The following is a 144179-nucleotide window of genomic DNA, read 5'->3' as shown; positions in this document are numbered from 1 at the left end:
CTACATCAAAAGCTTACTGGGAAGCCTGGTCCCATCTCCAGGTTGTATATACACTTAGGACAATTTGACTAACCAAGTTATAGATGTATGCTAAAAGGAACTAATGATATGGCATAGTCCCCTTACTAGGGCTTTAAGCTTTTTAACAGGATTCTAGGAAATAAATCTTAAATGCAAGAATGTCCTACAATAGAATTTCAATCATGCGGCAGACTGGTAGAAAGGAGAGGGAGCTACTGAGAGGTGGAGACCCAGAGAGAAGAGATTAAGAAGTATTTTAGCAATTCTGCTGATGTATTGTGTTTGCAGTTAACCCATAAAGAGACTAATTTTCTATTTTGCTCTTTGGAAACAACCCTCTTCGCGAATCACTGAGTGCTGCCAGGTAGCTTTCTTGTTTAGCCTGAAACCTTGGCCTAAAGAACATCTGGTTTCTAGGAAGTGCATGCTCCTACAAAGTGTGCTGTGCATATGACAGTGACTCCAGGAGTCCAGCTGGACCTTGGCAAGGCCACAAGGCTTAGTTAGCAAATCCAATGGAAGTGGCTGGCTGGATCTCTTTGATGGCCTTAGTGGTTCTCCCTTCTCTCATATATGTGGGTATTAAGTTAGGTCTAGTGTGGTCAATTACACTGCTTCTGTGGGAATAAGTTGTTTTTTTGTTTTTTTTTTTTATATCATGGACCATTTTGCCTGAAGAAAGAGTCATCACATTTGAACTTGAAAAGCAAAGGTAATAGGCAGCCATTCTTAAGTGTTCAACAGGAATCTGCAAAGCACCTATTTGGTACACAGTCCTGTGCTCTGTGCTGTCTCTTTTCCCTAGTGGGTTGCTTTGCCAAAAATGCATGACTGCCTCCTAATCTTGTCTTTCAGGACAAAGCTTAAATGTCTCTGCCTCAGTCTCCCCTAGTCTTAAGTGACCCACTCGCCAGTCACTTTCCATCACATCACCTGATTTCATCTTCTTCACAGTGCTTGTATGTACCTGAAATTATCCTGTTTCCTTTTTCCTTCTCTCCCTCCTTCTCTTTCTCCCTCTCTTCCTTTCTTTCTTCCTCCCTTCATTCCTCCTTTCTCTCTCTCTCTCCCTCTCCCCAACCCCTGAGCTAGAATGAGTGTACGTGTGTGCTAAATCACTTCAGTCATGTCTGACTCTTTGCAACCCTATGAACTGTAGCCCACCAGGCTTCTCTGTCCATGGGATTCTCCAGGCAAGAATACTGAAGTAGGTTGTCATGCCCTCCTCCAGGGGATCTTTCTGATCCAGGGATCACCCTGCATCTCTTACGTCTCCTGCATTTGCAGGCGGGTTCTTTACCACTAGCACCACCTGGGAAGCCCAAGCACTAGAATGTAAACTTCAGGAAAGAAAGCAGGCCTCGACTATCTCTCAGTTCAGAATCCCCAGTGAGTAGCCACTCAAAAAATATTTGTTGAGTATGTAAGTGAGACATTTGAAAGATAGGAATATACAGTCAGGTCTTAAAGGGTGTGGCCATGGATCAGAGTAAGTAAGTAAGTGTTGGTGCTACAAGGGAAGCCCATGGATCAGAAGGAAAACCAACTTTCCAGGTGAAGAGATTAGACTATAAGGATCTATGAGACGAGTTTTCTGGGAGGAGGATCAGAAGGGATCAGCCAGCTCATGGCCCAGGGGCCAGCTTAGGAAGCATTGAGTGCTGTCATTGGAGGAATGGGAAGGTATGGAGGCAACAGGAAAAACAGGAGGCAACAGGAAAAGCAGGTAGCAAAGCCATAGATACCAGGGTGAGGGTGTAAGTGATTTAAAGAGCAGTGAGAAAAACTCATCTGGTTATTCAGTAGGAAGAAATGAAAACAGAGTTTAAAAGAGTTTATCCTAAAAGAACAAACTAGAGCAAAATCCAGTCATTTTCTACAAGTGTACTTGTTTCTCAAGTAAATCCCTGTGGGAGAACACAGCTTAGAACAGATAACTACCTGACCTCTCTCATGCTTATCTTATCCTTTCTATAAACCAGGAACTTAAGCAATGTCACTGAGAATAATTACACAATAACAATTCTACCAGGCCAGCTTACCTGTCTCCTGAGAAACCTGTTTGCAGATCAAGAGCAACAGTTAGAACCAGACATGGAACAACTGACTGGTTCCAAATTGGGAAAGGAATATGACAATGCTGTATGTGTATGTGTTAGTCACTCAGTCCTGTCTGATTCTTTGTGACCCTATGGACTATAGCCCACCAGGCTCCTCTGTCCATGGGACTCTCCAGGCAAGAATACTCGAGTGGGTTGCCATGCCCTCCTCTAGAGGATCTTCCTGACCCAGGGATCGAACCCAGGTCTCTTATGTCTCCTGCACTGGCAGATGGGTTCTTTATGACTAGCGCCACCTGGGAAGCCCACAAGGCTGTATATTGTCATGGATATTGTATGTATATATTGTCACACTGCTTATTTAATTTCTGTGCAGAGTACATCATGCAAAATGCTGGGCTGGATGAATCACAAGCTGGAATCAAGATTGCTGGGGGAAACATCAATAACCTCAGATACACAGATGATAACACCCTTATGGCAGAAAGTGAAGAGGAACTAAAGAGCCTCTTGATGAGGGTGAAAGAGGAGAGTAAAAAAGTGGCTTAAAACTCAACATTCAAAAAATTAAGATCATGGCATCCAGTCCCACCACTTCATGGCATGAAAGGGGAAAAAGTGGAAGCAGTGACAGATTTTATTTTCTTGGGCTCCAAAATCACTGTGGATGGTGACTGCAGCCTTGAAATTAAAAGACGCTTGCACCTTGGAAGGAAAGCTATGACAAACCTAGACAGCAAATTAAAAAGCAGAGACACCACTTTGCTGACAAAGGTCTGTATAGTCAAAGCTATGGTTTTTCCAGCAGTCATGCATGGATGAGAGAGTTGGACCATAATGAAGGCTGAGTGCCAAAAAAGTGATGCTTTTGAATTATGGTGCTAGAGAAGACTCTTTAGAGTTCCTTGGACTGCAGGGAGAGCAAATCAGTCAATCCTAAAGGAAATTAACCCTGAATATTCACTGGAGGGACTGATGGTGAAGCTGAATCTCCAATACTTTGGCCACCTGATGGGAAGAACTGACTCATTGGAAAAGGCCCTGATGCTGGGAAAGATTGAGAGGCAGGAGGAGAAGGGGGTGACAGAGGATGAGATGGTTGGATGGCATCACTGACTCCATGGACATGAGTTTGAGTAAACTCTGGGAGAGTGAAGGACAAGAGAGCCTGGCGAGGTGCAGCCCATGGGGTTGCAAAGAGTCAGACACAACTTAGTGGCTGAACAACAATAACAAAGCAATATAACTTCTATTGTTTGACTACTTATCTCAGTCATTGTAATGTGAAGGTAGTTATGGACAAGAAATAAATGAATAGTTATGGCTATGTTCCAATAAAACTTTATTTATAAACCATGCAGCAGGCTGGATTTGGCCCACACTTTGTTGAACCCTGTACTATGTCCTGAGTCTCATCTCAACAACACCAATGAAGAATGAATTCTGTAGTAGCCATGAAAGTGTCCACTGGGAGACAATCGGCCTCCAAGTATGCAACTATCCAGCAACTTCTACCTGCAGTTTACTTTAGGGCCTGCTATTTTTAAGCTGAGGTCATGACCTTCTCAGGCAGATCTCAGCTTATGACTGAGCATGGTAGTCTTACAAAGGCTTGACATTTCTGGCCAGCACAGGACTATCTGTGCACATCAGTAATCTTTGCAGAGCACCCCATTCAGCTGGCTGAGATTTTTTTGAGCTGCACTGCAATCTGAGGATTTTCATCTCTAGTTCTCTTTTCTTCCCCCTCAGTTTTCACAGGTATCAGACCTGCATCACAGTCTAAAGGCAAGCAATGTGACGACAGCTTAGACCTCAGTGATAGCAGTGCTAGTCACAAGACACGGTCAGATTCTGGACAAATTTTGCAGATAGAGCCAACAGGTTTGCTGATAGATTGAGTGTAGATTGTGAGTTAAAGAAAGGATTCGAGGATGATGTCAATGATGATTCTATCTAGTGCATCTTTGTTTTCTAGTTCATTCATTTTTGCTGTTCTTATTATTACTTGTCTTCTATTCTCTTTAGTTTTATTTGGTTGTTCTGTCTCTGAATTATTACCTTATACACTTAATGAATTAATTTTAAGCCTTTCTTCTTTTTTAATGAGCATTTAAAGCTGTAAATTTCCCATGAATAATATTTAGCTGCATACTGTGAGTTTTGAGGCATAGTATTACATTCCATTCAGACACATCTTTTAATTTCAGAATTTCTTCATTGACACTAGTTGCTTAGAAGTACATTTTCAACTTCCAAAAATATGGACTTTTTCTAATCATCTCTTGTGAAATTTCTAATTTATCTACATTATGGTCAGAGGAAATGGTCAGAAGAAGATTTTTTAAAAAATTTGTTCAGATGAGTTGTAAGGCCTGGGATGTAGTCAAATTTCATAAAAATGCTGTGTCAGCTTGCTGAAAATTCTGTAGTAATTTGGCATGGTGTTCTATGTATGTTGTTCTCAGTTGCCCAGTCATGTCCAGTTCTTTGTGACCCTGTGGATTGCAGCACACCAGGCTTCCCTGTCCTTCACTATCTCCCGGAGTTTGCCCAAATTCATGACCATCGAGTCAGTGATGCCATCCAATTATCTCATCCTCTGTCATACCCTTCTCCTCCTGGTTTCAATCTTTCCCAGCAGCAGGGTCTTTTCCAATGAGTCAGCTCTTCACATTAGGTGGCCGAAATTTTGGAGCTTCAGCATCAGTCCTTCCAATGAATATTCAGGGTTGATTTCCTTTAGGATTAACTGGTTTGATTTCCTTGTGGTTCAAGGAACTCTCAAGAGTCTTCTCCAACACCACGGTTTGAAAGCATCAATTCTTAGGTGCTCAGTGTTCTTTATGGTCCAGCTCTCATATCTGTACATGACTACTGGAAAAAAAAATAGCTTTGAGTATATGGATGTTTGTTGGCAAAGTGATACGCTTTTTAATATGCTGTCTAGTTTGGTCATAGCTTTTCTTCCTAGAAGTAACTACTTTAAATTTCATGGCTGCAGTCACCATCCACAGTGATTCTGGAGCCCAAGAAAAAGTCTGTAACTGTTTCAATTTTTTCCCCATCTATTTGCCAGAAGTGATGGGACCAGATGCCATGATCTTAGTTTTTTGAATGTTGAATTGTATATATTCCATTAAGATTAATCTTGATAATTGTGTTGTTCAAATCTATATTTACTGAATTTTTATCTGCCTGACCTAAGAAATACAGAGAAAAAAATATTTAAAATGCCCACTATAATATGAACTTGTCAATATCTCCTTGTAGTTCTATAAATTTTGAACCTTTGTTGTTAGGTGTATTCAGATTTAGAATTTCTGTATTCTTTTTTTTTTTTTTTTTTTAGAATTTCTGTATTCTTATGGTGACTTGATGGAGAAGGCAATGGCACCCCACTCCAGTAGTCTTGCCTGGAAAATCCCATGGATGGAGGAGCCTGGTAGGCTGCAGTCCATGGGGTCGCTAAAAGTCAGACACGACTGAGTGACTTCACTTTCACTTTTCACTTTCATGCATTGGAGAAGGAAATGGCAACCCACTCCAATGTTCTTGCCTGGAGAATCTCAGGGACGGGGGAGCCTGGTGGGCTGCCGTCTATGGGGTCGCACAGAGTCGGACACGACTGAAGCGACGCAGCAGCAGCAGCATGGTGACTTGAAACTTTTATCATTACTTAATGACCATCTTCTTTCTTTGGCATAATGATATTTGACCTCAGATCTATTTTGTTTGATGTTAATACAGCTATACCTTTCTTTTGATTAGTATTTGCCTGATATATCTCTCCCCATTGTTTGACCTTCAACCTTTATGGGACATGTCTCTTGTAAAGAGCATTTGGCTTTTTAAAAATAAAATCCTAGTCAAGCAATCATTTGTCTTTTAGAATTAGTTGCTTTAATTTGCTAAAACTTTGAAAACTTTCCATTTGTACTACTTTCTCTACATTTTCTCTTGCTTTTTTCTGAATTCAAGTTCTTTACTCCATTTTTTCCCTTTACAGACTTGTAAGTTATAGCCTCTTTTTAAAATTGTTATCCTTAAAATTCAAATTTAATTTCTAGTCTGTACAATGTCCTTACAATATTTTGACTCTGGTAATCTCCTAGTGACTTAAAAACTAATTTTGAAGCATTTTATTGTAGTATAACATACCTACAAAACATTGCACATTAGTGTACAGCTCATTGAATTTTTACAAACTGAAAAGGCTAACTAACCATCAGCTGTATCGATAAATATAACATTACCAGTATATCAGAAGGCCTCCTCGGATACCCATCTAGTCATTAGAGGCACCCTAGACCCATAAAGGTAGCCACTATCCTGAGTCTAGCAACACAGATTAGTTTCACCTGTATTTTTTACACCATAGATATAATATATACTCCTTATATTTGGTTTATGTTGCTTAACATCATGTGAGTGAATATTCTTCCTTTGCAAGTATTTAGAAACTCTAAATTTATAAGCTAATGAATTTATTCTAGCTATAAACAGGAATTTGGATTTTGTAACTAACTCTATTTGATTTGCAATCTCCATTAAGCTCAGATTAACAAAGCTATTAGTATTAAATTAGCAAAGTTCTTTGCACATGTGTAAGGAACCATGGGGATGTAAGAATGAAGGATAGTGGGGAAGACAAGTAAATGCTGCAAAATGAAGAATGTCATACAGGCTAAAGCTCCTTTAGACTACTTCCTTCCTACTTTATTGGCATTAAAAAATAGCTTTCCCTTTAATGAAATACATCTTGGTTCCATCTTTTGTGAAACTGAAAACCAAAGCAAAATAATGCAAGCTGTGTGAGGGCAGAGACTGTGTCTGCTTATTTTCCACTTATCCCTTATGCTTAACACAGTGCCTAGCATATAGTAGGCATCCTATTGCTTAATACACAGATGAGGAAGCAGCAGCTGAGTTTTCCTTTGCAGGATAACAAGGATGCAACAGGAAATCATTTCATTGTATATTTCATAAGTAATGTATTAGTTGTCTATTGCTGCATAACAACATAACCCCAAGATTTAGCAGCTTAAAATGATACACATTTATTATCTGACAGTTTCTGTGGGTCAGGAATCTGGTCATGACTTAGATGGGTGCCCTGAGCTTAGGGTCTCTCACAAGGCTGCCATCATCTCAGTGTTCTACTGGGAAGGATCCATTTCCTAGCTCATTCATGATTGTTGGCAGGATTCAGTTTCTCATGGGCTGTTCTATCAAGGCCTCAGTCCCTTGGTTCCTTGCCATGAGGGGCCTCTCTGCTGACATGTTACAGCATGGCAGCTTGCTTCATCAGAGTGAGCAACCAAGAGGACAAGAGAGAGCACAAGCAAGATAGAAGTCACAGTCTTTTATAACCTAATCACTCACGAGGTCCAGCTCACACCTAAGGGAAGGGAATTACACAAAGGAGTGACACACCATGGTCTTTGGGGACCACATCAGAACGTGAGTACTACAGATGCTGAGTAGACTGGTTGTTTTGAGTATAGGTAAATGAAAAACTGCATAGATGGTGAAGCTGGAAAGTAGACTGGAGTTAGGCCAACCGTGGAGGTTCTTGAGATGTCCTAAGTTGTCTGAACTTTGTTCTGATGCTAGCTACTCAAAATGTAATTCATTGATCAGCAGCATTCATATCACCTAAATACTTGCTAGAAAGACAGAAGCTTGGGCTCCTATCACAGACCCACCAAATTAGAGTCTGCCATTTTAACTAGATCCCAGCTACACCAAAGTTTCAAAAATGCTGCTTTTGTTTCTGATAAGGAGAAAACAGCTTTTGTGAAAAGACTGAACGTGGAAAAGGAGGAGGAATGAATCAAAGATGACTACATTTTTTGAACATACAAGATAGGACTGGTCTGCTCATGGCATTAGGAGATTTACAGAAGAATATGGCTGACCCTCAATATCAGTGATTCCCATACTTAATTCTGCATTAGAATCACAAGAAGCTTTTAAAATGCTCCTTGGAGAAATGCTGATTCTAGGGCTGGAGCATCATGTAGTGCCCAAAATAAAGTGCTCAAAACACAAAAGGATAGGAGTAGATCAAAGGGATGCTGGAGCCAAGCTTTAAGAGTTCCCAACATCCAGAGCTGGAAAAATTTGAGCAACAAAATAAATAACATGGTATTATGTTATAATCCAAAGTATAAAATAAATATCCATGAATCCATACTGATATAAATGACTGAATAAATGAGAGGCCAATATCCAGGTGCTTAGTCCCTCAGTTGTGTCTGATTCTTTGAGACCCCATGGATTGTAGCTTGCCAGGCTCCTCTGTCCATGGGGGAATTCTTCAGGCAAGAATACTGGAATGGATTGCCATTACCTCCTCCAGGGGATCTTCCCAACCCAGGGATTGAATCCAGGTATTGAACCCAGGTCTCCCACACTGCAGGCAGATTTTTTACTATCTGAGCCACCAGGGAAGCCCAAAAGGGATCCAGTAATGCAGGCATAAGTCACTGCAGGTGAAGGCCCAGTGAGGCACCAAGGGAAGGTCATGGTCAAGTATGACTGCAAGGAGCTACAGAAGCGTCTCAACCTGGAGAAGTGGATCCAGGAGCAGCTCAAAGACTGCCAGGCCCTTGTTTCTCCCTCCTCCCTAACCCCTACCCCAGGAAGAGAAGATTCCAGAGCTAGAAATCAATGTGGATGAACTGGACATGGAGAGCAATGATACGTGGGCTACCAGGGTCAAGGAGCTGCTGGTTGACTTACAAACCCACTGAGGCCCTCATCTCTGGCCTGCTGGACAAGGTCTGGGGCATGAAGAAGCTGAGCACACCCCAGAAGAAGTAAGGGTACTCGACCCAGGTGAACAGTGGCTCCCACAGGACAATTGCTGGTCCCCTCCCCCAACCTCATAGCAACAGCAATGGGGGTGGGGGGCAGCCTGCGGTCAGGCCTGGTGCCATGAACTGGGCTCCCTGTGCCCCTGGCCCAGGGGCCTCTTTTCTGCTCCGTTTTCCATTTTGGGTGTTTATTATTATTATTATTAAACTGATGAGATTTTGTGTTTTCATGTTTACTGCAGTGTGGGCCCTCTAATAAAGCTAGGATATGCCTTTGGTGCAGCTAAAAAAAATCCTGTTGATACTATGTACCCTTCAGGATAATGAGAATGGCACCTCACCTCTATGGTGTGTGCTCAGTTGTTCAGTCATATCCAACTCTTTGGGAGCCCCATGGACTGCAGCCCACCAGGTTCCTCTGTCCATGGGATTTCCCAGAAAAGAATACTGGAGTGGGTTGCCATTCCCTTCTACAAGGGATCTTCCTGACCTTGGGATCAAATCCACATCTGCAGTGGGAAGCAGATTCTTTACCACTGTGCCACCTGGGAAGCCCATCTTACCTCTGTCGTAATCCTCTGTGAATCTCAAAACCTCAGACAAACCCAAACTGAGGATGACATTCCACAAAATACCTGACCAGTTCATCTTATATTTGTCAAGATCATGAAAAACAAGTGAAGAAAGAAACTGTCACAGATAGGAGAAGCTAAGGAAACATGATGATTAAATGAAAGAGGGATCCTGGATTGGATTTTGCAACAGAAAAAGAATTCATGTTGATATATGGCAAAACCAATACAATATTGTAAAGCTAAAAAATAAAATAAAATTAAAAATTAAAAATAGAACATTAGTGGAAAAACTGAGATCAAATAATGAATGAAAAAATAATAAATCTGTAGTTTAGTTAATAGTAATGTACCAATGTTGATTTATTAGTTTTGACAAATATACCAGAGTTATGTAAGATGTTAACATTAGGGCACCGGTAGCAGGTATACAGGAATTCTCAGTGCGATCTTTATAACTTCTCAGTAAACAGACTTATTCCTAAATAAAATGTCCATTACAACTCAGTAGATGTCCATGCCTCACTGTCTGAGATTCTGATTCACTATTTCTGGGTGAGGGGGGACAGGTGGTTAAATACCATTATTTTCTATAAATTCCCCAGATGATTCTGGTGTGGGGTCCACACTTTAACTACTGCTCTGTACCAAACTCTTGTGATTTCTCTCAAACCACTGTGAAAAGTAACCACGTGATACAAAGCAGTGTTATACAGTGCAAAGAACACTAGTTTACAGCTCGAGACTTAATCCTTCATCTACCATCATTCAGCTACAGAACCTAGATAAAGCACTTCATCTCTCTTAGCCTCAAGCTTCTCATCTGCAAAATAGAGAGTAATGACCATTAAATTAAATAAAATCTATAAAATCTAAAAATGTTTCCAACATTTTTAATATTTTAAAAACTTTTAAAATTATTTATTTGTGGCAGTGCTGGGTCTTCGTTGCTGCATAGGCTTTCTCTAGATGCAGAGAGCGGGAGCTACGCTAGTTGTGGTACTTGGGCTTCTCATTGTGGTGGCTTCTCTTGCTGCAAAGCACTGGCTCTAGGTGCTCAGGCTTCAGTATTTGCAGCACATGGGCTCAGTAGTTGCGGCTCACAGGCTTTAGAGTGTGAGTTCAGTCGTTGTGGCACTGCCCCGCAGCATGAGGAATCTTACTGGACCAGGGATCGAACCTGTATCCCTTGCATCAGCAGGCAGATTCTTAACCACTGGACCACCGGAGAAGTCCTCAACTTTTTGGATTACCGTCTAGTTCTGTTATTGCCAACTTAATAAATAATTCCATGAAATCTAAGACAATATTTTTAAAACATTAGTGGAAGACTTTTCTCTAGGATACAAACTAAGAAGTAATGAAGACTATTTTAATCAATAAGTCAGAGCTAATATATCTCCAATTAATAACATCCACACTTCATGGTATTACCATATACCCAGTCCAATGATGCTGTCATTGCCCCAGATACTTTGGGACTCCTTTAATATAGATAGAAGCCATTTTTTAGGCCACAAAAGAAAGTCTTTTAAAATCACACCTCATTGACCAAATGTAGCCAGCTTTCTCACCCATGTTTAACCACCAGACAGTCCTCTAAATGACCCTTGGTTATTTCTAAAAGCCAAACTGCCCTAAAGGAACAGAGCCTTGGCCATTAGGGGGAAGAAAATTCATTTGAGAACTTGATAAAAAGATACACAGTCCTCCCCAGAAAAATATATCAGCATGCAAAAAAAAATTTGCCAATAATTTGAATCCCTAGACTTTATTTTAAAACTCCAAATCTGGGGAGATAAATATTTACCATTACTAAGAAAATCCAAATGTTCCGAAAGGACTCAGAAGAAATCCTTTGGAGGCAACTTCTCTGAAGGAAACAAACGCACGACAGGAAAACACTGCACTTGGGGTGTGAATAAACATCTTAAGATTTAGCTGTCACTAGTTTGGAGCGAAAAAGTCACCTTCCTCTTAATGTCAATTTCCTCATTTGCAAAATGCAGAAAAGAGGATTGTGCTACATCAATGGTTCTCCATGTGTTCATGGACCAGCCTCACAATCACCTAGGAGGTCATTAAGAGTGCCTACTGAATCAGAAACTTTGGGAGTGGGGCCCGACCATCTGTGTTTTAACAAGCCCTCCAGGGGATTCTGATGTACACTCAAGTTTGAGAACCACCAAGCTAAATGATCTCTAAAGTCTCTTTGAGCTCTCAAATTCTACAATTTGGAAAGTATAAACTTCAGTACTTCAAAATATAAAACCAAAACCAACAGTTTCAGTCACACATCTGTTAAAAGATTTTCTAAAATTAATTTCTAAGGGAAAAAGAATAAGAATCTTTACTTTTACCTTATATCCCCCACAGTACCCGTGCATACCTATTTACAAATACCGGGCATTCATATATTTACCATATGGTCCAACTTGGCTGAAAAAGAAAATTCTTTGACCCAGAGGTAGGTGAGGGAGAAAATACCTAGTTCAACTTATCTTGTAGCTATTTTCCCTACCTTCTACCTGCAATCCAAAATATTCCATGGCTTTATTAATAAAGTAGTAGGGAAAACTGGACTTTGTTTTTATCTAAAAGCAATACATATCTTGTTTTCACTGGAAATATGCTCAAGACACACCACCAGGACTTATCAAGCAATAATAAAAATAATTATTCTTAGTGCTAACAAAAGTATAATTTTGAAATAAGGCTGATGGTAATGGTTTTGATTTCAAACAAGTAAACCAGATATTTAATATTAAGGAATTATTTTAATAAGTATGGTGATATCATGCTGCTGCTGCTAAGTAGCTTCAGTCCTGTCCGACTCTGTGTGACCCCATAGACAGCAGCCCACCAGGCTCCTCCGTCCCTGGGATTCTCCAGGCAAGAACACTGGAGTGGGTTTCCATTTCCTTCTCCAATGCATGAAAGTGAAAAGTGAAAGTGAAGTCACTCAGTCGTACCAGACTCTTAGTGACCCTATGGACTGCAGCCTACCAGGCTCCTCGGTCCATGGGATTTTCCAGGCAAGACTACTGGAGTGGGGTGCCATTGCCTTCTCTGATGGTGATATCATAGTTATGTATAATATAGAAGTGCCATTATCTTTTAAAAAAACTTGATACTATAATATTTAAAAATGAAGAATAATACCTGTGAACTTTACTATCATCAAGTATTGAGCTAAGGTGAGTGGTTCGGTTCAGTTCAGTTGCTTAGTTGTGTCCAGCTCTTTGAAACCCTATGAACTGCAGCATGCCAGGACTCCCTGTCCATCACCAACTCCTGGAGTTCACCCAAACTCATCTCCATTGAGTCGGTGATGCCATCCAACCATCTCATCCTCTGTCATCCCCTTCTCTTCCTGCCCTCAATCTTTCCCAGCATCAGGGTCTTTTCAAATGAGTTAGCTCTTCACATCAGGTGGCCAAAGTATTGAAGCTTCAGCATCAGTCCTTCCAATGGACACCCAGGACTGATCTCCTTTAGAATGGACTGGTTGGATCTCCTTGCAGTCCAAGGGACTCTCAAGAGTCTTCTCCAACACCACAGTTCAAAAGCATCAATTCTTCAGCACTCAGCCTTCTTTATAGTCCAACTCTCACATCTATACATGACCACTGGAAAAACCATAGTCTTGACTAGATGAACCTTTGTTAACAAAGTAATGTCTCTGCTTTTTAATATGCTGTCTAGGTTGGTCATAACTTTCTTTCCAAGGAGTAAACGTCTTTTAATTTCACGGCTGCAGTCACCATCTGCAGTGATTTTGGAGCCCAAAAAATAGAGTCAGCCACTGTTTCCCCATCTATTTCCCATGAAGTGATGGGACCAGATGCCATAATCTTAGTTTTCTGAATGTTGAGCTTTAAGCCAACCTTTTCACTCTCCTCTTTCACTTTCATCAAGAGGCTCTTTAGTTCTTCTTCACTTTCTGCCATAAGGGTGGTGTCATCTGCATATCTGAGGTTATTGATATTTCTCCCAGCAATCTTGATTCCAGCTTGTGCTTCTTCCAGCCCAGAGTTTCTCATGATGTACTCTGCATATAAGTTAAATAAGCAAGGTGACAATATACAGCCTTGACGAACTCCTTTTCCTCTTTGGAACCAGTCTGTTGTTCCATGTCCAGTTCTAACTGTTGCTCCCTGACCTGCATACAGATTTCTCAAGAGGCAGGTCAGGTGGTCTGGTATTCCCATCTCTTTCAGAATTTTTCACAGTTTAGTGGATGGGGAGGTAAAAGGAACAAGATTGGCCATGAGAGAAGCGTTGAAGTAGATATGGTATATGGGGATGCATTTTACTCTTCTACTTGAAATTTTTTAATAAGACAAAGCAGAAAATATGCCAATTCAATTATCTGCTGTTTTGAGTAAAAAGAAGCATAGAGTGGGATCCTGCCAACCAAATGAATAAACTGGAATTTTAAAAATATTATTCCTCCATTACAAGGGAAGTAATGTACTTAAATTTAGTATCTATCAGCTAAGAAACACAGATAAGGTACTAAAACATCCCACTTACCGTGAGATTCAAACTGATAGTGAGGGAGAGGTAGAGATTGTCAGACCTAAATAACAGTGATTCTCTTAAAGCTCTCACATTACAAGAAAAAAAAAGCACTCTGAGGGATGATTCTGAAATAAGTAGTTTTTTTTTAATAGACTCTAAAAATCTATGTCCTAGTACTGTCACTTAGGACTGATTTTGCATCAGAGAAGGATGAACTCAGAGAAATCTCCATGGTAGCACTCTGCAACAATCAAAACAGAAACTGGCACCTAATTTCCACATCATTCAAACATTAAATTGTATTAATAGTCAAGTGAAATAGTCAATATTTGAGAAATTTCTCCATTAAACCATCAAGCTCCCAACTTAGATAGTGGCCTTAAGGAAGTAGACAATGAAATGCAGCACACTCTTCCTCTCATACCAATCACTTATAAATAGTAACTGTGGGCAGAAGTTTGAGTCAATGATTACTGTTCACTGGTAAAATGATGATAGTGGTCACTACATAAAACAAAATACCTAGATCTGTACTATCCAACAGAACTGTGATGATGGAAATGTTCTATATCCTGTATTTTCCAATGCAGTAGTCTCTCACCATATATGGCTACAGCACTCTTGAAGTGGTGCTAATGGGACCAAGAAGCTAAATTTTAATTTTCATTCACTTAAATAGCTACGTGTGGTTATGGGTTACCATAATAAACAGTACATACAGTTTTAGAGTACTTAAGAAACACATACACACAGATAAACACACACATTTCACTTAATATCTGACTCACATTTATTAAAAATTGAAATTACAGAAAAGCATGAATAATATTGGCTTTATTAAACAAGCTTAATTAACTTACCTTTGACTAACAAATCAAAGCATTTAATATCACAAAAGGAATTTTGAGCACGAGGTCAATTCCAACCTCTGAAGTTAAAAACAAATGAAAAGCAGCCAAGACATTTTCCAAAGGAGAGAGCAACCACAGATCTCCCTCTAGTGGCAAGAGATAAAGTTGCTGCTGAAAAGCTGAACTGCTTCTGTACCAATACATAAAACTGCTCACAGACATTACTTTTATATAACTTAAGAAAACTCTAGAAGGAAAATAGATCTGGTTTTTGTAAACAACGTTAGACCTAATTTTCACTTACTATGAATTCTAATGTCTCTAGAAATCTGATCTTTCCAGGAGAAAAGAGATTTGCCAGTGACATCTGGGGAATTGGGACTTACACAAAACAAAAGCTACGGAGCCTTAACCAAACTGAGCAAAAGAAAAGAGAGAAATTTTTCTGTTGATAAATGTTCTAGGATGGGACATGAAAAGGAGTAGATTCAGAAGTATAAAGTAGTAAGCAGCAGTGGGTTTGTAAAAATCCATGGTACATCAAAAGAGACAATTTAAAATATTACAATTTTTTTATAACTAAAACACTTTTCATTCTTATAATCAGTTTTAAAAGACAGCTCTGCCACATTACCATTTTAATTACAACCGTACATACTATATAGATTTAACTACTGAATGACTACTTTCAAGTACAAGAGGAAACTCAAAATAGAAGTGACTTGTGTTACAGCTATTGTTTTTCCCTCACAGCTTCAGGAAAAACAGCTTTTATATACACTGAAGTAAGTACAGAATGTACAGAAGACAGATATATATACAAAAGTGCATTAATACAGTAATACATTTAGCAGAAATACAGGAAAAAAATCCTGGTTAACAATCTGATACATTACAGTATTTAAGACTACTTGAAGATTCTCCAAACCAGTCAATGTCCTACTTGCTTTGGTTATGATATTGATGCTACATAACTAACCTTTGAAACTAAAACAAAAAAATTGAAATTTTTAACCATCTGTGAAATGTTTTACATACACTTGTGTTTATTCTTAATAGCTTTTGAAAACAATTTTATAAAACTCCCAACACAAAGATTTAGAATGGACAATACATATATCTAAATTAGAGTATTCAAAGAGGAAATTAAATCGATTCACTACAGGAACAGACATGGTCTGCTCCATTCCTAAAAGCCTCAGCTTGGTAACCTAACCTCAAAGTCTCAACTTAAATCCAATTGGTCAGCTACTATTAAAGAGCAAGCAGCTCCACAAAACAAGCCATGGCTTCAGGCCACTGTTCCTTAGAACAATTCACAATAGGTAAGTGTTAATTTGTCATTTATACATATTAATTCTACAACTACCTTTATATAGTCAAAATGCATAATTAGACTACTCTCTGCATATGTATAATTAGACTACTCTCCTCTTTTCTACCCCATCCCTCACAAAAAAAGAACACAGATTTCCACAGGATCCATTGACCACAAAGATGTAACAAAGAAATCCAACAATACTTATTGAAATCGGAGAAGACCAAATCAGTTTTTCCAAGTTCAGTACGGATATCAAATTTAAAAAATTAATTTACCATTATATGATCTAGGTTAAAACATTAATAACCTTAATTTAAAATACAATTGTGAAGGGGGGCTGAAAACAAGTAATTTTCATATTAGAAAAATTATGTAAATAAAATTTTAGTGAGTCAACTCGGCTATACCATGCAACTTCCTATTTTTTGTCTTAAAATATTTTATTGAAGTATAGTAGATTTTTTACTCTTATTAATAATAGCCAGTTACTTAGAATTTGTAGAGTTCCTTCTAAGCCTTATGGAAATAAGAATTAAGGATTAAGAAATAAGAATTAAGCATTTCTAAGGAGCTATGTTCCAGATACTACACTGATAAGGATGCCTAGGTCTAAATCTCTCTCAGATACATCCCACCACTTAGCATAATTTAATTGTAAAGATAAAACTTATCTTACTTTGTCAGACTTAAAATGAATCCAAAGTTATCACAGTACATGTGTATACAAATATTTATTTTCTACCTAATAGTCCTTTTAAGGATTAAACTTACCTCTAAGTTTAGACATATTGAATGTCAGTGTGCGCAACATCAATACTATCATTTGACTGTAACTGGAAATTTTCCTATCAACCATCTCAAACTATAAACTGATTTTAAGTAACCCCTTCCCAGTTTGAAGCAAACATTTTTTCTTGTAAACACAAGCGTTAAGAAGTTAAAAGGAAGAGGAATGTTATGCTATTACATAAATGAATACAAGAATCACTAAAGTTAACAAACAAATCAAATTGCTATATAATCTCTGCTTTTGAAGTACTTTGGCCTTGAAAATTATCTTTCCAGAGTTAACTCAATTTAAAAAATATTCTTGGGAATTCCCTGGAAGCCCAGTGGTTGTAACTCCATGCTTTCACTGCTGAGGGCCTAGTTTCAATCCCTGGTCAGGGAACTAAGATCCTGCAAACTGCACAGTGAGGCCAAAAAATAAAATAAAATAAGTAAAATAAAAAAATATTCTGCTTTATGAGTTTTATCAGGGGAAAAAAATAACAAATACATTAAACTATACTTTGCTGCTACTGCTGCTAAGTCGCTTCAGTCATGTCCGACTCTGTGCGACCCCAGAGACGGCAGCCCACCCGTCCCTGTGATTCTCCAGGCAAGAACACTGGAGTGGGTTGCCATTTCCTTCTCCAATGCATGAAAGTGAAAAGTGAAAGTGAAGTCGCTCAGTCGTGTGCAACTCTTAGCGACCCCATGGACTACAGCGCACCAGGATGCTCTGTCCATGGGATTTTCCAGGCAAGAGTACTGGAGTGGGGTGCCATTGCCTTCTCCAAAACTATACTTTAGATGACTTCAATGTTCTATGACCTAGCTGGGCCAAAAATCAAGTTATATAAGTGAAACTTAAGATCTGAAGGTTTTCTTTATGTACTCTATTATCATTGATTAGTTCGATATAATGCCTTTGCTTACTGATATCCAAGAGCATGGGCATTTTATAAAATTAATTACAACATTTAGATTACTTTTGAATTTGGAAAAGCCTAATGTTGACGAAAAGTATAGAGTTCACCTTTAAGGCACAGGAAGCTATAAACAAAAGACTCTACACTAGAGAATCCTGGGAACAAGACTTTTCTATTTGTCATGAACTAACATTTTTGGCTTAAATATGAAGACATTTGATAAATTTCACAATTTTTAAAGCTCATCAGAATCTGGATACCTTTATATAGTAGTTCTTAAAAGTTTTCCTTTATGAGGGGTTTTAGCACTTCTAAGAGCTAAATAAAATGAGATGTCTATCCAATCCACAGAGTCATCAAATTTCAAATCAGTTTCTGGCATTAATTCAGCAATATCTAGTTAACCCAAAGGACTGACAAAATGGACAAAACAGCCACCACTTAACTAAAAATGAGACAAGTCTCAAAAAATAAAGTTATTTTACTCTAAGTTCTTCTTGGGACAGAAGAACAGTATAAAGTCCTTTGTACTTCACTACACATTATACTACATTGCCTCACTTAAACTCAGTTGCAAAAATATAGGAAAAAACGCATCATTTTGTTTAAACTCAAGGTTTGCACTTTTAAAACCTGTGGTAGGGACTGACAGACTTCTACAAGGTCTCTTTTCCCCAGTTTTGTTGAAATATAATTGACATACACACAAGATCCCTAATAACATGTTCTGGATAAATGTGATGTGACTTCATTATGCCCTTAATTAAGAAGTCTTATTTTTTAATCATGCCCTCATGTAACAAGGCTTATTTTTAAAGGGAAAGACTTATTTGCTCTAATGTCAATTCTCTACAGTTGAGAACTGACAATGGAGCAAATAAGTCTTACATTTTTATTAATTGGTTAGTCGAGGTTTATACTTTTAAAGAAAAAAATTGAGTTGGATTTGTTTTAAATTGCACTTAGAAAGAGATCAGACTAAATTTATTATTTATTCTAAGAAAGAAATAATTCAAACCTGAATTATCTACATGAGGCATTAAAACCAAAAAAAAGTATAGCACATTAACAAAGACAAGAATTTTTTTGTCTTTTTCTGTTGTTTTATTTGGGCGGGAGGGTGGGGCGTAGGTAGAGAAAGACTTTGTAATCTCCCTCTTTAATCATAAGCAAACACAAATTGCTTAAATTTTTTTTCTGTTCTTTATTTCAATCTCTTCCAAGCCACCTTACTGAGCTATCTCTAATTTATGATACCATAAAGACTGTGCATCCGGATTTGCACAACACTTTATGGTGTACTTTACTATAAACACTCAAACCTTTATAAACTTTAAAAATTGGCTTTGTGGCACTTTGGTAAACTTGTTTAACAGTGACTTAAGGTAAATCTATGGTAATAAGACTGCGATTATTGGGAGAGTAGAGGAATTGGTCTTATTAGGATCTTCTTTTACTGGTCACTGTCAAGTAAATTGTTTCCAAGTATTTAACAGATACATGCTGCTCTATGGTCTCCAAAAGGGGCCTGTTTTCCTTGAAGAGTAACTAAAGAGAACAGGCAGTCATTCCCTGGAATTTTGCTTTTGCTAAGAGCAGGTAGAGAATTCAGCTGTATTTGCTCTTCTATTTATTCTTTCTGTATTTAGAAGGGAAAACACAACAAGGTGGACCCTTTCAATCCTCCTCAAGAGTATTCTGGGATTTATCCCCAAGCTCTCTTTGGGCCCTCTAAGCTAGTCAGAAGCACTAAAGAGGGGGTAAGGGGAACGTTAGAGGGAATACTCCAACTGACAACCATATACACATATATACTGTTATTTCAGTAAAATTTTAAAGTATGAATTTAGTAGTCTTCAAAATGTTACAACCATACCACAGACCTCAGTAAAGCTGCAATATATCAATTTTTCCTTTAGTTTCAATTCTTTAACTTTTGAGGAACCAAAATAAAGTCAAAATTTCAAAACATATGATTGTAAGCAAAGGTTATGCTGAGAATTAGGAATTCACAGCTGAGAATTAAGGATCTATGTTGTTAATCTTTTTAATGGATTACTTGATATGATACAGTGTAAAAAAGGTAGGAATCTATCAACCTCTGACTCTAGAGTTTAAAAAAATATTGACAACTCATCCTACAAAATCATGATTACCTCCCAAGTTTCCACAATAAAAAGAAAATTATGAAAGTCAGAAAGCAGCTTGATTGTCAGTAGTATCAGTTTCAATTTTCTTTAACCCGTGTGAATGTTTAAAGATGTGTGGGAAAATAAAAGGAATCACACTACTTATAATGTTCATGATAACAAACTCTTCACGAAAACATTTAGAGACTCTATGATTTCACATTTAAAATTAGAGTACTATTAGTAGCCAAGAAGCAAAGGTTTTTAAATATCTCACTGCTCAGTGTATTTCTAGCGATTTATAGAGTTTAGCAGAACTGTAAGGGTTTCTTGAGTTAATTTTGAACATTAACTTATTCACATGCCATAAAGCTGTTACACCAAATATTTAAAAATTAGAGCTGTGCTGAAAATAAAAAAACCTACAAAAAGAACTTGACAGAGATGTTTCTTGCCTTTAAGACAGTTTCACAGCCTAAAATTTCAAAAAGCAGTGAAAAGTAGAATTGGTTGTTTTGCTTGCTGGATTTTTCCATTTGAATATTAATCAATGTAGCATTAAGTCTAAAATTCAGCTACTAGTAACATTATTTTCTCAGTAGTCATCACTTGCAGAAAGGATTCTGAATATACACAAAGTCAAAAAAACAAACCTAAGATGTTAGGGCCTATTTTTTACACATTTGAGTTAAAATGAATGAAAACAAATAAACCTAATGAAGGCACTATTGTAAACAGCAATCCACATTCTATCCCTACAACCTCAAAAAAAAGACGTCCACTAGGAATTGAGAATTATGCTATGGCCCTTCAGAAAAACTAAGAAATCATAACATTAAGAAGAAACTGAATTATGATCTCTACACATTCTATACTGACATAATAAATTATCTGTCAGCAGTACCTTGAAATCTCCTAAACTGTTAAAGTACTAATCTGAAAAAGCCCACTTAACCACTCTGAAGTTTAAATAGTCAAAACATTTACTAAATCAGTGGTTCTTAAAACTAGAGTGTGTGGCAGAATAACCTGGTACCTGTTGAAACACAATGCTATGCCCCTCCCCCAGCATTTCTGATTCACTAGGCCTGGGGTGGGACCCAAGAGTATGCATTTCTAATAACTTCTCAGGTGATGCTGAAGCTACTGGTCCGAGGACCATCTGCTGAGAACCACAGACCTAAATTATGAACGGTACGTCAGCACAGCCCTAACCAAAAGTTTGGTCAAGATGCATGTAAACAAATAAGGATAGAATAATGCTTAGAAACAATGCTGATAAATTCACCCTTATTACATCAAAACATCTACATCTGCTTCATGGTCTTCCTCAGTCACTTTCAAGGACAGCACTTCTTCATTAAGGAAGAGCCCACTGAGCCTCTCCTTCCGAGCCTGCCTCTGCTCTTTCAGCTGCCTCTTGCGTAAGGCCTTCTGTTGTAACTTCCGCTGTTTGGATCGCTTCTGTCAAAATAAAAAATTCTAAATCAGTGAGGTTCAGTTCTGGCATACCCACCCCAAAGTATGGATCAAATTCGATATTTTCTGAATAGATATGTTCAAATTCCTCTGCAGTACAATCTTGGTTCTAGTAAGTGAGCCATTAGCTTAGACATGAAAACAATTTTTCAAGATTCTATATTTATGGTATTTGACTAGGAAATCTGATTAGGAAGGTTTGAAACTTGATCATTTGACTAGTTATGGATAACCAATCATTTCTAAGGCTTTTTTATATCAAATTAAGGTACACTGGTGTCAGTGCAGAGGAAACATGCAGTGAACAATAATGAAAACAAATGTAGAGAACACTGTCAAAATCTCTAATGCTTATTCTTTGAAGGTGCCTTTCATTCAAAAGCATTAGCAATTTTACAATGGCTGGGAAAGAACCATGTCTTTTTCATATTAAGCAAATGCCATCTTTTAAGCCCATTAGAAACCCAGTGGGTACTCTATTTCTTGCCACTGGTGAACTGATGCCAAAAAAGAATGACCACATACACAGAGGAAACCCTTGGCAACCAACAAAGCTGGCTATGTTTCTGCTACTTTGGTTAAGAACCAAGTAAAGAATCACTTTCCAGGAAAAGTCACCACTGGGTTCCCAAGAGTTATAGAGATACCCTTATCATCTGTAAGTTAGCTCCACACTGTCACCACTGCAAGGAACCGAACTTTCCCACTAAGCATAACAGAACTATGCTATATACATTTAAACTTTCTATTTTTTATGCGTCCAAAAATACTATACAGAGTTTTTTCAACTGTGAAAAGAGTAGTCAGAAATTAGAGAAAGCATTATTACATTTAAAAAAGAGCTACAAAGAAACATTCATGGTTAAAACTTTAAGAAAACATTTAACACACACACACATACAAGACATATAGGACATTTTAGGAGCTAATAGACAGCAACATCAGCAACCTAGTGAGATCTGCTTAATAGTAAGTTGCAGTCAGTATTGCAATCTTGAGACTCACTCATTATTTCCATCAATTTATCTTACTTAAAACAGACACAAAAATCAGATAAAATTGAAGGTAATATGGCTGTGGGTCAAAACAGCATTTCAAAGCACTCAATGCAGAGGGCTTTGTTCAACAGCAGAGAATCCTGCTTGCTCAATTAAAATAAAAACCCACAGGCATCTATAGAGCAGGATAATTTTAACTCTTCAAGAACTGTATATGAAGGAATACTAATGTTAATATTGAAAGGTAAAGTTTTGTATTGATTAGACGTTTTACTTTTGAATCCCGAATCCGCTCTGCTGCACTTGCAGACAAGTTGCTGTCACTGTGTGCTCGACTCATGTTGGCACTGGAGTTTGAAGCAGAGTTTCCAACACTGGACCCACTGCTGCTTGCAGAACTGACCATGCTGGCACTGCTGCTGCTGGCACTGGCACTGGCACCGCTCACTCCACTGGTGCTTGCACAACTAAAGTTGCTTCTCTTCCAGGCCTCTCTTGTGGGCCGTAGGCGAGGGCTATGCTCCTTGATATAGTTTCTGACCTTGGAACAGACAGACAAAAACTGGTTAGTATTGTACCTTGACGTTCTGCCCTCAAAATAATGGAGAAAAGAAGAATATTGTACTTAAAGATTGTCAAAAGTGCTACAGGTGCATATAGGTTGACCAGAAAGACAAAAGAAATCTCTAAATGTAGAAACAAGTACCAGAAAAATTCTGGTGTTCAAAATTCTAGAATAAATGTTATGAAGCTAGATTTTTTTAAGTATATAAAATATAAGCAGTAAATGATAAGCTACTAGCTTCCAGAATTTAGGAGTGTAAGAAAATAACACTAGAAACAGAAACTAACAATAAAATAGATAAGAGTAGGCATTTTTTAAAAGGTTGCCACTTAAGTATGCTGCTAATTATATTAGAGTGTTTCCTAGATCTTAGGTAGGGGCCCATAATACTTGTCTTCAAATGCAAGGCATCAATTTACCATACTAGTGAAAAATGGGCTGGAATGTAAAAAATTATATAGTTTGTCTGTTGAGAGAAACACTGAAATGAGAGAAATTTTTCATAAATGATGACAAATACAAAAAATTAAAATGTTCACTCAAGTACAGCTCTCAATAATATTTTGATTCTGTCCACTGGTCTTTTGTAAGATGAGTTATTAGAATAAATCTATACCTTAGCATAACAACTCCTTAAATTGTGAAGTCAAATTTCAAATCCTATATAACTAGAAAGTAGGTTCTATATCCAAATGATCCCAGAAAGGTATGGCCACATGAGATATACATAAAATCTCTTAAAACCACATGTTCTAATATTACATTTCACAGCAGTGATTTTGACCTTAATTATCTATATATTTATATATGACTATTCAAGTATAAAAAGCAGAGACATTACTCTGCCAACAAAGGTCCACCTCATCAAAGCTATGGTTTTGCCAGTAGTCATGTATGGATATGAGAGTTGGACTATAAATCAAGCTGAGCACTGAAGAACTGATGCTTTTGAACTGTGGTGTTGGAGAAGACTCTTGAGAGTCCCTTGGACTGCAAGGAGATCAAACCAGTCCATCCTAAAGGAAATCAGTCCTGAATATTCATTGGAAGGACTGATGCTGAATCTCTAATACTTTGGCCACCTGATGCGAAGAACTGACTCATTGGAAAAGACCCTGATGCTGGGCAAGGTTGAAGGCAGGAGGAGAAGGGGACAACAGAGGATGAGATAGTTGGTTGGCATCACCGACTCAATGGACATGAGTTTGAGTAAACTCCGGGAGTTGGCAGTGGACAGGGAGGCCTGGTGTGCTGCAGGCCATGGGGTCGCAAAGAGTTGGACACAGCTGAGCTACTGAACTGAACTGCTTCAAGTATACATGTTATAAAACAATGGTATTTTTAATAGCTGTAGAATCTGTATTTTCTTTACATACCTGCTTCAGTTTTTCATCTGTGAGACAGTTAAGTTCAATAATAAACTCACTGTCGGTAGGGGAGATTTGAGCAGAAGGATCAATTATTTTAATAATATCAAGTTGTTCCCGAAGACCCATCTCAGTACTGACTTTACGACTCAGATACTCAATATATTCCACCTATATGATGAAAAATTATAATAAATAATATCAATGCCAAAACCTCTGATCTTTTAGTGTGCAACTTATAATATGTTTAAGTATCAGAAACACTTATATTTTTCCCTGCAAAACAATTAGAGCTCAAATTCATATTTACTAAGCAATCCACATTAATCCAGTAGCTTTAAATTAGACAATAAATGAAACTTCACATATTCTCCACATATACACTTTTTGTGTGTGTGTGTGTGTGTTTTGGAACTTTTTATTTTTTATTTTATTTTTTTTTTAATTTTTTTTTTAAATTTTATTTTATTTTTAAACTTTACATAATTGTATTAGTTTTGCCAAATATCAAAATGAATCCATCACAGGTATACATGTGCTCCCCATCCTGAACCCTCCTCCCTCCTCCCTCCCCATACCATCCCTCTGGGTCGTCCCAGTGCACTAGCCCCAAGCATATACGCTTTTAATTAAGAATGTCAAGATCTCTACCTGCTCATCGTTTGTCATTGCACTCCAAGGAAGTTCATCTAAATTCCGGTGCTTGTTTTTCTTTTTAGGAAGCAGGCAAGGTGAACTTGGAATACTGGGTATGACATCAGAAAGTACATCACTCCCGCTGGCAATGTCACTGCCAGGTAACTTTATAAAAATAAGGAGAAGGTAGGGAAAGAAAAATTAAAAGCAAGAGTTTAAATGCCATGTTTCATATTGACTAAAAATTACTTTAATAAAAGACTAATGACAAATACTGAATCAGAAGACATTAACTCTGATCCACTCTTATTTTAGACAAAGCAGCAACATCATACTCTTTTTATATGCAGTCATTCAATGAGCAGTATTTTCCAAAAGCTTAAAATCACAATCGAAGCTTATTAAAATGCTAACTTAAGAATCGCTCATCATTAAGGTTTTAAATTCATGTGAATGCAGGTTAGGGCCCACACTGCATAATGAATAAGAAGCATTAGTCTCTATCTCAAGAAACCTGAGTGATCTGCCACTATCTGGCTCTTTGCCAGACACTGTGGTAGATATAATTTCAAAACAAAGACAAATAAATCATGTCCCTTGTCCTCATGACTGTATTAATAACCTCAAGACAATTAAAATAATTTAAAATACGTTGTGAATACGTATCCATGGCACTGTAACAGGTACACGGAATCCAAAGGAGTCTAAGTCATGGTCCTTACACAACAACTTTATATTCTACTTGGAAAGATAACACAGTAGCACAAACATATAATTATACAACATAACGAACAACAAATGCATGTTTGAGATGACAAGTCATCAATGGAAATACCTAGCAACAAACTGAAGCTACAAGACTAAAGCTTAGAGAACTACTAGGGGACAGACACCAGGGAGTCAATTGCATAGAAGAGATGTATGAAGCCACAAAAAGGGGGTGGATCACTCTGCAAGGTGATCATGTTTACAATGAAGTTATCTAAATTAGCTATTCCCCCTTAAAAACATTTTTACTTTGATAGTCATTGATGAATCCAAGTACATAAGTGACATCCAACAATCTATGACTTCCTTCAAAATCTCATTAACTAACACTGCTTGAATTATTCACCCTTAGCCCAAATGTCAGTGTAATAGTCAGTATTAAGAACATTGCTGAATGCATGCACAAAGGCCATCTTTTCCCGTTTTTAACATCAATAAAACATTTTGCTATTTCCCCTTTGAAAAACTTCAAATCACAACATTACTATGTTAAAGATCCTCCTGGGGTTCCTAAAACAAAATGAGGCACTCCTTATCAGATGAAAGGCCTCCCCTACTTCAAACTACTTTGATAAACTAGGTAGAAAAAGGAACTTCCAAAATATCTATACTCTCAAAACATAAGAAAAAATTTCATCTAAATCTTTAGCAAATATCTGTTAAGTGCCAGACTACATGCTAAGCATTTTAATTTGTCCCTTTAATTCTGTTTACATGGTTGTTGGGGGGTGGGTGGTAAAAAACAGGCAATTAATGGTCCTTTGGCCATTTTTTTTTCTGGGGAGAAGTAAAAGATCCCAGAGTTCAAATCCCAGCCCCACTGCTTACTAGCTGTGTGATCTTGTAGACGTTAGTTCCCTTCTTTGAGCCTCAGAGTCTTCAGTAAGTTGTGGTTACTATCATCCATCTCAAAGGACTGTTGAGAGATTATATGAGGTAACATGCCTGGCACATAGGTGATACTCAATAAGTTGAAGTGTGTCCTTTTTTCTGTACCTTGCCATGGTTTTAAAAAGAAAGGAACATAAACTCTGAGAATATTTCATGTTGCTTAAGTGGCTGGGTTAAGTTTCACATGTTAGTCTCTAATAATGACAGCTTGGGGTAAAGGAAGAGGCATTCACGTAAAGAGAATAATAAAACCATAGGTAGAAGAGAAAACAAAAACCAACACAGGATGAGATTAAGAAGACCTATATAATTAAAACAAAATCAGTGCTAGGGATTTAAAAGCTTTACAAATGAACCAAAGCTGTTATATGATATAAAGAAGTAGGCCAGTAACATTTCTAAATAGAAGAAGTAATAATGAAATTGGTCTGGAAAGAAGATGAGTTAAAAAGCAGTATGGGGGCTTCCCTGGTGGTTCAGTGGTTAATACTCCTGCCAATGCAGGGGACATGGGTTCAGTTCCTGGTCTGGGAAGATCCCACATGCCTTGGAGCAACTAAGGCTGTGTGCCACAACCACTGAGCCTGTGCTCTAGAGCCTAAGAACCACAACTACTGAAGCCCTCGCACTGTAGAGCCTGTGCTCTGCAAGAAGAGAAGCCAATGCAATGAGAAACCTGCACACCTCAACGAAGAGTTGCTCCTGCTCGTTGCAACTAGAGAAAGCCCGCACCCAGCAATGAAGACCTAGTGCAGCCAAAAATAAATAAGTAAATAAATATTTTAATAAAATACAGTATGGGAACAAAATAGAGTAAAGACTGGAATTAGGAAGCTCTTTTTGTGATTTGGACCTGGACTAAGATAAGCAAAAACAGAAAGAAAAATGGGAACAGATAGGGAAATTTTCAAATGAAATACAATTTACAAGATTATTTGATAACTGAACAGATAAGGATAATAATCAACTGGGGCTACCCAGGTGATGCAGCAGTAAAGAATCCACTTGCCAATGCAAGGGATTCAGGTTCGATCCCTGGGTCAGGAAGATCCCTTAGAGTAGAAAATGGCAACCCACTCCAGTATTCTTGCCTGGAAAATTCCACAGACAGAGAAGCCTCGTGGGCCATAGTCCATGCGGTTGCAGAGAGTCAAACAGGACTAAGCACACGGCACACAATAGTCAAATATCCGTGAGACCAGAAGAAAATTGGCAACATTTCACAGTCATACAACCCATCCAGGTTAACACACAACCCTTAAAGATCTCATTTTTTTATGGCAAGAGACCTGAAGTAATGTTATATAGATCTAGTCCAACACCTCATTTTATAAGTAAGGGAAAAATGATATCCAGGGAGGGTCATACGGTTAGTGGCAGCATCCAAATCAGGACACAAGTCCAGAACTTTCAACTATATCAGACTGTCCTGCCTTGCAGGTAGTTTGGAATGAGAGAAGAAGGCAATTTGGGGTATGGTGAGTTTGCAGTGATCATGAGAAAACCAAGTACAAATGTTCTTTGAAATTACCATTATCATTTTTCAATACAATATAAGACATGTCACAAAGCAGTCTTTTTTTCCCTCCATGAAAACACAGTAATTGGAAGTTGCATTACTGATTAAGGATTCAGCACCAGATAATGGGTTAGCATTAAATAATAAGGTCATTCAAGTGGAGATGTCAAGTAGCCAATTGGAGACATGGGATTACAGCTGCAGATGTACAGAAGAATTTACTGTACGGATTCCTGTGTATTTATTAGAGCGGCAATTTTCTATTTTATAACTGAATATATTTCAGAGTCAAAATGGTTAATAACTCTCATATTTTTCATAGACAACAATATTTTGTATATTTATATTAGAATCAGTAATTGTGACAAGGAGAATTAAATCAAACTTCTGCCATATTTTCTGTAGCATGTAGCAAAATTTTATGAGTAAGCTCATTTCTGTAACAGCTGATGTGCAATTTCAAATTGCACCTCTAGGTTTCAAGCATGACAGCTGTATTACTCACTTTCTAAATTTTCTATGCTTTCCTGCTCAACAATAAAATAATTTCTCAAGCTTTAAGACTAGTCAAATATATCTTTAACAATAAAAGGACTGCAAGCAAAGAAAACTAAGTGCAAGGCAAAATGCTTTGATGCAACTTCAAATGCTAAGATGCTTTTCATTCTAAGGTTAAAATCCTGCCTTATCAGGTAGTTAGCATTTCTCTTCCGAGAGAATCTATGAATCATTTATATTTATTTTAGTAGTAACTGAAACATCTGTTTAGAAGAAAGATTTAAACATATGTAGATTTTAATCACAACAGAGGTAATATGAATTTTTTAACTACAGTCAATGATTTTTAGTCTATATTAATCCTAACACATAATTTGTAATTATCTTCTAGGTAATTTACTATTCATCACTATGAGATCTCACAAAGACAAGAGAGCTTTATAAACCTTTCAGCATATTTAAACAGCAAATATCCATGGTAACAGAGTACCTACACTCCAATTTCAGAAGTGGGAAAACACATTACTAAGGCAGGCCTTAGTTTGTTTCAATGTTGTAGTCAGTCGTGCGCATTAATGGTGAGTGGTTGGGGATAGTTTTCCACTCCACTCATAAAATGAATGAAGAAGTCAGCAATTAAGATTTTAAAACGCCTGCCATTTTGCAACATTATGGATGATAAGAACTCTAAATAAGTCACATGAAATAAGCAAAAATAATAATATATTTCTCAGAATTATCAGAACTCCATCTGCTTACACTTTATTAAAAATCCTTGTAGTCAGATATTAAATACAAAGTGTGCACTTCAAAAAAACAAGACAGTGGGAAGTAGAGGAACAAAGAATGAGAATTTGTGATTAGCAGAGGCAAAGTATTATATATGGGATGGATAAATAGCAGGGTCCTACTGTACAGCACAGGGAACTATATTCAATATCCTGTGATAAACCATAATGGAAAAGAATATATACATATCTGGGAGTGTGTGTGTGTATAACAGAGTCACTTTGCTGTAGAGAAGAAGTTAATACAATATTGTAATCAACTATACTTCAATAAAATTTTTTTAAATGAGGCACTGAAGAATACAAAAGGTATAATATATAAACAAAAATGCACACCACTTTATTATTTATAATAGAAAAAAACTGAAACAGATATGAATAGAGGAATGGTTTCATAAGTTCTGGAATATCTAGTACCAGGAATATTATGTAGTCATCAAATGAATAATTTAAATATCACAAAAAAGTTTATACGTTAAATGAAAATTTTTTATTACAGCATCTTATCCAGAAGAAAAGCGAACACTGCCCAATTCACTGTGTGAGGCAAAGTGATACAAAGGCATCACAAGAAAGGAAAATTACAGACCAATATCTCTTATGACTACCGATGCAAAAATCTTCAACAAAATAATAGCAAATCCAATCCAGCAGCAATTTAAAAGGATTATATACCATGAGCAATTACGATTAATCCCAGGAATGCAAGGGTGAATCATTATTAGAAATCAATATACAACATCACAGTAACAGAAGAGAAGAAACTGCATGATCATCTCAACAGACATGCAGAAAAAACATGTGACAAAATCTAACACCTTTTCATATTAAAAACATAGAACTAGGAATAAAAGGGAAATACCTCAATATGACAAAAAAGAACATCTGTGAAAAACCTACAGCTAATATACTCAATAGTGAAGGACAAAGCTTCTCACCTAAGATAAGGAAAAAAACAAGGATGCCTGCTTTTGCCAGGGGTATCTAGATCTTCTCTCTTTCAACATTGTACTAGAGATCTCGTCAGGGCAATTAAGCAAGGAAAAAAGTATCCAGATTGGAAAGGAAAAAACAGAACTATATAGTCATAGATGACATGATCTTAAATACAGAAAACCCTAAAGAATCTATACACAAAATATTATTAAAAATGAGTTCAGCAAAGTTGCAGGATACAAAATCAATATATGAAACACAACTGTATTTCTATACACTAGCAGTGAATAATCCAAAAAATGAAATTAAGAAAACAACTCCATTTACAACTATATTGAAAGAATAAAATGTTTAGGAATAAACTGAACCAAGGAACAAAAGACCTAATTAAGCATAGAAAACTATTTAAAAAATCACTGAAAGAAATTAAAGAAGGCCTAAATACATTCTGGCCCATGTTTATGGACTGGAATATTTAATAATACTATTAAGATAGCAACATTTCCCAAATTGATCTACAGATTCAATGAAATCTCTATCAAAATTCGAACTTCCCTTTTTGAACAAGTGACAACCTGATCCTGAATTTTGATAAAAAAAGAACAAAGTTGCAGAACTCATACTTTCTGATTTCAAATCAGAAAGCTAGAGTCATCAAAATATAAGGATAAGAATATCTTGCCATAGATAGCTATATGAATCAGTGGAATACAATCAAGAGTCCAGAACTAAACCTATATATGTCTATGACCAATTCATTTCCACAAAGGTACCAAGACCATTAGATAAGGAAAAAAATACAGTCTTTTCAATAAGTGGTGCTGGGACAACTGGATTTCTACATTCAAAATAATGAATCTGGAACTCCTACCTTATACCATATACAAAAAGTAACTCAAAAGGATCAAAGACCTAAAATGTAGGAACTAATTAAAGCTATAAAATTCTAAGAAGGAAACAGATGAAAAAATTTGCATGATCTTGGATTAAAGGATGGTTTTAAAAATATGACATGATAAGCACAGAACTCAAGAAAATATAAATTGGAATTCTTTAAAATTTAATTTTTTTGTGTATTAAAGGACACTATATCAAACGAACAGACACAATCAAGTGAAAAAACAACACAAAGAATGGGAAATATTCTTGCAAATCATGTATATAAGGGTCTAGTAGTCATCACGTATAAAGCATTCTTACAATTCAATAATAAAAAACAACACAACTTAAAAATGGGCAAAGGATTTGAAAAGACATTTTCCCAAAGAAGATACACAAATAGTAAGATAAGAAAAGATGCTCAACATCATTAGTAATTAGAGAAATGAAAATCAAAATCACTATGTGTAAGACATAGTAGGATGGCTGTAATAAAAAAAGACAGACAATATAAAGTGTTGGAAAGGAAGTGGAGAAACTGGAATTTTCATGTATTGCTAGTAGAAATGTAAAATGGTACAGCCACTTTGGGAAACATTTTGGCAGTTTCCCAAAAAAGTGAACATAAAGTTATCACATGGCCCAGCAACTCCCAATGTATTTTCAAGAGAATTAAAAATAAAAATCCATATGAAAACTTATACCTGAATGTTCATATTAGTATTATTCATAAATAGCTCCAAAGTGGAAATAATCCCTCAGTTGATGATGAATTAAACAAAAAGTGATGTATCCATAAAATGGAATATTCAGTCATAGAAAGAAACTGCTATGGACTAGATGCTTGTCACCCCCTAAATCGGTATCTTGAAACCCTAATCCTCAATGTGATATTGAAGATGGGGCTTTGGGAGGTAATTAAGTTTATAAGACGTCATGAGGGTGGAGCCCTTGTGATGGGATTGGTGACCTTATAAGGGAACCAAAAGAGGATATTGCAGAAGACAGCATCTGTAAGCCAAGAAGAGTGTGCTCACCAGAACCTGTCCATGATGGCATTCTGATCTTGGACTTTCAGATTCCAGAACCACGAGTGTTTGTTTTTTAAACCACCCATCAATGATATTTGTTACAGGAGCCTGAGCTGACTTAAGACAGGAATGAAATATACTCTTATGTGCTATAACATGGATGAACTTTGAAAACAGTGAAAGACCACAGACACAAAAGGCCACATATTACATGCTGCTGCTGATGCTAAGTCATTTCAGTCATGTCCAACTTTGTGCGACCCCATAGACGGCAGCCCACCAGGCTCCCCCGTCCCTGGTATTCTCCAGGCCAGAACACTGGAGTGGGTTGCCATTTCCTTCTCCAATGCATGAAAGTGAAAAGTGAAAAAGTTGCTCAGTCGTGTCTGATTCCTAGCGACCCCATGGACGGCAGCCCACCAGGCTCCTCCGTCCATGGGATTTTCCATGAGTACATTTATATTAAATGTCCAGACAGGTAAATCCATAGAGAAAGTAGAAGAGTGGTTGCCAGGTGACAGAGGGAAATTAGGACTATTCACTAACAGGTATGGGTTTCTTTTGGAGTGATGTAAATATCCTGGACTTAGACATGGTGGTGGTTGCACAACATTGTGAATATATTAAAATTTCTGAATTATAGAATTATTAAAATGGTACCTTTTATCTCAATTTTTAACATTTTTTATCCAAATCATATTTATAACTGGAGAAGGCAATGGCACCCACTCCAGTACTCTTGCCTGGAAAATCCCATGGATGGAGGAGCATGGTAGGCTGCAGTCCATGGGGTCGCAAAGAGTCGGACACGACTGAGCGACTTCACTTTCACTTTTCACTTTAATGCATTGGAGAAGGAAATGGCAACCCACTCCAGTGTTCTTGCCTGGAGAATCTCAGGGACGGGGGAGCCTGGTGGGCTGCCGTCTATGGGGTCGCACAGAGTTGGACACGACTGAAGCGACCTAGCAGCAGCAGCAGATTATTTCTTCTTCTTTAAAAACCTCTTATTTTTCAGCATAGTATTGTTTATAACTAGAAAAAAACTGAAATCAACCTAAATATTCATTATTAGGGAAATGATTAAATTATGCTTCAGTTATTGAAAAGAATGAGATAAAGTAGTTGAAACAGCAGAGGTGACCAGGGATCAAACCTGTGACCCCTGCAGTGGAAGCACAGAGTCTTAACAGCTGGACTGCTAGGGAAGTCCCTTTGTGTGCCTTTTTAACACTGTGCAAACATACTGTATCTGTATAAGCTCTTAATGGTGGTAACCACAGCAGAGTTGGACTTGGAGACTTATTTTTAATTTTATGCCATTCGGTATTATTTTATATTTTAATAATTTTTTTTTGAAATAAAATGTTTGATTCTTCTTTTGTACAACAATTTCAAGTATCTAGAAGGCAATATTCAAGCATACACTGAATATAACAGTTGCTGTATGCAAGGAAAGCTTCTTCAAATGTTATTGTCTTTTCTGTTGTTGTTATTCTCTTTTACAATCAGAAAATGGATGTTGCAATAACGTGATCTACATTTTCTGAAGGACTGTTTGGAAATGCTGCCTCATAATGACAGTAATTTGCTACAAAGCCATTTTTTTGTGTTATAATGTGCCAGAGAAGAAAAAACACTGTTAGGTGGAAAACATCTCTACATATGAAGAGAAAACAAAATGAGAAATTATATTCCTGACAACAATGAAAAATTATGTATTATGGAGTGGTTTGTGATCTTATATATAATATGACCCTGGTGTAAAATTATTATACCTATAAGGACATGAAGGCCATTTATTACTAAAGAGAAAATTTGCTTGGATTAATGCATAGAAAGGTATTGATGATATATATATTAACAAGAACATTATACAAGTACTAAATTACATGAAAATGTACAAAAGGTTACCTGCAGCATGAGAAGCCTAAAAGGTACATTAGTAAAAATAAAGGATACATATTTCTTCTAATTCTTAATGCTGTCATAGAATCTTTAGGACTGAACAAAAATTGGAAGAAATTTACTTTGAGGTAGAAATGAAAATACCCGAAACAGAAATTCATACTTCTACTTATGGAGTAATAATGGCAATATAAGAAAAAAAAAAACCTACCTGCCATTCAAATTCGCTATCTGACCAATCCCAGTATGTGCTAATAGAAGAAGAGACATCACTGCAGACACTCCCTTCAGGAAATAAATCAAAAGACGTGAACTCTTGATCATCTAATAGGGAATAGCAATCATCTTGATCTCCAACAGAAACGGATGAAAACAGTTCTTCACTGCATTCTGAGCTGGCCACACTTGTTCCACAGGAAGTTAAGTTCCACCTTAAAAACGACACAAAGTCAATCACAACAGAAACTACAGAATCCATACAATTTTTTAAGATACAAACAGTTCAGTTCAGTCGCCCAGTCGTGTCCAACTCTTTGTGACCCCATGGACTGTAGCATGCCAGGCTTCCCTGTCCATCACCAACTCCCAGAGCTACAAACAAGATATATTTATTACATTTATGAGGAATATGAGCATATTTCTAGATACAATATACGATAATTATTTTCAAAAGAGCTCTTGTAAAGATGTATAGTAAAATATTTACGAATGAGTATGTCTGGAACCTATCTCAAAATTATACGGAAGGGATTGAGGAATGAGTGCATGTTCAGTCGCTTCAGTCGTCTGACTCTGTGTAATCTTATGGACTGTAGTCTGCCAGGTTCCTCTGTCCATGGGATTCTCCAGGCAAGAATACTGGAGTGGGTTGCCATGCCCTCCTCCAGGAGATCTTCCTGACCCAGGGATAGAACTTGCATCTCTTAGGTCTTCTGCATTGGTAGGTGGGTTCTTTACCACTAGAGCCACAGATAGGGGCATAGATAAAGTATGCTGCCGTATGTAATTACTGAAGCTGCATGATGGGCATATGGGGTTCATTACACTATTCTCTACTTTCATATCTGACTGGAGCCAGAATGAATTCAAATTCTTGCTCTGTCATTTGCCTGCTGTTTGATCTGAAACAAAACAAATCTTCGCCAAGCCTGGGTCATCATATTTAAAATGCAGTTACTATGAACATTATATGACAATGCATACAGAGCACTCAGTGGATATAAAATGTGCTCAATACATGGCAGCTATTATTATTTTTTTTTAATTACTGGTTTTAGGTTGTGCTGGATCTCTGTTGCTGTGCCCATGTTTTCTCTAGTTGCTGCAAGTGGGGGCTACTTCTCTAATTGTGGTGCATGGGTTTCTTATTGTGGTGGCTTCTCTTGTTGTGGAATATAGGCTCTAGGGTGCAGGCTGAATAGTTGTGGTGCACAGGCTTAGTTGTTCTGTGGCAGGTGGATTCTTAACCACTGTGGACGACCAGAGAAATCCACAGCTATTATTATTAAAGGAAGAGGGCAGTCAGTGCAGGGCAGAGAAAAGTACCAACACAGTATACAGGCAGAAGCTCAAAGTGTTTCTTACATTTAAGTAACTTTTGCAAATATGTTAGAATAAGAAAGGAGTCACGAATAAGATTAAAATGACCAATAATTCCACTAATTAGCAATAACTGATCCATAATATTTTGGTACTTTTTTCTACATGCATATGTATATTTTTATGCAATCAGTGTTTTGTGTGTGTATAGATATTAGTGCCCTATTTATTTTCACTTAACATTATATACTGAACATTTACCCAGCTATATTACTTGAAAACATTTTAATGCCTATATAGTCCATTGATTAAACATAATTTATTAAACATTATCCTTCAATAACAGGTACTTAGCTGTTCAAAATTCCATTTTTTGGTATTACAAATAATACTGAGATGAAACCTTTTTGTTTATAATTATTTATCCAAATATATAATCTCTTAGGATAAGTAACTTGAAAGGAAATTACTAAATCAAACAATATGAACACTTCTAAGGGTGATAGTATACTTAGCCAAGTACCTTTCTGAAATGTTACATAAGTTTACACTCCCTGCTGCTGCTGCTGCTAAGTCGCTTCAGTCGTGTCCGACTCTGTGCGACCCCAGAGACGGCAGCCCATCAAGCTCTGCTATCCCTGGGATTCTCCAGGCAAGAACACTAGAGTGGGTTGCCATTTCCTTCTCCAATGCATGAAAGTGAAAGTGAAGATGCTCAGTCGACTCTTAGTGACCCCATGGGCCACAGCCTACCAGGCCCCTCTGTCCATGGGATTTTCCAGGAAAGAGTACTGGAGTGGGGTGCCACTGCCTTCTCCATTACACTCCCTAAAGCAGTCTATAAAAGTGTTCATTTCACAACCTTAATAGCACTGAAATTTTCATTTTTAAAATTTTACCTAGCTGATAGGAGAAAAACTTTTTTATATCAATTTTTATTTCTTTGACTACTGTCAAGAACAAAATTAAAAATATTTATTAGCTATTTTACTACAGCATTTTACAATGTGTTAGTATTTTTCTTGTTGATTTTAAGAGTTCTTTATATAGTAAGGATATTAATATTTTGTCTGTATTATTTGTATGCAGGTCAAGAAGCAACAGTTAGAACTGGACATGGAAAAATGGACTGGTTCCAAATTGGGAAAGGAGTACGTCAAGGCTGTATCCTGTCACCCTGCTTATTTAACTTACATGCAGAGTATATCATGCGAAGTGCTGGTCTGGATGAAGCACAAGCTGGAAAAAAGACTGCTGGGGGAAACATCAATAACCTCAGATATGCAGATGACAACACCCTTATGGCAGAAAGCAAAGAGGAACTAAAGAGCCTCTTGATGAAAGTGAAAGAAGAGAGTGAAAAAGCTGGCTTAAAACTCAACATTCAAAAAACTAAGATCATGGCGTTTGGTCCCATCACTTCATGGCAAATACACGGGGAAACAATGGAAAAGTGACAGACTTTATTTTGGGGGGCTCCAAATTCACTGCAGTTGGTGACTGAAGCCATGAAATAAAAAGACGTTTGCTCCTTGGAAGAAAAGCTATGACCAACCCAGACAGTGTAGTAAAAAGCAGAGATATTACTTTACCAATCAAGGTCCATATAGTTAAAATTTTGCTTTTTCCAGTAGTCCTGTATGCATGTAAGAGTTTGACCATAAAGAAAGCTAATCACCAAAGAATTGACACTTTTGAATTGTTGTACTGGAGAAGACTCTTGAGAGTCCCTTGGACTGCCAAGAGATCAAGCCAGTCAATCCTAAAGGAAATCATTCCTGAATATTCATTGGAAGGACTGATGCTGAAACTCCAATACTCTGGCCACCTGATACGTAGATTCATTAGAAAAGACCCTAATGCTGAGAAAGAATGTAGTCAGAAGAAGGGGATGACAGAGGACTAGACAGTTGGATGGCATCACTGACTGAATGGACATGAGCTTGAGCAAGCTCCAGGAGATGAAGGACAGGTATGCCTGGCATGCTGCAGTCCATGGGGTCTCAAAGAGTTGGACACTATCGAGCAACTGAACAACAAGTGTATTATCTGTTGCAGGGTTATGCATTTTTCTTTTTTTTTTTTTGGTCTTGAAACCTACAAATCTGTTTCCTTTTATAAATTTCCACTAGCTTTATATTATTGAGATAATCTTCATTGCTTTGGCAGTAGCCTAGGAAATTAATCCTTAGGACATGAGTTAGTATATCTGATACTAATAAGGTACTGAAATAATGACTTCCTCAAGAATAGCCTATTACTTACCTATTATTGGAGAAGGCGACGGCACCCCACTCCAGTACTCTTGCCTGGAAAATCCCACGGATGGCAGAGCCTGGTGGGCTGCAGGCCATGGGGTGGCTAAGAGTTGGACACGACTGAGTGACTTCACTCTTACTTTTCACTTTCATGCATTGGAGAAAGAAATGGGAACCCACTCCAGTGTTCTTGCCTGGAGAATCCCAGGGATGGGGGAGCCTGGTGGGCTGCCGTCTATGGGGTCGCACAGAGTCGGACACAACTGAAGTGACTTAACAGCAGCAGTACTTATTATTAGGTTGTTTCTCATCCTTCATTAAATCCAGGTTTTTTCTTGAGTTATGTATTCATTTTTTAATTTCCCCTCTTATTTTACATAGCTAATCTTAATTCCAAAGTTCTTGATTTATAAAATTTGGGCAATCTGACAATTTTATGGCACCTTTTCCTTTGTGATAAAGGCAGAGTATTTTAAAGCACTGAAACATACACAACATAAAACACTGAAACACACACGCTAACCTAGTATAGTTCCATAATATGAAAGCAGATGTCAACAAACTTTTATAAATAGGCAAAAACTCAAAATTCATCTAAGAATCCTAGAATACCTTTTAATATTACATAGCTTTATCACACGCTTGCTAGGTAAGCAGTATACGCATGTTTTAAAAAGATCAACAAACCTGGTAGAATTAACCTAATTGCTTCAGTCATGCAATAGGACAATAAAAAGCCTTGAATGGCAATTACAAGTTCTGTCCTTTCACACACTCAACAGACATTTAGTTAGTCAGTATCTTCAAAGTGCCAAGCACTGTGTCATGTACTAGGAAAAGCTGTCAGGTAATTGTTTTAATAGGAATTTCTTCTCAGCTTCAAAAATTTAGTAGAAATGTGTTTTTTTCATGAGTAATAATGACTCTCTTTTTTAAAAAAACTATGCCATATTTAATAATTGAAACATTAGGTCACTGACAAGGGAGTCTGGAATTTGCTTGATTTTGTGCTCTTACCTTACGGCAAAATCAGGATGTTCCTCAGTTTCAGATCTGTAACTTTTAATAGATATTACAAAGTTCTGGGTATTCTTAGAAGACTTAGCTCCTTGTTCTTTTCTTTTTTTAATTAACAACAAGGAAACTGATCTCATACTTGAAAGTCATTTACAAAATGGAAAAACAGCACTCTGAGTTTTCAAAAAATTCTCTTATCTTCTAATATGCAAATATTATTATTGTTGTTTTAAAACAATGTAGATAAAAACCAAGTAGGAAGTACTTTCATCCACTGCCAGTGGGAGTGTTATATTGGCACTGACATAATCTGTATATATAGATTTGGTACATATGTGTATAAAGCAATTTGGTAGTGTATATATAAAGAGATTTAAAAAGGTTCATTCCTTTGGACTCAGTAATTGCTTGGCTAAGAATCTATCCCTTTTCCCAAATAGAAATTTGGAAAAGAAGATGTATATACAAACTTGTCCAAATATTATAATAGCAAATAAAAAAGGGGCGAGACAAATGCTCCCAAAACATTGGGAATAATTAAATGAGTATATTTTATAATCATTAAAATCATATTTTTGGACCATTTATTGGAAAAGAAAATACAAGTGCAAATAACCTGGTCACAAATTTTATATATATAGCTTGATCCTGGTTTTTATTTATTTATTTTTTTGATCCTGGTTTTTAAAATTATATGTGTACAAAAAAATAATAACATTAATAGTAACAACAGGGAATTCTCTGGTAGTCCAGTGGTTAGAACTTGGTGCTCCCATTCCAGGGGCCCAGGTTCAATCTCTGGTCAGGGAACTAAGATCCTGCAAGCCTCATGGTACAGCCAAAAAAGGTAACATCATCAAAATGTTGACACCTGTTATCTGTGGTGAAAAGGATTATAAGTAGTCTTTATGGTTTTGTATATATGCCCACAATTTTTTCTAATGAGCTTTTATAATAGAAATTTAAGTGATGCTTTTAGACAGTTCTTTTGGCTTCAAACACGTAACACAAGAGCACCATGTACGTGCGCTCAGCACTGAACTCTTCAAACTTACAAAGCCCTTAAATCTTATTCCACTAAGAGAAAACTACCTAACACTAAGATCCTAGCCACAACCATGCAATTATTCACAAAGGACACTCTCTCCATATCTCAGAAGAAAAATGTTGAAAAGAATCCATGAAATGGGGTTTAACTCAGTAACTAGGCTTACTGCCAAAATTTTAATTAAAAAAAAACAAAAAAGCCAAGAAGACTTATCCGCAAGGCATTTCAGCAATAATATACAGATGAAGGGCTTTCAATGGCATTTTTGTAAAATTAAGAAAAGTACATGCATCATATACATTCTTCTGAAGCCTTTCTCAGGAAGACCTAACCATTACCTCTGAGAATGAGTATCCAATGAGCACTGTGGAATCAAGTCCTACTGTCAATGATGAAAAGTCATTCCAAAGCCATCCTTTCTCAGTTAACAATCCCCTATCATCATGTGTATTCATCACTGACGTCCTGCTAGAATTCCCATACAACCACCTTGACCTCTGCTACTCTCTGGAGCCCAAAAGGCCATCAGGGTCCCAAGTTAGAACAGATGACACAACCCCCTAATCAGCTCATTCAAATTTCCAACTTTCATCCCAGCAACTTCAATTGTCTTGGGATCCTTACCCATCTCTCTTACCCCCTCTATAGTTTGGGAAGTAAACAACATTCCATGATATTTCTAAGGCTAATTCTTCCATTTAGCCTACTGAGTTAATCCCATCCATCTCTTTGTCATGCCACCTGCTCTAGTATTTTTTATTTCTCCTTTTCCTGTGGGCTTCTTCTAAGGAGCTAACATCCTATTCTTCGAAAATAAACACTAGACAAGGCAGAAAACAAAGAAACTTTCACTTTTTTTTCCCCCAAATTATCATCACATCTCCCTTTCCCTTCCCTGTTAAATTTATTGAAAAGTTTCTTCTATTCTTCCAACCTTTGTAACCCACAGTTCCACTCCTATTGCACTACTGAAATTGCTGTTCTGATTACTCCCCAATCTACATTTCTAACCTGGGTAGTTCTCCAAAGCCTTATCCCCATCCTCAATTTGTTGCAACAAATCCCTAAATAAAATTATTGCTGCCTCTGTAACATATCACTTCGTGAAATGTGGTTCTCCCACCTATAACTCACAGCTCTTCTGCACCTCCAATTTTCTAACAAGACAGGAAAACTGTGGGTGGAACAAAAGGCACCCAGTAGTCTTGGGCTTTTTCTAGTTAATGGGGCTAGAAATGGGGCTCTGAAATCACAGAACTGAGTAACTAACTGCTGTATACAATACGTAGTTCATTTTGTATCCTGCCAATAGGGTGTAGCAAAGTGAGACACTGTCCTCCCACATGCTTTTCACAATTGTTCAATGTCAAAGTACTGATGTACTCCTGAAAGAGGAAGAGAAAAACACACTGAGTAGTTCATATTAACCTCCTTCATCTCACAATTATAGGATCTACCAATATCGCTGTAATTTTTTCAATTTGCTAAAGGATATCCTTCATTTGATGACAATGGAAGTACAGTGGACAAAGGCTGAAAGAAAATCCACAGTTACATCAGAAAAATTCTATCCTCCAAACCAAAAAAAAAAAAGCCTTAAAAACTATATACATATATATTTCATATTGACATTTCAATTAAAAAATGTTTTTTGGCTTACTGAAATTTATTTTATTCTCCCCAAATTCCAGACAAATTCAACTTGGTCATAAAATCCTAAAAGATACTCCTAGGAAAGTGAATTCTCAGGAAGTTGGCCATGTTCATGTAATTTATTTTCCAGTGAACCTAGACCAGTGACACACCAATATAAGTGACAGGTGACTCTAAACACAGCAAACATTCAAACTTAGGGATCGTAAGTAATAGTGCCTTGACCCTCTTGGTTAATGAAGACTGCATAGATATCCCAGAGTCCAGTAAATGAGTGGGCACAAAACTGTCATCATCACAAGGCCCTTATCAATAGCATCATCTAAACAATCTCCACAGTTTTGTTATCAGGTAACAATGAAGATGCAAGATAAAGGTAAATCAATTATCTACCCACTGACAAGCTTTCTATTTTTAATGGGACTTATTTCACAATGATTAAACCCAAGACACGGCTTCCCTGGTGGCTCAAACAGTAAAGACTCCACCTGCAATATGGGAGACCTGGGTTCGATCCCTGGGTTGGGAAGATCCCCTGGAGGAGGGCATGGCAACTCACTCCAGTATTCCTGGCTGGAGAATGCCCATGGACAGAGGAGCCTGGCAGGTTATGGTCCATGGAGTCTCAGACAGTTGGACATGACTGAGCAATTAAGCACACAGCAAACCCAAGACACAATATCAGTACTCAACTATTCAGATCTGATTGTTGGATTGTTCCTTGAATTGATGAATAACGTGCTGTGAAGAAAAAAAGTGACCCATATGATTCTGAAATAAAAGAACTCCTTAAACTAAACTTTTCCCACATATATGATTTAGCTGTTTGCTTCTCTCTGAAAAGAAATGACTGGAAGCTTATGGTCCTCTCAAATGCCACCCTGAGGAGGGGATAAGAAGGCAGAACATTCCAGAAGGAAAAAGATTTAAAAAGCAAGGTAGCCTGGGGCAGAAACATCACCTGCTCTAAGAATTGCTAATTCTACTTTCCCTAAACTCAGCTGAGAAGAGTGCAGAGCAAGATACTTTAGACCTGCTGCTACCATTCCAAGCCCTGTGAAAAGGAGTTGTTGTTGTTTAGTCGCTAAGTCCTGTCAGACTCTTCATGACCCCCTGGACTGTAGCCTGCCAGACTCCTCTGTCCATTGGAGTTCCCAGGCAGGAATACTGGAGCTGGTTGCCACTTCCTTCTCCAGGGGATCTTCCCGACCCAGAGATTGAACCCGTGTCTCCTGGCATTAGCAGGTGGGTTCTTTACTGCTGAGCCACCAGGGAAGCCCAGGGTAGGAGAAGGGGTCTTGAAAAACAGGCAGTAACTAGAAAAAAATAACGCTAACTTGGAAAAAATGGGGTTGAACAAGAACCTCCCCCTCTATCTTCATCACCTCATTCTGGAAAACAACCTTGACCTTACCAAGGTCTGATAGACAAGGGGGAGAAAAACAAGGAGAAAATGGGGAGGAGGAGAAGGAACAGAACAGAACAATCTGTAAGAAATGTATTATTCACTGTTCTTCACTCCCCAACACCTCCACACATTTTGGGAGCACTTAACCCCTATCCCCACTCCCCTGCCCTCATCATCAGAGCAGGCTAATCCTGAGATCATTTAACTTTCCTGTGTATATGATTTACTCCAATGCGGCAAAACTTAAATATCAAATATGTGCACAAGTATTTTTATTTTCCAATGCAAACAATTCTAAGCACACTTGATTTCATAAATGTTACATTCATAGTAACATTTAGTCACATCCTGGGCTTCTGTGAGTTAGTCTAAGAAACTAACAACCATTTATAACACTGCAGCCATTAGCTCTGTTCCAAGTTTCATCACTGGCTCCAAAGGAGTAATCCTGGCTTTGCCAAACTCGGTTTTATGACCTTGAACTCAGTCTTTTCTCTCTAGGCCCCAGTTTCTTCATTTTTTATAACCAGGATTTGGAACAGTTAAAACAAACTTACCATGACTTTCTTTTCAAATGTATTACAGTGATGAGCTTCATCATTATTTAACTGTAACACCTTGTTTTCAGACTATAACTTTCTTTTAGGTAACAAACGTATTTTATACATTCCTGGTACTCAGTAGAAGCTCAGCAACTCTGTAGATTGATTTAAGGGATTGGTGGGGGAAGCATGCAAAAGGTATTAGAATGTGGAAGGATTTGTTTGTGCTCATATTGTAAAATGGACCAGAAATCAGAACTAGATGCCTTTGCCTTAATTCAGCTCCAGTATTTTCCATAGCTGAACCCCTCTCTCTTTCCCTCCTCCCTTGCCTCTCCTCCTCCTCCCTTTTTCTCCACACACCTTCCCCAGCCTGTTTGTGCGCCCCTATACAGGCTTCCCTGGTAGCTCAGCAGTAAAGAACATGCCTGCCAATGCAGAGACTTAAAGAGACTCAGGTTCGATCCCTGGGTCGGAAAGATTCCCTGGAGGAGGGCATGGTGACCCACTCCAGTATTCTTGCCTGGAGAATCCCATGGATAGAGGAGCCTGGTGGGCTATGGTCCATGCAGTAGCGAAGAGTGACATGAGCGATTGAGCCTGCACATACACGAATACATATAATATGCACCTATGTTATAGGTTGGGGCTGTGTGTAAAACATCTTCAAATTCCCCACATTTGATATAACACAAATGTCTGCATGATAGAATTCTCCAGAACACTCTACCTTCTAATAAAACTAGTTAGAGGATGCACCCTCTGAAGAAATTTGTATAAGCAAGCTCATCCTATGCTTCACTCCATCCCTCCACTGGCGGAGCAAACCAAAGGATGTGCTTCAGGAAAGAATCTTCCAGATTTAAGCTTATACATTTTGGCAGGGCCTAAAGCGCTAGGGCAAAGGGTTCACAGAGAAAGGAAAAAAAGAGAATCATCTGGTTTTCTAGAGCTTCACTAAAAAATGGGAGGCGGGTTGGAGGTTGGAAACAGCGCTATAAGACGTTTAAAAAATAGAGAAAGGAATATTCTAGCTTTCAAAGTGCCACCTTTCAAAACGTCGACTGATTTTGATTTTGAGCCATCCGAAATCCTCTCTGTAGCATACCGGAATTGGAAGGGGTTAAACTTTTGCGGGTGGATGGAAACAGGGAAGCATCTAAAAATCAAGGGTGGGGGTCTGGGATTCGCAGGGTACAGATGGGGCAGGAGGGGGAAGGGAAGAGTAGCTGGGTCAGAAGATGAATGGGGTGGGGGGAGAGAGTAAAATGCCGGCTAAAAGGAAAATCGGAGGGAAGGGGTGAAATAGGGAGGGGGAGAGGGAAGGAGCCCGGGAATGAGAGGTGGGTGGAGAAAGGTGGGGGAGGGGGCAACTGAACGCACAGCCCCTAGGCTGAGGGCCAGGATCGGGGGGAGCCGGCGTTGTCCGACTGGAGGCAGGGGTGCGGTAAATTTGCTCCTGCCCTCAGCAGAGGATTGTACCTGTTGGTGTGGAAGCGGTGGAGCGGGTCCGTGCGATGGCAAGACGAGAGCTGGCAGCCGAAATCGCTGATGTCCAGGCAGCCCGGCTCCTCGCTCGGGCAGGTGCCCACCCCACGAGGGGGTCCCAGAAGCGGGAAGGGCTCCTCGGGAGTTAGAAACTTCTCGTATGAAGTGGTGGCTGACGCCTCGTCGGACATGGCTGGAGATGGCCTGGCTCGGACTCCCCACTCCGGCCCGGGGCTGCTCCCGCGCCTGCCCCTGCCCCCACTCTAACCTGTCCGCGGCCCACTGCTGCCCGGGGAGCGCCTGGCGGCTCGCAGGGGCTGCTCCAGGCCACCCAATCAGCGCCTCAGTGGCTTCTGCAGCCACCTCAGCTGTCGTCGCGGCTGCCCGACCTAGCCCAGCGTAGCGCCGCCGCCGCCGCCACCCGGCCCGCCCACCGCGCTCGCCACTCGCGACTGCAGCAGTCTGCCAGGCGCCCGCAGGGAGGGGAAGGGCGGCGGGAAGCCGCTCCCTGTGCCCCCTGCTGGCGCGGAGGAGGAACTGAATCTCCGCCTGCCGCAGCCCGCGCCGCCGGCTCCGCCCCGCCCCGCCCCGCCCTTCGCGCGTCGAATCAGGGATTCCAGGAGCTGTAAGAGCCCGACGCTTCAGGCCAACCTCCTCCTCCACTTTCTCACCCTTGGCGGATTACTAAGCAGCAAGCTGCAGTCCCAAGAAAAGGGACTTAGCCAAGGTCACACTACGGGTGCGTGAGAAAGAATCCAGAGGCTTTGGTTCCCAGCACAGTCGATCACCCTGTCCCAATTCAACAAGTATTTATTGAACTCCTGCAGTGTGTGTGCCCAGCACTGTGCAGTGGGCTTCAGGGGAAGAGGGCCAAGTAGGAAAAAAATAGTCCCTGCTTCTCTCTTGATCGCCTAACCCCGAGAACTCTTCGCAACAGCCGGCGGGCTTCTTAGAGTTGCCGGGCACGTAGAGCTCTTTTGTGCTCTGTGTTCTCGCTCGCATTATGCATTCTGCTTGGAAAGCCCTGCCCTTTCTCCACTGGTAATCCTTAAAGCCCCAGCTCAAATGTTACCTCCTCTGTGAAGCCTTCCCTGACTCCCAAATGAGACTTAGGCATTCCTACTCCTGTAGAAGATATAATACATTATGGCGCTAAACGTCTTGAACTTGATAAATCAGCTTATTAGATGTCACATGCTTTTCTTTCTTCCTGCCTCTTTCTCGCGTCTCTCATTTCTAGACAGTAGTTCCAGATCTTGGGAGTGTAAAATTTTTTTAAATAGTCGGAAGAAAACACAAGGTTACCGATTACTTATTTTGCCAAAGACAATTTTTAAAAGTACCTACTACTATTTTACAAAAGGAAGTACATTTTAATATAAAATGATAAGGCCATAATCTCTCAATTAAAAAAACATTAACTATATTTAGCTTTATGGAAAAACATTGCAATGATCCTTGAGGGAAGTGTAGAAGTAGATGGAAAGGAGAGGAACAGTAAAAGAATGCAGGATGGGAAGGAGAAAGGGCGTTGGGAGAAGTGGGGAGTTGTCACATGAGCCCCAAACAGTGTCTTGTCCTACCAACTCCTCAACCGCTCCTTAAAATTTAATGTCTTGCTTCAGTTATTTGGCTACCCTACTGTTGAGTATATCTTCTTTCAGTCAATTTAGAGATCAAAGAACAGTGATGATCTACGATGGAGACCTATGGTCTCCAGTGCACCCATTTTCAGGGGCCTGGACTAGTGAGACAGAATGGCCCATACCTTAGTCCTCACAAACAAGAGACTTGATTGTCCAATTGAAGCAGGAGTCAAGTGCTGCATTATAATGCAGGTACTCAGGTAATAGCACCAGAACGTATGTAAGAAGCTAACAAAATAGTCTCATTTAAACATATATTTATTTACACATACTATAATAAGGCAGTGTTTTTCAAACTGGAATCCAATGACAGAGTCTGAGTTTTTCTACAAGTATGTTTTACATTCAGTTTTAGGCATATTCTGGAGTATCTGGATGACTGAATGGTAACAGCTGCCACATAATTAGGACGTGTATTTGAGTCTGTTTTTAAAACCAAGTTGGCACAAAGTAATACTACTTTGTCATGAGCTAGTGAGAAAAGAAATGAAATGACCCTCCTCCTTCAAGGCTTACTGTACAACTGAAAATTTTTGTCATTTGAAAGTGGAAAGTGATGGGAAAGGAGAGTCCTCACAAGACACACATACAAGTATGCTGAAAATCAAGAGTGCACACAGGCCAGCTGGTAGTATGCTCAGGTTTCTAAGGGCAGTTTTGTCTTAGCAAATATCATGTAACAGATTAAATGAACATTTTTAAAATTTGTGCATAATTGGTAAATTGAATTTGTATAAGAGCTTTATGAACAGCAGAGTTCATATTTAGTTTTGTTTATATTTAGGAAATAGTAGTATAAAATTAATATAAATGATTGGGTCTGAGAAAGTTTTTGAGTTCCCTTAAATATATTTTTCAGTTGAGAAACAGTGATAGAAATAATGACAGCAGCACATAGAGTATGTGCACTATGTGTATAATGTTTACTTAAATATATGATCTAGGAGTTGATGACTGTTGTGCATCCTTCCTTCTTGCTTCACTTCAATTTTCTTGGTTAGTTCCTTGGGGGTACCTAGTCTGAATGCATTTACCCAATTCATCTTTCCCTACCATTATAATGAAATAGAATAATTCTGATATGTATATATTAGTTCCCTACATTCTTTGAGGGTCTGGGACTGGAAGGCAACCCTGGAATGCTCTACCTTCCTCAGGTGCATAACTTAGTACCCAGAGAGATGATGGACTGCAAGAGGGTTATGAAGAGACTGAACAGGACCGAGAATTGCCAAACAATCTTTATCATTTTGGTTACTATTGGATAGAAATATATGAGTTTGACACAGTGATATGTGATCTAATTTTTATAATTTTTTCATGTGACTGATGGATGCAAATTATAAGTGTGTATATATTTATGTCTATACCTAGATATATGAGATGTGCTGTGCTATGCTTAGCTGCTCAGTCATGTCCAATTCTTCGTGATTGTAACCTGCCAGGCTCCTCTGTCCATGGGAACTCTCCAAGCAAGAATATCAGAGTGGGTTGCCATGCCCTCCACCAGGGGATCTTCCCAACCCAAGGACTGAACTCAGGTCTCCCACATTGCAGGTGGATTCTTTACCATCTGAGCTACCAGGGAAGCCCAAAAATACTGAAGTGGGTAGCCTATCTCTTCTCCAAGGTATCTTCCCGACCCAGGAATCCAACCAGGGTCTCCTGCATTGCAGGCAGATTCTTTATCAGCTGAGCTACCAGGGAAGCCCCAGATATATTAGATTTTATATATATTGGAGAAGGATATATATATATATATATATATATATATATATATATATATATATATAAAATCAGCTCCCCAAGTATCACCAACACAACTTGAAAAACAAAGCTTGAGTATATTACTTATCACAGCAAGGGAGAACATCTATTCCATAAAGATTTGGCAGTGTCTCAGAGGGAAAAAGGTAAGGATAGAATTGATTAAAATAGGGTGTTTGTTTTAAAAGTAGAGATTTCAGTGTGGAGACTTGACTAGGATTGAGTACATGATACATGTACTCATGATACAACAGTCCAAGAGTGGTGGAAGCAGCAAGGCAAGAATTGAGGTAAGAAATTTAGAGAATCTTAGGGTGCAAACATTGTCCATGCTTTCCATTGAAGAGTTCGTGGGTCTTTTGAGAAATTCTTATGAAGGGTATTCAGTATGTGCTCAGTCACTCAGTTGTGTCCAACTTTTGCAATGCTTTGGACTGTAGCCCACCAGGCTCCACTGCCCACGCAATTTTTCAGGCAAGAATACTGGAGTGGGTTGCCATTTCCTCCTTGAGGGGATCTTCCCAACTCAGGGATCGAACCCATGTCTCCTGCATTGCAGATTGATTCTTTACCACTGAGCCATCAGAGAAGCCCTATTGGGTCTGTGTCTACATTAATTTTTTTGCATGTGGATGACCAGTTGTTCCAGCACCATTTGTTGAAAAGATATCTTTTTTTTTTTTTGAAAAGATATCTTTTCTCCTTTGTCAAAGATTATTTTTTGTTGGTCTGTACTAGGACTCTGTTATTCCACTGATCTATTTGTCTCTTCTTGTGCCAATACCACACTGTTTTGACTACTGTAGCTTTTATAGTAGGTTTTCAAGTTGGGTAGTGTCAGTCTTCTGACTTTGTTCTTCAAGATGTGTTGGCTATTCTGGGTCTTTTGACTTTCCATATAAACTTAGCATAAGTCCATCGATATCCACAAAATAATGTGTTGGGATTATGATTGGGATTGCACTGAATCTATAGAACATTGGGAGTGCTAATGTAAATAGTACTGTGTTTTTCATTTCAAACACCACTTGATCGTTGCAGGTATATAGGAAAGTGACACTTTTGAATATTAACCTTGTTTCCTGGGTAAGTTCTTGGGATGAGCAATCAACCTGTTTGCCTGGGCAGGATAGTCCTGAAAATAAAGAGATGCTCATGAAGACAGAGCAACAGCAAAGTTATACTAATATAGACAGTAAACATAGTTTTGTTTCTCAGAGTCCGGGCTGAGTGTGGGGATAGGCAGCTTGGGCTTTCAGCTTTTCCTTAAATACACTATTAATATCTAAGGTGTGACCATTCTGGATTTTCACTGTTGTTTGGGGTATCACAATCACATGTCAAGTTTCTGTCTATAGTTGTTCTGGTCCCCAAGTTTCCCACAGTGGTTGTTTATATCTCTGTATCAGGCTTTTCTGCTCTTCCTGCTATATAGCCATTTGCTAGATTGTCATAATAACAGCTGTGATAGAGATCATAGATCTGAAACTGAAAAATAATACTAAAAGAAGTATTATGATCAGAGTTTATATGTTTGATTATGATCAGAATTCGTGGTCCACTTCTCAGCTAGGAGCCATGAGTGCCTACATTAAACCAAGGGAATATATCCCATCCCTAATCTGAAGAGCCTGCCAAACCAGCTATGGGGTTGTTCTCCAAATTGCCCAAATTCAGATTTCTTGGTTTACTTCCTGGAGTTTTAGTAGTATCAAAGATCTCAGAGGACTTCCCTCATAGTCCGTTGGTTAAGAATCCACCTGCCAATGCAGGGGACAGGGGTTCAATCCCTGGTCCAGGAAGATTCCTCATGCCACAGTGCAACTAAGCCCATGTGCCCTGAACTCTAGAGCCTGCAAGCCACAACTAGAGAAAGCCTACATGTGACAATCAAGACCCAATGCAGCCAAAAATAAATAAATAAATCTTGGAGAGGACTGTAGGGATGTAGGCACAATATCCTGCTGTTAAATTAGCTCATGTTCTCCCTCAAGAAGCCAGTCCTATATTTAAGGCAGTTCAATTCTGAACCATGGCCCATTCAATTGCATGAACTTCTGGGGCAATAAGTTTTAAGTGATTGTATTAGTTTCATAAGGCTGCTATGACAAATTGCCACAAACTTGGTGGCTTTATTCTTGCACAGTTCTGAAGCCTAGAAATCTGAAATGTAGCAGGACCACACTCACTCCAGAGGCCCTAGAGGAGAAGTGGTCCCTTGTTTTTTTCAGCTTCTTGTAGCTGTCCTTGCATTCATGGACTTGTAGACTCATTTCTTCAACATCTGCCTTCATCACACTGCCTCCTTTGGGTGTCTCTCAAATCTTCCTCTGCATCACTTTTTAAAAAATATTTATTTATTTATTTGGCTGTGCTGGGTCTTAGTTTCAGTATGCAGGATATTTAGTCGTGACATGTGGGATCTAGTTCCCTGACTAGAGATCTAACCCAGGCTCCCTGCATTGGGAGCTCGGAATCTTAGCTGCTGGATGACCAGGGAAGTCCCTGTCTCACTTTTTTAAGAACACTTTTCTTCGGACTTAGGGCCTACCCAGATAATCCAGGATAAGTTCTCCTCTCAAAATCTTTATGAATATTTTGGGCTTAATATATACTGCAATATTCACAGATTTCCGAGATTAGAAGGTGGAAATATCTTTCAGGGTCTACCATTCAGCCCACTGCAGTGGCATTGTCTAAATCGCTTGATATTCTCTGAACCACAGCATGTACAGTTTGCTCTACTTTCTGTGCCTTTAATAAAGCATGAAATGAAGAGGCCTGAGAAAAGGAAAAAGAAATCCAGAATTCCCAAAAAGCAGTTAGGGTTTCAGTCCTCTAATTGGAGACACCTCTTTTTTCTTTTTTGAATTATCTGTTTACCCCTTTTCCTAGAAGACAAACTAATGGGGCAGAATGTATATCAGAGCCAATTCTGATAATGCCAATTACCAAAGTTTTAGACAAAATATCTATAACAACTGAGTCTACTTTCATCAAAAACAGTAAATGTTACATCTGATTTACAAAAAAATAGAGACAATTTTTATAGAGGAAAAAACTGAAAGATAAATAATAATAGAGATATGACATACATTCTATACCATGAATATACTAAACATACAGGAAGAACATATATTTACAGAATATCAAGAATACCAACTAGTTCCTGATCTTAGAGGAAATGCTTTTAGGTTTTCACTGTTGAGAATGATATTACTTGAGTCAGTTGGAGTAAGGTTGATGAACCTAGATTCTGTTATACAAAGTGAAGAAGTCAGAAAGAGAAAAACAAATACCATATATTAATGCATGCATATGTAATCCAGAAAAATAGTACTGTTGAAACTATTTACAGAGAAGAAATGGAGACACAGACGTAGATAACATACTTGTGGGCACAGCGGGGGAAAGGGAGGTTAGGACAAATTGAGAAAGTAGCACTGACATATATACACTACCATGTGTAAAATACATAAGTAGTGGGAAGCTGCTGCATAACACAAGGAGCCAAGCCTGGTGCTCTGTGACAACCTAGAAGAGTAGAATTGGGGGGGCGGGGTGGCGCTCAAGTGGGAAGGGATATATATCCTATATATATATATGACTGATTCACATTGTTGTATGGTAGAGACCAACACAACATTGTACAGAAATTATCCTCCAATAAAAAAATGAATACCAACTAAAGAAATTCAGTAAGTCTGGAGCAGGTACAACAAAACCTATATTTTAATGGAACTCCATAGGTTAAGTCTGAAACACATCCTCACTTAAAAGCCACAGGCTTTGAAGATGCTAGATTCAAATTAATAAGAAGTAAGGCTGTGGCCAAGAAAAGGTTTACAATAATAACTAAAATTATAACCAATAATGCTAAACTGCTTTTGCCTAATATTCTCAGGCAAAGTACCACCAGAACTCTGATAAATAGAAATATCATGGAGACCAAAAGCCTTGAGATATCTCTAGATACTTTCCATTTAGGATACAATTTCTGATATTTTTATGTTAGAAATATTTCGCCCATACAAATGTGACTTAGGGGAAACTGAGCATCTCTTCTAATTAGACAACTCTTCCTATACATCTCATCAATAGTAATACTACTGCTGCTGCTGCTGCTGCTGCTGCTAAGTTGCTTCAGTTGTGTCCGATTCTGTGCGACCCCACAGACGGCAGCCCACCAGGCTCCTCCATCCCTGGGATTCTCCAGGCAAGAACACTGGAGTGGGTTGCCATTTCCTTCTCCAATGCATGAAAGTGAAAAGTGAAAGTGAAGTTGCTCAGTGGTGTCCAACTTTTAGTGACCCCATGGACTGCAGCCCACCAGGCTCTTCCGTCCATGGGATCTTCCAGGCAAGAGTACTGGAGTGGGGTGCCATTGCCTTCTCCAAATAGTAACACTAAATAAACATAATAGTTTCTAGCACCTTTTTTCTAAGGTAAAAGAAAAAACAAATCTTTGACTGATTGAGGGCCTTTTGGAAAATATCAAATATACCTTTAGGTGCAAAATATATCCTGAAAGTTATTTTATTTCATTTTACATTTAGGATTCAACCTTAGGAAGAAAACAAAATCAAAAGTCAAGAAATTTGAATACTTAAAATAGGATAGTTGGTGAAAAGAAACAGTATTTGGCTATTCATATGAAGGGAACAATAAAGCATTTAAAAATAAACACAGAAGGTAACATGACTCTCAAGAACCTCAGCTCCTTCATAAGTGAGGAAGCTTTGTTTTCTTAAATAATCAAGGACATGATTAAAGTCAACACAAAGCACAGAAATTATTCTGGTAAAACATGAAATCTTTTTTATTTGGAAGATTACATAAAATAACCCTTCACATTGTAGGTGAAGAAAATAAACAATAAATAGTGTCATGTACTATGCTGCTACTGCTGCTGCTAAGTCGCTTCAGTCATGTCCGACTCTGTGCAACCCCATAGACGGCAGCCCACCAGGCTCCTCCGTCCCTGGGATTCTCCAGGCAAGAACACTGGAGTGGGTTGCCATTTCCTTCTCCAATGCATAAAAGTGAAAAGTGAAAGTGAAGTCGCTCAGTCGTGTCCGAGTCTAGCAGCCCCATGGGCTGCAGCCTACCAGGCTCCTCTGTCCATGGGATTTTCTTTTTTCTTTTTTTTTGTCCATGGGATTTTCTAGGCAAAAGTACTGGAGTGGGGTGCCATTGCTTTCTCCGAATGTACTATGCTAGGCCCTTGAAATACAAAATAAATGTGACATACTCTAAATCATCCAAGATTTTACAGCCTAGGTAAGGAAACAGGTTATGATTTTTTTTTAAGTGAAAGAATGTGACAGAGATTGCTAGTTGTTTATCCCTTTCTCCCCATTATTTCTAAGTGATAACACCTGATTTTCTTGGGTGGGGGGTGTGGCTATGTACCCAAAATGTGGCTATGTAGGAAAAAATGTAATTTCTCACCCTTTCTTTCAAATAGGGGTGCTCATGTGACTAAACATAGGTCAATGGTATGTAGGTGGAAGTTGTTGGGTGGGGCCTCCTAGAAAGTTTCAAAATTTTGTCTGTGTGTATGTGTATGTGCACATACATGCACTTGGGTGGGGGAGGAGGGGTGAGGTTGCTTATGAAGTTGTTAAGCTGGGAGGCCATTTTGCATTACCTTTTTACTCATTCTTGCCTAGGACATGGGTGTGATGGCTGGAGCTACAGCAACTATATTGTTACACCGAGGAAACTGAGCTAGGAAGGCAGAGCTTGAGCTTGAAAAATAAAGCATAAAGATGAAAGGAGAAGCTGTAACAATATTGAACTGCCTACTTTTGGATTTTTATATAATAGAAAAATAATGGGTTTCTTAATGACATGCAAAAACAATTGTTAACTTATGCAACATATAATTATAATACCATGAGATGCAAGGTCTAAAAGAGGTATGTATAAAGACCTATGAGTGCACATTTAAGAAAAGGATGAATTCTGCCTAGGAAAAAGGAGACTGGGAAGGTCTTCACAGAGGGAATGACATTTGGCTTGGGATTTTAGAATATGCATATCTGTCAACTAGGCCAGAAAAGATGGGCATTGTGTATCAACAGTGACACTGAAATTCCATATCATTTCTATGGTGAAACTGGTAAATGATGAAAGATAGATGAAGGACTTAGAAAATGTTTTTATTAGAAATGGATAATGTGATAATTAATCATTTACAATCTTAGAAACCTTTAAGGGTTGATAGGCAGAAAATTTTTGAGAAATACCAACAGAGGGTACTGTTATAATAAACTTTACATATCTACCCTCATACAATTTTCTTATTATTTCTGAAAATAAGTTATATAATTCTCCTGTATAATTCTATCCATTCCAGTGCTTTAGTACTTCAAAAATTTTAATGAGTAATTCACCATTCTTTAATTGCTCTTACCAAGACTTCACTTAACAATGATTACAGATAAGTTAGGAAAGTCATTTCTTCTCTTCAGTATACCTGTGTTAAGCAAGTTAACAGAGTATTCTTTCCTATGCTATACTGAAAATCTTGTACAGAACTAAAATATTGAATAAGCTCTATAAATACTGAATAAGCTCTATAAATACTGAGATTTATTTGAGTAATGTAGAAAGGACTTTTCAGAAACAACCAATAGTTTTCAGATCAGTATAAATTTTAAAATAATGATATTTTCCTCTTATGAAATAGGAAATGTTTATTTCAGTTACAAAATCAAAAACCACCACTTAAAAGACTTTCCATAATCTGATTTTTTTCAAGGGAGGATAAAATCAATATATTTAGCAAAATAACAAGTACAAAGGAATTGAAAGGGATCGAACCCAGGTCTCCTGCATTGCAGGTGGATTCTTTACCAGCTGAGCCACAGGGAAACCCTAAATAATAAATAATAACATAAAATATACAAATAAATACATGTAAATAATAAATGAAAGGGAATTAATGATCAGAGGTCACACTAAAAGCAATATATTAAAATACACAGAGAAATAAGTTTTCAGATATGTTTGGGTCTTAATTTAGATGGAAGTTAATTGAGGGGATAATCCCAGTGGAAAAAATCACCTTGGCTCTTTTAAGCCAGAAGAGTGGATTTAGCCAGCCTTTTGGTATGGTGGTTTTACAAAGGCTCTATAATAGGATTTATGTGTTGGAGGAAGAAACTGAATGTGATGCCAGAAGTTAAGGATTTTGTATGTCTGCAAATGTAAATTAAAAAATCTGATCATTTTTAATCTGAACAATTTTTCAACCTGAACCTTATTCAACCAATACCTACATGCTTCTACAATATTATGATCAAGGTTTATAATAATGATCCCAATATGTCTTCTGAATTATACCAGAATTATTTTAGGATATATTTTTATTATTTGCAAATTGGTAGTCTTGTCTGTTTTTTTTAACATTTCTAGATTAATCAGAGTATCCTTATCAGATACATAACCTTGGGCTTGTTCTTGGCCATCTTCAGTAACAGCTTACAGTCAACAGAAATGAAATAGCCAACAACTGATCAATTTAAGATTCATGCTATTACAGCAGGAATATCTATCACAAAATAATTATAATCTAACCAAAATTATAACAAGTCTCAAATAGCTTTTTCTAAAAATTATAAGTTTTTCCCCCATAATCTGTAGTGAAAAAGAACTACAATGAAGCATGAATGAATTTACTTTTTAATTTGAGAGAATGTGGTCTGTTGATATCAGCAAGACAAGAGAAGTTAGGAATAGGCTAGGCCTCATTTTCATTTGTTAGGTTGCAGGGGTGTGTGGGGAGCATGAATCTTATACCAGTACTGAAGCTTTTATTCTACAGAGTGCAATTATCCAGAAAAGGAAGCAGCTGTAGTTAGCTGCTAACACCCACAGCTGCTGGGGGAATTGGTCCATCTGTCTTGTAAAGGGAGCCTGAACTGGTCACCAGCAGTGTGTGTACCCTACAGTATAGGAATACTGTCATATGTGTATTAGGACCCCAGATGAGCCCTTAAAAACACATAACTGAAAAATACCACAGAAAGCACAGCAGAACTTGAACACAAACTACATATGACAGTTTCGAAAATTACGTTATGAGAACATCTGGGATGAGATACTGGGAACACATCTCCCTTTCTAAAATTGGGGTTAGGAATAAGGAATATCCTCTCCCCATACCTACTATTTTTGCAAAGCAATAGCAGCTGGTGGTGGCTTCTGTGATCAGGGCAAGTTGCCCAGAAGTCAAAAGAACCAAATTGGTACGAATTTGAGGCAGATGAAATCTCTGGAATGGGAATATGGGGTTTAGGATGAAAGGAGCTATAAGTGTAGGGTCTCTTGTTTATGTCTGAGATCTGCACCCAACCTCTCTGCTTTATTTCTACTGGCCCTAGAGACACCTCTGTCTGCTTGTTTTCCTCTGTTGACACTTATGCTTTGCGCCAGGGAAGATTTCCTGACTTCTGGAACTGGACTTCTCTCAGCTTTACCCCTATGCTGACAGTTTCTAATAGTCTGACACTAGAAATAATGGGGGAAATTAAGATAAAAGCTTTCTCATCCTCTCTTTCTCTTCTTTATCTTTTTAAACTTAGCCACTGGAAAAATTCCATGGACAGAGGAACCTGAAGGGCTACAGTCCATGGGGTCACATGACTGACTAACACACACACACACACACACACACACAAACTTTAAAAAAAAAAAATTATAGGAGCATATGCGGTGTGCTCAGTTGCTTAGTTGTGTCCAACTCTTTTCAACCACAAGGACTCTAGCCCACCAGGCTCCTCTGTCCATGGGATTTCCCAGGCAAGAATACTGGCATAGTTGACCCACAATGTTTTGTCAGCGTGATGGCCTATATGGGAGAAGAATCTAAACTTAGCCATTTTGAGTAGAAGACCAAGCCCAGGGACTTACCTGGCAGTCCAGTGGTTAAGACATTATCTTCCAATGCAGAGGGTGCAAGTTCGATTTCCAGTGGGGAGCTGAGATCCCACATGCCTCATGACCAAAAAAAAAACAAAACTGAAGCAGGGACTTCCCTGGTGGTCCAATTGCTAAGGCTCCAGGCTCCCAATGCAGGGGGCCTGGGTTCAATTCCTGGTCAGGGAACTAGATCCTACATGCCATAGCTAAAAAAATCCTGTATGCCCAAGATTAAAGATTCTATGTGCCGAAACTAAGACTCAATACAGCCAAATAAATACATATTTCAAAGAAACCTGAAGCAATGCTGTAACAGAGTCAATAAAAACTTCTTAAAAATGGTCCACATTAAACACACACACACACACACACACACACACACACACACACACAAGACTAGCCATCTGTGCTATTGCTGGGGGTTGTGAAGAAAAAAAAGACAAGTTGATTCTTTGGCAATTCAAGCCCAAAGGCTTTCCTGGGTGTGCAGGGTAATGAGTTCTGAAGTGCCAAAAGGGAGTAAAGAAGGTCAGGGAGCTACAAAATGGGTACAGGGGTAGGGACAAAGCAGTACTTGGGGACTTAATTCTTTTTCCTTACCAGTCTCTTTACCATCAGCAGCTTTTCTCCTGGAAAAAAAAAACACTGTGAACTGCCTGGGCATCAGTTGGGAAGTGGGAGTAGGTACGTGTGGAGCGAGAATAACAAAACCCTGGTACTGTTGGATCTGAGGGAAAAGAGGGGATTCCTTTTTTGTTTTTAACTAGGAAAGAGGAGAATTCCCTGTGCTATTGGGCTGAAATAGAAATACCTGATTCTACCTGCTGCTAATGTGGAAATTACTACCACTTTGGCTGGAGTCAGAATAGTATATTAAAGAGTCTCTTGGTGCCATCCTAAAACAAGCAAAATCTTTTATAATATCCAAGCTTTAGAGAATGATGAGGTGAGGTGGGGATCCTGGACCTTTTATCTGCAGTGGTCTTAGGCAGTATGGGCAGTAATAGGGCCTGTGTGGCACAGTGGGGTACAATAATTGAGTTCATTATGACTTGCTATTTTAGTCATCTTTGCAGCCAACCTTCAGGGGAGAGACCCTTGCTTTATTGTCTGCTGTCCTTCTGCCTCTGAAGAGAACTTAGCCTTCCTGACCTGCACGGATATTGAGGGAACTCTTATGGAAAAGAAGAGCACTCACAAAGAATTTATGGCAGTTTTCTCAGTGATACTTGAGAAGGGTCAAGTCATATCTAAAGTGCCTTCCCTGGTAGCTCAGATGGTAAAGAATCTGCCTGCAACGCAAGAGACCTGGGTTTGATCCTTGGGTAGGGAAGATCCCCTGGAGTAGGGGATGGCAACCCACTCCAGTATTCTTGCCTGGAGAATTCCATGGACAGAGGAGCCTTGTGGGCTATGGTCCACAGAATCAGAAAGAGTCAGACACGACTGAGCAACTAACGCACACAAGACAAATCAGAGTTTTAAGTCTAGGCTCTATTTGTTAGTAGCTCTGAGTTATCTGCAATCTCACAGTTCTGAATTTTCTTAGTTGCTTAGAAAAACAAAGGAGGGGAGAGAAGAATAATACAACTACTACCAATGATCATGAGGATTAAACAACAGAAATGGATGTAAAGCACTTAATATAGTACCTAGTTCACAGATAATCAAATGTTAACCATGATTATCATTTACTATTTATCAGCTAGAAGGTCTTAACTGAGAAAACATATCCACAAACGTCAATAATTGTAATTTCTATTCCAATATACCACTTAACTCTTTGCTAGGCAATGTTCTAGGTGCTTCTTGCATATAACTTTTAAAATTCTCACTACAACTCTAGAGGTAGATCTTAGTATTATACCCATTTTACAGATGAGGAAGTCAAGGAATAGCGTGCTTAAATCCTTTAACCAAGATTCCATGGTTGGATAAATGGTAGAGTGGAGATTCAAACCCAAAAAGCCTGGTTTACAAAATCGGTACCCTTAACCATTGAGGCATGCGGTTAAATAGTCAGACAAGAACTAAAAGGAGATGGGAAATGGAGGGTAGAAAAGGCACAGGATCAAGGTGAACAGTCAAAAACAGCAAATTTAGAGTGTCAGTTGGTTCAGAAACTTAAAAGGCATCATTGTGAACTGTTCATGTTGTCAACTTAACAAGTATATTAAGGTCTTATTTATAAATGAGTAGGTAAGCTTACAAGCCAATTTACAAGCAAGTTGCAAAAATGAGATAACTATAACTGAGGGACCTGCTTGCGTGCTAAATCGGGTCGGACTCTGTGCAACCCTATAGATTACAGCACGCCAGATTATGGGAGTGGGTTGCCATTCCTAGGGATCGAACCTGCGTTTCTTATGTTCCTGCATTAGCCGGCAGATTCTCTACCACTAGTGCCACCAGGGAAGCCTGTAACTAGAGGTCCCACCTTTCACGTCTTTTACCACGTAAGTGTCGGGGATCTCCCCACGATGCAATCTGCCTGCCAGGGGTTGTCCAACAAACATGGACGTGAAGGGGTTAATGCCGGGGTTCGGGGGTGGAACAAGCGGAAGCGAATAGGATTGTGGGAGCTCCTTTGTACGTCGCCCCAGGGCATCTGGGAAATATGCAGTGCTCTTCTCTATTATGACCGATCCTAAGTAAGGGCCACCGGCTAACTGAGTCTGGCCCGCTCCGGCGCAGCTTCTCTCCGAGGCTGGAAAGCAGGGGCTGTCAGCCGGCACCAGGAGAGCAGAGGAGGCGGAAGTTTGTAACACTTGTTTTGGGCTGAAGGTGTAGGCACGTCCTGGCCTCCAGTCGCGCTGGAACAGGGGAACCGCAGTGAAAGGGGGTGAGGAGTCGGGGGAACTGACAGCCTGACGGACCCGGCGGCGAGAAGTGATGACAAGGGTGTCGGAAGAGGGTATGTAATTGTGTAGGTGATGAGTGTGTGAATCTTCTTTGTAGTGTTTGGGGATAGGGGAGGTGGCGAACAGATGAATGGAAGGTAAAATCAGCAGAGTGAAAAAACATTTTGTTGGCGGGGCACCGGCACATGCGAATTGTACCTATATGGGATGATTTTATTGGAGTGATTTTATTGAGCCCCTGGTTTCAGATTCTACTTTGGACGAGTTGACTCCCTTTTAACAAATTACCAAGCACTTGCGCTGTTTTGGGTACTGCACTGGAAGCTCTGTGTGAGGAAAGGAATTAACCTTTTTCCTCGACCATTACAGCCTGTCAGTTACAGTATGCATTTGGAGACAGGCAGTTACAATACAAGGAGATAAAGTGTTTTGAAAACCTGTCGGGGGCCACAAACGCTCCAGAGGGTGCCATCTGGGATGGTCTTTGATGTGATGATTTGACATATATTTTAAAGATAAAATACACAGGGGGGAACTATGTGCAGTTTTCTCCAAGCACATTCCCTTCCTGGTTAGCTCAGCTATCTGGAGTGTGACTGAGTATCACTTAAGGCCCAAACTCGTTTATACCTGGTGAGAGCATTTATCCATCACAGTGGTACTTCCAGGACCCCTGCTGGAGAGTCAGTCTTACCAGAGAGCAAGACCTCCCTTTACATGCATAGTCTGCAAGCTCTGCTGCTGCTGCTGCCAAGTCGCTTCAGTCGTGTCTGATTCTGTGCGATCCCATAGAGGGAAGCCAACCAGGTTCCCCTGTCCCTGGGATTCTCCAGGCAAGAACACTGGAGTGGGTTTCCATTTCCTGCTCTAATGCATGAAAGTGAAAAGTGAAAGGGAAGTCGCTCAGTCGTGTCCAACTCTTAGCGACCCCATGGACTGCATCCTACCAGGCTCCTCCGTCCATGGGATTTTCCAGGCAAGAGTACTGGAGTGGGTTGCCATTGCTTTCTCCGAGCTCTGGGTAGTACTAAAGTGGCAGAACTCAAGGGCTGTCTGGTCTAATCATTTGAAACGCTTCTGTGCCAGCTGTTTGGTTTTCTAGAAAACTCAGTTCACAGCTGGGAATTGTGGATTTACTTGAAATTCTAAGCAATTCTTTTAAAACTTTTGAATCATCATACCTGCTGCTTTGTTTGCCAGAGAAACAGCAGTATAGCAGGCAGTCCAAGTCAGTGGTTCTCAAACTTTCCTGTGCATCAGAATCAGCTGGAGGACTTGCTAGAGCTCAGATTGCTGAATTCCACCAAAGAGTTGCTAATTCAGTGGGTCTGGCATTGGCCCCCAAATTTATGTTTCCTACAAGTTCCCAGGAGATGCTGATACTGCTCATTCTGGGCGTTCTCGGAACACACTTAGAGAAGTACTAGTCTAAACAGAACTGAGATTAGTAACCAGAAAGGACATCTCTAGGGGAGAGTAAGCATATTCCTAAAGGTTAAACAAGTCTGAATTAAGCCATGTTAGATATGAAATAAAACAGATGTGTTTTGGTTGTTCATTTGTATGTTTTAAATGGATGAGCAAAGATGAATCTTCTTGAACTAAACAAAGTAAAATTTGCATCAGTTTTTTTTCACTCATGGGGATCAGAGTTTCTTAAATCATTTAAAAAACACAATAGTTGTTTTCTTTTCAGATCCCTTTCTGAGTTATATTCAAATAGGTAGTTATTTGTGCTCCTCAGATGGCTCTAGTGATAAAGAACTCGCCTGCCAATGCAGGAGACATAAGAGATATGGGTTCAAACACTGGGTCGGGAAGATTCTCTGGATGAGGGCGTGGCAATCCATTCCAGTATTCTTGCCTGGAGAATCCCATGGACAGAGGAGCCTGGTGGGCTACAGTCCATGGAGTCACAAAGAGGCAGACATTGACTGAAGCTACTTAGCACACGGGCACACACACAGCTAGTTATTTATAGAACTCACACTTGTGTCATCACCAAAAAAAAAAATGACGTGTTCTAACTTCTGGTAATTATGTTTGAAGTTAAAAAGTGAAAGGACAGTTGGGACAATCTAATCAACACAGAAATAGTTGTATAAGGAGCCAGAACTGAGATAGTGTGATAAGTAGTTTATTTTTGATTTTTTCACCCTCAATGAAATCCCTCCCTCTTCAGAAGAAATAGTCAGTTTATTCACTCTAGAGCACAAAGGGAACAAGAAACCTTACTGTGCCAGAGATTAACATGAAACCGTATTTTATAGATTGACCTAAACAGCCTACTGGAGGGTTGCTGTTGTTGTTAGGCACTAAGTCATGTCCAATTCTTTTGTGACCCCATGGGCTGTAGCCCACCAGGCTCCTCTGTCCATGGGATTCCTCAGGCAAGAATACTGGAGTGGGTTGCCATTTCCTTCTCCAGGGGATCTTCCTCATTAGGGATGGAACGCAGGTCTCCTGCATTGGCAGGTAGATGCTTTACTACTGTGTCACCAGGGAATGGCAGTCCGTAGTTCTGCCTACCCTCCAAACTCTTCCATGGGCCTGAAAAAGATCAGGACACATTTTTCAGAAATGTCACTCATTCTAGACCTGTTAGTGTTGGCTCCCAAATCTCTCCCCAGGCCAGTTATGAAGCAAAACAAAACCTCAAGACCAATCATGAAGACATACATAAAATGCACATAAAAAAGTCCAAATAAACTGGCTTAGGTCTACTGTGAGCTTTTTCAGTGACCAGCAAGATGCTAGGATGACGAGTGACCTGGATGTTTCAGAAGTCTGAAGGTCTTCCAGTACAAGGGAATCAGCAGGACACTGTAAGGGTAGGAAAAAGTTTTCTTCTACTGTCTCAAGGTCCCTGGCTGGGTCTGAAAATTAAGCTAACAAAGACAGATTAACAATAGAGAAGCATACAAATGTATTTAATGTAAGTTTTACATGACATTGGAGCTGTCACAGGCAAATAAAGACCCAGAGAAACTGAGTTCAGTATTTTATGCTGACTTCCCAGGTGGCATGACTTAGTGGCTAAACAAACAACAAAATTTTATGCTAGGTTTGACAAAGAGTGGGAAATCATGGGGAAATAAGACAAATTAAGGACTACAAGGGAAGTATAGTAAACTGGGGGAGACTTAGCAAGTCCTGTTTGTTAGGATTTTCTCTGCATCCTTTTGTATTTGGAGAGAAAAATTATCCTCTCCTCTGGATATAAGGAGGGAACCTCTCACATGAGGATTTTATGACTTGTTTCAGGAGAGAAGAGGGGCAAAGAGGTCAAGTGACCTTGTTTCTACTATTTACTCAAACTCCTTCAGCTTTAAAATATTCAGTATGCCATGGCACCATATTTTGGGGTAGCATGTTCTGAACCCTATCAGTAATCACACACATGACTCTTGAATATCAAATAAATTTCACATATGGTTGATGAGTTGTACACTGATTCCTCCCCTCCTCACCAGTCCTCATCTCTGCCTAATTTGCACTTAGTCTTATAGACAGTATAGTTTTCAATGGAATGTGAGGGGATAAAAAGAAATAAAAGAAACCTGTGTTAGTTTGAACTATGCATCACTGTGTCCTAAGTGATTCCTAAGTAGGAATGATTGAATTTTGTTGCTCAAGCACTCAGTAGCTTATGGATCCTGAGAGCAGACCGATGGATGCTAAAGGGAATTTGCGGCCAGGTGTGTCAGAGCAGCTGAATTCAGATTCAGACAAGATTTCTTCTAATCCAGACTTCCTGCTTGTTACGGCTGATTCCCTAAACAACTTTATTTTTTATTTTTGGCTGCGTTGGTTCTTCGTTGTGACACGTGGGCTTCTCTAGTTGCAGCAGGCAGGCTTAGTTGCCTTATGGCATGTGGGATCTTAGTTCCCCGACCAAGGATAAAACCCATGTCCCCTGCATTGGAAGGCAGATTCTTAACCACTGGACTGCCAGGAAGTCCCTAACTTTAAATCAGTATGTGTCTCTAACCTGAAGTGGAGTGAGGTTTTCAATCTGGCACTTAACCACAAGGTATGGATGTCATTGTTTTCTTTGGAATGTTTTTTCTGAGGATGAGAATTCTTACATCAAATGAATGAGAACTATAAAGGAGAGGGGAGATGGGTAGTTATCATAGTTAATGTCATGTTGTTTCTTTGAAAAATAAGATTAGAAAAAAAACAGGAGGAAGAGACACAAATATATTCTAGAATCTGGAATCTGCAACTGATGAGCCAGTTGCTAGGTGTATAACTTACTGCTTTTCCCACAGTAGAGGCCTAAACAACCATGTGCCTGCAGCCAGGTTGCCCTTAGATCCTGTGACCTGTTGGAGACAGGAGAGTTATTGCTACTACGTATCATGATGACTTTTCTGTACTTGGTAATATGATGAAGAAACCCTGATAACCTACTCATATATATATATGTATATATACACATACATATACACATACACACACACACATAAATATATGTAGTATCTATGGGAGCATTTTAATAGCTTTCAGAGATCCAAAGAACTCATATAATTGTCTTCCAAAACTGCATGTAAAAGTCTTACTGAAAGCTGGAGATCAGAAGATCAGAAATGGCCTTGCCAGAAATGTGTTTTCTAATTTCAAGGTTCTTAGAGGAGTCACCCGGAGAAGGCAATGACAACCCACTCCAGTACTCTTGCCTGGAAAATCCCATGGACAGAGGGGCCTGATAGGCTGCAGTCCATGGGGTCACTAGGAGTCAGACACGACTGAGCGACTTCACTTTCAATTTTCACTTTCATGCATTGAATAAGGAAATGGCAACCCACTCCAGTGTTCTTGCCTGGAGAATCCCAGGGATGGGGGAGCCTGGTGGGCTGCCGTCTATGGGGTCGCACAGAGTCTGACATGACTGAAGCGACTTAGCAGCAGCAGCAGCAGAGGAGTCACCAGTGCGCTGCAGCTGAAGACCACCAGGAACATACCTGTGGTTGAGCAAGTCGGTTGCTTACTTAGTGAGTCAAGGCAGAATGCACACCATGGGGAGCTGGTGGAATATCTCAGAGGGTGTTAGAAAGGACTTATCATAGGATTTGGACTTGTATTAGGTGATTTGGGGCAGAATTTAAAGAAGTGAGGCTTCATTCTGAATTGCATTGTTAGGAAGCAACAGACTATACATAGGGATAATTCCATGATTGGGTATCTTGATTAATCTTATCTAGCAGCAGCAGCAGCAGCAGCAGGAGAATAGACTAGAAAGAGGCTAATTGGTAAAGTAGCAGCTATTAGCCAGGATAGGAGGGTGTTTTGGCCATTTTGTGGTTTGATCAAAGTTGGCATTTTGTCTCTTTTCAGACATGGATGCAGTAGTCTTGATTTTGTCACAGAGTGGCCTTGTTTGATGTTTATGGTCTGTGAAATTGGTTATATTACACTCATCAGGAGAACACCAAGACCTAGCTGAGGGCCAGGACAGCTCCCATATGTCAGTGGCTGCTTTTCTCCTCAGAGTTAGTGCCTAGTCCAGCAGCCTATAGGAGACCAAATTTCCTCTCTGCCAGGAGCTGTATATAGCAGAGAAATGGTTAGATGTATTGAATAGGAAAGATTGAGGGCTGGGTGTAGATGAAAGCATCTAGTTACCCTCTATCAGAACTTAGGGGCCTCAATGAGAAATAACAGTCTTCTAAGGTGTTTTGCTAAAAAAAAGAAAAATCATCGGAGTATACTTCAGCAAGATAAATGGATGAGAGGGAAAACATTGTCTTTTTCGGAGATGGCCAGAACAGTATGTCTCATCCCATGCTTTCTTCTATAATGTGACCTTGCCACTCTTCCATTGAGAAGTAGGTTTAACGTCCCCTCTGCTTTAAATCTGGACAGACTTCTATTGTCTAAATCAACATAATAGGAAGAAATGAGACTCTGTGACTTCTGAGGCCATAAGAGGCAGCATGGCTTGTGACTTATCTTCAGGGACATTGATCTTTAGAGTCCTAAGCTGCCATGTAAGAAGTCTGACTTCCTTGAGGCTGCCTTGTTTTGAGGAAGCCTAAGCCTATGGTGAGGCTACCTACAGGTCCTCTGGTCAGCAGCCTCAGCTGACGTCCCAGCTAATAGCAAACATCAACCAGAAGACCAGAGAACGAAGACACCTCTAGATGATTAGAGTCCCCAAGCTGTTGTGTCTTCCCAGCTGAGACTCAATACCTCATGGAGTAGAAGCAAGACATCCCTGCCATATCCTGAGTTCCCAAACAGAATCTGAGAGCAAATTAAAATGGTCATTTTGCACCACTGAATTTTGGATTGGTTTATCACAAAGCAACAATAACCCAAACATGGGTAGAAATGTTGGTTAACACCCAAGGAATGGAGTGAAAGGAACAAGGAAGGCAAGTAATTGTAAGAGGGAAAACAGGCTAGTGACAAAACATTTTGCTTTGCATTTGCTGCTGCTACTGCTGGGCTCTTTGATTCCAGAGACCCCAGAGTGGACAGAAAGATGGAAGAGTTTCATTCTAAATGAAACTTCTGTAGACAATAGCATCTTCTTTTAAAATAAGATCTGGAATTATTTAGTTATTTCTTTAATTGAACATCTTGATTAAAACAAACAGAAGTATGTGGAGTTTTTTTTTCCCCCTAAGGAAACAAGTAACATTGATTACCAGTGCTTTTTAACCATGGGGCTTCCCTGGTGGCTCAGTCCCTAAAGAATCTGCCTGCAATGCAGAAGATGTGGATTCAATCCATGAGTTTGGAAGATCCCCTGGAGAAGGAAGTGGCAACCCACTCCAGTATATTTCCTGGGAAATCCCATGGACAGAGGAGCCTGGCGGGCTTCAGTCCATGGGGTCACACAGAGTCAGACACGACTGAGCAACTAAACCACCACCACTTAGTAACCAGAGGATGAGAGATGCTGGTGTCCTCTGTATCACTGCATGGGGCTGAAGGAAACCACAGTGTTATTTCCAATGACATGTATAGATGTTTTGTTCTTTTAATCTGACAGAATATGGTTCACTTTTAAAGCTTCTGTATTTGTCTATATGTTATACCCACTGCGTAAGTCATTTAATCTGTAAGTTAGAAGTCCTAGTATTTTTTGAAATTGTGTAATTGGTGAGCGCTCAATGATATTGGTTGTAAATGTTGAGTAAAACCATCAACTGACCTCGTGGTTATGGGTCAAGAGCAGAATGTCTCAATCTCTTGGTTCCTTGTAAAAATGCATGTGAATTTGGTGTTTGACTCTTTCAGTGTGTTCCAGCCACGCTGAACGCCCTTATTGGAACCTTGATCATCCATTTACTACTATTTGTTCTGCTTACTCCCTCTGTACATTCTTCCTTGAAAACTATCCCTATCTGTTCACACATACCCCAATCTTTTGTAATGCTAAAGGCCCAAGTCAGACAGTACCACTTGTTTGGAAACCTAGATCTCGTGTTCTCTTGGTCACCTTTCCCTGTTTTACTTTTCTGTCACCTTCAGTTTTGCATTGTAGTTATCTGGAACTGTTTCTGACCTTCCTACTAGTCTGTGAGCCCCTGGAAAACAGAATCTATATTAGATTGATTTAGGAGTTCCCCACAACTGCAAGATGGATGTTTTGTTCATCTTTAGGGACTGCAGAGAGGACACCTGAGCCTGGACATGCTAATGAAGATCATACATCTAATTTGTAGCAGAGCTAGGGCCAGAACCCAGGTTTCCTAATTTACAACTTGATGTTCTCTACTAGATGAAGAAGGAAAAGGGGGTAGAGGAAAAGAGGGACGAAGTAGTATGCTTCATGAGCACAAACCTTTGTATCTGTTTAATTCAGTGCTGCATCCCCACTGCGTAGAACAGTGCCTGGCACATAGTGCACACTCAAAAAATATTTACTGAAATAACTAGTGATTGGGGTAAATAGGCATTCAGGTACAGGGATGATGTACAATGACCTTAGGGGGCATAGGTATTGTTTACTTATCACAAGTTCTTATCTCATGTGTTGTCCTGATGCAGGAAAGAATAAACAGAAAGCCCCCCCCCCCAAAAAAAATCCAGCTTTTCCTGCACTGGTATTTTCCCACTGCTCTCTTGTACCACTTATCTTTCCCTGGTAGCAATTCTAAGGACTGTCAGACAGCTCCCACTGAGCTCTTTCATCAGTGTTCTGATAAAAGAAAAATATGATGTACCGAACACAAAATGTCTTCATTTTATGTAAAAACCTTCTTGGGAAAGTTAGTATTTCTTTAAAAGATAAAAAAGGCTTAGCTCATTACTAATGGCTGCCTTTTAGTGGCCTTGCTGGGGACATCCCATTGGGACAATGTGGCTGGAATCTAGAGTTGCCAAGAGGGCCTGCTCTCTCAGTAGAGATGACCCCAGGTAATGGAGGCCATAGGTATGGCTGAAAGACAAGAAAGAGAATGGATAAAACCACATACCTTTTAGTCCCCTGTACTCGCTGGCCTGTGGTCATCATCCTGGTAACTCCTACCTCAAATCTCACTAAAGAAAATCACCTGCTGTCCCCTCTCAATCTGATTTCTTCCTCCTTGTCTTTGCTTATTGTGTTCTGAAAAAGGTATCTTTCCCTTAGCTCTATTCCAATCTTTCTTCTTCTTAATTCTTACCCCCAGGGTGAAAGTGATTTTGTACAAATTTATATAGGAAAATCATCTCCTTCTCTGTGATACCTGAAAGTACAGTTTCTAAGATTTAAAATCTAAGGCAGGGATTTCCCTGGTGGTCCAGTGGCTAAGACTCCATGCTCCCAATGCAGAGGGCCTGGGTTTGATCCCTGGTCAGGAAACTATTAATAGATACCACATGCCACAACCAAGAGTTCACATGCCACAACTAAAGATCCTGTGTGCCACAGCTAAGACCCAGCGCAGCCAAATAAATGAATTAATTAAAATAAAATTTTAAAGTGACTAAAATCCAGGGTGAAGGGAGTGGGACTAGGAAACACACTTTGGCCTCAGTCTAGTCCAAAGCCACATGGTTTATAAGAACCCTCGATCTGAAGAGTTAAGGGTGCTCGCTCAGATGAATAGCACAGCCTCTGGGGGAAGACTGCCTATTTTGCAGTTTGGGCTCCATGCTCTGTAGGCTTTGGTGACTTTGGGCAAGTTATTCAACCTATCTGTGCTGTAGTTTTCTTATCTGTTAGATAGAGATGTGTTAGGGGGATTTGCAGAGTTAATATAGGTGAAGCACTTAGGATGGTGCCTGGCAAACAGTAAGTGCTATTTATTTATTTTTAAATATTAGAGTATAGTTGATTTGCAGTGTTGTGTTGGTTTTGGGTGTACAGCAAAGTGATTCAGTTATACATATACATATATCCACTCTTTTCAGATTATTTCCCCATATAGCTTACTACAGAATATTGAGTAGGGTTCCCTGTGCTATACAGGAGGTCCTTGTTGATTATCTGTTTTATATATAGCAGTGTGTATATGTTAATGTCAAACTCCTGATTTATCCCTCCCCCACCTTTCTCCTTTGGTAACCATAAGTATGTTTTTGAAGTCTGTGAATCAGTTTTGTTTTGAGTTGTTTGTTTGTTTTGTTTTGGCCACACTGCATGGCATGCAGGACCTTAGTTCCCTGATTCGGGATAAAACCTGTGCCCCCTGCAGTGGAAGCACAGAGTCCTCACCACTAGACCACCAGGGAATTCCCCTGTTTCTGTTCTGAAATAAGTTCATTTGTATCATTTTTTTTAGATTCCACCTATTAGTGATATCATATGGTATTTGTCTTTCTCTTTCTGATGTATTTCCCTTAGTATGATAATCTATAGATTCATCCATGTTTAAACAGTAAGTACTGTTTAAATGTTAGGTGTTATATCTGTCGTTATTATTATTATTATTATTATTAAAGTTATTAAAACAGACTTTTGTGTGTATGTGCCATCAGGAGCTTAAGGGAAGATGTAAGTGGCACCCCACATGTAATAAATAAGTGTTGAAAGTGAAAGTGTTGTGTAGCTCAGTTGTGTCCAACTCTTTGTGACCCCATGGACTGTAGCCCACAGGCTTCTCTGTCCATGGGATTTTCCAGGCAAGAATACTGGAATACTGCTGCCATTTCCTTCTCCAGGAGATCTTCCCCACTCAGGGTTTGAACCCAGGTCTCCTGCATTGCAGGCAGATAGGTATTAGAGAAGCCAAAAATGCTGAACAGACCTAAAGAATTAAGAAATTCTAAGGGTGTTTTCAGGAGTTTTAATCTTTCACTAAAAACAAATCTCAGTTACAAGCCAGTGCTTGTAATTTTGGAGTTATTCAAGACACAGTTGCCTAATCTAAGATTAGGAAGATTGATACCTGTGTTTTCCTCTAGTTGTATAATTTAATCTCTTACATTTAGGCCTTTGATCAATTTGGAGTTACTTTTTACATACAACATGAAGTGGGAGTCCAACTTCATTCTTTTACATGTTAATATCTAGTTGTTCCAGCACCATCTGTTGAAAAGGCTATTCTTTCTTGAGTGGTCTTGGCACCCTTTGTTGAAAATCAATCGCTGTGAAAGTCTGAGTTTATTTCTGGACTGTCAGTTCTATTTCTCTGATCTCTCTGTTCTATTTCTCTGATCTCTCTGTTTAACCTCCCCCAGTACCAGTCTTAATTACTATAGCTTTGGGGTATTTTTTGAAATTATGAACTGTGAGTCATCTTCTTTTTATTTTTCCAAGATTGCTTTGGTTGTTCTGGACCCTTTGAATTTTCATGTGATTTTAGGATCATCTCATCTGTTTCAGCAAGACAGCTAGAATTTTGATAGGGATTGCAGTGAATCTGTAGAAAAATTTATGGAGTATTGCCATATTAACAGTATTAAGTCTTCTGATCAATGGGCGCAGGATTCTTTATATTTGGGGTCACAAAGAGTCAGGCATGACTGAGCGACTTTCCCTTTCATACTTCCATACATATACAAGTCTTGCACATCTTTTGTTAAGTTGAAAGTGAAAGTCAGTCATGTCCAACTCTTTGTGACCCCATGGATGTTAGAGTCCATGGACCAGCTGAGCCACCAGGGAAGCTCAAAAATAGTGAAGTGGGTAGTCTATCCCTTCTCCAGCAGGTCTTCATGACCCAGGAATCAAATTGGAGTCTCCTGCATTGCAGGCAGATTCTTTACCAGCTGAACTACCAGGGAAGCCCCTTTGTTAAATTAGTTCCTAAGTAATTTTTATGCTATTATAAATGGAATTGTTTCATTAATTTCCTGTTTGGAGTGTTCATTGCTAGTACAGTTGATTTTTGTATGTTGACCTGAAACCTTGCTGATTTTATTAGTTATAATTGTATTTTTATGATTCCTTTGGATTTTATGTGTAAAATATCATACCACCTATAAATACTTCTTTTCCAACATAGATGTTTTACATATCTTTTTCTCTTTTCATTGCCCTGGCTAGAACCCCCAACACAATGTGAAATACAAGTGGCAAGAATGGAAATCCGTGTCTTGTTTCTGGTTTTATGATGTGTCTAGGTGTGATTTTCTTTGAGTTTATCTTGGAATTTGTTGAGCTTCACAGATGTATAGATTCATGTTTTTCATCAATTTTGGAGAATATCAGGCATGTTTTCTTCAAATATACTTTCTGTCCCTTTCTCTTTCTCTCCTTCTGGGACTCATTATGTGTATGTTGGTCTCTGAAGCTCTGTGAATTTTTCTTCATTCTTTTTTCTTTCTGTTCCTCATTCTAGTCAATCTCAATTGACCTGTCTTCAATTTTGATGATTCTTTTTTCTGCCAGCTCAAATCTGCCGTTAAACTCCTCCAATAAATATTTATTATATATTTCAACTCCAGAATTTCTGTTTGGGTCTTTTAAAAATAATTTGTCTCTTTATTGGTATGACATAAATCAAATCCCTTATGATTATACAGTGGAAGTGACAAATAGATTTAAGGGACTAAATCTGATAGACAGAGTGCCTGGTGAATTATGGACGGAGGTTCATGACATTGTACAGGAGACAGGGATCAAGACCATCCCCAAGAAAAAGAAGTGCAAAAAAGCAAAATGGCTGTCTGAGGAGGCCTTACAAATAGCTGTGAAAAGAAGAGAAGTGAAAAGCAAAGGAGAAAAGGAAAGATAGACCCATTTGAGTGCAGAGTTCCAAAGAACAGCAAGGAGAGATAAGAAAGCCTTCCTCAGTGATCAGTGCAAAGAAAGAGAGGAAGACAATAGAATGGGAAAGACTAGAGATCTCTTCAAGAAAGTTAGAGATACCAAGGGAACATTTCATGCAAAGATGGGCTCAATAAAGGACAGAAATGGTATGGACCTAACAGAAGCAGAAGATATTAAGAAGAGGTGGCAAGAATACACAGAAAAACTGTACAAAAAAGATCTTCATGACCCAGATAATCACAATGGTGATCACTCACCTAGAGCAAGACATCCTGGAATGTGAAGTCAAGTGGGCCTTAGGAAGCATCACTAGAACAAAGCTAGTGGAGGTGATGGAATTCCAATTGAGCTATTTCAAATCCTAAAAGATGATGCTGTAAAAGTGCTGCTCTCAATATGCCAGCAAATTGGGAAAATTCAGCAGTGGCCACAGAACTGGAAAAGGTCAGTTTTCATTCCAAACCCAAAGAAAGGGAATGCCAAAGAATGATGAAACTACCACACAATTGCACTCATCTCACACACTAGTAAAGTAATGCTCAAAATTCTCCAATCCAGGCTTCAGCAATACGTGAACTGTGAACTTCCAGATGTTCAAGCTGGTTTTAGAATAGGCAGAGGAACCGGAGATCAAATTGCCGACATCCACTGGATCATCGAAAAAGCAAGCGAGTTTCAGAAAAACATCTATTTCTGCTTTATTAACTATGCCAAAGCCTTTGACTGTGTGGATCACAATAAACTGTGGAAAATTCTGAAAGAGATGGGAATACCAGACCACCTGACCTGCCTCTTGAGAAATCTGTATGCAGGTCAGGGAGTAACAGTTAGAACTGGACATGGAACAACAGACTGGTTCCAAAGAGGAAAAGGAGTTCGTCATGGCTCTGTATTGTCACCCTGCTTATTTAACTTATATGCAGAGTACATCATGAGAAACGCTGGACTGGATGAAGCACAAGCTGGAATCAAGATTGCCAGGAGAAATATCAGTAACCTCAGATATGCAGATGACACTATATTTATGGCAGAAAGTGAAGAAGAACTAAAGAGCCTCTTGATGAAGGTGAAAGAGGAAAGTGAAAAAGTTGGCTTAAAGCTCAACATTCAGAAAACTAAGATCATGGCATCTGGTCCCATTACTTCATGGCAAATAGATGGAGAAACAGTGTAAACAGTGGCTGACTTTATTTTCTTGGGCTCCAAAATCACTGCAGATGGTGACTGCAGCCATGAAATTAAAAGATGCTTGCTCCTTGGAAGAAAAGCTATGGTCAACCTAGACAGCATATTAAACAGCAGAGACATTACTTTGCCAACAAAGGTCCGTCTAGTCAAAGCTATGGTTTTTTCAGCAGTCATATATGGATGTGAGTTGGACTATAAAGAAAGCTAAGCACTGAAGAATTGATGCTTTTGAACTGTGGTGTTGGAGAAGACTCTTGAGAGTCCCTTGGACTGCAGAGAAATCCAACCAGTTTATCCCAAAGGAATTCAGTCCTGAGTATTCATTGGAATGACTGATGCTGAAGCTGAAACTCCAGTACTTTGGCCATCTGATGCGAAGAACTGATTCATTTGAAAAGACCTTGATGCTGGGAAAGATTGAAGGCAGGAGGAGAAGGGGATGGACAGAGGATGAGATGGTTGGATGGTATCATTGAGTCGATGGACAGGAGTTTGAGTAAGCTCCAGGAGTTGGTGATGGACAAGGAAGCTTGGTGTTCTTGGAGTCACAAAGAGTCGGACACGACTGAGCAACTGAACTGAACTGAATTCTGTAAATTCTGTTTTTCCTGTTGTGTGTTGCCACCGAAGTCTTGCCCAGATACATCACTAAGCTTGTAGCTTAGCTGTCAGCTAAAAATTGGTGGGAGTTTTTCTATAGTGTCTTGAACCAATAAACCTCCCACTTACTACAGACCAGCTCTGTGTGTATTGTGGTACACTCTCAGTGCTCTGGTAAAGTGAAAGTGAAAGTGTTAATTACTCAGTCATGTCTGACTCTTTGGGACCCTGTGGACTATAGTCCACTAGGCTCCTCTGTCCATGGGACTCTCTAGGCAAGAGTATTGGAGTGGGTTGCTATTCCCTTCTCCAAGGGATCATCCCAACCCAGGGATTAAACACAGGTATCCTTTGCATGCAGATTTTTTACCATCTGAGCCGCCAGGGAATCCCCCCAGTGCTCTGGTAAGCAGTTCACAATTCTGTCTTAGCTTTCACTTCATGTTTTCACAGACTCGAGGTTAGCCAGAGGTGAGAAATGGGAGCCTTCTATGTCTTTCTTGGGCAGGTACACAGCCCTTGACATGTGTGACTTTTAGATCCTTAGGAATGTATTGTGGCTTTTCAAAGACATCTGTGGATATCTGATTCCCCAAATCTTAAGTTTTTTAATCAGTCTCTTATTTTCCCACCAGGTGGTGCTAGTGAAAAGAACACGCCTGCTAACGCAGGAGGCATAAGAGATGTGGGTTCAATCCCTGGGTCAGGAAGATTCCCTGGAGGAGGGCATGGCAGCCCACTCCAGTGTTCTTGCCTGGATAATCCCCTGGACAGAGGAGTATGGTCCATAGTGTTGCAAAGAGTCGGACACAACTGAAGTGACTTAGCACATTTATCTCAACAGGTATCATGGTTTAGGCAGCTGTGATGTTAAACAATTGCCACTGAAACTTTTCGGCAAATGCCCCCATAGATGCGGCTTTTCCCACTATCTCATGTCCTGCTGAGTCATGTTAAATAACTGCTAGCCATGGGAAGGAGGCTTTTTCATTGGGAGCTGACAGATCTAATAGTGATAGTGCTCTGAGGATGAGAGTTTTTCAGGCTGTTTTGAAACAGTAAAGCATCTGCCTGCAATGCAGGAGACCTGGCTTCGATCCCTGGGTCGGGAAGATCCCCTGGAGAAGGAAATGGCAAACCACTCCAGTATTCTTGCCTGGAAAATCCCATGGATGGAGGAGCCTGTTAGGTTACAGTCCTTGGGTTCACAAAGAGTCTGACATGACTAAGCGACTTCACTTCAGTTCACTCACTCTGCCCCCACCAATGACTGTTAGGCTACTGGCTTTCATGGCCTTTTACCATGGGTGTGAGACTGCTGATTTTCAAGACTACACTGGTCAAGAGAGAGGGGGATTGAAATAGGGCAAGTTAAAAGGCCTCAAAGATCAGCGTTCTTAACAAGACTCAGTAGTTTTCTTGAATAAATGCTCCTCAGATTGGTGTCTGCATACTTTTGAATCACTTCCAGAGTTCCAAAAACATTTATTTTAACAGTTTTTGCAAGTGTTCTCATTGCTGTTTTGCAAAAGTGGATTTCCAGAGGTTCCTACCAAGCCATTCTGAAAGCTCCTACTCATAGATTTTTATTCTCTTTAGGGTATAATCGGATCTCCATCTAAGGAAGTGTTAGTCACTCAGTTATGTCTGACTCTTTGCAATCCCATGGACTGTAGCCCACCAGGCCCCTCTGTCCATGGGGTTTCCCAGGCAAGAATTCTGGAGTGGGTTAGCATTTCTTTCTCCAAGGGATCTTCCTGACCCAGGGATCGGACCCAGGGATTGAACCTGGGTCTCTTGCATTGCAGGCATATTCTTTACCATCTGAGTCACCAGGAAAGCCCTATCTCCATCTAAAATAACAATCTTATGTGGATGTTTGCGTCAGAACTTCTTAGCAGTAGACAAGATTTGGACGAACAATGACAATGCTGAAGATGGCCTCTTCCTGTGTCTTGACAACTCTAAAAGTCTGTTCTGGAATGAGGCTGGGCTGTGATCATGAGCAGGCCAGTGGGTGAAAACTATGGGTAGCCAGAGGAGCTAATGTTGTCTTTTCTCCAACTAAGTCATTTCATTCTATGCTCATAGGCACATGAAAACCTGGAGGTATATTTGAGCCAAACTTCTCCACAGATGGGCCACCAATTCCTCTTTACTGTTCTCCATATTCTCCAGAAAGTTTATTGGACATGAACCATTCCTTTAGAAGGAATTTGGGAGAGAATGATGTTAAAGGGGGGGAAACAAATGCTTATTGAATGAACCAGTGAGTAGTGGGCTGGAGAAATCAGGGAAGGCTTCCTGCAGGAGGCATGGGTTTGATCTTATCCTGCAAGAATTGGTGCATGTTGGTTCAGTTCAGTTCAGTCGCTCAGTCGTGTCTGACTCTTTGCGACCCCATGAATCACAGCACGCCAGGCCTCCCTATCCGTCACCAACTCCCGGAGTTCACTCAAACTCACGTCCATCGAGTCAGTGATGCCATCCAGCCATCTCATCCTCCGTCGTCCCCTTCTCCTCCTGCCCCCAATCCCTCCCAGCATCAGTCTTTTCCAATGAGTCAGCTCTTCGCATGAGGTGGCCAAAGTACTGGAGTTTCAGCTTTAGCATCATTCCTTCCAAAGAAATCCCAGGGCTGATCTCCTTTAGAATGGACTGGTAGGATCTCCTTGCAGTCCAAGGGACTCTCGAGAGTCTTCTCCAACACCACAGTTCAAAAGCATCAATTCTTCGGCACTCAGCCTAGTTGAAAAAAAAAATGTGTGGTGAGTAGCTGCTGCTGCTGCTACATTGCTTCAGTCGTGTCCGACTCTGTGCGACCCCATAGACGGCAGCCCACCAGGCTTCCCGTCCCTGGGATTCTCCAGGCAAGAACACTGGAGTGGGTTGCCATTTCCTTCTCCAGTGCATGAAAGTGAAAAGTGAAAGTGAAGTCGCTCAGTCGTGTCCGACTCTAGCGACCCCATGGACTGCAGCCTACCAGGCTCCTCCGGCAATGGGATTTTCTAGGCAAAAGTACTGGAGTGGGGTGCCATTGCCTTCTCCAGTGGTGAGTAGGGAAGCAGTTAAATTTAATGCCACCAACTGAAATATCTAATTAATTCCACTCACTGAGCCACTGTAGGAATATACCTCAGGCTTACCCCTAGGGGAAAGCCAGAGACTAGGCAATGATTAAAAAAAAAATAATAAGGAGGGAGGCAGTATGTCCTAGTGGTTAGGAATTCAGTTACTGATGTTAGACTGCTTAAGTTCAAGTCCCAGGCTTTCTGCTTATCTGCTTATTAGCTATGTGATCCTTGACAATTTAATCTCTCTGGCCCTATTATCTTTATCTGTGACATAGGAATACCTTCCTGCCTCACAGGTTTGGTGAGAAGATTAAATGGGATAATGTATCAATAATGTAAAATACAGTGCCTTGTGCAGAGTAACTGCTCAGCAAAGGGCAGCAATATATTTTTTCTTACAGTTTTGAGATATAATAAATTTTAAGGTATACAGTATGATATGATTTATGTATATCATGAAGTGATTATCACAATGTTTAGTGAACATCCATCATCTCATATAGGTACAGAATAAATTTTTCCTTGTGATGAGAAAACTTAGGATTTACCCTCTTAACTTTTATATGTAACATACAGCAGTATTAATTGTATTTATCATGTTGTACATATATCCCTAAGGCAGGCAGACTTTTAAAAATATTTATTTGGCTGTACTCGGTCTTATTAATAGTTGCAGCACTCAAGATCTTCAGTCTTTGTTGTGGCATGAAGGATCTTTTGATTGCAGCATGTGGGAGCTTTAGTTTCACAATGAGAACTCTTAGTTGTGGCATGTGGGATCTAGTTCCCTGACTAGGGATCGAACCCTGAATTGGGAGCATGGAGTCTTAGCCACTGGACCACCAGGGAAGCCTGGAAAGTGAGTTTTTAAATTCTCTTTACACATTTAACTGTTTAAATACTGAATTAGTTTTGTTCACTTTTCTATCTCCGATGTCTTAAACAAATTTGTTGGGTGAATGAATGCCCGCTGGTAAACGATGCTAATACAGCGAGAAGTGCTGTAACAGAGATTGAATACAAGGCACTTTTCAGTACATGAGGGATAGGGTATGTTATGCTTAACTCTGAGCAGTTCAGGGAACATTTGGTTGACAGGGACTGTTCCTTTCTAGAATTTTCAGTGCAGTCAGATCTATGAGAGTCAACTGCATCCCAAAACTAGGTAAAGCGATGCTATGGAGCCACCAGGTGGCACTACTACACAGGGATTCAACCAGCAGAGGAGCCCTTTCCAGCCAAGAGTTCATGTTTCTGTCTGACGCAGTTTTTCTCTCCTCTCCACAGAAACTCAAGCTATGACTTTTTCCGTCTTGTTCTGCTGGTTTTGGAGCACTGCCATTCCTACCCAAGGCTCAGTGCAGTTCAGTCACTCAGTCGTGTCCGATTGTTTGCAACCCCATAGACTGCAGCGCACCAGGCTTCCCTGTCCATCACCAACTCCTGGAGCTTGCTTAAACTCATGTCCAAACCCAAGGCTACTTGGGAGCCATCTGATGCTTAAGCTACTCTGTCTTTATCAGGCGAGAGGAGAGAGAGAGACAATGCTGAGTATATTTCCAGTTCTTTGAGTTTTGGACTTCTGACTCCCACACCATTGCCTTGTTTCTCCTGCTCTGCCCTGGATGAAACTAAAAGAGTAAGGGGGAGAAGCAAAACTACCCTTTTTTGAAACAGCAGGCACTATATCAGAAATGTTATATAGTCACATTGTTGAATGGCAACAGAACCTTGAGAGATTAATTTTGTCATTTATTTTGTCCGTTATCTTGCTTCAGCAGTTATTAACATAGGCGCTGCCAGTCTTATTTCTGCGATACCCCCCACCCAACACCACTGAATTATTTTCAGGCAAATCCCAGATGATTTTTCATTGCATAATTTCATTTTAAAATGCTTCCTTACATTTCTGTAAAAAAAATTTAAACATCACAGTATCATTATAACACTTTTAAAACCCCCAAGAAATAATACCCTAATATTATCAAATAGATACCTTCTGTTCAAATTTACCTAGATGTCTAATTTTAAAAACTGCATTTGGTTAATTCAAATCAGGATTCCAACAGAGTTCATACATTTAATTCTTTTGATATGTGAGCTATGAGCCATTTTACGTAGAGGGAAACTGAGGATCAAGAGATAATCTGTTGAGTATTCAAAAACAATTCTCTATTGAATCAGACCTGGTACCAGTTGTTGGGGATGCAAAGATAAACACCCAAGTCTCTGCTTCAAGGAACTCAGTCTTATGCTCCTATGATGCTCTGTGAATATATCTGTTGCAAGACTTAGTATTTTATTAGTGTGTGGTTTTTTCTCTCATACCAGATAAGTGGCAGAAGGCAGGGACCAGTTTGTATTCTTAATACCAAGTATAGTCCTTGGTACATAGTAGGTGTTTAACAACTATGGGGAAAGGAATAATTTCGTCAGAGTGGGCAGGGGAAACCAGTGAAGAGTTTCAAGCAGGGCAGCAGCACGTTAAGACTATCACTGTAGGTTGGTGGCACATGTCATCATTTGGATTGAAGGCATGAGAGACTGGAGGCAGAGAAGGGACCTTTGCTGGAGAGCCAGACTAAAGCAATGGTGGTGAGTATGGAGAGGAGAAGACAGATTGGAGAGTTACTGGGGATATGAGTTTGGCAGTATTTGTTAATTTGTTAGATGTAGAGAATGAGTGTTTCTGGCTTTGATGATGGTGGTGCCACTAATAGATTCAGTGCAAAGAGGAGAAGCGAGTTTGGGGTGGAAGATGAGTTCCATTTTGGAGATGCTAAGTTGTGTCTGTGTGATCTTCAGGAGAATGTGGGAGACCAGAGCCCAGGTCGGAGGTCAGGAAAGGAGATCAGGGGAACACAGCATGAAGGTAGAGCTTGAAAGCCTGATGGTGGATGCCCTCACTGGCAAGAAGACATGCAGGGAGTGGACTCAGGAGGGAACTCTGACACTTACCAAGGGAGTGGAGAATGAGAAGCCCATGAGAAGGATGAAAAAGGAACAGCCAGGGAGATTGGAAGAAAATCAGGAGAGTGTGTGGTGCCACAGAAGCCAAAAGAGGAAAAAGTTCAGGAGAGAGGGAGTGGGAGTGGTTGACACTCTTGAGGTAGGTCAAGAGGTGGTGACAGAAGACAGCTCAGTGCTGTGGTCAGAGTGTGGTCAGTCGTGAAGGAGTGGCAGGTGGTGGGCATCAAAAGGCCAGTTGGTCCCTCATCCAAAAGGGCCTTGGTCACCCACCTATGGAGTTAAGCCTTCATTCTGTAGATAATGGAGAGTCATCAAGAGGTTTCAAAAAGGAGTGACCTGGTCAGATTGGAGTGTTCCAGAAAAATCAGGCTGAGGCAGGATGCTGCATAGGATGTTGTGGAGGAATAGGATCTTTAGCAGGTAAAATTGGCGGGCACTGAAAATGGTAGCTAACACTCAGTGAGCCCTTATTATGAGCCAGGCACTACTCTCAGTGCTTATATGAATTATCTCACATCATTCTCACAACCCATCTATGGGGTAGATAACGTTGTTGACCTCATTTTATGCCTGAGGAAGCTGAGGTACAGAGAGAGAAAACAATTTGCAGGTAGTCAGAGAGCTGGTAAATGACAGAGCCTAGATCAGAGCCTAGATTCAAGTCCAGGTGGTTGGTTCTAATCCACTCTAACCTGTTTCACTGCATGCCACTCTTCTAGATTTTGTTTTGCCTTGATTAGATGTGAGGAGTGAGGGGGTTAGGATTAGGTTCAGCTATGAGCTATCAGGCATCCAAAATAAGAACAGATTAAACAGGGTAGAGGGTTTCTGTGGTGGCTCAGTGGTAAAGAATCTGCCTGCCAAACAGGAGACATGAGTTTGACCCTTGGGTCAGGAAGATTCCCCTGGAGAAGGAAATATTCTTCCTTCAGCACATACTCCTCAATATTCTTGACTGGGAAATCTCATGGACAGAGGAGCCTGGTGGGCTACAGTCCATGGGGTTGCAAAGAGTTGGACACGACTGAGCAACTAAACAACAAACAGGATAGAAATTCATTTCTCTTTCATTAAAGAAAGAAATTAATCAAAACCTAAAAGGCTTAATGGCCAGTCATCTCCACAATATGGCACTTGACTCCATGGTACCCGATAGAGCTCCAGCCATCATGTTCATGCTGTAAGCAGCAAAATGCCGGGTGGAGGGAAAGAAAACAGATATTGGGGCCAACTGGCAGTCTGCTATAAGAGAAATTCCAGAACTCTGCCGTGGGTAATTGCAAGGAGGATGGGGTTACCAGCAGTGGAGGTAGAGAATACAGGAAACCTGTTAGGCCTTTATTATTTTTGTTTGCCCAAGGTCTTTCCCCTCCCTTGGAAGCAAAACCCTCTGTTTTAGGGGAGTACTGCTCCTCTCCTGACCAGCAATGCCTGTTTTAGTTTGGGCTTCCAATCCAAGTACCCTATCATCTCCCTAGTCACAGTTGATCTGATGGGTTAATATACAGGCATGTGATGTAAATCAGAACAATCTGAATCCTTCTCTTCACCAACTTAAATGGGGGAAAATACTGTGTCCCACTTTTGTGGGACAGCTTGTAGATGTGTGGCCAGAAACCATTGGCCCTTTTACAACTACAAGGAAGAAGCATGTCTTGAGAGAATGCAATCAGCATGTAGAATGAACTGTAAATTCCTATTGGTGTTCAAGCCTCTGGTCTTGTCCTTGAGACTCATCTACAATCTTGCCCTTAGAGACTTCTGATAAATTCCCTCTTGTGCTCAAGTTAAAGCTGTATTTCTGTCAACTTGCAATCAGTAAAATCCTGATTAAAGCTGTGTTCTAAAAGTTAACTCTCGAATCAGTGTGGATATGCTTAAGGTGTGTGTGTGTATTTGGGGGTGGTGGTCATAGTAAATAGCAACCAGAAGCAGGAAGATAATTTATGAGGCTGTTTTAATAGTCTACACGAGGAACAATGAAAATCTGAACTAAGGTGATATCAGTGGGTACTGTAGCTCCTGGCCGGGTTTACCATGTCTTTTCTAGACCTTGAATCAGTTGCGCGTATCTGCATATTGATCATCTCTACCCGGATGGATGGCATCACCAACCACTGGTTGGATGGCATCACTGACTCAATGGACATAAGTTTGAGCAAGCTCTGAGGGTTGGTGACAGACAGGGAAGCCTGGCGTGCTGTATGTAGTCCATGGGGTCGCAAAGAGACACAACTGAACTGAACTGAACCTGGATGGAATGTAAAATGTCCCTGTTCATTATGAGGATATTTTCCTCTATGTCTTTTGTTCTTCAGTTGCTGACTTGTGACCTACTCTTTGTGACACCATGGTCTGCAGCACCCCAGGATTCCCTGTACTTCACTATCTCCCAGAGTTTGTGCAAACTCATGTCCATTGAATCAGTGATGCTATCCAACCGTCTTATCCTCTGTCATTCCCTTCTCCTGCCCTCAATGTTTCCCAGCATCAGAGTCTTTTCTAATGAGTTAGCTCTTCACATCGGAGAAGTCAATGGCACCCCACTCCAGTACTCTTGCCTGGAAAATCCCACGGATGGAGGAGCCTGGTAGGCTGCAGTCCATGGGGTTGCTGGGAGTCGGACACGACTGAGCGACTTCCCTTTCACTTTTCACTTTCATGCATTGGAGAAGGAAATGGAAACCCACTCCAGTTTTCTTGCCTGGAGAATCCCAAGGACAGGGGAGCCTGGTGGGCTGCTGTCTCTGGGGTCGCACAGAGTTGGACATGACTGAAGTGACTTAGCAGCAGCAGTAGCAGCAGCTCTTCACATCAGGTGGCCAAAGTATTGGAGCTTCAGCTTCAGCATCAGTCCTTCCAATGAATATTCAGGGTTGATTTCTTTTAGGATTGACTGGTTTGATCTCCTTGTAGTCCCAGGGGTTCTCAAGAGTCCTCTAAAACCACAGTTCAAAAGGATAAATTCTTCAGCACTCAACCTTCTTTATGGTCCATCTCCATCCATACATGACTACTGGAAAAACCATAGCTTTGACAATACAGACCTTGTCGGCAAAGTCATGTCTCTACTTTTTAATATACTGTCTGTTTTTCATAGCTTTTCTTCCAAGGAGCAAATATCTTTTAATCTCATGGCTGTAGTCACCATCTGCAGTGATTTTGGACCCCAAGAAAATAGTCTGTCTCTGTTTCTATTTTTTCCCATCCATTTGCCATGAAATGAGGGAACCGGATGCCATAATCTTCATTTTTTGAATGTTGAGATTTAAGCCAACTTTTTGCTCTCCTCTTCCACCTTCATCAAGAGGCTCTTTAGTTCCTCTTCACTTTCTGCCATTAGGGTGGTGTCATCTGCATATCTGAGGTTATTGATGTTTCTCCCGACAATCTTGATTCCAGCTTGTGCTTCATCCAGCCCAGCATTTTGCATGATGTCCTCTGCATAGAAGTTAAATAAGCAGGGTGACAATATACAGCCGTGGCGTACTCCTTTCCCAATTTTAAACCAGTCTGTTGTTCCATGTCCAGTTCTAACTGTTGCTTCTTGACCTCCATACAGGTTTCTCAGAAGGTAGGTAAGGTGGTCTGGTATTCCCATCTCTTTAAGAATTTTCCATAGTTTGTTGTGATCCACAAAATCAAAGGGTTTAGCATAGCCAATGATGCAGAAGTAGATATTTTTATGGAATTCCCTTGCTTTTTATATGATCCAGTGGATGTTGGCAATTTGATCTCTGGTTCTTTTGCCTTTTCTAAATCTAGCTTGTACTCTGGAAGTTCTCGGTTCATGTACTGCTGAAGTGTAGCTTGAAGGATTTTGAGCATTACCTTGCTAGCATGTGAAATGAGTACAATTATGCAGTAGTTTGAGTATTCTTTGGCATTGCCCTTCTTTGGGGTTGGAATGAAAACTGACCTTTTCCAGTCCTGTGGCCACTGCTGAGTTTTCCAAATTTGCTGGCATATCGAGTGCATCACTTTCAAAGCATCATCTTTTAGGATTTGAAATAGCTCAGCTGGAATTATATCACTTCCACTAGCTTTGTTCATAGTAAAAGCATCCTAAGTCTTCACACTCCAGGATGTCTGGCTCTAGGTGAGTGATCAAACCATCGTGGTTATCTGGGTTACTAAGACCATTTTTGTAGTTCTTCTGTGTATTCCTGCTACCTCTTCTTAATATTTTCTGCTTCTTTTAGATCCATATGGTTTCTGTCCTTTATTGTGCCCATCTTTGCATGAATGTTCCCTTGGTATCTCTAATTTTCTTGAAGATATCTCTAGTCTTTCCCATTCTATTGTTTTCCTCTACTTCCTTGCATTGTTCATTTAAGGCTTTCTTATCTCTCCTTGCTATTCTCTGGAATTCTGCATTCAGATGCGTATATCTTTTCTTTTTGCCTTTGCCTTTCACTTCTTTTTTCAGCTATTTGAAAGGCCTCCTCTGACAACCATTTAGCCTTTTTGCATTTCTTTTTCTTGGGGATGGTTTTAATCACCACCTCCTATACAGTGTTACAAACCTCCATCCATAGTTCTTTAGGTACTCTGTCTATCAGATCTAATCCCTTGAGTCTGTTTGTCCTTGAACATATGTGTAATATCTGCTTAAAAACTCCTCTGCCTTAATTCTAACATCTAGATCTCTAGGGGCTGGTTTTCACTGATTATCTTTTTTTCTTCAGTATGGGTAACGTTTATCTGTTTACAATATGCTCAGTCATTTGAATTTCTTGGAGGACATGTTGTAGAGAATCTGGATTCCATTGTGTCCCTCGGAAGAGTATTGATTTTTTTGTTTTAGCAGGTAGTTAGCTTGACAGAACTCAGATTCTATACTCAATTTCCCCTGCAGTAAGTAGCAGCCAAAATTTCTATTTAGTTCTTTTAGTTTGAACTGTTTGGAAACTGCCCTGTGAGTACATGGCCAAGTTTGAGGAATCTGTGGGACATTCAGTCTGAGTACGTATAAGTCTGGATTAGTGGAGAGAGAGCTGGGATGGAGATGTATAATGCAGAATCTCTGGTGGCTAAATGATAGATGAGTCCATGGGTGTAGATGATATAACCAGATAACAGAGTAAGAAAATGATTGATAACAAGGCCCAGTAGTTAAAGGAAAACCATAAGAAATGAGTCACTTTAGGAGACTAAGAAACAGCCAGAAAAATTCAAGGCACACAAGGAGAGGTGGTATACAAAAAAACAGGGGAGGAGAATTTCATGAATGAGTTAGTGGTCAGTAGATTCCAGTTTAGCAGAAAAAGCAAGCAAAGCAAGTACTAAGCAGGCATTGGATTTAACAACTAAGAGGTCTTCACCTCAGGGATCACAGTTTCAGTGGCATGGGGCATTGCTACATGGCAGTTTGAGGAGTGTGAGTGTGTGGTAGACTTCATCCTATGTTCCCTGTTAACAGTTCCTGTCAGTAATCATACCTCTGTCTAGTCACCTGGTCTTGAATCTGGTGAGCTCTGTATATAAGTTTAACTGATAGAATGCAAGAAGTGATGCTGCTTGACTTACAAGGTTGGGTCATAAGAAACCTTACTACTTTCACTTTGGTCTTTTAGGGCTATGAGCAATCATTTAAGAACTTTCATCACCCTGTTAGAGAGACCACATGGAGAGATTTCAAGACAACATGGACAGAGCATGAAGCCTAGCTGCACCCAGCATTCCAGAAATCTCTACCAAGGCACCAGCCATAAAGGAAACCATCCTGGCTCCACCAGATCAACTTAGCCACCAGTTGGACATCACTAGGTGACTCCAGTAAATGCCATATGGAGCAGGAAAATTGTCCAGTAAGACTTGCTCAAATTTCTCATCCACCCAATCATGACAATAATAGAATGCTTATTGTTTTCATTCCTGTGTTTGGGGGTGGTTTATTAAACAGCTGTGTATAACTGGAACATTGGACATTGAATCCCTGATAGCTCAGTTGGTAAAGGATCTGCCTGCAATGCAGGCGATCCTGGTTCGATTCCTGGGTCAGGAAGATCCACTGGAGGAGGAATAGGATACCCACTCCAGTATTCTTGGGCTTCCCTTGTGGCTCAGCTGGTAAAAAATCCACCTGCAATGGGGGATATCTGGGTTCTGTCCCTGGGTTGAGAAGATTCCCTGGAGAAGGAAATGGCTACCCACTCCAGTATTCTGGCCTGAAGAATTCCATGGACTGTATAGTCCATGGGGTCACAAAGAGTCAGACATGACTGAGCAACTTTCACTTCACTTCACTTGGGTATTGAAATAATAAAGATTGTAAATGCATGTTATACTTCCAGTAAGCTTGGAGAGGGAAAGATCAGATGGCAGCTAGAAAGTCTCATAAGATTGTGGGCAGATTTTTTTTAAGGTGGTAGATACTTGAGAATGTTTGCATGTTTTGGTGGAGGGATCTAGGAGATGGAGGAAGCTGAAGATACAGAAGAGAGGGGCTATCTCACATTGATGTGTGAGATTTTGAGAAGGGCAGGGATGAGATCCAAAACTCAAGTAGAGGAGCTGATGTTAGGCATAAGGGAAGTGGGGCACTTTAGTCTCTAAAATAAGAGATGTCTGCCCTCTTCTGGATGTTTAAAAATGTCAGACTTTCTTATTACTGTAATTAAGAGAATATATGAAGGTTAGTTAGACAGTAATGGATCTCCCAAGCACTGATGACTGTGGCACTTTCTTTGGCTTATTCACTTAATCCGGACCAGGAAATGACTAGAATTTCCATCCTTAGTTCTATTTTTCCTGTTAACTAAGAGTTTGTTCTGTCTAATGAGAATGTTGTGAGTAGAAATAGGTATTGGGCTTGAGGATGGTAATGAAGATTTAGAAGAGTTGTTTTGAGAAGTGAGAGCAGAAACTGACTAAAATTTTGTGGATTTTGTGCCTGGTGGATTTCCATGCATTATTGGATTGAAAACCACAAAAATGAGAGAGCGCTGATCATTATACCTATGATATTTTCTTTAAGGATACACACACTGCATCCCACTAGGCTCCTTTGTCCATTGGATTCTCCAGGCAAGAATACTAGAGTGGATTGCCATGCCCTCCTCCATGGTATCTTCCCTACCCAGGAGTTGAACCTGAATCTCCTGTGTCTCCTGTGTTGGCAGGCAGTCTTTATCACTGAGCCACCTGGGAAGCCTGATATTTTAAAGTCATGGCATAAAGAGAAAAGACTATCCTTGCATGGAATCAGAGCTGATGTCTTAGGTCAAGGTTTGGTGAGAGTATTGGTCAGAGAGGTTAAAGTGATTAATTATAAGATATAAAGTAAAAAATAAGGAAATGATAAGCCATACTGGGAGAAAAATGAATGGATCAAGGAGGTCTTGATAAGGTTGAAGAATTAGTGCAGTGTGAATAAGAGAGAGAATGAGCTGGAGAGACAGAAGTAGACTAAACTGTTTCAAGGATAAAGAATTCTAGATGATCACAAAGTTCAGGGTATGAACATGGAAGAAAGTCGTTGGAGACAGACAAGAAAATCAAGAGAATGAGAGGCCAGGGTACTGCATGAGTGAAAACATGGAACTTGAAATTACTTTAGGTAATGGAAAAACTTGAGGATGGAAAAGAAAACATTAATTGGGATGCCATATGCCTCAGTGAAGGTAAGGGAGTGAACAGAGTTCAGAAGCTGACATAATAAGAAGACTGTGATGTGGTTTACAGAGAAAAATGCATGTATTAGATAAGTTTCCTTCAGGCATGAGTTATGGTGATGTTGGCTGTGAGTTCAATTTCTTGATTTAACAATAAGGTAAATCAAGACAAGGGAAGAGGAAATTTGCTGACCTATACGTGACACCATCCAGAAATCACTAAAACACTATCTGTTGTGTGCAATGAAACTATGGAAAAGATGGATAACTAGCTAAATTTGTGGATTCATAAGATGGCAGTCAAACTTTACAAAGCATTATAAACAACATTGTTTTGAGGCTGAGAGCCAAAGAAATTTAAGTTCTTGTTACTCATGTCAGGAAAATGTTAGACCCTTCTCAGTATGATAAAGGAATAGTGCATATATAATTCATTATTTTAAGAACTATAAAATGAGATGTCTTTAAACAGAAACACAAATGTACCTATGGCTAATTCTTGTTCATGATTGACAGTAAACCACAAAATTCTGTAAAGCAATTATCCTTCAATTTAAATAAATAAAGTGGCAAAAAAAGATTATATGTTGATTGGTTGATGAGAATGTGACCAGGGGTTTGCAGGAACGTCACTCTGTATGTCCACTAGGAGCAGTGGCTCAGTATTTGCTAGTTCACTGCTCAAGGTAATTTTATTGGATATAACTACCCCATATAATGAGAATTGATGTGTGTGTGTGTGTTGAAGTATTTTAATGCAAATTTCAGACATCCTAACATTTCCTTTGTAAATATTTCAGTATGTGTCTCCAGCACAGTGATTCTCCAAGTGTGGTCTGAGGACCCTGGAGACACCTGACACCTGAAATCCATTCAAAGTGCCTGGGAACTCGTCCTTTTTCCCACTACATATCTCCATAAGGTTAAATTTTCTTCATATATGTCAAACAAAATAACCACAACGATACCACAGTGATGAAGCAAGTAAGAGTCTAGCTGTCTTATATTAAGGCAAACATTACAGAGCTTTTCAAAAAAGAAAACATTTCTAAATTTTTTTTTATTTTGGAAAATAGTTATTTTAATAAAATGTATTGTTTATGTTAACATGTAGTGGATTTATTGTTATTTTAATGAATTAATAAATATTTTTAGATATTTTCAGTTTTTATTTTGAATATAGTAAATATTAGTAGATCTGTAACCTACATAAATGAAAGGCTTATGGTCCAAGAAAATAGTAGTGATCTCTTTTTACTGTGTTCACATTTTAAACTATATTATAAAAAAGCTGTCAGAATTTTTAAAAAGAAGCACTAGTGTACTTCCTTTGAACACTTTTGTAAAACTTGCCAGAAGGAAGAGAAAGTTTTAAACTACTCCAGCTATGCATGAAAAGGAACTAGCACAGAATGATTCTAGTAATTAAAGTCACCAAGGCTACTTTCTGAAACTCTGGAAATCCCATAACAACTTTTTAAAAAACCTTTTTTGTTTTTAAATAATTATGACCTCACAGGAAGTTGCAAAAGCAGTGCTTAGAGATCCATGTGCTTGTCATCAGATTTCCCCAATGATGGTATCTTATGTAACTGTAAAATGTCAAGTCCAAGAAATTGATATTGGTACAGTATTGTTAATTAGATTATAGACCTTATTCGGTTGTTGTCACTTTTTACATACTTTAATTTTTGTGCATGCATGTAGCTCTATCCAGTTTTACCCCATGTATAGATTTGTATAACCACCACCACAGTCAATATATAAAACTGTTCAGTTATCTCAGTTATTCCCTGGTGGCACAGACAGTAAAGAATTTGCCTGCAATGTAGGAGACCCGGGTAAGATCCCTGGATCAGGAAGATATGCTGGAGAAGGGAATGACGACCCACTTCAGCCTGGAGAATTTCATGGCAGAGGAGCCTGGCAGGCTACAGTCATGGGGTCTCAAAGGGTCAAATAGGACTGAGTGACTAACACTTCCAGTTATCCCAAAAGTGCTCCCTTGTGCTACCCCTTTATATTCTCAGCCCCCAGCTCCATCTTTATACCCTGGCAACAGTTAATCTCTTCTCAATCTCTATAGTTTGGCATTTATATAAATGGAATCCTATAATATGTAACCTTTGGGGATTGACTTTTTTCACTGAGTGAAATGCCCTTGGAGGTCCATCCTAGTCACTATATTAATAGTTTGTTTCTTTTTATTGCTGAGTAGTATTCCACTGGATGGATATACCAGAGTTTATTTATCCAGTCGCTAATTGAAGGACATTTGGGTTGTTTCCTGCTTTTGCTATTATGAATAAAGCTGCTCTGATTATTCATATACAGGTTTTTTTAATCTTTTATTTTTAATTGGAGGGTAGTTACTTTACAATATTATGATGGTTTCTGCCATACATCAACATGAATCAGCCATAGCTATGTATATGTCCCCTCTGTCTTTCACCTCTCTCCCACCTCCCTCCCCACGCCACCCCTCTAGGTTGTCACAGAGCACCTGATTTAAGCTCCCTGCATCATACAGCAAAATCCCACTGGCTATCTATTTTACATATGGTAATGTATATGTTTCAATGCTACTTTCTCAAATCATCCCCCTTCTCTTTCCCTCACTGTGTCCAAAAGTCTATTCTCTATGTCTGCATCTCCATTGCTGCCCTGTAGATAGGTTTATCCATACCATATTTCTAGATTTCATATATATATGTATTAATACATGATATTTGTCTTTCTCTTCCTTACTTACTTCACTTTGCATAATAGGTTCTAGGTTTATCCACCTCATTAGAACTGACTCAAGTGCGTTCTTTTTTATAGCTGAGTAATATTGCATCGTGTATACGCACCACAGCTTCTTCTCATTTCTCTGGGATAGATGCTCAAGAGTTTACTTGTGGGGTCATATGGTAAATGCGTGTTTAGTTTTATAAGAAACTGCTAGGATGATTCCTAGAGCCTTACTATGTTACATTCCTAGCAGTATTGTATACAAGATCCTATTTTCCACAGCTTTGCCAACATTTGGTATTACTATTTTATATTTTACCCATTCTAATGAGTACATAATTGTAGCTTATTGTGGTTTTTATTTGCATTACTTTAATTAGGTAATGATATTGAACATCTTTTCATGTGCTACTTTGCCATCCATATGTCTTCTTTGGTGAGATTCTGTTCATGTCTTTTGCTCATTTTCTCATTGTATCATTTTTTTTATTAATTAATTTTATTTTATTTTTAAACTGTACATAATTGTATTAGTTTTGCCAAATATCAAAATGAATCCGCCACAGGTACACATGTGTTTTTTACTGTTGAGTTGTGAGAATTTGTTGTATATTCTAGAAACCAATTATTTGATGGGTATAAGGTTTGCAGATATTTTCTCCAAATCTGTTGCTTGTCTTTTCATCCTCTTAACAGGCTGTATTACAGCACAAGAATTCTTAATTTTGGTGAAATCCAATTAATAATTTTTTTTCCTTTGTTGTTCAGTAACTAAGTCATGTCCAGCTCTTTGCCACCCCGTGGACTGCAGCACTCCAGACTTCCCTGTACTTCACTGTCTCCCAGAGGTTGCTCAAACTCATATCCGTTGAGTCGATGATACATCCAACCATCTTATCCTCTGTCTTCCCCTTCTCCTCCTGTCCTCAATCATTCCCAGCATCAGGGTTCTTTTCCAGTGAGTCAGCCCTTTGCATCAGGTGGCCAAAGTGTTGGAGCTTCAGCTTTAACCTCAGTCCTTCCAATGGAATATTCAGGGTTGACTTCCTTTAGGATCAACTGGTTTGATCTCCTTGTAGTCCAGGGAACTCTCAAGAGTCTTCTCCAGCACCACAGTTCAAAAGCATCAATTCTTCGGTGCTCAGCCTTCTTTATGGTCCAACTCTCACATACATACATGACTACTGGAAAAACTATACCTTGCTGTTCAGACATTTGTCGGCAGAGTGACGTCTCTGCTTTTTAGAACACTGTCTAGGTTTTCATAGCTTTTCTTCTGAGGACCAAACATCTTTTAATTTCATGGCTGCAGTCACCATTGGCAGCGATTTTGGAGCCCAAGAAAGTAAATCTGCCACTGTTTCCATTTTTTCCCTATTTGCCATGAAGTGATGGGACCAGATGCCATGATCTTAGTTTTTTGAATGTTGACTTTTAAGCCAGCTTTTTCACTCTCCTCTTTGACCTTCATCAAGAGGCTCTTTAGTTCCACTTTGCTTTCTGCCGTTAAAGTGGTATCATCTGCATATCTGAGGTTATTGATATTTCTCCTGGCAGTCTTGATTCAAGCTTGTGCTTTGTCCAGCCTGGCATTTTGCATGATACACTCTGCATATAAGTTAAATAATCAGGGTGACAGGATACAGCTTTGATACACTCATTTCCCAATTTTGAATCAGTCCATTTTTCCATGTCCAGTTCTAACTGTTACTTCTTGACCTGCGTACAGGTTTCTTAGGAGACAGGCAAGGTGGTCTGGTATTCCCATCTCTTTAAGAATTTTTTACAGTTTGTTGTGATGTATGTTATGGTTTTTGGTATCTAGTTCTTAGATCTTTTCAGCAAGATCGAGGTCCCAAAGATTTTCCTCATGTTTTCTGACTAAAAGTTTTAAAGTTTTATATTTTATACCTAAGTCCATGTTTCATTTTTTAGTTTATTTTTGTATCTTATGCAAGGTTCAGGTTGAAGGGTTTTTTTTTCCCCATTGTTCAAGCACCATTTTTAAAAAAGGTATTCTAATATTGAAATTTTTTACACCTTTGTCAAAAATCAGTTGGGTATATTTGTGTTGGTCTGTTTCTGGGTTCTTTCTTTGTTTCCTCTGACCTGTGTCTCTCATTCCTCTAATATCACACTGTCTCAATTTGCTATATCTATATAATAAATCTTATCATTAGGTAGAGTGATTCTTCTCAGTTTATTTTTTTTTTTCAGAATTGTTTTAGCTATCATAGTTACTTTGAATTTCCTCAAAAAGTTTAGAATAAGCTTCTCTGTATCTATGAAAATCTTCCTGGGTATATGTGTGTGTACTCAGTCATATCCAACTCTTTGTGACCCCATGGACTGTAGTCTGCTAAACTCCTCTATCCATGACAGGCAAGGATACTGGAGTGGGTTGTCATTTCCTATTCCAGGGGACCTTCCCAACTCAGGGATTGAACCCACGTCTCCTGAGACTCCTGCATTGGCAGGCAGATTCTTTACCACTCAGCCAACTAGGAAGCCCTGTAAATGCTTTACAGGTATTTAATATTCTAGTGAGTGCACTGTTGTTGTTGTTTATTGACTAAGTCGTGTCTGACTCTTTGTGACCCCATGGACTGTAGCCCGCCAGGCTCCTCTGTCCATGGGATTTCCCAGGCAAGAATGCTGCAGTGGGTTTCCATTTCCTTCTCTAGGGGATCTTCATGACCCAGGGATGGAACCCACATCTCCTGCATTTCCTGCATTAGCAGGCAGATTCTTTACCGCTAAGCTACTTGTACTAATTGTTTTAAACCTAGAGATCACTTTGGGGAGAACTGATGTCTTTACTGTATTAAGTCTTCCAGTCAGTGAATGCTGCATGTCTCTCTGAAAGGTTGCTGCTGAACCACGAAAGATGCCAGGATACTTGGCCTCTGGAGGAGAAGAATTCAATCTGGGGCCAGAGACAAGGCTTGATCACTCAGAGCTTTTGTGTAATAAAGTTTTATTAAAGTATAAAGGAGATAGAGAAAGCTTCTGACATAGACATCAGAAGTGGGTAGAAAGAGTGCCCCGCTGCTAGCCTTTAGCTGGATATTATATAGCTACTAGCAGTCTGCTAATTAGAGAAAGGAAATTTCTCAAAACTCAGAGAATGTCACCAGGGCCCTCACCCACAACATGCATTGAGATAACATTGGCACCAGGTGAGTCATCCTGGACCATGAAACGATTGACATAAATCTTGAAGAAAGGCAGATTTCCAAACAAATATATAGTTTCGTTAACATAGATTAGGGGAACAATGTATGCGTATAACATACTGGTTTGTCAAGTCAGTTCTGAGCCTTTAGGTGGAACCAAACTGAATACAGAGTCTAGGATAAATGCATAGTACATTAACATAGCTTAAGACAAACATTTCCATAAGAAAAATGCATTGGTTAGCTCAAGGTTTGAGAAAAGTTCAGGTAGAACCAGGTGTCATTATGGCAACACAGAATTTTAAGAGAAACCTCTTTTAAAATTTGTATAAAGAAGGGGGGAAATATAACACTAGTTTGTTTCCTCCTGCCATTTAAGAGAGAGAGAAAAAATGTCTGACACTTGCAGCTTATTTCCTCTGTTTGGAGACCCCTGGCCTTCCTATCTGTTATCCTCTCATCTCCATTCATTTAAATCTTTGCTTTTTTGCTTGCTTGCTTTCATCAGTTCAGCAGGAAGGGATATAGTTATAAAACTGCTAGGTTCTCGGTGGCTTCAGCTCTGTAAACCCTGCAGCCTTAGTTGCCTCCTTTGTGGTGACAGCTCCCTCATAACATCATGACGAGGATTTAAAGAGACATTGCAGGTGTAAGTCCTGCCTCTGACATGTTTATTTTCCTTCTTATTGATCCTGTTTTTAGCTTTTGGGCCTCTCACATCCTGTCTGTGAACCCACATGGCAATAATAGTGGGACTGACTTCCAAAGGGTTGTTGTGAGAAAGTAATGTGAGAATTGAAGTAAAACACTGAAGGGACTGCCAGATACAGAGTAAGGGCACCATGAGCAGTGGCTGTATTAATATTATATGAATGTAGGGAGGTAAAACTGTAATTTCTCCCTGATAGTTTCACTGAAAGAAACTGTTGACAGAAATCAAATATCTTGTCCAAAGACCTGCCAGCACAAGGCAGGTTGCAGGATCTTGCTGATGGTTTGGGAGAGTGTAGGAAGTTCATCTCAACACAGCAGACAACATGAAAGAAAATCTCAGAGCCAAGTGCCTGCTATGACCTGATTTTTATATGTTTGTTTTTGTATAAAAGCAGATCTGGAAGAACATAGACCAGACTAGACTGTGGGGAATCAGATTAGCTTTCACTTTTACTTTGTTCCTTTCTGTATTTGAAAGCTGTTTTATTTTAATTGAACATATGCTACACTGAACAATGTTAAGACAAATTATTTATTTAAAGGCCAGCCAATAAATTAGCCAATCAGCAAATTACACAAATGAATCTCAGGGCAGTTTCACTCACACTTCTCTTCCATTCAGCTTCCTGCCTGGCTCTTGAGCTCCTGGCCTCCTTGGCTTAGCAGCTCCCATTTCCCAGAGTTCCTTCTGCAGAGAAGTAAAGCTGCTATCTTCGTCTAGATCCAGGCCATCTCAGCTGGGTCCTCACTCCCTTCCCCAGCTAAACAAGCATCCCTGCAGGTGTGTTCCTAAGCAAAGATAGTTCCTGTTCCAAGAGGAACTATTTGGTTAGCTCTTAAAGGATTTTTATTCTCACCCTTTTCTACATGGGTAAAGGAGCCTAAAGCTACTGAATTTAATAAAGTTCCCTGTGAAGAGGCTGAGAGGGAGGGCTTAGGTAATCCATCTACAAGACAGTTCAGAAAGTTTGGAGAGAAGTGTTTGATGCAGTTGTAATGGTATTCTGTGGCACAGTGCTTAAAATACACTGGGCACTCTTTCAGTTCAGTTCAGTTCAGTCGCTCAGTCATGTCCGACTCTTCGCAACCCCATGAATCACAGCACGCCAGGCCTCCCTGTCCATCACCAACTCCCGGAGTTCACTCAGACTCACGTCCATCGAGTCGGTGATGCCATCCAGCCATCTCATCCTCTGTCGTCCCCTTCTCCTGCCCACAGTCCCTCCCAGCATCAGAGTCTTTTCCAATGAGTCAGCTCTTCACATGAGGTGGCCAAAGTACTGGAGTTTCAGCTTCAGCATCATTCCCTCCAAAGAAATCCCAGGGCTGATCTCCTTCAGAATGGACTGGTTGGATCTCCTTGCAGTCCAAGGGACTCTCAAGAGTCTTCTCCAACACCACAGTTCAAAAGCATCAATTCTTCAGTGCTCAGCCTTCTTCACAGTCCAACTCTCACATGCATACATGACCACAGGAAAACCATAGCCTTGACTAGACGGACCTTTGTTGGCAAAGTAATGTCTCTGCTTTTGAATATGCTATCTAGGTTGGTCATAACTTTACTTCCAAGGAGTAAGTGTCTTTTAATTTCATGGCTGCAGTCATCATCTGCAGTGATTTTGGAGCCCCCCAAAAATAAAGTCTGACACTGTTTCCACTGTTTCCCCATCTATTTTGCATGAAATGATGGGACAAGATGCCGTGGTTTTTGTTTTCTGAATGTTGAGCTTTAAGCCAACTTTTTCACTCTCCACTTTCACTTTCATCAAGAGGCTTTCTAGTTCCTCTTCACTTTCTGCCATAAGGGTGGTGTCATCTGCATATCTGAGGTTATTGATATTTCTCCCGGCAATCTTGATTCCAGCTTGTGTTTCTTCCAGTCCAGCGTTTCTCATGATGTACTCTGCACATAAGTTAAATAAGCAGGGTGACAATATACAGCCTTGATGTACTCCTTTTCCTGTTTGGAACCAGTCCGTTGTTCCATGTCCAGTTCTAACTGTTGCTTCCTGACCTGCATACAGGTTTCTCAAGAGGCAGGTCAGGTGGTCTGGTATTCCCATCTCTTTCAGAATTTTCCACAGTTTATTGTGATCCACACAGTCAAAGGCTTTGGCATAGTCAATAAAGCAGAAATAGATGCTTTTCTGGAACTCTCTTGCTTTTTCCATGATCCAGTGGATGTTGGCAATTTGATCTCTGGTTCCTCTGCCTTTTCTAAAACCAGCTTGAACATCAGGCACTATTTAAAGCTTTGCAAATGCTCACACATTTAATTCTTACCACAACCCTTTGAGGGACTTCCTGTTATTTCTCCAGGTTACCAATGAGGAAGGTGAAGCACAGGGCACAAATTCATACAACTTATAACAAAAAGAGCCAGGGTTTCAAGACTGTGCAAATTATGTCCCTCCTCTCTTGATCAAACTGCCCAACCCCTCCATAGGGAACCTGACTGGCCATTTTTATACAAAGTGCAATATTCATATTGGAATCATGGTATCACTACTCAAAGAGCTCAGACAGTGCCCAATCACCCAGCCAGTACCCAACTCCCAAAAGCTAGATTCAAGAATATGGTTTAGTCAGTACAGTGTAGCAACATGTCCTGCTTGAAACTAAATTTCTGATTATCTTCTTTTTCATCCATATGTTATTGAGGGTAGTTGCATTTTCACAAAAGGAGGATGTAGGATAGCCAAAAAAATTTCTCATTCCAGAAAATGCAAGTGAGATCATCCTTTTTTTTAGTTGAGTACCTCAAGATGTGATATTTAGCTAAGATGATGGTAAAATGGTTGGAACTTGTGGATCTAGAAGTCTACAGAAACCTGTGATTGTCTTGAGGCTGCATTCTGCCATTGGTCTTCAGCCAGAGAAGTACCTGAAACTGCTGGAAATGAATAATTAAACATGTAGAACTGAATGATAATGAAAGATCTGAGTTTCAGCCAGGCTTGTAGAATACACCTCAAACAATACTCAAAAGCATATTTAAAGCCAAAGAGTGTATATTTTAAATGAAGACTGCAAAAGAGACCGAAAATATATGCAGCATATGTCCAATATAATAATTTAGTTAAGGTATAAGGGAACATCTGGTAAAGATAAGAGTAGAAATCAATGAAGTGGAAAACAAACAATAGAAAAGTCAGCTAAACCAAATTTGTCCAAAAGACTAGTAAACTTTTGGAAAAATCTACTGAGAATAAAGAGAAAATTTTTAAAAATGTATTCCAAATGCCACTAGATTGTATGCTTAAAATGGGAGATTTTATGTTATATGAATTTTACCCCAGTAAAAAATATTCAGAACGGAAAAAGGGGAAATATAAGTATGGATAGAGTACAGAAGAATCATACCATTTGATATGATATTTAGTAAGTGCTGTAAAAATAACCCATTAAAAATATGAAGGATTATAGATGAATCAAGAGGCAAAAATGTTGATAATTCTTGAAGCTGGGTGATGGGAAATGGGGGTTCATTATACCATTTGATACACCTTTGTGTGTATTTGAAAAGCTCCATTAAAGAAGTTTAGATACAACTCCCCAAACTATTTGAAAGTTTAGGTAATTTTGTGATTTCTTAGAAAGCTGAGTGCTGAAGAATTGATGCTTTTGAACTGTGGTGTTGGAGAAGACTCTTGAGAGTCCCTTGGACTGCAAGGAGATCGGTCCTGGGTGTTCTTTAGAAGGAATGATGTTAAAGCTGAAACTCCAGTACTTTGGCCACCTCATGCAAAGAGTTGAGTCATTGGAAAAGACTTTGATGCTGGGAGGGATTGGGGACAGGAGGAGAAGGGGACGACAGAGGATGAGATGGCTGGATGGCATCACTGACTTGATGGACGTGAGTTTGAGTGAACTCCGGGAGTTGGTGATGGACAGGGAGGCCTGGAGTGCTGCCATTCGTGGGGTCACAAAGAGTTGGACACGACTGAGCAACTGAACTGAACTGAGAGCTAATTGGCCTTTAAATATTACATGTTAAAGTCTATAGTAGCTCAAGGTTAAAGAGTCTTAGGGGCACATTAAGAAATGAGGAAGGTTGATGATTAAGATTCCCAAAACATCACACTATTACTTCACCACCAACTAGTTAAAAGCAAGTCATTGAGCTGGAGGCCTTACCCCAAGTGTTGCCTTTAACCATTCTCTGCAAGCCACTGGGAAGTTCAGTCTTTGAGCACGAGCTGCCCATTTTCCTTGCATGGTGCCCGGCAATAAACACTGTACTTTTATCACAGCCAGTGTTGGTAAATTGGCCTTGCTGAGTAAGTGAAGGGCACAGAGACTTGAGTTTGGTATCATTAGTTCTGTTTAAGTAATGTTTAAAAAAACAGTGTTGGAGATTCATATTTGAGTTGTAAAGTACCGGGGTCCAGCCCCAGTTGGATCCAGGGATTCCCTCAGGATGACGGCGTCGGCGATTTAGAATAGCAATAGCTTAATTAAGTATTAATTAGAGATATAAAGAGTGGTTAAATAGGGATAGCTCAGTGAGAAAATTCAGTGGAAAAAAGAGGCTGAATAACTTGGTTTACGTGGAAAACCAGTAAAACTCCGAGACAATGAGTTTGTATCACCTACATAGGCCGCAGGCGTCCTTCCGTTCTCCCGAAGGAGAGAAGATACTAAGGCCTCCCCGGTCAGATCTTAGAAGCCCAGGCAAAATTAGTAGGCTTGACGAGCCTTCACGCTCCAGATGGGAATTCAGCCAGAAGGTGAGAGAAAGAACAACATGGGGAGACCAAGCTTCAGTGAGCAAGGCCTGTAGCTTTATTTTCAACAGGGGCTTTTATACCCTAAGTTGCACATAGAGGATAATAGGGGGTGTGAAATCACGCAAAGTCAGCAGTCTTTGATCCTTATCGAAACCAGGGTTTTTTTTTTTTTTTTTTTTTTCTGCAAACTTATCATATACAAATGGTTTAGATGATTTACATCATCTTCTGGCCAGAAGGCCTGTTAACATTTTATGACTCTGACAAAGGTTTGTCAACCATTAGACTTATTTTCTCTAAGAGTAAGTATTTTAAAGTTTGGCGCCATCCTCCGAAGGTGTTAGATAAAGTTGCATTCCTACAGGGCAAAGGTGCAGTGGGTTTACAACAAAGGAAAGAATTTATTACCTTAAGGGTCTAAAGTTGTTAACACCAAGGCCACTACTTATTTTTTCTACATACCAACTATATTAATTAATACACTTCCAAGGATACAATACAGGGGATGTGGAAACTTGGCAGCAAGCATTGGCTCAACAATGAAATCTTCTACTAGTTCTATTCTGACAATTTCTAACTCTCTGAGAGACTCTATACTATTTGAATATCTTAAGCGCCCCATGCCTCTCACGGTTGGGAGACTGTAAACAATCGTATGCATAGCTGTAGGAGTCCGGGTAAACCTGTCAGTCAAGTTAGAGAGCCATCTGAGGGGTTTGTGAACTAAAACACTTTTGTTACACCCAGGAACTTTATTAACTGGAGCTGTAAGTTAACTCTTTTTCAGAGAGAGAGATGGTGGCAGGGGACAGCACCCCCCATAAAGTCAGAGGTGTAGGTGAGAGCACAAAGCAGTAAAGTAGGCAGACTCTGGTTTTGGGGGTAGATGCTCGAGAATTTCCAGGGGGACTCCTGAGGCTCGATCCCGCCTTTGCGTATGTCAAGCCTCCTTCCTCATGACCTTTGCCATGGGCGGAGTTCCTCACGCTGGCTCCCAGCATCAAAGCTCTAAAGAAAAGCCATAAAATAATAATTAATCATAAGAGTAATAGCTATAACTATCATGAGAGTGGTTTCCTTTAGGGGAAAGTCAACAGGTTGCGATTTTACAGCGGCTCACAGGGATTTCAGGAGTTCCAGTAATGTTTTATTTCTTGATCTTTGTGGTGGTTTGCTGTACAGTAATTTATTAAGGTGTATATTTGCATTTTATGCTTTCTGTTTTTTTCCCTCTTAAATAAGAATGTTTTAGAACCTGGGGATAATATCGGATCTATTTATTTATTTATTTATTCAGGGTTTATTATAAGAATGAAATGAAACCATGTTGAGCTCTTAGAATATGCGTGGTACTGTGTAAGACCTTAATTAGTAAATGTTAGCTATCTACAATAAAAGTTTGCTATTATTATTGTCTTATTATTTGTTGATAATATTTCTCAGCTTTCTGTTAGTCTTTTATTTCTGCCAATGCTCTTTTGTTATTGGCCTTTACTGTATAATTTCTTTCATCATTCCTAACCATAGAAAGTCTTCTGCAGTCCAGAGATTTAATAAATATTTATTTTCTTGCAGTTTTAAATGTTGCTTTTGAACATTTGATTCTGTTCATTCCCTTCATAACAATATATTATTAAAAATTAGTGTACACATGCATAAAATCTGCATTTATTTCTCAAATTTGTCTGGAATTCATATTTAATGTCATGGTAGAAAGTAAACAGATCTTTTTTCCAGTCAGGTCATTAAGTCCCCCCGGCACCACTAATTGAACAATTCATCTCTCCCCCACTGACTTCTGTGGCTTTCACCTCTTGCATATGTTAAATTTACAACCATTTGCACTTAAAACATAGAAATGGTATGTGACTACAACTGAAGGAGTGGGAGGGGATGTTGCCAGGCAGCTGCAACCTGGAGAGAAAGAGAAAGAAAGGTAGAAAAGTCTTTTTTTGTGTCAAAGAAAGGTTCCTTAAAGATTCCATCCCTGAGTGTGACACACAAGCCACTTACTCTTATGATGTTTGGCTAATCACTTCCTGTGTGTAGACCTCAGTCTCCTCATGTGTCATGCACAGATAGTGACAGCATCTACATCTCTCAGGCACTACAGGATGGTGCCTGAGAGTTAACCTGAGTAAGCTTTGGAGTCAGCCAGCCAGGAGTGTCATCCGTGGTTCATCATGAACTAGCTGCATGATCCTAGGTCATTTCCTACCTTTCCAGCTTGTTTCCTCATCTGAAATATGTGGTGTGCATGCATGCTCAGTTGCTCAGTTGTGTCCAACTCATTGTGACCCCATGGACTGTAGTCTGCCAGGTTCCTCATTGCCATTTCCTTCTCCAGAAATATGTGGCAGTTAATAGTAATTAAATTAATATTAATAGTAAATTAGAAATAGTAATAGCTACCCTCTGAGGTTTCTATGAAGATTAAAGAGCTATATTCCATTAAAGGGCTTAGAACAGGAGTTCCTGACATATAATATGCTTTTAGTAAGTCACAGTTGTGGTGATTTTAATTTCTGTCACTATTATTATGGAACAGTCAGGAAGAGAAAGAAGTTGCAGCAAAGAAGACTGAGAGGCATCAAAAAGATCTTAGAAGGGGAAACTATGAGACTGGGGTGTCAGAGAAGATCATATCTAGAAGGAGGGAGATAATGCAAAAGAAGGTATTTCAAAGGCTAACATCTCCTGACAAAAGACTCATTTCATCTCGCAGCATGGGGAGGGTGGTGGGAGGGGGGTTCAGGATTGGGAACATGTGTACATCCGTGGCGGATTCATGTTGATGTATGGCAAAACCAATACAATATTGTAAAGTAATTAGCCTCTAATTAAAATAAATAAATTTAAATTAAAAAAAAAAGATTAGGGAGAAAGAAAGGAAGAAAACCCATAATCTTAATTGAAACCTATCAGACAAAAAATTATCTAAAAGCTTTCTTTTGGCTATTACCCTCAGTCTGATCTGAATGCCCATGTCTCCCATGTCTTCCAAACAGGGAAAATACATACTTCCTGCATAAAAGAAAAGCCAGTGTCATGTGAAATGAAATAAACTCACAGATTTGCATCGTTTTGTAGAAATAAAACCTAAGACAATTTCAGCTTTAAATGACATAGAAGAAGGTAAAGGCTGGAAGAAAAGGGGGATGAATTAGGGGTTATCAAAGAAGTGGTCTATACTGAATCCCCAAGCTAACTCCAGTGTAAAGGAGGGCACTGGTTGGTGTAGCATTTATTTATTTTTCTTTATACTCTGTCTGGTCCCAGAGAGAAATTATGACGGCATAAACTTAATTTGTGTAAATCAGTCAACAAGTGATTATGGAGTAAAATTGAGAAAAGGTGAGTAGAAAGAGGAGTGATATTTTAATCTTGGATAAATAGGGGGCAGATTCCTTCTAAGGGCCGGTTTAGAGGATAGGATGGAGACTATAAGCCTATAAGAGTCTGAGAATGTTGGGCTCCCCTGTGGCTTTGGGGGCCTGATTGGAGCTATATCCTGCCCTGTGGTGGGGGAGGGGTCCCCTGTATTTTCTCATGCCCTGGCATCCAGATTGTTTTTCATCTTTCCCCAGTGATTTCAATTTCTTGGGTCAGAGGGAGGTTTGCTGGGAGTTCTTGAGCTTCTGGTGTCCCCTAGCATGTAGCTAGGGTGAAGCCAGGGTCATCCCAAGTCTCCTGGTACTGAACTCTCATGCGCAGCTGCTTTCTCTGCAGTTGAGGGGGAGGCAGAGGGTAGTGTCAACCCAAAGGGTAGTCTTTTTGCCACGGGGTGTTGTTCAGAAGCATTAATAGTAGCAATTTAAGGAATCTGCTCAGGGAAGGGAACACCGCCCCTTCCCAAAGTGAACAGGAATGGAGCCCCTGAAATACCCATTTCCTATTATTGCCCCCTCCCCTGTCTGTCATCAGATTTCTCAAGATGTATTAGCTAAGAAAGCACTGGGGCATTGTTTTTAAAATATATGTATTTTTTTATTTGGTTGTGCAAGGTCTTAGTTGCAGCACACAGGATCTTTTAGTTGAGGCATGTGAACTCTTCGTTGTGGCATATGGGATATAGTTCCCTGACCAGGAATTGAAACCCAGGGCCCCTGCATTGGGAGCACAGAGTCTAAGCCACTGGACCACCAGGTAAGTCCATTGGACACAGATTTAGTTCAGTGCCATAGGTCAGTTGTGATAGGGGACTCTTTGGGAGATAGCTCCTTTCAGCTTCCATTTTCCTCATCTGTAAATGAGGTTGATAAAACTCCACAGTATGAGTTCCCCCCATTTAGAGCTTCTGTATTTAGTTTTCTTATTATTTTCCTTCTGTATTCCTAAAAGTAATCTCACACAGAGACAGCAAGCATACTTGATGCTTATGAATTGACATAAAAGTCCACAACATATATTGTTTGGTGAAAAAATACAGAGCATAGAATAACACTTATATTTGATCACTTTTATCTGTATATAATATCTATCTTGGTACACAGGAATAGGGAGATATCTAGAAGGCCATTCATCCAAGGACTGACAACGGTTATGCAAGGGTGGGGAGTTTCAGGTAATTTGCACTTCAGTTTTTGTAGTTTCCTTCGGTCTTTGAAAGTTTAACAATACCTTGTACTCCTTTCACAGAAGGAACACAATCATCAAGGAAATAGACACACACATAGACCCTTAGGCAGATGGAGGGAGAAGCAGGGACAGAGGTCAGGCTGTCTTCTTTTTGCTGGTATCTACAATCTCTTCTTCCCCAAAGAAAGCCACTTTGTGGATTAATTCATGCACATAGAAGCCTCCCCCAGCCTACCCTAGTTTTCCCCATCAGCAGTCTCTGAATACAGTTAAGGGTTCACTTAGGGCTGGGTCTAGCACATTACTGTGGCTCGGAGAGGTCACTGTGCTTGCCTGGGATCTCTTTTGATGTCTCCTCCTCTGTATGTGTCAGCTTTTGCAGGGTGATGATCAGATTCTCAAAACACCTGGGCCTTGTTGCTCTTACTGTCACTGGTTTCCTTTGAGTGGCCCTCCTCACCACAGTATGAACAGTGGATAGTATATTTTCTCTTCCTGGTTCTACATATATCCCCAGGACCATCATTGTTATATGCAGAACCACCACTGGTAGAAGGAGATTGAGCCTGAGAACTGTTTAGGGAATCAATGACCAGTATTTGATCCTGAAGTCTGGCCCTGACCCTGAGGGGAGGGGCACCTATGGATGTAAGTGGAGGGTTCTGAGACTCCACCAGGATCACATCCTCGTGTGAGTCATTAAGGGTATCATCTACTTCTATCACATTGCAATCAGCAGTGCTGATGGCTATTGCCTGGGGGCCCTGAAATGCCACAGGGCTTACTGCCGTCTCCATGATTAGCTCAGATCTTTTGGGCCGCTTCAAGTGTCATTACAATCCTCTTCCTCCCTTATCGTCCTGATTAACTCCAGGAAATTGGGGAGACACTCCTGCTCATTTGCATACATCCTGAGAAGATTCTTCAGCCTGAAGAACAGGTCCCCATTCAGCTCAGCCCCTAAAAGGAGCTGGTGCAGCTGTGTCTGATTTGCATCTTTCTCAGCTATGATCCCAGCCTGAATAGCGTTCTGGAGCTGCACCTCTAAACGGATCACACAAAGGGAGGCTTTCTCCCCTTGTGCCTGCAAGGTGTTAAAAAATTTGCCATGGGCAGTGACACTGCTTTCAGAATCCCCAACACCAACTTCATGGCACACAAGAAATTTGCCACACTGAGGTTGGGGTTGGCTGTCTGCAGTAAACGCATCACCTCCCGTGTGGGGCCCCTCAGGGTTTTCATCAAGTGCTTGAGCTTTTCCTATTCAGACATATTCCAATCTGGCAGGGCCCCATTGACTTGTATCAGCCAGTTTTCAAAGGTTTCCTCCTTCTGGGCTGGCACCACCCTCCCGGAGAACAATTTCATCTTTCCTTCTGCCATGTTGACCCTTGAAGGACCAAGACTCCCCTTCCCCCTCAGGGACCTCAACATGGAACGGGCCCAGGGTGGCAAGGCTGTATTCTGCTGCCAGTTGTTACCCACACGTGCAATGATGCTGGCCATGACTGACAATGATCGTCTATATGAATGTAACAAAATGCTCAGCCTTTCTAGAAAAGCCTGATCTGCAGGAGAAATCCCCAAAGCAACGTTCCTGGGCTCCATCTTCCTTGTATCTCAGTAGGGTCTGTAAAGAAAAGGAGGGGGGAAAAGGTTAGTAAGGTAGTAGACTGCATGAAGCAGTTTGCGGTCGCTTCCTTTACGTTCCTGAACACCCTGCGGGTACATTTTCCATTCGGCTACTGCCCTGAAAATATTCTGCAGGAAACTGGCAATTACAACCTTCAGGAGTTAATGGGTGTTCCCGTGCTGCAGGGTGCTTTTCAGATCTGCAACTATCCTCTCCCGAGAATCCTCCAGGAAGGAAGGCAACAGCGGCTTAGAATTCTAGGTGAAATAGTGCTTAGAGCCCATATTGGGCTCTCAAAATAGAGAGCAGTGGTCTAAGTCTCACAGATTTGTGGTAGCAAATAAGATCTCCATGAAACTGACGGTTTCAGGTCTCAACCACACCCCCTTCTCAAAGTTTCCCCCGTTATTTCTCAGATTCCTATATGAGCTTGGAAACAAGTGCGCGCCTTTATTTCACAACAAGAGCTTGAGTTAGAAAGCTGGATTCCGAGGTAGGTTGACCTCTGTCCACGCGAGATTGAAGATCCCAGTCTTCAGGCCATGGCGGAGGGCAAAGCAGGGCAGGGAAGGGAAGGGTTAGAAGGAGTTTCATCCCTCATCTCGCTCCCTCGACCCCTCCCTCCACAGTAGCCAGACGGAGAATTCCCTCTCCCACCTTGTGAATACAAGCCAAAGTGACCCTCTATTACATACCCCTGAATCCACTCCGGGAAATCGTTGTCCTACCAGCTCCGCAATCAGCCGCACAGAAATCGAGTTCGAATTCGACTTTGGTGGTCTGCCACGGAGAGAGGGAATGGGAGTTGGACACACACGCCCACATATGCCTCACCAGGAAGGGATCAGGAGATGCAAAGGGGGTTCAAGGCAGACAGCCTGCGATCCCCGCTGCTTCCCGCCCCCTAACTATCCCCCTGAAAACGTTCTCCTGTCAATCTAGGCAAATCCTACCCATTTGGCATCATTCAGTAGAACCCACCTCCTGTCTCTGCGCAGCCGGGCCGCGGGAGTGCTCCTTCGGCTGCCTTTCAGACCTCGCGATTTGGTAAACAGGAGAGCCGCCCAATCCTGATGGAGCTCTTCCCTCCTTTCTCCGGGACAGGCAATCGCGCCCTTTTTCGTTACTGTGCTCGGCCGGTGGACAGCGAATGCTCCGGCGAGGACAGGTGTGGATGCCGCCTTCCGGTCGCCGTGGCCCTGCAGGGAAAAAGGATGACGCCTCCTCTGCTGCTGCTGCTGCCAAGTCGCTTCAGTCGTGTCCGACTCTGTGCGACCCCATAGATGGCAGCCCACCAGGCTCCGCCGTCCCTGGGATTCTCCAGGCAAGACACTGGAGTGGGTTGCCATTTCCTTCTCCAGTGCATGAAAGTGAAAAGTGAAAGTGAAGTCGCTCAGTCGTGTCCGACTCTTAGCGACTCCATGGACTGCAGCCCACCAGGCTCCTGCGTCCATGGGATTTTCCAGGCAAGAGTACTGGAGTGGGTTGCCATTGCCTTCTCCGGACGCCTCCTCTACCGCTAACCAACTCAGAGCCTCCAGACGGAGCCTCTTCACCCAGCTTTGGGTAGCTGGGTCGAAGCAGCTCGGTTCCCAAGGCAGCAGCGGCCGCCCCCGCCCACTCGCTGGTAGCTCCCAGCAGCCGCCGCTTCTTTTAACCTCTGCGGTTTGAGACAAAGAGAATGATGAGTCGGTTGGCGAGGCCAATCAGCGGGGCGAGGGGGCGGCCTCCCCGCGCAGCCTCCTGCTCAGGGCCATTGCTAGCAAAAAGGAGTAGCAGGCCGGCGGGGGCTGCGGCACACAGGCGCGGAAGCCGGTGCGGTGTCAAGTGCAGCTCGGACTCTCAGACCCTGCCGATTGGCATTTTACCGTGAGTTTGCTGCTTGCCCCTCGCTTTCTTTCTCTTTCACCTCTTCCACCTGTGTCCTCCACGCTTTGAGACCAGATGCCTTCAACACGAGGTGGGACAGACATCAAGCGAACAGTGAAAGTTCCTCACCTTTGTACAGAGGAAAGGGGCAAAAGCATTTACTGAGCGCTTTCTACGTGCAAATGGGCTTGCACGGACAACTCGTTTATTTTCAACAGCCTTGCGAAGGAGGTAGCAGTATGCCCACTTAACAGAGAGGGGACTTAAGCACCCAGTCACTATTCTTAGGAAGTGCAGAGGTAAGAGCTCACACTCAAGTCTACAAGTCTGATTTCAAAGGCTGCCCCCTACTCCTCTCTACTCTCAGACTGAGGGTTAGCTGAGAAAAGCCAAAGCCAAAGTGGAGATGGGAAGGCCTATTTGGAACTATATAGAATTAGTGAGCAACGACTATTATCTCCATTTTTCAGATGAGGAAACAGGCACAAGGTTAGGCGGCTTGCCCCACATCACACAGCAAATAAATATCAGCATCCGGTTTTACTCTGTTGTTTTCCAAATACCAACTTTTTGCCGATCTGAGCTGCCTAGAGGGCATTTTTTTTTTACATGAGTGGTCTTAAACCAGCTCAGCTGCAGTCTTAGTGTGCTGAAGGAGGGCTTGGAGAGGCAACGCAAAGAGGGGTAGGGGAAGAGGTAGGAAACTTGTATGGTACCCATTGTACAGAATAAGAAAACTGAGACATTTTTCTTTCTCTGTTTTACACTACAACAGGCTGCTTGCTTTTTCTTTCAGTAAAACATTATTTTTACAGCTTATGACCTGAAAGGAGACAAGACTCAGAGAGGTAAAATGACTTGCCTGAAATTAAAAGGTGAAGCCAGAACTTGTATCATATCTCTCTGACACCAGAATCCATGCTATTAACCAAAGTATGGATATGAAGCTGGCTGCCTCAGAATCATTTTGAAAAGCTTGTTAGAAATACAGATTCCTAAGCTCTGCCTCTGGGGGATCCAGATTTACTAAGAACTAGGGCTAGGGAGGGTGATTTATATTTTTAATCAGTGCTGTAGTTAATTCTGAGATGTAGAGTGGTTTGTGAACCATTGCTAGAGACACTAAGTTATGCTTATGGCAATAAGTAAATGAAGATGTGGCCAATGTATCTCTCCATATGGTAGCTGTTGTGAAATGTAACTTGAGAGCAGAGGTTCCTACCTAGGGTCCTTCCTGAAATTGTTTGTGAAGAGTAGAATTTCAACTATGTATATTCTTCTGAGTCCACAGCTTTGTAGATGTTCAAATGAGTCTGTGGCCCAGAAATGGTTAAGAACCACTTCCCTACAATCTTTCTTCCTAACATTTTCTGTTTCAACTTGTACTTGAGGAAGAAGTATGAGAAACGGAACATAATTTGATCTAACCCCCTAAATACAGCTCTCTGCCGCTGATATAGCTCTTTCATTTCCTGGCTTGAGGACACGTTGCTAGGTTGCCCTTCTGTGAGCTCTTGAGGGGACCTCTCCTTTGCTGGATTTGGAATCACTGGCCGCAGAGAAGGAGCAATTCCATGGAAACAGCATGCAGGGCTGTCCAGAGTGAATGGGCCGTGAAGCCCGTGACAGAGAAATCTGCACCATTTTCCATGACTTCTGGTTCTTGAAGAGCAGGTCTTACTTCCCTTATGTAGATTGTGGTTAGGAGGCCCCCCTTCTGGGCTTGTTCTTGATTCCTGATGTTTGGACGCAAGCGAATAATCTGATGTCTTGTGATTGCTGTTGGGCTGTGTTCAACCTGCCAAGGAACTTTACCTGTTCCTTTCTGCCTTCTCATTGGCTACCTCAATACATAGAGTTCCTTGGAGTAAACAATGCAGATTTGGAGTTTAAGTACTTTCCATCTGAGGACTGTGGACTTTCTCATGGGTGGAACAGTAGCAAGGGGATGGAGGGTGGAGGGTGTAGGAAGTAGAGTGAAGCCTCACCTCACATAACCAGGGGTGATGCTGGCACAGCTCTTGGATTTCCTTCAGCCTCTTGCTCTGCTCCCCAATATCATGACACCTGACCCCAGGTCTCTTGCAGACTCTTATTCTGTGTTTAAATTGGCTTCACTGCCAAAGTAGGTGATCTACAGTTGGAGTTGGTGGGGGTGGGATCAAGTAGGACAAAGGATAGATCCTGTAGCTCTGACAAAAAATAGTGGAAAGAGAAAGATTGTATTCTGGTGCCTTGATTGGGCCCTTAGAACAAAGTAAAGGCCTCTTTGTGCAAGGCTGGGAGGAGGATTTGCTGAACTGGTTCCAGTTAGATAAAGGTATCCCTGATCTCTGGCATCAGTGTGTGGGAATACTTCCCAATTCATGGTTCTAATGACACCACATTTTCCAACTGTAACAAAGAAATCTTAAAAGACTGAAAGTTATGAAGGTAACGCTATTAGTTGAAACAATAATAGCTGTCCTTGGCTGCCTGCCTTCTTGGTGCCTGGGACTTTCCATTTGTTATCTTATTTCAGCTTCTCAGCAATGCTGAGACAGGCATTGTTATCCCATTTTGCAAATAGGAAAACTGAGTTTCAGGGAGGTTAAAACTCCTTGTAAGTGTAGGCACTGGGATTCCAGTCTGAGGCTGCATCAGACTCCAAAGCCCACGACAACTCTTCTCTGTTGTCTTCCAAACAAACAATTTAAACAAAAAATCCTTTCATTTTATTTTAAAATCAATTTTAATTGCTATAGAGTTTCTTTACTATCTTGTGTTAATTTCTGCTGTACAGCAAAATGATTGTTTTATATATATATATATATATATATATATATCTCACATATATGTATAAAGCTTCCCAGGTGGCACTAGTAGTAAAGAACCCCCTGCCAATGCAGGAGACATAGGAGACACGGGTTCAATCCCTAGTTTGGGAAGATCCCATGAAGGAAATGGCTACCCATTCCAGTATTCTTGAATACCATGGACAGAGGAGCCTGGTGAGCTACAGTCCATAGGGTCACAAAGAGTTGGACACGACTGAAGCTAGTTAGCACACACATATGTTCAGTTCAGTCGCTCAGGTGCGTATGACTCTTTGTGACCCCATGGACTGCAGCACGCCAGGCTTCCCTGTCCATCACCATCTCCTGGAGTTTACTCAAACTCATGTCCAGCACATCGGTGATGCCATCCAACCATCTCATCCTCTGTCCATCCCCGTCTTCTCCTCCCTTCAGTCTTTCCCAGCATCAGGGTCTTTTCCATTTAGTCAGTTCTTCACATCAGGTGGCCAAAGTATTGGAGTTTCATTTTCAGTATCAGTCCTTCCAATGAATATTCAGGACTGATTTCCTTTTATGGACCACAGTCTTGTCTAACTCAATGAAACTATGAGCCATGCCATGTAGGGCCACCCAAGACGGACAGGTCATGGTGGAGAGTTCTGACAAAATGTGGTCCACTGGAGAAGGGAATGGCAAACCACTTCAGTATTCTTGCCTTGAGAACCCCATGAACGCACATATGTATATGCTGCTGCTGCTGCTGCTAAGTCGCTTCAGTCATGTCCGACTCTTTGTGACTCCATGGTCTGCAACATGCCAGGCTTCCCTGTCCATCACCAGCTCCCAGAGCTTGCTCAAACTCATGTGCAGCAAGTCAGTGATGCCATCCAACCATCTCATCCTCTGTCCGTCCCCTTCTCCTCCTGCCTTCAATCTTTCTCAGCATCAGGGTCTTTTCCAGTGAGTCAGTTCTTCACATCATGTGGCCAAAGAATTGGAGTTTCAGCTTCAGCATCAGTCCTTCCAGTAAATATTCAGGATTGATTTTCTTTAGGATTGACTGGTTTGATCTCCTAGCAGTCCAAGGGACTCTCAAGAGTCTTCTCCAACACCACAGTTCAAAAGCATCAACTCTTCAGTGCTCATCTTTCTTTATGGTTAAACTCTCACATCCATACATGACTATTGGAAAAGCCATAGCTTTAGACTATATGGGCCTTTGTCAGCAAAGTGATGTCTCTGCTTTTTAATATGCTATCTAGCTTTGTCATAGCTTTTCTTCCAAGGAGAAAGCATCTTTTAATTTCATGGCTGCAGTCATCATCTGCAGTGATTTTGGAGCCCAAGAAAATAAAGTCTCTCACTGTTTCCCCATCTATTTGCCATGAAGTGTTGGGACCAAATGCCATGATCTTCATTTTTTGAATGTTGAATTTTAAGCCAGCTTTTTCACTCTCCTCTTTCACTTACATCAAGAGACTTCCCTGATAGTTCAGTTGATAAAGAATCTGCCTTCAATGCAGGAGACCCTGGTTTGATTGCTGGGTCGGGAGGATCCTCTGGAGAAGAAATAGGCTACCCACTCCAGTGTTCTTGGACTTCCCTTATTGCTCAGCTGGTAAAGAATCTGCCTGCAATGCGGGAGACCTGGGTTTGATCCCTGGGTTGGGAAGACGCTCTGGATATCTCCCTATGCTAGGTGAAATATATTGCTTTTATGTTCTGCTCTGTCCTTGATTAGTGTAAGCTTTGTTTTGCCTTCCAGTATAGTTTAGCTCATGGTTGACCTGTCTCCCCCACTAGATTCCCAAGACCTCCAGGGCTGGTACCAAGTCCTGTTCACCCCTGCTTCACAGTGACTTACCCACAGTGATTGATATGTGTTTGTGAGCAGACCAAAGGACTGGCAGAGGGATGCCTGGAATGAATGGATACATATAGGGCTGGGTCCTGGCATGATCATGCAGGCTGTGCATCTGGGCTAGACTATCCAGGGAGTCTGGAATCCTTTCCACCCACTTTACAAGGTTATAAACATAGGAGATACATCATAGGGCCCATGGGATAACTGCTCTAGGCTGACTCCAGGCTTGTTCTGAGGCCTCTACTTTGGAATTCTTGTGTAAGGGGCCAGGCTGTCCAGGATTGCTTTTATAACACCTTTGCATTCACAGAAGAAAGGTCTTCCTCATCTCCCATGTGGACACAGGATTTGTCCCATCATACCACTGTAAATGGTTCTGAGTGTGCTGCAGGAGCATGTGCAGCATCCGCATAGGTGGGGAAACATCTTAAAAAAAATACAGTTGACTGAGGCCACCATGCCATGGATGGTCAGCCACTTTATCTCATTTTATTTTGTTATTCTTTACAACAACCTTTTGAGGAAGGTCTCTTGTCCCTCGTCTGTAGCCAAAGAAACTGAGACTGAGTGAAGTGTCTTGCCTAAGGTCATACAACTAAGCAAATGGTGGAGGCAGAATTCATACTCAGGACTGTCTGCTCCCAAAGGCTGGCATTTTAACAGGAAAACACATAGGAGAAAAATGGACTCCCTTTCCCCCATAAAACAGGATGAGTTAGATTTATAAAATTATGACAGATATTTCAGGTAAGTTGTTTCTAAATTATTGTTCACTTTTAATCCCTGAAAAAGATTGGCCAAAACAGAAGGAACTAGGGATGGAAAAGCACAATTCCTCTATCAAATATTGGCCTGAATTCCTCTCCATCAACCCCCTGCCACATGCACAGTATGAGGATGCCTAGAGAACATCCCCCCTACCCTACCCCTCAGCGTCTGCTCATTTCATAATTGAGATGCTTAAGGCTCCAAGATGTTAATATATTTCTAAAGGTCACACAAGAAGTTGAAAAGAGAACTGGCACTGAGAATTCTGGTCTGCCAAATTCTAGCCCAGTTTTCTTTCTGCTAAATTGGCCTGCCTTACAGTCGATCAACACATGTTTACAGGTTACTCAGGAAAATGTGGGAAGGAAGTGGAACATTACTGCATTCTGAGATAGAAGAGGGGACAAATGCTTCCCTCACCACCCGTCCTTATGCAGGTGCAGATAAAACTTGGAGATAAATCCTTGGTAGGACGGTTGGGTAATTTGGGGGTCCCCTGTGGCTTCGGGGGCCTGATTGGAGCTCTCCTCCAAGGAGAGGGGTCCTCTTTGGTTCCTGGGATATGGAGGGGGCTGCCATGGGCCCAGGAGTGCCCTGGAAGGATGCAAGGAGTGGGCCTCTTGAGCCTGTGCTCCTGGCCAGTTCTCAGCTAAAGGGTCCAAAGCAGAGGAGCCTTCCCAGCCTCTTGGCCATGAGAGTTAAGGATGTGAGGCTTAAGGGCCTCCGAACTGCTGAGGGTAGGGGAGGGCTGGTGGAAGAGTACAGGAGGCTGAGCCTCTACTCCCTCCCTCTAGACAGACTGTGGCTTGAGAGGGGTAGGGTTGTAAGGTCAGGTACTGGACTGTGGATGGAGCAGGAGCAAGAAGCCAGGGAGAAGCTTATGGGGGTCATTCTGGAAGGAGAAGCACTTTAAGGCAAGTTCTTGAGTTCGGCAGCCCAGGGAAGGCTGCAGTGGGCTTCTTGCAGGGCCTGGCTTCTAGCCCACCCCCAGTTCCTCAGCCTGGTGACCCCTTTGTCCCTATTGGATGGGCTAGTGTAACTAGAGCCCCAATAGCCCTCATCTCTGGGGACTACACAGCCCAGGTTTCTGTGTGAAACCTCTGGTCTGCAGTTTCTACCAGGCTTCCTGTCCATCTAGATGTGAGTCTGATGCCCAGTCATGGCACCTTGTGCCCTTGTCCCCCACCACACCACTTCCTGTTCCTCTCCACACACCATTCCCAAGCCCCACACCCTGTCCTCTTACCCCTAGTTCCTTCCTGACAACTCCCTCAGGTTCTCAGATCTGCACTGACCATTCATTTCTTCTTGATCCCAAAATTCTTTCATGGGCCCTGGCTCCCCAATTACCTTTCATACTACTCCATCTGCTCCCAGACTACTCCCAGGTAGGAGCAATAGCTTGGAATCTTTGCACAGCCTCTTCCCTCTAGTATAGTGGCTCTGAACCAGGGCAATTTTATCTTCTTTCCTCACCCTGTGGACATAAGGTAATGTCTTTAGATATTTTTGTTTGTTATAGCTGTGCTGTGCTTAGTCACTCAGTCATGTCCGACTCTTTGCCACCCCGTGGACTGTAGCTTGCCAGGCTCCTCTGTCCATGGGGATTCTCCAGGCAAGAATACTGGAGTGGGTTGCCATGCCCTCCTCTTGCCATAACTGGGTAGGTCACAACTTGTGCCACAGGATACCACAAAACATCGTATGATACACAGGGTGGGCACCTGTGATGAAGAATTATCTGGCCCCAAATGTCAATAGCCTGTACATTGAGAACACCTGTTATACAGCAACAGGTCTATAAGGTTAAGCTCAGAAACTGTCATGTATAGAGCCTTTTCTTGCTAAACTTCCAGGAATAGTTACTCTTTCTGTTCCTCAATTGGGAGAGGCAAGCAGGGTGTTGCCATGAAACAGCTAGCACATCATCAAGAATCTACAAAAAAAGAAGCAAGGAGCTTCCCTGCTCCCTAAATTTACTACCATCTTTTAGAGAAAGTACTGGACTACAACCTTTGAATGCCTTTCTGCCTGTAGAAGATAGTGCCACTTTTTGGAAAGGGAAGAGCAACTTATTATTTTAGCAGTTTATCAAATGCAAAGTTTCATATGGTGAATGCAGTAAGGATGGGGAGCCCTACCTCACTAATTTTATTTTCTTCATTCTTCAACCTTCTTTGACTATGAGAATATTTGCTGGGTCAGAAAAACACCCTAGAGGTGACTCTGTTCAGCAAAACTAACTGCCTTTGTTTTAATTTAAGGTGGAGGAATTCTTTCTTAAGAGTGTACGTATTTCTCAGAAACTGGCCCAGAAAATTATTTGTTTCTTTAGAGTTGAGTTTCTTGAGCCTCTGTTTATAACTAAGCAATGAAAATGCTTGCCAAAAGATTTCATTGGTCAGTCTAACTTCTTTTTTTCCACTCTTGCCAGTTTCTTCCATCTGCACCCAGGTATCTTCAGCATGGGGGAACAAAACCACTCTCCCGGGAAGGAGCTTCAGCACTGGACACAAAAAGAGGCTCCAGGAAAGAGAAGCTGGCACTCCCATGCCTACGCCCTTGGTGCCATTTCCAACTTTATGTCCACTTTTCTGACCTTTCCTATCTATAAGGTTGTGTTCCGGCAACAGATCCATGCTGTGGCGGTGTCAGAGGCTTTGCGGCAGCTTTGGCATGAAGGCCCTCAATACTTCTACCGGGGAATCTACCCGCCTCTTCTCTCCAAGACATTGCAAGGGACTCTGCTGTTTGGGACTTACGATAGCATGCTGTGTTGTCTCTCCCCTGTTGGGCCACACTCCCTGGGGAACCGCTGGGCTGCGGGGCTTATGTCTGGTGTGGTGGAGGCTGTGGCACTTAGCCCCTTTGAGAGGGTGCAAAATGTGCTCCAGGATGGTCGCAAGCAAGCTCGCTTTCCCAGCACCATCAGCATTCTCAAGGAATTTCACTCTTATGGGCTTTGGGGCCGGCTGTCACAGGGTTACTATCGCGGTTTCTGGCCTATCCTTCTCAGGAACAGCCTGGGGAGTGCTCTGTATTTCTCCTTCAAGGATCCCATTCAGAATAGCTTGGCAGAGCAAGGCCTGCCCCACTGGGTTCCTGCCTTGGTGTCTGGGAGTGTCAATGGAACAATCACCTGCCTAGTTCTGTATCCTCTGATTGTGCTGGTTGCCAATATGCAGTCCCACATTGGCTGGCAGAGCATGCCCAGCTTATGGGCCTCTATCCAGGATGTGTGGGACACTCGGGGCCGAAAGGTATTTCTGATCTACCGGGGAGGTTCCCTGGTCATCCTAAGGTCCAGTGTAACCTGGGGCCTTACTACTGCTATCCATGACTTCCTGCAGAGGAGGTATCATTCCAGGAAAGAGCCGAAAGACTGACTGGCTGCAGGCAGTGTAGTGTGGCCATGGCAACTTGTTATTCTAAGCCTTCCTGGGGTGGCTTAAATAGCTTACTTCTTTGGCTTGGTCACCTAATACAACTATTCTTCAAAATCTTTCAACTGTCAGTGCACTCGAGAAGGTCACAACTACCAGCCTGTTCTGTAAAGCCAAAACCCAATAGGGTTCCTTGGTTAGAAAAAGAAATTCACCCCAGTTTATCCACAGCTTCATGCAGACCCAGGAAGGCTTTAAGTAACATGTCACCTGCATGAAATGTCATTCCTTTAAGGAATTTGCTGACATTAAGAGGAAACTCTAAAAGATGACCTTAATCAGGCACTGTGAATTCTGGGACCCCTCCAGTTGTCTTCTGGGCCAAACTGAGTGGAGGACCAGGAATTCCAATTTCAGAGAACTAAGCTTGACTCTTGGTATGGGGATTCCAGAGACTTTTTCAGATGGCTATGTTCACTACCCCTGCCACCACCACTCTCACTTTTCAAAGTTGTTGGTGCTAGTTTCAGGGTAGTGGTTGTGGCTAGAAATCCTGAATTAGACTTGCCTCAACTGATCAGATGCCACAAGAACTGGTGGGAATGGGAAGAAGTGTGGTCCTTGGATGGATGGAAAGAATAGACTTTGAGTGAAGAGGTTTAGTTACATGCAGAATAGAAAATTCTACTATTGATTGATTGGTGTTACATGCTGGGACATTTCTGATAGCAAGGCAATAACATTGCCTAGTAACCACTTGAGTTTCCCTAAGAAATCTGGAACTCAAATGACTATATCTTTTCATCAATAATTGCATATTTTATTGCCATGGATAAATATAATTACTGTGACATAAGTTAAAGATCTGAATTGTAGCCTGTCATTTAAAGCCATTCAAAATATGGCCCCCATAAAATTTGTAGCATATTATCACACCATTCCTACTTACATAGATACAATACCCTAGCCAAACTGGAGTATTGTTCCCTCCTCAAACATGCCACTAACTTTCCCATAGCCATGCTCTATCTTCTCCACCTCCAACACCTGTTCTCTACATGTGACTCTACATAATTACTGTGACATAAGTTACTGTGACATAAGTTAAAGATCTGAAATTGTAGCCTGCCATTTAAAGCCATTCAAAATATGGCCCCCATAAAATTTGTAGCATATTATCACACCATTCCTACTTACATAGATCCCATACCCTAGCCAAACTGGAGTATTGTTCCCTCCTCAAACATGCCACTAACTTTCCCATAGCCATGCTCTATCTTCTCCACCTCCAACACCTGTTCTCTACATGCCAGTCCACCAAAATCCTTCCAGTTCCTCAAAGCCCAGGTCAGATGCCACCTTCTCTAAGGAGTCTCTTCTGATTGCCCCTACTGAATGTGATTGCCCCTAATTGAATGTGACGTTAGTCTCTTGTGATGTCTCTCTCCAATTACACTTCATACGTGGCACTGATTCCATTATGTCACTGAGCTCATGTGGTCCTCTGTTCTTGACGTTCTTCAATACCTCCTACTAGACTGTAAAACTCCTTGAAAGCAGGGATTCTTGTATATGTTTTTAAATCTCCCATTGTGCCTAGGTGCTCAATAATGTTGGCTGAATTATTGAATTGATTATCAAGCTGTGATATGGTCTTTATCCTCAGGGTGCTGTCCCTTGTACATGAAGATAATGTTATTGATTCATTGTCATGAAGATGTCTGCCTTTAGGGTGTGATTTTTGTTTTATTAGTGGATTTAGTTTTGTGCTAATGATAATGATGCTGATGATGATAATAATAATACCAACAATAAGTAAAAGTGACTTTCAACTGGGACATTTGATGAGTTTGTGTTACTGGTGGCATGTTTGTTACTGGCAACACTTTGGATCTGAAATTCACAGAGACGTTGCCTAATGGTCTGATATTTATTTTTAACTCTGGAATTTTGAGGATTTCCAAGATGACATACATTGCAGTTTTTCCCTTATAAATGATATCATGTAATGATCTCCACATGCACCTCCTTCCTTACCAAACCAAAATTGTCATTTATAATGATCTGACTATAGATCCTGGCTGTGGGGATTCCTCACTGAATATCAGAGAAGTTAAAGACACGGCTGTAAGCATTATGAGATCAGAAAGCATTTGCCAGCAAGGTCAACAAAAAATGGCGGGTCCAGAATCGCTGCAGATGCATTCCCGTGTCTGATCCCTCTGCAGACCTGGATGTGGTGGGTCAGTACTCTGCTTGTAGATTCAGTGACAGGGAGCACAGAGTCTGTACCAGGGAAGGAAAAGTAGAAGAGCAGTTAGTTCTACTTAAAGGCTAGCTCTCAGAATACAAAAAAAGCATTATTTAGATAATGACTTCAGTTTATAAGCTGAAAAGAAGGGGATAAACTATGGTACTCTCCCACTTTTTTATTCAAGATAAAATATGGTATCCCCCCACATTTATTTCTAAGCACACTGTCCATTTTCACTTATGTCAGTATGTCAGTCCACGTCTGTTCCTTCATTTTAACTTATTTAGAAATAAGTTCAAACTTCTAGAAAAGCTGCCAACATAAATAGAGTTCAAAGAACACTCATATACCCTTTATCCCAAATCACCTACTATTAACATTTTACACCATTTGCTTTATTTCTTAAGCACTCATTCTCTCCACACACATGATATTTTTTGCTGAACTGAGTTGCAATTTTTAATATTTCTAGATTCAACATTTGTAGATTCAAATTCTTTTAAAAAGACTGAGGGCTTTATGACACTGGCACAGTTATAATTGAATAAATGAAAGCTCACAGCAGATTTTAAAGCTACATTAGTGGTAATTATTTAAATTTACTATATTTGTCTTTTTAAAAATTTTACATTTTCATTATGTATGTTAATACTTGAAGTTATGCAATTATAAATATGAATTTACAACTAAAGCATGTTATAATTGAAATAATTTATTTTTACAAATTGGTTCATGTAAAATTTTAAAATTACATAGGCTGGGCTTCCCTGGTGGCTCAGTGGTAAAGAATCTGCCTGCCAATGCAGGAGACGCCAGTCCAATCCCTGGTCCTGGAAGATCCCACATACCACGGAGCCACTAAGCCTGTGCGCCACAACTATTAAGCCAGTGCTCTGGAGCCTGGAAGCCACAGCTACCGAGCCCATGTACCCTAGAGCCCGTGCTCTGCAACAAGACAAGCCACTGCAGTGAGAAGCCTGTGCACTGCAACTAGGGAGTAGCCCCGACTCTCCGAAACTAAAGAAAAGCCCTTGCAGCAATGAAGACTCAGCACATCCAATAAATAAACTAATAAAATTATATTACAAAACACATAGGCTGATCAACTTTTCCCATTTAAATCTTCTGAGTAAAATTTGAGAGTGTAATAGTTTTCTAGTAGTTTTAAATATCAATATTTAGTTTTGTGGTGTTAATATTGTTTTCTGACATTTAAAAATTGCTTTTGGATTTAAGATCAATAAAATAAAGAGATAATAAATACCTATGTCTGTTTAAAACTTATAAAATGTAGAATTTAACACTAAAGCTACTTGGTATAAAAAGGTGAAAGAAAAAATAAAAATCCCTGTATGAGCTCTGTGTATTTTGGTCTAAATATAAACTACTGCAGATTCCTAAAGCTCAAAGTGAAAGAATAAGTAACTAATGTATTACAACTATTATCACAATTATATGGTTTATTAAGACAATTTTGCTTTTGACATTTATTTTTAAACATTGATAGCATTGTAATTTATGTGTTTGGGATAACCGCATGTAGTATGGTAAAGTTAATTAAATAATGGTATGTAGGAGACAAACTGGAGAAGGAAATGGCAACCCACTCCAGTGTTCTTGCCTGGAGAATCCCAGGCACGGGGGAGCCTGGTGGGCTTCCGTCTATGGGGTCGCACAGAGTTGGACACGACTGATGCGACTTAGCAGCAGCAGCAGCAGCAGGAGATGAACAGCATGATAATTCAGGAAAAAAGTGAAAAGTTTTCCTAAAGAATAAGGTAAAAATACTGTAGTTCCCTGTTCTGTTCCCTTTCCAACTTCTCTTTGTCTTTCTTTTCCTCACATCTTCAGTGCTTCCTCCTTCACCCTCAGTCTCAGTTCATGACCTTACTTTCTCTCTCATTAGGAAAAGAGAAGCATTCAGAATAGAATTACCAGTTAGAAGAACATTTATAAAGTTACTGTGTATGTAATGACCACCCAAGATAAGAAATTCAACATCTTGATAACCCCCATCACTATTCCTCCTGCACTCCAAGCCCCTCACTGATGCTATTCCTCCATCCATCCTAGAGATAACTCCTATGCTGGCAAATATGATATCATTTCTTTACTTTTCTTTATAGATTTATCTTCCTGTCACTGGGAGGGGAACCCTTTCCAGGGCCCAAGAGTGGGCTCTTGTCTAACAATCGAAAAGGAATTGTCCGAGGAGACACATGTACTGACAAAGCAAAAGACTTTATTGGCAAAGGGCGCCCACGTGGACAGCAGCAGGGAAAGGGAACCTGGGAGAACTGCTCCAACACATGGCTCAAAATCTCAGGTTTTATGGTAATGGAGTTAATTTCCTGGTTGTCTCTGGCCAACCATCTTGCCTGTGCCTATATTTGGTCTGATTCAAGACCCTTCCTGGTGGCATGTGCATCTCTCAGCCAAGATGGATTCCAGCAAGAAGGTTTCTGGGAGGTTGGCAGGACATATTATGGGCTAGTGTCTCCTCTCTCCTTTTGGCCCCTCCTGAATTCTTCCAGCTGGTGGTAGCTTGTCAGTTCTGTGCTCCTTATCAGGACCTCCTGATGTGAGATAACTCATGCAAGTGGTTGTTATCCTGCCTGGCCAGGGCAGGCAGTTTCGGTCAATGGTTCCCTAACATTCCATATAAGCATCCCTAAACAATACAGTTTTATTTTGTAGATCTTGAACTTTATGTACTTGGAATTGTGACTAGCTTCCCAGGTGGCACAGTGGTAAAGAATCCATCTGCCAATGCAGGAGACTCAAAAAACGTGGGTTTGATCCCTCAGTTGGGAAGATCCCTTGGAAGAGGAAAATGGTAACCCGCTCCAGTATTCTTGCCTGGAGAATCCCATGGACAAATGGCTACAGTCAGGCCAGCTACAATCCATGGGGTTGCAAAGAGATGGACAAGACTAAGCATACATGCACACCTTTGATATTATTTGTGAGATTCATCCACATTGCTGCAAGTAGTTCTAGTTACTTCATTTTTGTAAAATAAATTTACTTTCAGTTCAGTTCAGTTCAGTTCAGTCGCTCAGTCATGTCCGACTCTTTGCTACCCCATGGACTGTAGCACGCCAGGCCTCCCTGTCCATTACCAACTCACAGAGTTTACCCAAACTCATGTCCATTGAGTCAGTGATGCCATCCAACCATCTCATCCTCTGTCGTCCCCTTCTCCTCCTGCCCCCAATCTTTCCCAGCATCAGGGTCTTTTCAGATGAGACAACTCTTCGTATCAGGTGGCCAAAGCATTGGAGCTTCAGTATCAACACTTTCAATGAATATTCAGGGTTGATTTCCTTTTGGATTGACTGGTTTGATCTCCTTGCAGTCCAAGGGACTCGAGAGTCTTCTCCAACACCACAGTTCAAAAGCATCAATTCTTTGGCACTGAGCCTTCTTTATGGGCCAACTCTCACATCAGTACATGACTATTGGAAAAACCATAGCTTTGACTATACAGACCTTTTTTGGCAAAGTGATATCTCTGCTTTTTAATACGCTGTCATAGTTTTTCATACTGTAGATTTGTCATAGTTTTCCTTCCAAGGAACAAGCACCTTTTAACTTCATGGCTGCAGTCTCCATCTGCAGTGATTTTGGAGCCCAGGAAAATAAAATCTGGTACTGTTTCCATTTTTTCTTAATTGCCTTGCCTCATGATTATTTTTACGTATTTTATATCCTTTACTTGACAGGTCACTGGAGGCAGAGAAAGGGTCTTTTTCATCTTTGTGTTCTCCATGATACCGAATACAATCTATTACACATTGTAGATACACAATAAGTGTGTTTTGGTTAACCTGATAGCTAATACCAGAGGGATGGATAAAATAGAGTTATCATTCATAAGAATTAATGTAAATTGAATGCATACTCTGTGCCAGGTACTATACCAAAGCTTTACAATAATTATTTAATCTATCACACAATCCCATGAGATAAGCACCATTTTTAGTTTTTATTTGCCCAAGATTTCATAGTCAGTAAGTTAGAGCCTGGGGCAGAATCATCTGACTCTAAATCTTCTGCTTTAATCAGTGTGTTATAATGCAAAGCAACATGGTGGGAACTCAAACATTTTGAGTTTGGAAGAGGGTTAACAGATGAGAGACTAGCTCTTATTTCCTGGAGGACTTAGCATCTGGGTTTAGAAAGCTAGATTGGGGTTAAATTGTGGATGTCTTTGAATGCCAGGTATGGCATGAGAAGTCATCTGCCTTTCCCTGATTTCCATCTGCACCAGTCGAGATGCTGATTACTTTCTGAGGCCCAACATAAACACCTGATATGATATGAGAACTTCCACAGTCCTCCAAATCACATTGAATTGCCCCTACTTCCATAGTACTTTGTTTACATCTCTGCCTTGATGTATAATATTACTTTCTTAATGGTAATAGTCTGTGGATGTTTCTATCTTCTTCGCATTTTATAAATTCTTTGACAGCAGGCACCCTATTTTACCAGAATATAAGGGAATGTGTGCATATATTTTCCTCATTTCCTCTTTATTAAATATTTATAAAATCATGTACAGATGTGAGAGTTGGACCATAAAGAAGGCTTAGCACTAAAGAATTGATGCTTTTGAACTGTGGTGCTGGAGAAAACTCTTGAGAGTCCCTTGGACAGGAAGGAGATCAAACCAGTCAATCCTAAAGGAAACCAACCCTGAATATTCATTGGACGGACTGATGCTGAAGCTGAAGCTCCGATATTTTGGCCACCTGATGCAAAGATCTGACTTCTTGGAAAAGACCCTGATGCTAGGAAAAACTGAGGACAGGAGGAGAAGGGGACAACAGAGGATGAGATGGTTAGATGGCATCACCAATTCAATGGACATAAGTTTGAGCAAACTCTGGGATATAGTGAAGGATAGGGAAGCGTGGCATGCTGCAGTCCATGGGGTCACAGAGAGTTGGACAGGACTTAGTGACTGAACAGCAGCAGTATGAATAGCTACACTAGTGACATATAAAAAAAGATGTAGAATTCAATAACCGAGTAGAAAATTCAGTATAAATAACCCTTTCACAGTAGCCCCCAAATCTAAAAGGCAGCTAAAAAGATAGCTAACAAACATGAATACACCATTACACATAAAAGCATAAAATTGTGCTAAAGGACATTTCAAAAATATCTGAAAGTAAAGAAATAAACTTAGTAAGAACTATACAGAGTGTGGGATTTTACCTATACACAATCTAAGATATTAGGCTACTCTAGTTCCATGGATTCTGGCATAAGACATGAGAATCTTGGGTGAGAGACAAAGGACTTTATTATAATTTTTTGATATAAATTTATTTATTTTAATTGGAGGCTAATTACTTTACAATATTGTATTGGTTTTGCCATACATCAACATGAATCCGCCACGGGTTTACACTTTATTATTGACAATAAAAGCAGTAACCAGAGCTTATGATGATTTGTGTCTATCCTTAATACCCCCCACCCTCCTAACCAAGTCCCACAAGGATGATATGAAGGACGCTGAACACATACTGGATTGCATTACAGGAGAGGGACAATGAGTTTGGAGGTTCCACTGATTTTATAGAAAAGTAAAAGCAAGCCTGCTCTTTTTCTATAGGGAGATATTTCCTCACCCTTCATTGCAAACATGACCCTGAGAAATGGCTCAGAAAAACAGGCTTCAAGGATTGCATTTTGGCATACTCAGCAAGAAAATACAGGGGTACAAAGGGACCATGGAGGATTGTTTCTCCCAAACACTATTGCATTTATACATGGGAAGACTTCATGTCAATAAGTTAGCATGCATGTGTGCTAAGTTGGTTCAGTCCTGTCCAACTCTTTGTGATCCTATGGAATGTAACCCACCAGGCTCCTCTGTCCATGGGATTCTCCAGGCAAGAATAATGGACTGGATTGCCATGCCTTCCTTCAGGGGATCTTCCCCACCCAGGGATCAAACCCAAGTCTCTATGTCTCCTGCATTGGCAGGCAGGTTCTTTACCATTAGTATGACCTGGGAAACCCCCCAAAAGTTAGAAATTCACCTCAAATTAATCCCTAAGTCCAGTAACACTCCAATCAAAATATTAATATTAACAAGACCATTTTTTTTGTGGAACTTGAAAATTGATTACAAAATTGGAAAAGGCATGTGCAGAAAACTTGGTTTCCCTGACAGCTCAGTTGTAAAGAATCCACCTGCAATGCAGGAGACGCCAGTTCTATTCCTGCGTCAGGAGGATTTACTGGAGAAGGGATAGGCTACCCACTCTAGTATTCTTGGCTTCCCTTGTGGCTCAGCTGGTAAAGAACCTGCCTGCAATGCAGGAGACCTGGGTTCAATTCCTGGGTTGGGAAGATACCCTGGAGAAGGGAAAGGCTACCCACTCCAGTATTCTGGCCTGGAGAATTCCATGGACTTTATAGTCCATTGGGTCACAAAGAGTTGGACACAACTGAGTGACTTTCACATTCACCTTCTTTATACAGAAAATTGATTTATGAAGGATGTTGCACTGCAAAAGAGTGGAGAAAGGACTGATAAAGAATGGTCTTGATCTGAGGGCTGATTTTATGTGTGTCTTCATTTTGTGAATATTCATCAAGATGTACAGTTAAGATATGTCCATTTTCTGTATGTGTGCTATACTTAAGTAAAAACCTTTTGAAAACCTACTTAATAGTATACTTTCTCACCAGTAGAGTTGCATGTTTGAGTAGAGAAACTCAAACAAGTTTGTTTAAGCTACACTTATTTTAAACCAAATAAGGATGGCTTATAAACCAAACCAACAAAATAGGAATGCAGAAAAAAATTTCTTGGAATACAGAGAAATTTTTCAAAATATGTTACAGACCAATAATTAGAATATAAAATACGTAAAGTACCCATGAGAAGCAATATTAAGAAGACAAACAGGGGTTTCCCTGGTGGCTCAGTGGTAAAGAATCTGCCTAAATGCAGGAGACACATGTTCAATGCTTGGTCCAAGAAGATCCTTACATGCTGCGGAGCAACTAAGCCCATGTGCCACAACTACTGAGCCTGTGCTCTAAAGCCAGGAAACTGAAATTACTGAAGCCCGTGGGCTCTAGAGCCTGTGCTCCACAAGAGAACCCACTGCAATGAGAAGTCCGTGCACTGCAACTAGAGAGTAGGCCCTGTTTGCCTCAATGAGAGAAAAACCTGTGTGCAGCAACTAAAACCCAGTGCAGCCCTCCAAATAAATACAAAAATAAACAAATAAAATTATTTTTAAAAAGGAGACAAAAGAAAAATGGGTAAAGGATATCAAAAGATAATTCAAAGAAGAGGAAGTATGTTTGCTCAGAAAAACCTACAATGAGATGCTCACCCAAAGAAATGGTATGGGAAAGGCAGGTTCAACATTAGGGAGATGCTAATTTTCATTTCTTAGACTGGTAAAAAAAGAAATTTAAAGATACTTATCTGCAAGAATGTGGGGGAAATGGGTACACTTCTACAGCTGATGTGTGTGTAAATTGATGTAATTAGCATTTGGCAGTGTCTAGTGAGGTTGAAAGTGCTGCACTCAATGTGTCAGCAAATTTGGAAAATTCAGCAGTGGCCACAGGACTGGAAAAGGTCGGTATTCATTCCAATCTCTAAGAAAGGCGATGCCAAAGAATGCTCAAACTACTGCACAATTGTACTCATCTCACACGCTAGTAAAGTAACTCTCAAAATTCTCCAAGCCATGCTTCAACAATACGTGAACTGTGAACTTCCAGATGTTCAACCTGTATTTAGAAAAGGCAGAGGAACCAGAGATCAAATTATCAACATCCAACAAATTGCTGGATCATTGAAAAAGCAAGAGAGTTTCAGGAAAACATCTATTTCTGCTTTATTGATTATGCCAAAGCCTTTAAGTGTGTGGATCACAATAAACTGTGAAAAATTCTGAAAGCGATGGGAATACCAGACCACCTGAATTGCCTCTTGAGAAATCTGTGTGCAGGCCAGGAAGCAACAGTTAGAACTGGACATGGAACAACAGACTGGTTCCAAATCAGGAAAGGTGTACATCAAGGCTGTATATTGTCACCCTGCTTAGTTAACTTATATGCAGAGTACATGAGAAACACTGAGCTGGATGAAGCACAAGCTGGAATCAAGATTGCTGGGAGAAATATCAATAACCTCAGATATGCAGATGACACTATATTTATGGCAGAAAGTGAAGAAGCACTAAAGAGCCTCTTGATGAAAGTGAAAGAGGAGAGTGAAAAAGTTGGTTTAAAGTTCAACATTCAGAAAACTAAGATCATGTCATCTGGTCCCAACACTCCATGGCAAATAGACGGGGAAACAGTGGCAGACTTTATTTTGGGGGGCTCCAAAATCACTGCAGATGGTGACTGTAGCCATGAAATTAAAAGATGTTTACTCCTTGGAAGGAACGTTATGACCAACCTAGACAGCATTTTAAAAAGCAGACATTTCTTTGCCAACAAAGGTCTGTCTAGTCAAGGCTATGGTTTTTCCAGTGGTCATGTATGGATGTGAGAGTTGGACTGTAAAGAAAGGTGAGTGCTGAAGAATTGATGCTTTTGAACTGTGGTGTTGGAGAAGACTCTTGAGAGTCCCTTGGACTGCAAGGAGATACAACTAGTCCCTCCTAAAGGAGATCAGTCCTGAGTGTTCATTGGAAGGACTGATGTTGAAGCTGAAACTCCAATAGTTTGGCCACCTGATGCAAAGAACTGACTCATTTGAAAAGACCCTGATGCTGGGAAAGATTGAAGGTGGGAGGAGAAGGGGCTGACAGAGAATGAGATGGTTGGGTGGCATCTCTGACTCAATGGACATGAGTTTGGGTAAACTCTGGGAGTTGGTGATGGACAGGGAGGCCTGGCATGCTGCAGTCCATGGGGTCACAAAGAGTAGGACACAGCTGAGCAACTGAACTGAACTGCATGAGGTTGAATGGGCTTTCCAGGGGGCACTAGTGGTAAAGAACCTGCTTGCTGATGCAAGAGGCATAGAGATGGAGGTTCCATCCCTGGGTTGGGAAGATTCCCTGGAGGAGGGCATGGCAACCCACTCCAGTATTCTTGCCTGGAGAATCCCATGGACAGAGGAGCCTGGAAGGCTACAGTCCATGAGGTCACAAAGAGTCAGACATGAATGAAGCAACTGAGCATGCACACACAGTGAGGTTCAAGATGCACATACTCTGTCATTTAGCAATTCCAGTTCTAGGAAACAAATTTATAGAGTAATAAGAGGCTATAACAAGAGAATTCATTGCAGCATTCTTTGTAATAGAAAAAAGAGTAGCTACTCAAAAATGTCCACAAGAATGAAATGCACAAGGAAACTATTCAAAAATGGAATATTATATACCAGTTAAAATGAATGTACATATGTTATAGCATGAACATGGATAAATTTAAAAGATTATAATGTTGGGTGAAAAAATCAAGTTGTGGGCAATTACATGCAGTGCGATATAACATTGTAAAACAAAAATTATGATAAAATTCATTTTAAAAACCCCATATCTTGTGCAATTCTAGGTACTTAGACTCAGTGAACAAAACAGAGATATCTGCCCTCAAGGACTTTACATCTCAGTGGAGGAATACTGAAATAAAGCAATAAGCATACTAAGTAAATAAGTTGAATGTTGTATTAGAGAATGATGAAAGCAGAACAGAGTAAGGCAGATAAAGTAGGGCTGTGCAGGTTGCAATATTAAATAAGCTAGTTCAGATAGGCTTCATTGAAATGGTGGGATTTGAGCCTTAAAGAAGGTGAAGGAGTGTAAATAATTGGATAACATGGACAAAGGATTAATCTCCAAAATATACAAGCAGCTCATGAAGCTCAATACCAGAAAAACAAACAACCCAATGAGAAAGTGGGCAGAAAACCTAAACAGACATTTTTCAAAAGAAGACATATACATGGTTAACAAACATGAAAAGATGCTCAACATTGCTGACTCTCAAAGAAATGCAAATCAAAACTACAATGAGGTTTCACCTCAGAATGGTGATAACAGCCATCGTTAAAAAATCTACGAACAATACATTTCAAAGAGGGTGTGGAAAAAAGGGAACCCTTTTGCATTATCAGTGGAAATGTATATTAATACAGCCACTATGGAGAACAGTATGGAGAATCCTTAAAAAACTAGGAATAAAACTACAAATGACCCAACTGTCCCACTACTGGGTATATACCCTGAAACCATAATTGAAAAAGTCACATGTACCCCGATGTTCATTGCAGCACTATTTGCAATAGCTTCCCTGGTAGCTCAGACAGTAAAGCATCCACCTGCAATGCAGGAGACCCGGGTTCAATCTCTGGGTTGCGAAGATCTTTTGAAGAAAGAAATATCTACCCATTCCAGTATTCTTGCCTGGAGAATTCCATAGACAGAGGAGCCTGGCAGGCTACAGTCCATGGGGTTGCAAAGAATTGGACACGACTGGGTAACTAACACTTTACAATAGTTAGGACATGGAACCAACCTAGATGTCCGTCAACAGATGAATGGATAAAGAAGCTGTGGTACATATATATTAGTACAATGGATTATTACTCAGCCATAAAAAGGAACACATTTGAGTTGATTTAATGAGGTGGATGAACCTAGAGCTTATTATACAGAGTGAAGTTACAAAGAGAAAAACAAATATTGTATATTAATGCATATGTATATAATCTATACAGATCATCAAAGCAGTCAATCCCAAAGGAAATAAACCCTGAATACTCATTGGAAAGGCTGATGCTGAAGCTGAAGTTCCAATAACTTGGCCATCTGACATGAAGACCCCAATCACTAGAAAAGAGTCTGATGCTGGGAAAGATTGAAGGCAGAAGAATAGGACAATAGAGGATGAGAAGGTTGGATGACATCACCAATTCAATGAACATGAACTTGGGCAAACTCTGGGAGATGGTGATAGACAAGTAGGCCTGGTGTGCTGCAGTCCATGGGGTTGCAAAGAGTCAGACATGACTTAACAACTGAAAACCAAACAGATGATGCTGATAAACCTATTTGCAAGACAGCAGGGGAAACACAGACATAGAGAACAGATTTGTGGACATAGTGGGGGAAGAAGATGGTAGGATGAATTGAGAGAGTAGCATGAAAACATACAGTACTGTATGTAAAATAGATAGCTACTGGGAATATGCTGTATGACTCAGGGAGCTTAAACCGGTGCTCTGTGACAACATAGAGGATGGGATGGGGTGGAAGGGAAGTTCAAGAGGGAGGGGCCATACGTATATCTATGGCTGATTCATGATGATGTATGGCAGACCAACATAATATCATAAAGCAATTTTCCTTCAACTAAAAGTAAATTTAAAAAAGGAAAATGCATTAAATACTCATAACCTACCCAACATCGTTTCTTAGATTAACCTGCCCTAAGGATCATGGCATCCTGTCCCATCACTTCATGGGAAATAGATGGGGAAACAGTGGAAACAGTGTCAGACTTTATTTTTCTGGGCTCCAAAATCACTGCAGATGGTGACTGCAGCCATGAAATTAAAAGATGCTTACTCCTTGGAAGGAAAGTTATGACCAACTTAGAGAGCATATTCAAAAGCAGAGACATTACTTTGCCAACAAAGTTTCGTCTAGTCAAGGCTATGGTTTTTCCTGTGGTCATGTATGGACGTGAGAGTTGGACTGTGAAGAAGGCTGACTACCAAAGAATTGATGCTTTTGAACTGTGGTGTTGGAGAAGACTCTTGAGAGTCCCTTGGACTGCAAGGAGATCCAACCAGTCCATTCTGAAGGAAATCAGCCCTGGGATTTCTTTGGAAGGAATGATGCTGAAGCTGAAACTTCAGTACTTTGGCCACCTCATTCGAAGAGTTGAGTCATTGGAAAAGACTGATGCTGGGAGGGATTGGGGGCAAGAGGAGAAGGGGACGACAGAGGGTGAGATGGCTGGATGGCATCACTGACTCGATGGACGTGAGTCTGAGTGAACTCCGGGAGCTGGTGATAGACAGGGAGGCCTGGCTTGCTGAACACGACTGAGCGACTGATCTGATCTGATCTGATCTGAAAGGTGCTAAACCACTTACATTTATTAGCTTACATCTGGGCAAAGTCATTTAACACAAATCCTCTTTTTTATAATAAAATGTTCAGTATCTCATGCAAATTACTGAATACTGTACTGAACGTGAAACACAGGATGGTTGAACAGGTACAGAATGAGTGGACGCATATCAGGATCAGTTGTTTACCTTGTGATCACTCAGCTGACTGGGAGCTGTAGATCTCTGCCGCTGCCCAGCATGTTGACAGAGTATCCTACCACATAATGCTGGCCAGGGAAAACATTAAAATTCAAAAGCTTGTGGTTGTGTATTTTTCTTCTGGACAGGTTTAGCTGTGTGAGTACAGGCTCATTGAGGTGTATCTTGACTTAGCTAGAGATATGATTTTTCCAGGGAAGCAACAATACAAAGTGAGAGAGGGGCAGGAGAGTGGAGGGTATATGTCAGTGAGTGATCACAAAGACTGAGCATGACATCTGAGCTAGGGAAGGAGGGGAGAGAAAACAGTAAGGGAGAGAGAGGTGGTGAAATCTGGAAAGACCAATGGACTAGAGATTCTGGTGAGGTTAAAGGGTAATGGGGTGTGGGTAACAAAGGGAATGAACTGGAAAAAGAGGAGGTATATCAGAATGATCATTCTTGAGTTCACCAGGAATTAAGACAGAACTACTGTTGGGAGTGACCTACTGTAGGAGCTAAAATCTTTCAGAAATAAAGGAGAGGAGTCCTGAAATTTGGTTGATGATCACAATGCAGGCTAGTTGGTGACACAAGCTGTCAAAGCTGGAGGTTTTGGAGGATGTAGGAGAGGAATGTTCTAAAGGAGGCAATGAGAAACATGAAAGACATTTACCAGAGCTTCAGGCTCTGTGGAACAATGGCCGTGGGAGAAAAAAATCATCTGCTTCTCTTGAGTGGACGTCAGGGGACACAGAATCCTCAAGGAAGAGCCTGGTTTCTGTTAGGGCAAGAAAATGAAGGGCACATTCAGAGAAGAGGGTGATGATGTGAAGGAATTATTGAGGTTGCATTGCATTTTAAGAGTAGGAAAGGGGTGTGAGAAGTGAAGTAAAGAGATGTGGTCACAGCCTTATGGAATTTAGAATGTAGATGTTGAGGAGTATCATGGAGATTTGGGGATTCTTGTGGTGACTGGCACAAATGGGGATGGACATTATGATAAGGTGGGTTCTGATGGATTTGAGGCAGATCGATTCAAGATAGACTTTGAAGTTGGGACAGGAGTGGGGAGGTGCCTGTCTGGGGCTTCCTTCAACCCCAAGAGATGTGGAAGTTCAGTCTTACTTCTGGTGCACTGGACAACAGAATGCTCCATGTTGCTCCTGGAGACAGATCACATAAATCTGTAATGATGGAAAACGTGGCTAGAAACTACATACCACATTCGGGGTAGGAGTATCCCTTGGAAAGTGAGAGGAGAATGGAAATGGGATGAAAGTTAATGAAACTTCAATTTTTATATAATATTTATATTCCTTAAAATGGGCAAAGTAAATATACCTAAATATTAACAACATCTAACTCTGAGTGGTAGAAACACTGGTGTTCATTATATTTAATGCCTGGGACATTGTAGGCACACAGTGAAAGCTATTTTTTAAGCATGCTTTTCTGTTTTAAAAGTTCCTCCTACAAACACGCAAAACTCTCAAGTTAGCACACTGTGCTACAAGACCATAGAAAAATAAATGAAGAGAAGTGGGGGAGGTGTGAGAAATGCTTGAGGAGACCGTGATCAGTGATCTATGTAGAGCTCTACCACCATACATGAGTCATATCGAAAATATGGAGTGTAAGCTGAAGACAGTCCTATCTCCGTTTTACTTTAATACTCTAAGGTTCTGGGTGAGTATCCAGAAAATGACTTTGGAAGACTGAGTTCTTCCAAATAACTACCAGATCCTCACTCTTCTCCCCAACAGAGACACTGGGTGGTGCTGCTGTCCAAAAATTCTGCTCGATCCTGGGGTTGTTACTTCAATCTGCAGAAGGGGATTCATCTAAGCAACTATTGTAGGCCGGGCTTCCCAGATGGCACTAGTGGTAAAGAAACCACGTGCCAATACAGGAGACATAAGAGATGTGACTTTGCTCCCTGGGTGGGGAAGATCTCCTGGAGGACGTCATGGCAACCCACTCCAGTATTCTTGCCTGGAGAATCCCATGGACAGAGGAGCCTGGCGAGCTACAGTCCATAAGGATGCAAATAGTCGGACACATCGGAAGTGACTAAGCATGCTTTCACACTACTGTCGACCAAGCAAAGTGCTTGGGATTAGAGATATAAAGATGAATAGCCTCAGCAGATTCTCCTCTGATTACACTGCTACCAGCTTCAGTGGCCAAGAAATTAGAAAATGTGACTTTTACATAGGAGAGCACCACTGTCACAGACACGCCCAGTTGTGGGAGTGAAAGACCCTGCACGACCCACCCTTTCCATGAGCACCCCTTGCCCACCAGCTGGTCAAGGATTACAACAGACAACAGTGAGCATCACTGGTCATCACCACAAGCTTTGGCTCCTTCGGATATAAAATGCCAAGCGTACCTGAATATGGCTCCTTCATCTTGAATCTCAGAGCTTCAGATGTTCCAAGCTAACTGGGTAAGATGTGTCTGCTTGTTGTAGAGGCCCCTATTACTGTGGAGGAGTGAGTATACTTGGGAGGAAGGGAAGTGGACCCTCAGGACAAAAGTAGTGGTAGAAGCAGGGCAGGTAGGCCAGCCATCAGTCCCTGGAGGAATCAGAGTGTGTTTGGATGGAGTCTGGGGAGGTGAATCTGGTATGAGGTTACTAACACCCAGTTGCAGGGGTGAAGTCCTGAGTAGAGGATAGTGGACTCAGGCCAGCAAGGCTAAAGCAGTGGGAGGGGTGAGGAGGTGGGTCTAGGATTCTTTGGCCAATCGAAGAGAAGTGGGGCAGAGCCTGACACCATATAACTGAGGGGTTCCTCGCAGGAAGGCTAACCTCGTCTAGAGTGCTAAGTGGTGTCAGTGCAGCCCTCTACCTTTCTCTGATCTTCCAGTCTTCGAGTGAGGACGTGTGTCCCCGCCGGAGCCAGAGGACTATGGGGACAGGAAGGCGTGGCGGCCGCGGGGCAGACGAATCGGGCCTGCAGGAATTGGAGGGACGGAGATTAGGATGGGCGATTTGTAGCGGCGCCTCCTGGCAAGTCAGTGCCTTTGTCTTCACAAAGCGGCCTTCTGAGAGGGATTCGGATCCTTCCCGGGTTGGTCCCTGGCAGGTCCGAGGCGGGAGCTCCAGGAGCGGCCATCCACTGCCGCTGTAGGTCTGATGCTGAGGGGACGAAGAGTTTGGGGCTCGGAATGGACCCTCTGGGACTGGCCCTTCTCTCCCTCCCCTCCTGTGACTGCTAGGTTGGACTGGGCTACCAACAATGATGATAGTTATTTTAAAATGTAAGCAAATTGCTACTAACAACGTGGCGTATGGGCCCGGCCCTGTTATTTTTTATTTAAAGTCCCTGTTTCCCCACCTCTGGAGATTGGCAGCTGATTGCTTGTCCAGGAGGGTCCTAGGGTGACCACGACGGAGGGGAGGCATATTCGGGAAATCTGGTTGCTTGGGGGCCTCTCCATTCTTGTCTGGGCACTAGAAGTGTCTAACTCCACCGGGCTGAGACCAGACATGGGCAGGAGAGGTCTGCTTTCTGGGCTCAGAGGTCTCCTATTATCACCTCTGGACAAACCTGGAATGATCACTGAGCACCTCACCTCCTAGCTTCACCTCCTCCTCTCTCCTCTTGAGGAGAAAACATGGTGAAATAAAAATCGACTCTGTTTGGTTTATCGCATTCTGCTAAAGTTCTTGGTTTGATCATAATCGCTGTGCCATCTTACAGCATTTACAAACCAGTCCCACAAGGAGGTATTGTGAGATATGTAATTAGTTTTGACTGGATTTAATCCCTCCTTTTATTGTAGCCCCTTAGTCTACTGTCTTCAGGCAGATGAAATAGAAAGAAACTAGTCCAATTAATGCTACATTTGTATGCTGCTTCCTAACCCCCCAAGAAAAATGTCCCCCTCTCTAATAATTGAAAACAAATTGAAAGTGCTCAAATAGTGCTATCTCCTGTTACAAATTCATTAGATGGTCAAACCCAGTCCTTAATTTTTATTCTATTCTTATCTTCTCATGTGTTTGTATCACCTCCATTTTACCTTTGCTGTGATTTTAAAAGTCAGACATATTGGCTCCTGACTTCTAGAACATCTTGGTTTCTAGCACACTTGATGCAATGGCATTTACTGTCTTCAGAAATGGGATAATGATGTGGAATAAAACATATTCTAATAAAGACATGACTCTTCTAAGATCTGTTGCTGTTTGCCTTTTGAAAATCAGCAGGTAAAATACATATTGACATTAAATATGACAATTTTGACTCTTACTCCTTAGTATGATAATAGTTCTACCAGGGCAGTTTTTTAAATATTTCTTTTCTATCTTTTGGTCAACATGAGTGATAAGTCAGACTTGTCTGAAGTAGAGAAGTCTGACAGGCCCAAACTGAAGAAAACGAATACTAAAAAAAAAAAAAACGTTCTTCCCTCAAAGGTAAGTAAGTCATGGGGAGTTTCTATTTGAGACAAACAATGGTGAAAATTAATAGGTTTGGTAAATACATGCTTCTAGTAATTTTTCCCACAAGGTAAACAATAGGGTACCAGTTATTTAATGTAACATTATGTTCAGCATTCAGTCGTATCTGACTCTTCGTAACCCCATGAACTGTAGCCCTGAGGCTTTTCTGCCCATTGACTTCTCCAGGCAAGAATACTGGAGTGAATTGCCATTTTTATTCCAGGGGATCTTCTTGACCTAGGGATTGAACCCATGCCTCCTGCACTGCAGACAGATTCTATACCTTCTGATCCACCAGGGAAGCCTAATGTAACATTCAGTTCAGTTCAGTTCAGTCGCTCAGTCATGTCCGACTCTTTGCGACCCCATGAATCCCAGCACGCCAGGCCTCCCCGTCCATCACCAACTCCCAGAGTTCACTCAGACTCACGTCCATCGAGTCGGTGATGCCATCCAGCCATCTCATCCTCTGTCATCCCCTTCTCCTCCTGCCCCCAATCCCTCCCAGCATCAGAGTCTTTTCCAATGAGTCAACTCTTTGCATGTGGTGGCCAAAGTACTGGAGTTTCAGCTTTAGCATCATTCCTTCCAAAGAACACCCAGGACTGATGTCCTTTAGAATGGACTGGTTGGATCTCCTTGGAGTCCAAGGGACTCTCAAGAGTCTTCTCCAACACCACAGTTCAAAAGCATCAATTCTTCGGTGCTCAGCTTTCTTCACAGTCCAACTCTCACATCCATTCATGACCACTGGAAAAACCATAGCCTTGACTAGACGGACGTTTGTTGGCAAAGTAATGTCTCTGCTTTTTAATATGCTGTCTAGGTTGGTCATAAATTTCCTCCCAAGGAGCAAGTGTCTTTTAATTTCACGGCCACAGTCACCATCTGCAGTGATTTTGGAGTGCAGAAAAATAAAGTCAGCCACTGTTTCCACTATCATAGGCAATGGGAATTTACTGTATGGCTCAGGAAACTCAAACAATCATCCTAGAGGGGTGGGATGGGGAAGGAGGTGGGACCGGGGTTCAAAAGGGAGAGGATATATGTAAACCCATGGCTGATTCATGTTGGGGTTTGACAGACAGCAACAAAATTCTGGAAAGCAATTATCCTTCAATAAAATAATAAATTAAAAAGAAAAAAATTCATACAGATGTATCTAGTTACTTATCTTCTAACAGAGAATCTTTTGATCTTTAAAACAATAACTTTCATGACCTGCAATTTTGTGTCCATTAGGGAGTGTCCATGGAAGGCATTTCAAACATCTATCTCCACTGGTACAGCCAGTCGGGGACTGGCAGCCTGTGAGTCACAGCTGTTGACTCAAAGTGTGGTTGAGTGACCAGAGCTCAAGAGATAATAGCCTTTCTATGAAAATCAGGCTGGAGATTAGGGGGAAGGAACTGTGGTACTTGGCCAGTTCTTTTTGGTTCTTTATTTATATTTAGCTATGGAGATTTAAGGACATGAATGCAGAGCGGGTCATGTCTTCAGGCCCTTACAGCAATGTAGAGGAGAATTATCAGCAATAAAACCTACAGTATCTCCTTTTACCTCAAAATGTTTGAATGGCCAGCTTCATGGCGAAGTTCACGGCTTTTCTTGTCCATTCCCTTTTCTTTGTGGTCCAGGAAGATTTTTATTTTAATTTCATTTGTGTAAATTTCCTATATATGGAGTGATGAATTTTAATGGTGTTGCTGATTTTCTATTAGTTTCCTTGATAAACAAGTTTCTAGCTTATGCCATCCGTTGAGAGAGAACAATCTGTGGAATTTCAATCCTTTACAATTTATTATGATTTTCTTTGAAGCTCATTATTACATCCTATTGTGAAATATTTCATTTGAATATTTAAAATAAGCTGTAAGTAACCCTTTTGACTAGGATGATGACATGTGTGGAGGATATCTCTGTTATGCAAACAATGAGATAAAAGTGATATAAACTACAAAATTCAAAAATTTCAGTGCTCATTCTTCGCAGCCAGTGTTCTTGCCTGGAGAATCCCAGGGACGCGGGAGCCTGGTGGGCTGCCGTGTATGGGGTCACACAGAGTTGGACATGACGGAAGCGACTTAGCAGCAGCAGCAGCATTCTTCACAGAGATCAAAAACAAATTATTATACCTCAGACAGAGCACCACCTCCTGAAGAGTAAAATGGGGGCAAGATTTGATTCCAGAGAGAGTTAATGGACTATTGCAAACATGAATGGGGCCAGTATCACCTCCAGACCTCTCTTTGAGATCAATAGAAAAAGAATTTAGGCAATAAGCCCCCTCAAGGAGTTCATTTCTTATTATTATTTTGTAATGTTGAAAATTAAGGATTTTGAAGAGGAAAAGGAGCTTATTATGCAAGCTACATTAAAATCAACCATGAAATCCAGTGCATACCTTACTGTTTCAGCAATTAGAAATTGGAATATCCACTGGGAAAAAAAATTCAGAAGTGGAAACTCTGTGCAGATCCAGGTGCCTTCTCTGAGAAACAAATGTGAACCATTTGAAAAGCGTGACTTCAGAAAACGCCTTAATGTCTATGTTGCTAATAGTTGCTGCTTCAAAACATCAGTTTTTCTTCCTATGAGTCAGGAATGCGTTACCAAGGTAGATTTAGAAAAGGCAGAGGAACAAGAGATCATATTGCCAACATCTGTTGGATCATCAAAAAAGTAAGAGAGGTCCAGAAAAAAATCTACTTCTGCTTTATTTATTGACTATGCCGAAGTCTTTGACTATGTGGATCACAGCAGACTATGGATGCATTTGTGGGGGCACTTTTTCCTTCTGAGCTGGAAGGAAAGTCCGATGCTGTAAAGAGCAATATTGCATAGGAACCTGGAATGTTAGGTCCATGAATCAAGGCAAATTGGAAGTTGTTTTATATATTATACTCTGTTTACACTTATTAATAGATAATTGGTATATTACTCTGTGCTGTACAGCATATCCTTGTTGCTTAAAGTTCAAAATGAATAATTTAAAATATAATGAAATATTAAGTTCTAATGAAAACCATTGTAAATTAAAAAGGACTGAAATCGCAGAGTGCTTTCTCTCTCTCCAAGGATGTAGTAAGCTTGAAATCAATCTTTTAAAAAAGAAATAGGAGAATAGAATTATGGATAGGGGGAAGGGGAGGAGAGGGTGAGATGCATGGAAAGAGTAACATGGAAATTTACATTACCATATGTAAAATAGATAGCCAATGGGAATTTGCTGTATGGCTCAGGAAACTCAAACAGGGGCTCTGTATCAATCTAGAGGGGTGGGATGCGGAGGGAGATGGCAGGGAGTTCCAAAAGGGAGGGGATATATGTATACCCTAGGCTGTTTCATGTTGAGGTTTGACCAAAACAGCAAAATTCTGTAAAGCAATAATCCTTCAATAAAAATTAATTAATTAAAAAATAAAAAGTATCTCAAAATAAACAAAAATAAAAGGAATAGGGAAATCACCAACTACTTTGAAATTCAGCAATAAACTTATAGAAATAAAAATGTCAATGCACCAAGAAGAAAACACATGGACATTACATTCAGTAAATACTATCATAAGCAATAGCAGTCAAATACGTGAGGTAGAAGAAGGAGTCATCTTATTTCTCTTATTGCTGAACATCGTCCTCCTCCTTATTTTGATGCAAGGAGCTAGAGACATGTCCCACAACAAGAAATGGATGCATGCATGTGCGCTAAGTCTCTTCAGTTGTGTCCCACTCTTTGTGACCCTATGAACTGTGGCCCACCAGGCTCCTCTGTCCCTGGGAATTATCCAGGAAAGAATACTGGAGTGGGTTTCCATGCCCTCCTCCAGGGAACCTTCTCCATCTAGGGACAGAACCTGGGTCTCCTGTGTCTCCCGCATTGCAGGCAGGTTCTTTACTACCGGCACCACCTGGGAAGACCCAAGAAATGGATGTGCGCATGCTAAGCCGCTTCAGTCGTGTCTGACTCTTTGAGACCCTATGGATTGTAACCCGCTAGGCTCCTCTGTCCATGGGACTTTCCAGTAAGAATACTGGAGTGGGTTGCCATGCCTTTCTCCGGGGCATCTTCCCAATCCAGGGGTTGAATCCATGGCTCTTACGTTTCCCACATAAGAAGGCAGGTTCTTTACCACTAGCACCACCTGGGAAGCCCCAAGAAATGGATGCCTGTACTTAAATCGCCATGGTTAACAGCAGGTGCTTGAATGGAAAAACATCAGGGAAACTATCACCCCACGCTCCCGCTCCATCTCTAGGCTGAGTGTCACAGGAAGGTTGTTATTTGTTCAGCCCTCCTCACTCTACCATACGTTTGGCCAATTGCTTTATCTCATGGGCTACCAGTCCCTCATTGGCTGCTACTGTGGAGACTGTGGCTACGTTCACTGTCACTGGACTATCCCATCATCCCTGCAAGTTTGCAATTCAGTCAGGGTTTTTTTTTTTTTTTTTTTTTAAAGCAAAATGTTCTAGGTTGCAAACAAAAAATAGGGTCAGAGAAATCTGGATAAGGTAATTTCAGAAGATATGGTGTTTGATTCCAGAAATTTAGAATTTTCTTATTTAACACTGTGTTTGAGTCCTATTTTACACATGGAAGTGAATTGGGATTGAAGGAATAGAATGGGTAAATGTGATTTTTACATCTGCTACTGCTGGTGCAGTGGTAAAGAATCTGACTGCCAATGCAGGAGACGAAAGAGACACAGCTTCTATCCCTCGGTCAGAAAGATCCCCTGGAGTAGCAAATGACAACCCAGTTCAGTATTCTTGCTTGGAAATTTTCGAGGAGATAGGAGCCTGGTGGGCTCCTGTCCATGGGGTCAGAAAGAGTCGGAGGTGACTGAGTGACTGAGCACACATACACACACACACTGCTCTTTGTGTGCCTGCGTGCTACCTTGCTTCAGTGGGGCTCGACTCTTTGCAGACCCTATGGACTGTAGCCCACCAGGCTCCTCTCTCCATGGGGATTTGCCAGGAAAGAATACTGGAGAGGGTTGCCATGCCCTCCTCCCGGGGATCTTTATGACCCAGGGATGGAACCTGCCCCTCCTGCGACTCCTGCATTGCAGGCGGATTCTTTACTGCTGAGCCACCCGGGAAGACCACACTGTTTTTTATCGGTTGCTATACCTCATACCGCTAAGAGTCGGACACGACTGAGCGACTTCACTTTCACTTCTCACTTTCGTGTATTGGAGAAGAAAATGGCAACCCACTCCAGCGTTCTTGCCTGGAGAATCCCAGGGACGGGGGAGCCTGGTGGGCTGCCGTCTATGGGGTCGCACAGAGTCGGACACGACTGAAGTGACTTGGCATAGCATAGCATAGCATAGCATACCCCATATAAAAATCTCTGGGTGATACCTAAATACAGACGGGAGAATGCAAATGGAAAAGGCCAACGAAACTTGTAGGGAAAGAATTTTGACCATAAAGATCCCTAAAATTACTGAGAAACCATGAACAGAAATAACCACTTACGAAAGTGACGAGTTGCGAAAAGTACACGATTTTCCATGGAACAAATGACACAACCGACACATATTGAAGCAAAGTTAACGAGGTTTTTAATGTTTTCTTTGGGGTAGAAATGTTTTAAAGATTAAATGTAGGGCCTAAGGGGAGAACCCTTAAGTCTGGTTTGCGATGGTCAGACAGTCCTGAGGCAGTTCATCTGCAGGTGTGGTATCCGATGAGCGACTTGGTGGCCGCGTTTATGGCATACTTGCAGAGGTCCCCAGGCAACAGAAGACGCACAGCTGCCTCGATGTCTTCGTGCGTGATGGTGCGGCGCTTGTTGTTGCGGGCCAGGCGCCCGGCCTCTTCGGCTATCCGCTCAAACATATCTTTCACAAACGAATCCAGGATGTTCACGGAGTCGCGGGAAAGACTCATGCCTTTATGTATTTGCCTCAGCACCCTAGGGAAATAGGTAGCAAAACGTGAGAAATTGTCGTTATGGCGGTGCCGGCGACGGCGACGGCGGCCATTAGCTGTCTTCTGCTTTGCCTTTTTTGGTTCCGCATCACACGGCTCTGGTTTGGAGGTCTCCGCTTTCGCCATCTCCGTTTCAGAGGGCTCAGTTTCGGAGGTGCCAGTTTCTTTGGTGATCACGTCTTCCTCATAGCCGTCAGGGGATGGTTGGGACACGACAGAGCCGCCATTCTCCATAGCTCAGCGCAGAAGAACAGCGAGGGGGTTGAAGGCCGTTGGCTGAATGTATAGGCCCTGCTTTCCCTGACGTCACAGACACTGTCCACATCTGATTGGATGCAAGGCAGGGAGGCGTGTTACTATGGCAGCCCATGTCACGTGATACTGGACGTCCCACTTCCCAACTCCTGATGCGCCCCTCCCCGACGTTTAACCCCCAGTCAGCCAAACTCCCCTGGTGGCTCTGACGGTCAAGTGTCTGTCTACAATGCGGGAGACCTGGGTTCGATCCCTGGGTCGGGAAGATTCCATGGCGAAGGAAAGGGCAACCCACTCCAGTACTCTTGCCTAGAAAATCCCATGGACGGCGGAGCCTGGTGTCCATGTGGTCACAAAGAGTTAATTGAACATTAAATAATTGTTACAGTAAATAATTGGTACCCTATTGTTTACTTTGTGGGAAAAATTACTAGAAGCATGTATTTACCAAACCTATTAATTTTCACCATTGTTTGTCTCAAATAGAAACTCCCCATGACTTACTTACCTTTGAGGGAAGAAGGCTTTTGTTTTTTGGTATTAGTTTTCTTCAGTTTGGGCCTGTCAGACTTCTCTACTTCAGACAAGTCTGACTTATCACTCATGTTGACCAAAAGATAGAAAAGAAATATTTAAAAAACTGCCCTGGTAGAACTATTATCATACTAAGGAGTAAGAGTCAAAATTGTCATATTTAATGTCAATATGTATTTTACCTGCTGATTTTCAAAAGGCAAACAGCAACAGATCTTAGAAGAGTCATGTCTTCCAAGATCTTAGAAGAGTCATCAGAAAATAGCAAATAGTTGCCTTTTTACTTAGATTATATAAGTAGTGGTTGCAAAATAGGCCTGCATTCCTATACACTAACAATGAGAAAACAAAGAGAAATTAGAGAAACAATTCAATTAACCATTGCAATGAAAAGAATAAAATACTTAGAAATAAATCTACCTAAGGAAGTGAAAGACCTATATATAGAAAACTATCACACACTGATGAAAGAAATCAAAGAGGACTCAAATAGATGGAGAAATATACCATGTTCATGGATCAGAAGAATAGTGAAAATGCGCATACTACCCAAAGCAATCTATAGATTCAGTGAAAACCCTATCAAGTTACTATTTGAGAAAATGATATTTTTCTATTTTCTATGGTATTATTCTATAAAAATGGTATTTTCACAGAACTAGAACAAATAATTTCACAATTTGTATGGAAATACAAAAAACCTCGAATAGCCAAAGCAATCTTGAGAAAGAAGAATGGACCTGGAGGAATCAACCTGCCTGACTCCAGGATATACTACAAAGCCACAGTCATCAAGACAGTATGGTACTGGCACAAAGACAGAAATATAGATCAATGGAACAAAATAGAAAGCCCAGAGATAAATCCATGCACCTATGGACACGTTATCTTTGACAAAGGAGGCAAGAATATACAATGGAGAAAAGATAATCTCTTTAACAAGTGATGCTGGGAAAACTGGTCAATCACCTGTAAAAGAATGAAACTAGAACACTTTCTAACACCATACAAAAGATAAACTCCCACTGCTGGGCATACACACTGAGGAAACCAGAATTGAAAGAGACACGTGCACCCCAGTGTTCATCTAAGCACTGTTTATAATAGCCAGGACATGGAAGCAACCTAGATGTCCATCAGCAGACGAATGGATAATAAAGCTGTGGTACATATACACAATGGAGTATTACTCAGCCATTAAAAAGAATATATTTGAATCAGTTCTAATGAAGTGGATGAAACTGGAGCCGATTATACAGAGTGAAGTAAGGCAGAAAGAAAAACACCAATACAGTATACTAACGCATATATACGGAATTTAGAAAGATGGTAACGATAACCCTGTATGCAAGACAGCAAAAGGGACACAGATGTATAGAACAGTCTTTTGGACTCTGTGGGAGAGGGCGAGGGTGGGATGATTTGGGAGAATGGCATTGAAACATGTATATATCATATGTGAAACGAATCGCCAGTCCAGGTTTGATGCATGGTACAGAATGCTCGGGGCTGGTGCACTGGGATGACCCAGAGGGATGGTATGGGAAGGGAGGTGGGAGGGGGGTTCAGGATGGGGAACACGTGTATACCCGTGGCAGATTCATGTTGATGTATGGCAAAACCAATAGAATATTGTAAAGTAATTAGCCTTCAATTAAAATAAATAAATTTATATTAAAAAAGAAAAAGAAAATAATAATAAACTCAAAATGGATTAAAGATCTAAATGTAAGACCAGAAACTATAAAACTCCTAGAGGAAAACATAGGCAAAACACTCTCTGACGTAAATCACAGAAGGATCCTCTATGATGCACCTCCCAGAATAATGGAAATAAAAGTAAAAATAAACAAATGGGGCCTAGTTAAACTTAAAAGCTTTTGCACAATGAAGGAAACTATAAGCAAGATGAAAAGACAGCCTTCAGAATGGGAGAAGATAATAGCAAATGAAGCAACTGACAAAGAATTAATCTGAAAAATATACAAGCAGCCCATGCAGCTCAATACCAGAAAAATTAACGACCCAATCAAAAAATGGGCCAGATAACTAAGCAGACATTTCTCCAAAGAAGACATACAGATGGCTAACAAACACATGAAAAGATGCTCAACATCACTCATTATCAGAAAATGCAAATCAAAACCACAATGAGGTACCATCTCATGCTGGTTAGAATGGCTGCTATTGGGATGAGATGGGAAGGGAGGTGGGAGGGGGCGTTCAGGATGGGGAAC

At 40.7% G+C, this 144179-nt stretch overlaps 3 protein-coding genes and 1 pseudogene across 4 annotated transcripts; 2 read left to right on the top strand and 2 right to left on the bottom strand.

Moving 5' to 3' along the window:
- The window catches only part of LOC786427 (protein phosphatase 1 regulatory subunit 14B-like), a 12238-nt pseudogene extending 3329 nt beyond the window's left edge, over positions 1 to 8909 (top strand).
- An 11955-nt stretch (positions 8910 to 20864) lies between these two features.
- FAM199X (family with sequence similarity 199, X-linked) lies at positions 20865 to 45400 on the bottom strand. The gene is made up of 6 exons (NM_001206237.1): positions 45204 to 45400; positions 34468 to 34687; positions 25054 to 25203; positions 24412 to 24573; positions 22745 to 23011; positions 20865 to 21457 (listed from the first exon to the last, which is right to left on the bottom strand). Exons 1-6 carry the CDS (start codon positions 45398 to 45400, stop codon positions 21287 to 21289), a joined length of 1167 nt encoding a protein of 388 aa, NP_001193166.1. The 3' UTR covers positions 20865 to 21286.
- A 14977-nt stretch (positions 45401 to 60377) lies between these two features.
- SLC25A53 (solute carrier family 25 member 53) lies at positions 60378 to 118074 on the top strand. 2 transcript variants are annotated; one of them, XM_005227882.5, is made up of 3 exons: positions 60378 to 60464; positions 85974 to 86207; positions 115290 to 118074. In XM_005227882.5, the coding sequence occupies exon 3, from the start codon at positions 115321 to 115323 to the stop codon at positions 116239 to 116241; it is 921 nt and encodes a 306-aa protein (XP_005227939.1). In that variant the 5' UTR covers positions 60378 to 60464; positions 85974 to 86207; positions 115290 to 115320; the 3' UTR covers positions 116242 to 118074. The 2 variants fall into 2 exon arrangements, with proteins under 2 accessions (XP_005227939.1, NP_001178162.1); NM_001191233.1 differs by lacking the exons at positions 60378 to 60464; positions 85974 to 86207 and adding an exon at positions 107281 to 107446 and having other exon boundaries at positions 115290 to 116241.
- ZCCHC18 (zinc finger CCHC-type containing 18) lies at positions 103736 to 107325 on the bottom strand. Its single transcript, XM_005227884.5, is given in 6 exon segments — positions 103736 to 104347; positions 104349 to 104770; positions 104773 to 105084; positions 105087 to 105574; positions 106273 to 106357; positions 106559 to 107325. Coding segments are annotated over 4 exon segments (1302 nt in total). The 5' UTR covers positions 105553 to 105574; positions 106273 to 106357; positions 106559 to 107325; the 3' UTR covers positions 103736 to 104245.
- Positions 118075 to 144179: the final 26105 nt, after the last annotated feature.

Source organism: Bos taurus, chromosome X (genome assembly GCF_002263795.3).
Source record: "Bos taurus isolate L1 Dominette 01449 registration number 42190680 breed Hereford chromosome X, ARS-UCD2.0, whole genome shotgun sequence".
In the NCBI taxonomy this organism is placed as follows: domain Eukaryota; kingdom Metazoa; phylum Chordata; class Mammalia; order Artiodactyla; family Bovidae; genus Bos; species Bos taurus.
The sequence above is the reverse complement of the archived record's forward strand: the minus strand, read 5'-3'. Positions and strand labels throughout refer to the sequence as shown.

Bases quoted from the DNA above. Each gene is read 5' to 3' on its own strand.
- FAM199X (NM_001206237.1), bottom strand. From the start codon at position 45,400: ATGTCCGACGAGGCGTCAGCCACCACTTCATACGAGAAGTTTCTAACT. The intron at 25,204-34,467 runs GTAGGTTTTTTT...ATTTTTATAAAG, and splicing joins ATAGCGAATTTGAATGGCAG to TTACCTGGCAGTGACATTGC. The intron at 23,012-24,411 runs GTATGTAAAGAA...GTCTGTTCCAAG, and splicing joins CAGATGAAAAACTGAAGCAG to GTCAGAAACTATATCAAGGA.
- SLC25A53 (XM_005227882.5), top strand. From the start codon at position 115,321: ATGGGGGAACAAAACCACTCTCCCGGGAAGGAGCTTCAGCACTGGACA.